The sequence below is a fragment of the Haemaphysalis longicornis genome, unplaced genomic scaffold (genome assembly GCF_048455015.1).
Source record: "Haemaphysalis longicornis isolate Haplotype H1 unplaced genomic scaffold, Haemaphysalis longicornis Haplotype H1 scaffold_6, whole genome shotgun sequence".
NCBI classification, from domain to species: domain Eukaryota; kingdom Metazoa; phylum Arthropoda; class Arachnida; order Ixodida; family Ixodidae; genus Haemaphysalis; species Haemaphysalis longicornis.
In genome coordinates, this window is record NW_027526407.1 from 181947716 (window position 1) to 182091894 (window position 144179).

Genomic DNA, 144179 nt, shown 5'->3' on the forward strand with positions numbered 1-144179 from the left:
CTAACATTCCCGTAGGATTTTTTACAAGACAGCAGTGACGATTTTTGAAACCAGACAAAACAACGGTGATTTGTCACACAATGGGACACGATGATGTACTTAAAACTTTTTAACAAAACTCCGCGTAGCACGTCCACACTAAACTTTGGTGGGTATTTTATGTTACAGGAATGTAGTCTGAAATTTCACGTGTGAAAGTCTTGTCCCCGCACTTTTAAATATCAAAAATGTAGACCAGCATTGAGATGTGTTTTATTAAACGAAATTGACACGTTTGCTCCTGATAGCATCTGTATGGGTTTCATACTTTCACATAACTTGTTACTGGCTACCTGTGTTCAGAAAAAAGTTGCTGTCTGAGCAAGTATAAAAACTTTCAGTCACACGTGATATTTGGACGTCATTTACCAATGCGTACACTATCGGTACACTACATCGGTACACTACGTCGCGTCAATAAATTAGAGAAAAGGTCTAAATATTACAAGACCCTTATTATCACAATTCGTCGCTCACTTGATAAATTATGTAATAACTGAATTGCGTTAAAATTTCTGGTCGAAAGATGATAAATAATTACTGCCAAGAATAGTCGAGAAGGTGAATATGGCAAGCCATGCACATCCGCGTAGGGGTGTCCCAACACAGCGTAACTCAATACAGCGTAAAAACGTCGTGAGCAGTAATGTGGGGTAGAAGCAATTTTTTTACCTATTATTTTATTTCGTCGTAAAACTGCTATACGGGTCATATACGCTGAACCTTAATGTCTTCGTTTGTCTGATACTTGAACGCATGCAACAACTCTGGGGTATTCGACTTTGAGAAGGTACACGCTTGCCTTTCCTTGCTGCTGGTGTACAGAGGTGGAGTTTTTGTTGCTCAAACAAACGGAATCAGCGCAATAGGCGCGTTATGTGCGTGACTTCTCACATGGGCTCTCACCTCCAACTAAAAATTTAGAATATTGGTAAAGAAATGTGAGTGAAGTAACCTCGCCTCACTACTAAATTCTTCAGGAATGGGCAAAGCGAACACGTTCACGTTCTCTGTATACTGCACCTCCAATAACATAATTTTTGACCTAAAATCGGCTTTAGTGTTGTTTTCAATGAAGGATATTCGGTAGCCGTTGCAAGTTTTCTACAGCAAGCAGTGGCATTATACCTGACTGAATTTGAACCAAGATGTAGATTTTGGGCGTTTTACGTGTGAAAGCAGTTCTTGTGACATGCTTTTAGATGTACTTAGATTGAATTGAGCAGATATGTTGGGCTAATAAAAAGCAACCCTCTCCCCGCACTAGGCCACCAGACAAAAGTTCAAAGCATTTTCTAATCTAACATGTAGCGCATACTCGCAATAAGGCGGCTTGTTTTTTTTTTCACAAGAAAGATGATTTGGTTTGTAAAAAGCTAGCCTATATACTGTGTAAAAACTAATTAGTGTACATTTTTAGCGTGTAACACTTTATTTAAAAGGATCGACTGAAAAAAAGTGTTGACAACTATATTATTATGCAAGTCATTGGGGCCTAACGTAGATTTTGTCCGGTGTACAAAATACCAAAAAATTGTAGTTTGGGCCGATTCCCTATGTTAACAATTAGGATTAGAAGTCTTTCAGGCAAATTTGCCCGTTTGGCTTGCTCGTCCCTAAGGTAATAACTGAAACCGGCATTCCGCAGCAAGATATGACTACATATCTTTTGTTCACAGTCGAAAACATTGGTATACCTGCGGCTACAAAAAACAGTGCTGCGAATGTAAATCTTTCCAGCCGTTAGTTCACCCCTGAAAGATAGACAAATTGTTTATAACAAGAATTCTTGTAGAGGCATCATAGTAGGTGACGAAACAGCCGATGGCGACCATGCTGAGGTAAATCTGACAAGGTGTTTCACATTATTGCCCTAACTACATGTCTTCTTTCATTTTCCCACATTTTATCGATCTCCCCATACAAAAGTCGATTTAAGTAACATGCTAAAAAGTGTATATGTCATCTCTATTCAAAACAGTTCATGGTTTTATACTACGACGCGGGGCAAAGCGTACCGTAAAGTGCTCATGCCTCACCCATTGCCTTCATTCTTACACAGGTTCATAAAGGGTCTAATGGGTGTGTAGAAGACAATATCTTGAATACACCAACAATGCACAGATTGCAATGAAGCCTAAATTACTGACCCTCATAATGCTAAAGATGCTTTGAATTTCCTCGGCAATACTTTTTCTGATAGCAACAATCTTATTCGAAATGCTGCAGTTAGCAGGACATTTGCCTCAAATTACCTACAGTAAACTTCATGTAGCAGTGATTTTGATTAGCACTGCGGTTCTAGCCATAATTTGTTTAAATAAATCGCTAAACCTAACGTCACCTAAAGCTGATATATTGTGATTTCTCTGATAAACAATCTTAAAATTAGGCCGTTATATTTGACAAAGGATCAGTCTTTCTGGACTAGTACCCGCCCTTAGGAATTTAAAAAAAATGGAAAAGAGACAAGGATGAGGAGCGTTTGCTCACCATTAGAAGCTGCTGAAGCCACCAAGCATGTTATTTTTTATGCTCGCTGAGATAAGCTGAGCAGTCATGTTTCAGATACTTTTCCGGTTCCAGCGAAAGAAACTTCTACGAATAAACGCCACCTATGTTCTCGTTTTTGCGGCTCACGTGCTGTTCATATAATTCTCCAATGGGGAAGGTTGTTGTATGAGTAATCTTTCACAAGGGTTCCTGTGTGGGTCGTTTGCGTTTTTTTAAAGATTTTGATTTTTGTATTTATATCCAGTTGCTGCTGACAACCATCCTGCATTGTTACTAAAGTGCCTATTGTGTACTTTCCTACCGCACAAGCAATAAACCCTTCGGAAATAAAAATACAAATTTTATACAAAACGGCTTTTTGACAGAACAATAGGTAAACAGGCACTATGGAAGCTGTGTGGCAACTTTTCTATCAGACTGCTTTTTCTATGCACTCTTAGAGGGAGCTACGAAAGTGTTGAATTATGATTGGGACGCAGTTATAGCAAATGTTCTCTGCTTGTTCTTAACGAAAGAGCCCCTCCAAATGGTCTCAATCTTTTTGGGTGAATAAGGAATTGCAAGCTTGAGCATAGGTGAACGGAAATTTATCGGTGGTATTATGACTGGCACTATTCTTTACTTCTTGGTTTCCGTTATGGCATTGGCTGGTGAGTTCATGCTTTTATTGACAACTGGCGTTAAATTCTGTTAAAGAGCCATCAACAGTGTTTTTTATCTGTACTACTTTGATGTGAAAGCCTAAGGCAACTTGCTCAAAAATTAATCTTTTGCAACCTTGCGCCAATTTTCTCTACAGTGCGTTGCTTTTCAGCAAGCCAAAAGAAACGCTAAGGGGACTCTTACGTTTCAAAATAACTGAGCGTTTCTAACAGCTTGCTCTTTTTCAAGCATTCCTTTTTGAAAACGGGTTCATATTATTGTAGTGCGTTTGAAAAGGAACTTTTTTTGTTTCAAAAATGAAAATTGTTTGTCACAACAGCAAAATACCATAAATTGTTTTGTGTCGGTAAATGAAGAGAAAATAAAACTATCAGCCGTAACTTATTGCCGCAATTTTTGCGGCGCATCAAAACCTCATTTTTATTTTTAAAAAAGCTGCTCTGAGTAATCATAACTAGCCTCTTCTAAACGGCCCATCTCTATTTCACAAGGCAGTCAAACGCCTATTCAGTTTACATATGGCCATTCTCATTCTGTCAGACAGGCACACACCCAAAACAAATACTCGACATGTAGGAGGAAACGAATGTATCGGCGAGAAAAAACATATGGTCATCGTATTTAGGTTGTGAGTGAAACTTTCAAACCAAAACACATTACCAAATGTGTTGACCAAAACACATTAGAGACAGAAAACGTATTTTTATGACGTACAAAGCATTTACAATCACATCAGCATAATTCTCGGGGATGGACTGTGAAATACCCATACAATTCAGTCTGGGACTTGTACCTTTCAGCTTCAGATGACCGATGCGTGTATGGTCAGCGCAGAGTGAGTATTTCCTTTTTTTATACAAATCGTAATATCAGACTGAAATGCTTGTTCGCTGTAGAATTTGGCTATTTTTGTACGCTGCTTTTCGGTATTAATAAATAAAACCATTTATGCAAGATCTATATATTCCATGGCTCATATTTCAATGCGAATGTTTTACGCGCTTAAATAGGAAATTTGATGCAGCAATGCGTGAACAAAATAAAGGGTCGAACATAACGTACCATTTCTTCAGCCAACATGTAGTGCTGGCAGCATTCGATCTGAAATCAAGGTTGTAAGCTCACTCAACCAGAACTCGAAAATAGTGTGCAGACGGTAGTCTATCCGTGTAGATATCGCTCCGCTCTCTTTACTAGCGCTAATGTGGTTTTTATCGCGAGTAAAAAGAACAGGAACAACCGGTTTCAACGTGCCCAAAAAAATCTGTTTTAAATATGATGTTGTACTTTGAGCCATGGCCGTTTCTCGAACATGAACAATATTCTGGTATACATCAGGATTACCTTAAAATGAATGTAAAATCAATTAAAAAAAAGCGAGCTTCACAAACTTCTTTGTTATTTTCAATACTTGGCTGTTTTTACTCGCTAGATATCTACTTAGATACAATCCCACAGCTGGCCTCAGCACAAAAAAGGGAGCCTTGCGTTTTGGAAAACATTTCACAGGGTGTCGTATGAACAAAGCGATTGTTATGGTCAACAGAAAAACATGTAGCACCTTCAAACTTTGACCTGCGCCATTTTGTCTTTTAATAAAATAGCGTTTAATAAAATTGTGTTTTAATAAAATACACGCAATGCCCAAAAATTAATTTTATTGCTATCAAGGTAAAGTTTAAGAGAACACAAATTTGATAGTCTAATATTATTTCCTCTGTGGACCATATTTCTTTACATTTTTCTGCATTTTCTCAAAAAAAAGTGTTTTCGGCTCTAATGTCAATAAATAAAAATCATTCGTAATAGGGATGAAAAATTTTGTGTTAGGAAGCATTTCACGAAATATATTAATAATGGTTTACTAAGGTTGTTCAGATTGAGTGAACCTTAAGAGCACTAGTTTCCCCGAACCCGCGTACAGCTACACATGCGCCAGTGTACCATTTTTAATGTTAAAGGGAGGTCATACAACCTTAGCAAGGAATGGAAAGTGAGGCCAATTTATGCAATATATTTAAACATTTCAAATGTTATGTTTCAGAAAGGGTACGCGACATCGTGCCGAAATGAATGTCCGAAGCCCCATCCAAACTTGCCACCCAATGTGAAAGATAATACACCTTGCCTTGTAAGTATCACCATGAAAGGAATTTTTAAGCAGTACTAATTGAGATAAAAGTTAGGCACCCAACATCCGAAAATAAATTCAACAGCAATACGTTTGGCGTTTTCAAAATAAAATGCTTAAACTGTCCAGGACTTCTCGTTTAAGCCCCAGTACAATGCATGCCAATATGAGCGAGATTTTATGCACAAAATATAAACTTATGGCGTTCATATACCGGACCTACAACAGTCCCGTCAATTGATACGAATACCAGGTAACAGTTTTCTTATATCGTTTAAAAAAAGCGCGGTAGACAGAACTAAGGATGGGACAGACGACACAAGCGTTCAGTTTGTGCCGTCTGTTCTTTCCTTAATCCCGTCCACCACGGTGTTTTTAAACGATATAGTGTACCAACAACCGCTTCAGCGCACCCGTTTGCAGTTTTGAGTTTGCACAAGTTGAAAACAGAACTTTTTTTTTGAACAATTCAATGTGAAACTGCATTGGCCTTACTTGAGCTCTGTTCCTGTTATTTTGTAGAAGACGTGGGATTGCTGCGCACACTTATTGAAAGGTATGAAAGACAAAAGCAGCATGAAAATACCTTTTTCGAAGCGGGCCTATATGTTATGAGATATTTCTTCCATACCCTTTAAAATCATTTTTTCTGTGGGCAGTCCCCAGAAGTGTCTTTTCCACTCAGCCAAAAGCGTTTTATTTTGTTGTACATAACTGCTTTTTTATACACCAATGGCACAAATTCTCCCAGCATGGCGGGCTAGATACAAAGCATCTGAGCTCTTTAAATTAAATTATTATCCCCTACACAACTCTTACCGAGTGCTTAGTTTGTTCTAGGTACACCAACTTCTGTTGCAATGGTGTTTCCTGGAATAAAATTAAAATGTCAAACTTCCCGTAGTAGATGGTTGCCTGTAACAAAATAAATTCTTACAACTTGATAATTTTTCTGGAAAGCACTGGTAACTGTGATTGAAAGGACAGTTGATGCAGTGAGCGTAAGCCCATGGGTGTTAGAAATCGTGGCAACTCGTGAAACGTTTTTTAGTCAATAATGATAAAAAGAAACTTGGGTCACAAACGATTTCCAAGCAAGTGCGTAAGCGTGAACCCAATCGGCGTGCTTACATTATTAATCCCCACACGTCACGGCCAGTTCACATTCACCACTTCGAAAATGCGCCTCCCAGATATTCCCAGCAACTTCGTCCGTGGTGTTTTCATTATATTCTTTTTCCTGGTGTTTTGGTATTTCATTTTGCGTATGAGTAGTTTTCTTGTTATTTTTAAGGAGTTTCGTATGGCGTTCTTATAAATAAAGTGGTTTCATGGTAGCGCATTGTTCGCCATACAAAACATGTGCAACCTTCCTTCCAACTCCCAAGTTAGGAGAGAACAACTTGTACCCCAATGCCTGCTGAACTTATTCGCGGCTTTGGATATAGAAATTCGCTCTACCTTTCTTATTTGCACGCATCATTCGCCACACCATGCGTTCTATCAATCCCATAATTACACCAGTAGTTTCCCCACTATATCGCAAACAGGAGCTATGTTATGCATTACAGAAACATGTAGTGAAAGAAAACGTCTGCTTCTTATGGTTTAGAAATACTTTCCGCATTGCTCCCACTGGGTATTAGAGCTATGTTTTGTTTTCTTCCGCTATCAGCGTCATCGATATTGAGTGCATAAAAATATTTACCGTCCATCGCATGTAAATGTGCTAACCAATTCAACGGCTGCTGGTCTGCGAGTTTGTTTGTTTATTTGTTTGTTTGTTTGTTTGTATTTTTTTATTTTATTTTTTTCCCAATTACAGTTTTTGAAGTAGAGCATTTCAATCATTTTTATATGCTCTTTGAAATCAAGGAATACAATATTCTCAAAACCGCGGAAGTAGTTTACGTAGTTCAAACTTCTTGTTACCCACTTAGTACGTGTAAATGGCGCGTTACTACGTCGAGCGTTTACGCGCGCGAATTCGGTCGAATGAAGATATTCACTTGAAAAACTTTGCAACGTCTGGAAACGTCGTCTACATCACCTGCAAACGTCACAATTTTCTCAGTGTAGAGGGACAATATTTGCAGACTAAATTAAGTTTGCCACTGGCAAACCTGGTTGTGATATAAAAAAATGTATTTTTTCTTTCTGGGAAAGTTGTTTGAGGATGTTTTACAGCAAGTATTAGTTTATATGCGGTTTCATATAACAATCGACAATTATTTATCAATGTATGCACACAGCAGACAAGACAAACGTAGCAAGCAGCCCTGGGTTCGCTTGCTGTCTATTCCCAGCGCACATCGGTATACCTTGGACGTTTTTTGTTGCGTTCTCATGTACTTGGGTTCTTCCGTGTTCTATTGGTAGGGCCTGTTTTTCCCTTCCCCGATGAAGCATTCATTAGAAATGGCGGGCGACTTCATGTTGTGAACACCCATGCGTTTGTTTTGGTTCCCCTGCGCTCTGTCCGCGCTTGTACAACCAACGTTATCTGATTTCCAAGCTTGGAGACATTGATCCCCTGACCTTCACGTAGCTGTCTTCCTATTGGCCGCAGGTCCGGCCCCCCTACACCGCGCAATCGACATTCGCAAGGGATGATTGACCATCACAACATTGCGCACGTTACCGCTGCAACAAAAAAAGGTCGTTTTGCCGCAGGAGCGGTGGTGCATCTGCGTATTCACAGGGAAAATCACGCGATGTAGAACGGGCTTTACCAAACTTTTTCCTGACCCCAACTTCACGGCAACGGATCGCATCTCGTGATCTGGCACCCTTATCGCTAAAAGCGTAATTACAAAATAATCGGTAGGGCACTTTTAACCATCCTTTCTAATTATTTTTCTCGTGCTGTGGTAGCTAAACATTGAAACATTTTTTCGTGTTTTTTAAAAAGCTCAATATTTAATATAATTGCCTCCTCTCTCCAGGAAACACCCAAAATTGGTACGGTTGTTATATAGCTGTGGAAAAGAAGTGAGTGGAAATAGGGCAGTGCTTTTTCCACTGGTGAATTAAAAAAATAGCTCAAAAGACGCATACTCTGCGCAAAGGTAATGGGTGCATTCAAAACACCACTCCCAAGAAAACGAGTTTTTAATAAATGTACCTAGTACTATATACTATCGCATTTGAGTTGACTAAGACATTTTTAGGAAGACTGGTTTTCTATTGCCGAATGTTCCCTTCTATTGCAAAGCGGCGAGCATTTGACGAGTAACAGCTCCCTCAGCCGTATAAATATTGAAAGTTCACGTAAAACGTAAAACATTGGGCAACGCTTCATTCCAGTCAAAGTGGAAACTACAATGTGGCACTGCACGTGCGACGAGCCTGTTTTGCACCGATTAAATACAAAGTTTCTTTTTAAATTGACAAAAAACTCCAGGTTGACGAGCTTTTGTGTACCTAAGAACAGCTAAGATGTCAGTAGTTCGGTGTGTCTGTGCCCGCACCAACCATTCATTTCAAACAGAATTTCTACGAAGGAGCCCCTCGATAGTTTCACAACAGAAAATTTTGCTTACTACTGAGACGAATTTTTGTGGGTAATGTTTCGAGACATTTCACTGATCTTGCCCATGCCGAAGATGTGTGGCTTTTGGTTCCACTTCTTACTCAAGCAAAGGAGCGTTGGTAGTAAGCTTTTACACTTGTCTTTGCCTGACGAAACAGATAAAAGAACACAGGGCCTGCCTTAGAGTGTTGCAATATGAGCTCCGTGTGAAATCAGACGAATTATAACTTCCATAAAAGCTCAACGGAATCTTCCGACGGTTGGTATGAAAAATGTGCAGGTGTATGAGTCAAAGCTTGAGGCTTAACCTTGAGTGCCTGTAGCGTCTACTTGACGAAAGGTCCCATCAGAATAAAATAATTGTGAGCCATTGTAGATGTGTAATCAACGAATGCTGAGTTTTTATTCCCTGTACCAGGTTGGACTAAACCCGCATCCACAGAACTACAGCGTATGTGACGTATGCTAGGAATCATTCCCGAAGCTGCGCAACCACTTGATTGGCCAAAGCTGCAATTCACAGCAATTGTGCCAAAGCCAAATATGTACAGGACCAAAAGAACGCTAAAATTGCCAGTTTAATATTAAGAGTAAGCTGTGGATTTTAGGATCCCACGCGTATTCTCTGAAAAAGTACATCTACTAGTAATATGTCTCCAATAGGGACGTTTGGTTCTGAAACGAGCAGAAACAGCTTTTAGCAGGTATAGAAGAATACTGTTGTAGTGGTGCATCATCATCATCTTCTTGCAGCGACACTCTCCTCGACATGAATACCTTCCTACCATAATAATCAGCGGTGCTTGTCCGGCGGTGTCAACAATTCCACGCGACACAGATATTAAACACAGCTGCGCTCCAGTGGCGATCGCATGTATACGCCGCTCTCTAAGTTCCGCCCTAGCCTAACGTACCTGAATAAATGTAACCAGGCACAGCGCATAACCGAGTCTACGGCTCCCTTTCCTACACTGTAAATGTCTGTTAACTCAAATCACAAGCTTTCACGCAAAATGGCGATTAAAAGGGACCATGTTGATAGCACAAAGCCGTGATCCACACGAACTGCTTGATGTAGTTGGGAGAAACACCTGTGTACGTGCCCGTGTGGAAGAAGAAAAACACCCTTCTACAGGAAACCCAATTCTTCAGCTGTGTTCCTTTCACCAAAAAAATGTGGCCATATCCCTTTTTTAGATCTGGCATTTCGGCCTGCATTTTTATTAGGGGCACGGTACAGCTGATCATATGAAAAAAACTTCCTGTAAAATGCAGGTAGGTTACGAATGATCAGCTTTGTTTCCTTGCCTTACGGTTTCTTTTATGTTCACTTTGGTAGCAAGACCAAGTACCGAATCTGTAATGCGCAAGCATTTTTGACATGTACCAAACAAAAACGCCTGTACAAGTAGCACTTTGTCTTTTTTCCTTCAAAACAAGTATCGCCGTAGTCCAATCATAGGGCGAAATATTTATGTATTACAAACATACATAAGGTGTGCATTGTAAAATAGCACTAATCACCAGAAAAGGGAATAAAAATACCACGTGTTTTGTTGGATAAAGTAGTGAAAGCGAATTTGGAGGAGCTCGAATGTATGAAAAGTGTCCGTATAGATAACTAGACACCTTGATGTGACTGTCTATTCGGTCTCTGGCAGAATGGCTTCACAGCATCACATTCATAGTAGAAAATGAGAACTTTAAAAGGCCCCGGTATTAAGCACAGTAGCTAGTAAAGCCGTTGCTACTCTGTTGAATTCATGACTACTGCAAGGTGGTGCAAAGTCTACAAAATTGTTAAAATTGTGAATATTCCTGTTTGTTTCACCTGACACCGAAAGCATCCCTCCACGACCTTTCTGCTTGGTACAAGGAATGTGCCATGTTCGCAATCTTCAGCAGTTTATTTAAAAACAAATTTTAAAAATGCCAAAAAGTCCCCTTTTGCCCCAACCTGCGGGGCAAAGCGAAACGCTGCGTTGGGTAAAAAGAGGGAGTTTGAAAATTTTCAGCCGTACTGTTCTTGGCCCAGAAGCACTTCAAATTCAATCCGTTTCCCCCGGGCGGTCTTCATGAGCTTAGCCTTTGCACTACACGCACTACATCCAGATCGACCCGAACGCTGTGCTGCTCCAAAAATCCAGATCAAACGCTGCCAGTATTTCTTTTTGCTAGTGTTGCCCTTTGCTGAGCGGTTGCACTGCATTTTCTCATTCCACGAATGAAGGCTTAATGCGTTCGCACGAATCTTGTTCGCCTCTTTTTGCCGTTTGGATTCATAATTGCATGGGCTTCCAACTTCACAGCCTGGTGTTTGAGGTTGTGACGTTGAAACTGGGCTGGAATAAGATTTCTAGTGTTTTTTTTTTTTTAATTTCGGTATTGAGACGTGTCAATCAATGTAGCGTATCCCACAAATGTTTACTTATTCGTCTAGGTGTTCTTGTCTACAACTTTTTTACCATTCTCACCTTCTTCACGGGACCACGAAGCCTCCTCGAATTCGGGGTTCGAGGAGGCTTCACGAAGCCTCCTCGAACTCCTGGAAGCTAAAATAGTGCGTGAAAATAACCAAACACCACACTCCAGTTATCCAGCAGTAGTATTGTGGATGTTGCGGGATCTTTCGAAAGCCGTTGGCAATTATCCACGTTGTGACTCGTTTTTATTCGGTCGACTGGGTGGCCAGAAATCCATTACAGGCAGGCGTAATTCTATGCTCTTTTGAAGGCTGTAATAAATTACCTGAAATGGTGGCAGCTTGTGCATTGGACGTTCACGCATGGAGAGCATGATTATCCCCTTGTTCCTGGCATAGTGAATAGCAGTCAAACAACTGGTATGGCTGCACTGACCAGCCATGCTAAACGCGGCCTTGTGGTCTTGGGAACAACTGACAACTTCCACAAAAGTCTTCAAAAAGCGGAGAGAAATGCCTTCGTTCACCCACCCATTGTCTGACACGCAATGGATTGTAACAGGGGGGAGGGGTGCTGTCTGGGACGGTCTAAGGTGCTAGCGAGGTAATACCACTGCTGGTGGAAAAACAAACTTCGTTAACCTTGCGAAGCAAAAATGCCGCCGCGGTGCCCAATCCCTCTTCTCTTGTCTTTGCCGACAAAGTCGTTATATCTGTTGAGGCAATTCTTTGAGAAGGTTTGGGCACGTTTTGGGCAGTAGCTTCGTTTAAACCAAAAATTTTAAAATGTGTCAGCTTCTCTTTGATATCTTAGGTTACGAGGCGTTGAAGTATTCAGTAGCTCGTGATCTTGAAAGTGACAGCTTTGTCAGCCTTGAAGATCCTTCTGACTTTCAAAGCCACAGAAATACTTTGTGACACCTCAATATTGACGAGAGTTATTGTTTACACCCGCTACCTTCAGTTTCCTCTTAACTGGGTGTTTAATGTTTGCTTTGTAAAAATATTAAGTTTGCATTCGCATATCTTCCCACGTAAGCCTGAACAAAGCTTTGTGTATGCATACAATTTCTTTGACGTTCTGGTTCTCCTATTCTTCTGACAATACTCTCGTTTGTGATCCGAATACCCGTTTGTTCATGGCTTGGCATTGAAATTTTAATATCTTTCACGCGTTTCTGGAAGCAATTTTGAAGACCACGAAGCAACCGTGGTGCAGCGCGAATAGAGTGAATCTTGTCGTAAATAGCAGTCGGTGCTTTCTTCGTGTGATTTTCTGACACTGGGCACCTTCATGCACGGATCATAAAATTTTGCCGAGCCGATTATAGCCCCTTTTTGGAAGGTAATGGAAACAATTACATTAGCCGGGCATTTTTTGTCGCGCGAACGCTTCGAGAAATTACTAACTTTTGCCCTAAAAAGCATGATCAACAATCTGCACCTATCGCTCAAAAAGATAAACAAGGAAGAGTCCTTTCTGCAAAGGAAGACAAATTCAAAAGGTTGCGTTTTGCTCCGCTCGTAAATTTTCCCCAGATTACCCGAAAGCTACCGCCAAAAGTTATGTTGGTATTTTTGCCCTGGAAGTGATTTTATGAACAGCAGTATCTCTCGACCATTTGACGAAGCCAGCGGGTCAATATTAGAAATGTTTTAGCGGAGCTATATCCTTTGGTGTAGACGATACCATCTAATGGGCGAGTATATTCCTATAAAAACACATATACATAGGAGTGTGTACCCACCATAAAAAACGTTACACTTATAAAAATAAGGGCTCTAGCGTCACAGTCGCTTAAACAACACCCCTCTCTACAACTGCTCTGGTGGAAAGTCTTCTTTTGAGGCGACGTGCTCCTTTTTGCAGCGCCACAAAATATAACCTGTTGCTGTCCGGCAACTGGTGGTCACTGGATTTACCAAACTCTAATATTTCAGAGATTTTGCAAAGTGCACGCTTTAAAAACCACTAGGCGCACTTCTGGCGACGCTTGCGTGAGACCATTTCGGAACAGCAACCAATGTGTAATATTTCGTAACGCCCTTAACGTTTACCGTAATTCCACGATCTTAATATCATCTACTATTTATGACAGCCTTCAAAACATTTTATTCACCTTTTAAACCTTGTTTATGTTAGTTCTATAAATTTTGTATGTTGAAATGGTAGAACGATAAGAATTTAAGCAAATATATTTTTGGCATTCACAACAAAAAGCGAGGGGTACTTATCCTGAACACTCCATTGATTAAAACATCAGTAAAATAGGCATAAAACGTTTTGCGGCTGGGCGAACCCTTTTGCAACGCTCGGTGGGTCTAAGCTAACTATATATATTAAAAAATATTACTGCAAATAGTGTCTCGCAAAACTCTGTTATTTTACGAAGTTGTATGACATTGTGAAAGTGAGCTACCACTGATATTGCAAATAGCCTAACATTGTCTTATGCTGCCATTTCGAGGATAAAATGAACAAGAGCCACGACGGCGCCTTGTGTCTTAGAGGATCTATGCAGAAACAAATTTTACCTAAACTTGCCAAAAAATGGCTTGGTTTGTAATTGAACTTTTATTTATATGTCAACAATTACTTGGCTAAACACACCGGTAAAATATCTAAAATTAGCATCTGCTTAGATGCAAGAGTTTCGAGGAAAGAGAAACGGTTTCAGGTCTATACCTCTAATGCGTTGGAGAGCTGAAATGACTGCATTCAATAAGCAGTAATTGTTGCTGAAGCACGGATGGCTTGTACCGCTGATTTAAAGCCAATTTCAGCAGAACCTTAAGGTTTACATTAGGCTGGCTGCTCAATGTCTGCTTGGTTGGATAAAACTAGTCTTTTGCAGTTTTGTTAGGGTAGTAAACTAAGAATCCTATTTAAAAAAGCAAACACGCTTGCTATTGGGCTGGCGTTCGCTGCGTCTATGTCAATCGTGTATTGTGCCATGTATGAATTCAGATTCCCACGTTTACGCCTATTGATGGAATAACTCGGGACCAATTTTGCGCGGTATCCTAGAAATGTGATTAAAAATGAGCGTCATTGAAGAGAAACGGCATCATCCAAAGGCGCTGCCGCAATTTGAAAACTGTATGTCCGGAACATTCTGCTTGGTGGAATTGTTTTACCTGTGTTAGGTTTGGTAGAAAGTGCATTGGCTCGCATTCCGATCGTGTGTTTGCAGATCTGCAATAACACAATCATAAATGTAATTTTGGGACGATATTTTGGGCAATAAGTGCATTCAAATATTCATTGACTATCTCATGTCTGTGAAGAGCTGTTCAGGAAACAGAATAAACACAAAGGGCGCTCCGGAATTTTTAGAAAAACCTACCTTTCTATACTACCCTACAGATGTGGATAAAATTCTAGCAATTGTGACGTTTCAAGGAAATTAACAATGAACTTCAAGAAATTTCGGCTTCTACATCCAGCTGATTACCTTCGCGTTAGTAACTTGTTGTAGGCCTGTACATTGCTTTACGGGTTGTAATTGTGAAATATATTGATAGACCCTCCCGACACATCGCAGCGTGATGTCATCAATATTTTTGTTGGCACTGCTGCTGCTGTATAGATAGGTTCAAAAGCATAACCAATATATCGAAGCGCATATCTCAGAAACGACTTTTTGCAACACCCTGTAACTCTCAAAAACACCATTGATGCATAGTCGTCTGTGGAACGATGGCCTGACACTCTGATTTATTATACATTCCGGCATCATACAGGTGGGAAAATGCGTTCGACATATGCACAATATGTAAAAATTGAAATTTTCTCCATTCTCCTATTAGCATAATAATTTTCGAACTCCAGCCAATCGAGACACTTCCTCCAAATATTCAAAATATAAAGGCGCAGAAGTTTATTCTGCGCGTTGATGTGTCATACAGTTAGTGAGTCATTCGGTTGGTTGGTCCTTTGCTCGGTCACTGAATTCTTTTTACTGGTAGATGCTGTTACAGCTGCAGCGCTCCTACATGGTGCACCCACGGCTGAGCTTCGATCAAGACACACAAGAAGCTTCACCCCATAGCCCCACTACAGCAAAATGATAATGCAAATACAAATGAAGGCCTGCTCATCAGCTCTGACGCTGCTATTTGTTGGCTACGAAGGTGGGGCTCATAACCACAAAAACACATTAAGAAAAGGGCTCATACAGTACAGACCCTTACTACAAAACAAAGGCAGAAGAGGTAAAAAATGCATACCAATTGCATGTGTGTTATACTACACAAAATAACCTCGTATGATTAACTTTTGAGGAAATTGTTGTTGCCAATTTTCAGAGCGGGTATCTCAACCTTACCGCCTTTGCGTCTTTTTTCTCTGGAAACATCACCTCGCGTATTGAAAGTGGCATGACGAAGTAGCATTATTTTATTCAACCCACTTGAACAACTAGAACATTGCTGTGTATCCTTCTGACTAATACTTGCGAAAAGCAGTACACCACCTTTCCAATAACCTGCTGGTTCCGCGGTAGTGTGTACAAAGTCCTACGTTTCTCTGTGCCTCTGCTGCGCTGTATTCTAAAAAAACATGCCGGAATTGCCGTATGAGTGGTGTTTCGGTCTGCGTCATTGAAATGGCGAAGTTAGCACACTCTAATTTCTCAAGGTGAGTTGTGTACATACTGCCATGTAGGCTTCAAGTCGAATCCCACAACACACGTATCACACCCAAATTCATTCCGATAAATCATGGAAACGTAGCAGAGTTAAAATGGCGGCTCACCTTGTATTATCGATGCCCATGGTTTAACATCCAGCCCTAAAACTTTCCTAAATATTGCAACAACTTGACTTCTTACTTTATGTTTGGAAGCTTACATGAGGAGTTTTTTTAATTTTAATTGGTCTTCTGATTTGACAAATTAGCTGTGTTGCGCGAAGTCTTGTGAGAAATGCGTCAGAGTTTAGATCAGATTAGGGGGGTTACCGGCCGCAGCGATACTTGAGCCCTGACCCAGAAAACATTCTTGAAACTAGTGGGCGGATTTCGGGAAAAATTTGTCCACTTGTGCATATTTTCTCCCACAAAATCTCCCTCTACAGGCGCAATACGACGCACAGGTGTTTGTGCTTTTTGCTGCTATGTGACGAGGAACCGCCGATAACGGAAATAACACCTGCGTTTAAAGGTTTAGCTTTACGTTTAGTCACCGACAAACTGTCCCAACTGACATTGAACTTTTGACTAACTGAGATATATATTTCTTTCTTAATAAAACACCGTTGCTTTAAGTCTTCGACTGGTCTTCTTCCCCTTATGACGCGCTCCTACCGTACAGGCGAAGCACAAGGAAATGATCGGGTGGCTGTGAGAAAAAAGAAGGGGTGGTTGTCCCATTCACGTGAACACCTCACACAACAAGTTCACACAACCACGCATACAAAACTATCTCGCACACAACATTGACAATTGCAATAATTATAGTTTACGTTGCTGTTTTTTTGTAGTCTTTACTCCCATTCCTGATCGTAAACCGGTTTGCTCTGTTCTTAAAATCTATTTCTCATGCCCTGCGCTCACGCCGCCGAACCTGTTTAGAGGTATGGCCGAGATTAACGCTGCTGTAGCCTCATATGCTGTCCTTTAACTCTAGTAAAGTATTCCAACACACAACTTTGGCTGCGCACTTACCGGCAACGGTAGCTGCGTCTCAATAATGTCCGAGTGAGCTTTGCGCTACCTTAGAAGTAAAACTTAGTTTCCAAGTTTTCGGTAACATCGGCCATAAGTTTGTACTTTCGGTGAAACATTCGGGGTCCTTCAGCTGCTGGTAAATATTGTATTCTGAGGGCAGCAACCAGCGTCTCGCAGCCCACAGTCAAATTACACGCACAGGAGACGCCATAATCGTGCAAGCAGGTGTACCTTCTTGTGCGACGTTCAAATTTGGCTACGTTACATCCCCAACGCATTAGGAGAGTGGAAAATGTTTTTAGAACCTGAGAAATTGGGTGCTTATATAACATGCGGAGTGGCAGTAGTAGAGGCTCTACAAACTCAAAACAATTTGAAGCAAAGGCAGCGGCTGCGCGATGACAACAAGGCTAGTACTTGAAACCGAAATCTGGCCCTTACTACTTTTTCATTATGAGAATTGTAAAAATGCAAATATTTGTTCAATTGTAGAGAATCATCATGCCTGATTTTTTTAGGCAGTTAACAGTAACAACATTTAGACTTCAGAGCTGGCTAGCAACGACCGCTGAGACTTGCCAATATCACTTACACCAGCCTGAATGTGGTGGTCCACGTAGCAGGTGTGGTGGAGTTACTGTGGTACCCGTTTGTAAAAATTATGCTTACATCCAATTGTCCCTTGCTTAATAACTGTTTGGAACGTAACGTTACATTTATTCTAAGAAATATTGTATTTTGGTAAACTAATGTATCCTGCTGTGTCGCGTTAGCGCTCTGGTTATTTTTTCTTCATTGATAAAGAATACCTCCAAAAAGAACCGAGCAAAATAGGAGAGAAACTATCTGAAGCCTGTTGTCTTTCATTGAACAGTGTCAAACAAGATATACTGTCCTTTTTGCAGAAACTTAACAAAATAAAGACAAAGCCAAAAGACGATGCAGGGCTATGTGAGAATGGCAAGTGTGTGCCCTACTACGACCTAGGTAAGCAGTTTCCAACTAATGCACAAGTTAGCCAACAGGTCCACTAGCAGCACTGTATGACCTTTGTTCAGTTCAACATTAGCGTGTGTTTATGTGTTCTAAAGCATGTGGTACCAAATCAAGCATAAAAAAACGAAGATGGGACCACCATAATAACGTTTCGCTACCCAACATGTTTTGCTTTTGGAAGTAATCTTTTACCAAAACAGTTTTTGGTGCAAAAAGTTTTGTAATGGGTCTGATATATCTCTAGCAGATGGGACATGTTTACGTGCTAGGTAAATTTTGAACGCCATTGCGACGTTGTATTTTATTTTAAAGGTCGTATGCAGGTGTAGAAAATGGGTAAATCAGGAACTGTGAAGCCCTGAACACCAAAAATGAAGTAAATTTGCATCTTTGCGGACTTATACCCCTAACCCTCAAAGGGCATCAAAAACACCTACAGAAACACCCGCACAGATATATTGTTCATATAGTGCGAAAGGAACCCGTATATTTAAAGAAGTGCATTGCAGAGATTAAAATATATTCTTGTTTAGACTTTGGAGGCTATCTAAAACACAAAGTTGATAACAATTATTACTTCAGAGTCACGCAAAACTTCTTGTTTTTTTCCTTAGCCGAACCACCGAAACCCTACAGGCAAACATATCCCTCAGACGTCGTTCAACGGCTGTTAAATTTGTGTGTGATAGTCCACAGCAAGATTTGTTTTACTGAAGCAAGAGGGAATGCATGCTTGCATGAATTTCTACACCAAATATCAGCTGCGTGCCGGTTAACGTTAGTTGAGAGCACTGATATATGGCAGGATATGACACAAAATTATTGGTAACGTCATTGGTTCTCCTTGTTTCAAAGGGCCAGGTGAAAATAACTCTCGTTCAGAAATTTATTGCATCGCCTACTTGCTTCAGAAATAATGAGGTGGAATGAAAAGAGTATATGAAAACCAACAACGAGTGTTTCAAGTGGATTGTCGACGCAAATAATTGTCTTGCACGAACTTTCATTTGGGTTTTCAGGTTGTGCAAAAGCTCCCCATAAGATTGCCTACGGAACAGTAAAGGCTTCACCAGAACAATAACGTCTCAGGATGCTCCTTCTTTTCAGTTTAAAATATCCACCTCTCGTGGCAATATAAGCTGCTATAGAACTTTAAAAGAAGGTGTCGTAACAAAAGAGATAAAAAAATCGAAACGGGGGCAATTTATAGGGCATCTCGCAAGGCCAACAACACAGGAATGCGCTTGGGTGACACACCTCAGACGCTGAAGTGCATGTTTATAGATACGATAAACAGATTGTTCGCCTTACTACACACTAAACAGAGTATTAAAAACTAAATGGGGCCTTGTTGCGTTCGTTCTCTCAAGGTGCCGATACTTGTGGCAGAGGTTTTTGCCATCCTCCATGCGTAGCTGTCGAGTGTAATGTCATCTATGTCTGCTTTGTGGCAGTTCACAGGCGATGTGCTTTCACATAGTAGTTATAAGCGCGTGGTCTACCGTTTGCGACTCAAATATAACCCTACTCCTCATAGCTCCTTACCGAGCAGCAGCAGGGCTTCGAAAATAAAGCACTGTTTTCAGAGGTAGCCGAATAGAATCTGATGATCAGCCCACACACCGAAAACTGCCAATAAATAATGTAACTAAGCGGAAAGCGAGAAAAATGACCTGTTTTTTGGAGTATGGCGTCTGTACCTTTGGTTTATTTGCTCGATGTCAGTGATGTACTTCATGGACCCTCACATCCGTCGGCAACGACGTCACTTTTCTTAACCATGGACACTTACCATTCAACATACGGGATGACGCACATGATTACATTCAACATAGTTTGCTGGCCTAAAGGACATGTGCGCTAACACGTCCTCTCTTGAGGCATTGCCTGGTATTCCTCTGTAACCTAGGGCAAGCAGAAAACATTTCTGTTCTAGTGCCTTCAACACTGGAGATCAATATCATTGCATCGTCCGGGAGAAAATTCATCATTTGGACGGCGGCCTTATACCACGGTGTGGCGTGTACGATGGGTCCACGCCAATTTCGCAACGCTCTTCCTTCTGAGAATTTTTCTCACTCCTATTCCGCCCCTCCACTAAGGTCTCACACGCGGAAGCAAAGAAAACACGATACATTTACACCATCTGTAAATCGAGATACGGCAAGCGCAAGTACAAAATCTGCGCTAGGCAAAAATCTAATTTTCCTTTACTGAAGAAGCCGTTTTTGATACATACAAATAGGTACATAGGGATAGCCCCGACGCGTTAGCAGGGACGTGTCACCTTTGGGTTTCCATGTTTTGTTGTCAAAATCTGTTACCCTAGACGACTGTAGCGCCGCAGTAAAACGTTTCAGCCTTATGACAGGCACGTCTAATCTATAAAGTATTTTTCACAGCGTAAGTGCATACCGCATGCATTTACAACGCTAAAAATTTCTAGTGAAATTCTTTCGCTATAAAGTTTGCCGAAACCCTTCAGACGCTTCCGCAACTTTTACATGCACGATTTATAAAGCCGCCGACATATACCTAGCATGATTGACTGTCATCTTGGTCAATGAAAAATATTCGGTATCAGTTTATTACCACCGACTCAACACGCCTTTACAAAATGAATATGAACTATCGGCGAAACACCAAAAGAATTGCGGGGTACACCCAAACGGTCAAACACCAAAGGGATTGCGGGGCACGCGCAGCCGGTCCTTTGAGCACAAAAAAAGCGATTTTTACAAGCATGGGAGAGAGCGGCTCACTGATGTTTATAGATCACGTCAAAAACGCTGTTTTCGTACGCGAAATGTTGTGTCGGAATTTCATTTTTTTGCTCTTGAAGATTATTCCGAAATCTTCCTCCATACAACGCTGGACATCTCCCATGCACGACTTTGTTTTCAATACAAGACCGAGTTCAATGCTCTGGTTTTTTTCTACAATCTGCTGAAAAAATATTTCGCGCATGATTGTTGAGGTTTTCAAGAACACACGTGTAAAAACAGGAGACAGCGAAGGAAAGCGACACATAGTGGTTCAGTGCTCTTGTTGTTAGGTGGCGTCAATTGCTCTGCTTGAGTCTGGTTTCAGCCATATTTCGTTTATGCTCCCTTTCACGAACGAGGAAGCCTTCTTATTCTATTTAAGTACCCTAAATGCGCATTACTTAGTCATTTACACGTTGTAGGTTTTGCCAAAACAGAAAAGAGCTTCAAATAGGCTTCTGAACAGAAGCGGTGTTGCTAACGTTTACGGCACGTGGCCGGGTGTTTAAAATGGGTTCATGAAGATGCGCCGCAATTTTGAATACGTTACTCACAGTTTGCCGCAATTGTCATCTCATTTGGAAATTTATTGTACAACTGGTCTACCCACTCAGTTGCGCTATTCACGGTAGTCAAATAGGTTACCTTGAATTTCCTTTTATGAACCCTAATAACGCGTTGCCGCTTGTTTGGGAAAATATTACAAACAAAAAAGGCATGATATCAGCGCTTTAGCACAATTTTATTGTTTAATATAGGATAATTGAAATTTTATTCAGGGGAAAAAGATAAGTGCTGCTTTCTCGATCGGCCGTTTTTGGGCGACGAATAATTCACAACGCCGGCCAAAGCTATGCCGCATATGATTCCGCCCAACCTATTATATAGGAATAAACGCTCTAATCAGTCGTTTTTAGGCTTCGGTGTCTGACAAAACACTCTAATTCTGATTGTGCATTAGCATAGGGTTCAAAAAAAATTTCACCTTACCCACATTTTGGTCCTGTCATTTCTAACTCCAAAACATCGTTGCTCGATTAGATATAACACCCGCAAATATGTCCTCCCAAGATAAATTCCTTTTAGACAAGACAGAAAGAGAGTTTTGGGTTACATCCTTTTGAAGGAGACCAATACTAACCCTTGTACCATACAATTTTCTCGCAGAGGACAAACACCCTCGTGTCAAGGAAAAAGTGTTCGCGGAATGGCTTCACCAGTGCCCGACTAAGCAGCACCGATGGGTAATTATGTGTAATGGGCGGCGAATAGGGTTTAATTTTAATAAGAACGAGCTGTCGCGGACGAATAGAAAAATACTTCAACTTTTCATATACAGGGTGTCTCAACTGTCATGCACAAATATTAAAACAGCAATGGCATTTCTCGTAGAAAAAGAAGTGCATAATATTTTCAGTGTAGTGTAGTGTTCGCCACTATTTTTATGGTTAACAACACTTATTATTAATTGCTTTTCCAATGAACTGCAGTGCTTTTCTTGATTTGTTATCGTATACTTGTATATTTTATTTGTTTCTCTGTTAACATGTTCTCTCAGTGCAGCAGTTAAACCTTTTTAACATTTTTATACATTTTATATTCTTTACGTAAGGTAGTTATCCACCTCCCCTACTGCAATGCCCTCGAGCGAACGTAGGTAAGGATAAAAAAAATAGGTAAACAAATTGTAATGTACTTTAAAACTCAAGAAGTGCTGAAAACTCAAAACGCGTCAGTTTATGACGCAGCCGGGAGCTCTCTGGCGTGGTATTTTTTACATTTCGCGGGGTTTCTTTTCCAGGAATGAATCAAAGAAACAAATCTTTATTTAAAACAACAGGTGCAGTTGTTAGGGTACCCGCCCGGTGGAGGGGATCCCTAGTCCGGGCTCCCCTGGCTGCGGCTGGCTGCGCGGGCCCTTTGCACCAGATCAAGCTGAAACGTAGGGTCCTTGCTGGTCAACCGCGCCGCCCACTCTTGTATAGAGGGGTTGGGGATTGGGTGCAGGTCCGGTGTCTTTTGGCACTCCCACACCTGATGGTATAGGGTACCGTTCGCTGGGCAGTATTGGCAGGTGGCTGGATAGTCTGTTGGATAAATGGCATGAAGAAGGGTACGGTGTGGATACGTTTTATTTTGAAGTTGTCTGAACGTTTTTGCTGCATCCCTTGTGTGTTGGGGGTGTGGAATGGGAAACATTTGCCGTTTGTGTCGATAGTCCGCCAAGATATCTGTGTAGCGCAAGAGAGGTTGCGGATTAGGTGGATGAGGTGGTGACTGCCCCGTGAGAGAAACGGCCCGGTGTATGTAATCGTGGGCAGCAGCGTGAGCCGCCTCATTCCCCTCAAGAAATTCGTGTCCGAGCTCCCAAACTAACGAACTTCGGGAATGCTCTGTCTTGTTAAAAGAAGACGATGTGCCGTTTTAGAAATTCGACCTTGTAAGTAATTTCTGCACGGTGCCAGAGAGTTGGTAATTATGGTGATTGGGTATTGGGCAGTGATGATGGTGTGGGCTATCGCGCCTTCTTCGGCTGTATCAATCGCTGTGGTATTGACGGTGCAGCATGTGATCTCTTTTCCCCGTCCATTCACTACAGAATTTACGTGGGCGGGATGGAAAGATAAAGGAATACTCAATTAGTAAGCATCTGGTATTGCCACAGTGAGATGCCCGTCATGGGCGCCTAGAAATGCCTCATTGACACTTAATGTTTCGCAGAGCACATATCGATTTGGACAGTTGTCTACAATTACCTAATTTTAACAAAAAAATACTCCCCGCTACTTCACTGTACATGAAATGTGATGCAATAGGTTTTATTCAAGCAATGCCATCAATCTTTGTTAAACGCTTAGGACATGCTAGTAGGGCCACTCGGTACAGTGAAACATTCGCCAATTGCAAATGTAAGCTGTCGTTGCGTACCTGCCACTGAAAAAATTATGCAGCGTCAGTAAGACAACAAACCCCCTCTGAAGCAATTATGTGCAAATAGTTAAACCAATATTGCTATCCTATCACGGCCAATGTGTTACCAAGTGGAAAGCTTTATGCATCGTTCCTTTCCAGAGGCGGCAAAGACTGCACAAGCGTGTATTCCTGTACCATAATGCATACGTGAAAAGAACAAGAAAGTTTGATACCCAAACTATAATATACTGTAAAATTTTTGATTAGAGTCTGTCAGTTATCTGTTTAAACTTTTTCTAGTGTGATTAAGAAACAGCGTATTCACTGTTTGTGTTTTCATTTCTTTTATTAGCCCCCTGTCAAAAGTTGTTATTACTATTGCAAAAAACGAGGGTATTGGTATTACGGCTTCTACAAAAAACTCACCCGGTGCGTTGTAAGTATTTATTCTTACAAGTTATAATTGAACCTAGACACCTATAACATAAGAACTCAAATTTACATATACACATTTTTATCATGTATGTTTATTGTTGAAAATGGCTCCGAACAAAACAAGCCAGGCCGGTATGTGTCATTTTTGCGGTGTTTGGGAAAAGATGATTTATTTTTTAAAAAAAACTAGTGTATGCGTTAGCTGTAAGTGGTTTCCGTTTTATCGTTGTTGTGGCCTTTATTTTAAACTAACGAGATTTCTCACCAGGTTGAAGTGCGAATTATGGGCCCAGATCGTGGTAGTGCAAACGTCCGTCACCGGAAGCTTTTCTGCCACACAATGATTTGTGGCAAGGCAAAGACTACACATTGAGATTTGTCAGCTTATTCCAAGCCCTCTACGGTGGGAAAATTTGAACGTATATTTCTTAATGCGGCGGCATACGCACTTCTTACCACTCCCCTGCCTTTTTCAGCGTCGTTCGTCATATCTTTAGAAAAAATAATACGAGATTTGTAAGGAAAAGACCCGAGAAGGAATAAAACCACGAGTGCAGATAGCCCAAAAGATTTTTTTAGGTTTGGCTTAAATCCTTTATTGTCTGGGTACGTTTATGGCAGAGTGTTTCTTTATTTGTAGGACTTCGTGAAGCTTCTAATGCAGTTTTTACCCACGAGGCTGCCGAGTGAAATTGGGAAGTAAAATTGCTTTGGTGTTTGTATGCCAACAATTGGCAAGTCGCGTTTATATTTTGGTAAAACTGTGTATATTTTTATGAATATTGGTTAAAAGAATGGCTGCAAGAAAAGACATAGTGCACAAAAATATTTCAGAAATTATTTCAGTAAATATTGGACGACAAAATTGCTTGAAGATGTATTTTTATATACAAAACACTTTATATGTACTGTCCGCAGCCAAAATTCGCTGCTTGTAATAGTTTTACCAATGCAAAGTTTTTTTATTACAATGCAGGAGCAGCCCCATTTGGGCGCGCATTATGTATGCCTATTTGGCCACGTCGAATAAAGTCAATATATTATGCCTGCAACGTTTAAACAGTGGAAAGATTTTTTACTACGATACACCAACAGGCACACTTGAGCGCGCATAATATATATATATATATATATATATATATATATATATAAATATATATATATATATATATATATATATATATATATATATATATATATATATATATATATATATATATATATATATTTATATATATATATATATATATATATATATATATATATATATATATATCAAGGTTGCAGTCGGAAGAACGGCGGATTTTTTCTCGACTTATATTTTCGCCTATTTATAACTGTGTCAAAGAAACATGGCAAACACGTTATTCGGCACTATTAAATATTTCGGAAACAGCCGAATAGCACTGGCAATGACGACTGCAACCTTGATATATGTCCTTACAGAGTCCCTCGTCCCGTATCTTTCTGTTCTGCTATATATATATGTATATATATATATATATATATATATATATATATATATATATATATATATATATATATATATATATATATAAATATATATATATTATATGTATACATATTAATATACACACACATACATAAATATATTTATAAATATATTTTTCATAGGCCGCGTGGTATTTGATGGCAGTGTCCTGCTATCAGTTTCTGTTGTCGATACTGTTACGTTTCTCAGTTTTTACAAACGCCTTCGTTCTCTTTGCGGACTCAAAAGGCAGCATAAATTAGCCAGTATGAATATAGTGAATGACATATTTGAACGCCTGCATGCGAGTTGGGATTGGTGGCTGCAACACGGAAAATGGCCTTTTTTCTTACTGGCCATGTTCTTAATGACCTTGTTTGAATTTGCCTTGCTCTTACTGCTTCTGTTATGGTAGCAGCAGAATAGAGTGTTACCACACATTGGGAACTGGAAATGGTTTCTATGTACATATATTTTGAATACGAAAAAAAAAAAAATTGGTTTCTTTAAGGGCGGCATGCTAATAGGCATTTCATTTCTTTTTACAGGGTGCGAGTTCACGTCCAGTGGGGTACTGTTGCTTCGGAGTGTGTTATACACATTATAAATTTTGCGAGAAATAAAAATTTAACAAAACAAAAGTGAGGGTGTCGGAAACGTTTACCTTTGATAATGTGGGAATACAGTATGCTCTATCCAATTTGAAGGGACTCGAAAGATACTTTTACGGCAAAGCTGCGGAAGAACCTATCGAAAATATCAAGATTACGTCTTTAATATGAGTTACATACACGCGGCGGCTGTAGCCTATTCAAAACCTAACAATGTTTTGCCTGTTGTTTTACTTCTGCGCTTGGGCAAATGATGTAGCAGATCACACCGAATTTCATTTTGTTCAGTTTGAATTTTCAGTGGTTGTAAGATTAAGGTAGGTCTAATAATGTTGTCAATATGTGCAGGGAGTGGTATTCGGTTAAAACTTCTAGAGTGCGTCCTTTGAGACGTGGGCGGCTAGGCGCATTAAAAAAACAGAATAGAAATTACTGGTGCAAAGAAATAGATTTTTTGTTCTGCATTACCAAGAATTACCACCGTAGTTTCTCTCAATCACAGTGTTAACACGGAACTGGTGCACGCAACAATAAAGGCTCGTTTTACGTTTCGGCCAATAATGCCGACGATGTGGCAGGAATGCGGCAACACAAAGCGGTATCTTGCCTTGGTGTAAAAATTTTGTTATATAAACAGGAAAAAAGCGCCGCTTCACTGCAGACTTGTTTGCTACCTTTTAGTGCCAGCGACCCAGCAACCCAAACTCTCGTCAGTTGTCGCAAAAAGCTACCCTAATCCAGCAACCACAACGACACCCCGCGCTTGTTGTTTCTCTTCAGTTCTAGGCAAAATGAAGCAGTATATCATAACAATTACAAATATATTCAGTTTGACTCCTGGCGACGTGAACAAAACACTGAGCAAGTCCGCATTTTGGTGAAAAAGTTTAGAGGCAGGCCTCAGCGGGTAACTCATCGTGAATATGGACTTAGACGCAATGTCTTGTTTCACTGGTTACCAGGTTGAAAAAGCAAAGCACGTTGTAAACCGGTCGGGGAATCCTATGCGATTGCGCCTCCGGCTACGGCGTCCTTGCGCTGAAGTAACCCCCGAACCCCCGAAGTAACCCCCGAATTGTCATTTAAGCTCCTCCGGGGTGCGTAAAAAATGGAGGGCCGAAGTTGTTTCTGAGCACCGTTAGTTTGAAGGAACCTTGAGATGTGGTAACGAACGCATCGTTTACGCTCGTTGAAAATCCAGTAAGCATAACTCGGGTACACACGTCAACTTAGGAAGCATTGCACTGTCGAAAAATTGGCCACACGCACGTGAGCCCACGAAGAGATTCTGGTATTTTTTGCGAGATCTACACTGTGAACGGCATCATATCAGGCTTTAGCGTGTTCGTAAAATAAGGCTAGTCCACCGTAATTCAAAATCATCACCTTGAGCAAGGTCCAAGATAAGAGTAATTTTTACCCTTGGCATTGAAGGTATGCCACCGAAAAAATAAAATAAACATAGAAGAGCACAATGCACCCCTGTTAGCACCACCTGATTATTTATTAAAACCTAAACTGTTTGTTTAAAGTCTTGATCCTTTCCACTTACTCAGACATAGCACGAAGACATTCCTAAAGCTCAAATTTCTGCAGAGATAATAACAGCATCCACTAGCATTGCGCTCACAGCACCAATTTTCCGCTGCACAAACGTTTCATTGGCTTAGGCATGTAAAGTCTTTAATTCCGGGCGCGGTTCACACGTGCACACCACAACGATACTTCTCGATGCAGACACGCGTGTTACCATCGTATTTTTACTACGCCAATATGTTCCGTATTTTTGTGATCCAAATACTCAAAAAGAAAAAGCACGATTGTATCCGATAATTCTTTATGTTCGATGTTCTCCATAAGTTACGCCGTGTAGGTATCACCTCGGGACCAGTCCCCGCAAGCTTTCTTTACTCACCCTCCTCCCCCGCTGTAAGGTCCATCTGCCGCTAGGACTCAGGAAGGCCGTCACCAGAAAAATAGCGTGAAGGGAGCGGGTCCATGGGGCAGTGGGCGGAATAGGGAGAAGGGACGGACTAAGGCTCCCGGTTTTTGATTTCCGGTGAGAGAGCATTGTCCAACTGTTAAGACATCTTGGCGTTGCCGCTTGAGCCACTTCAAGGATGTAAGTAAAACAGTTCCCTAGCACAACCGATGTGTTCTCCATTTCTTGGTATGCTGTACAAAGCACACAAATAGCTAGCGCATGAACGTGGGGATAATTGCAACACCAACCGTGGATACGTAGTTTTTGGGACTGGTGGGAAGAGGCTAAAATTGGTTTGGGCTGCCGTTCTTTTCTCCAAGGCTACCAGCCACATAATAGTAGTACGGCTATTCTGGGCTATTCATCACATGATTGTAAATTAGTATTGTTGTGTTTATATATTTTAGTTTGCCTTATTTCTCCGATCACTGTAATGGCGCTAAGTTAAATTCACGCGTTAAAGTCATGTATAATAAAGCTTAGTTCGATATATCGCGGGTGTATGCAGTGTTTCTGAAGAGTTGATTTGATTGATTGTAGGGTTTAACGCGCCGACGCAACGCAGGCGATGAGGCGCGCCGTAGTGGAGGGCTCCGGATTAATTTGGACCACCTGGGGATCTTTAACATGCGCCGAAATCTGTACACACTGGCGTTTTTGCTTTTCGCCTCCATCAGAAAAGCGGCCGCCGCGGCCGGGAATCGAACCCGCGACCTTGTGCTCAGCAGCGCAACGTCTTAGCCACTGAGCCACCGCGGCGGGTGTTTCTGAAGAGTACGTTTTCTGATTATTTGTTGTCTGGATGCTTTTTCGTTCATTTTGGAGATTTCGGCGCGAAGGGATCGCGCTGTGTATGTAGTTGCTGTAGACTTCTTTGTGCCAGCGGGTCGGCAAATTGGCGAGCTCGATCCAGCTCACCAATTTTCACATACCTGCTACCTGCGGTACGTCACTTGGAATTGCCCCAACCACAATGGTTGGTTATGAGGCAGAAAAAAGGGCCAAGAGCTTCGGTGAAGACGCAGCTGTGGACGCATTTGCTCAAGAGGCTGCTGAGCGGGTGCGGCCCGGCAGATCATGACGCAGTGATGTTCGCGAAGATTTCCCTAGGGCTCGGTTCAGCGGCTGCGGCACCCAGCAATACTGACACAATACAGCCAGTATTAAAGCCGTGTTTTTGTACTGAAACTACCTCCTATATAAGCTAAGGACATATGAAATCGGTGTTTCAGTTTCTTCAGAGCTTCGTTTCTTACTAAACGGTGCTTGGCGCATCGGAGAAGGATATGCTGATTCAGGACCACGAAGGAAGCGGTGTTCGTTAGAGGCACATGCAACCGGCGTTCGTGTCGATGGCATATTCCTAGGACGGTTTCCACGAGGAAACATTCTTGCGAACAAGAAAGGATGCACGTGCTCGCTCTTCGCAAACAGTCCCCCAAGGAGAGCCTCCTCGAGTAGTTACGGGCGATGCAGGAGTTGTGCGAACCGGCCGATCCCATGGCAGCCAAAACGGACAAGGTAGCGTGCGTGTGCAGACAATTCCAGTAGCATTTCCGACCGAAATTGTGGAGCCGCTGTTTTCGCTACCTCGGGGCCCTCGCACAGGAAACGCGTGTGTACAACGCGGATTTACTCACACAACATCGCTACACGGGGTCGCCACCGTGCCCCAGGGTATCACTTGAACCAGGTTGCGACTGGTGAAGAGGGTCAAAGCCTACGTCCCACGATGGTAAAACGACGATTGTCAGACAAGCGAAATGCTTTCTACGCAGGCCCGCGAGGATGCCGGCGAATTGCTTGCGAGCATTTCAAGTCGTACCTCGGCATCCCTTGCAGGAAGCAAAAATTGTGGGCGAGTTAGAATGGGTGCGGGAGAGCCTCTCAACTACACCGCCGATGACACCAACACGCAACTGGATTCCTCGTCTTGCAGGGCTCGAGGTCCCTTCGTTCGGGTAACTCCCGCTTGGCTACCCATTTCAAAGCCAGCCATTGAGAGCAACAGTGATGTATATAAATGTATGCACCGGAGAGACCGTGCAAGAATAAAGTGATCTTGGTCATCCCACATCCACAGAGATAAAAGGTGCTTATACATTACCGCTCCTTTTATTTCACGAGCAGAACAAAATTTATTACAAAAAGCGCAAGCAAAATGCTAATTATTCTGTATTATCGATGTTAGAATTCTGCAACCGGTATTTCTCGAAAGCAACCGGCCCCCAACCCTAAAGCTTCTGAGTTAACGAGTAACCGCATGGAATATATAAATGAGATGACCACGCGGAGGGCGGTGGGCCGTTCTCCCAAACAACTGAAATCCCAACGGTTTCGCTTCCGACATGGACTCAAAGTGAAGAAACGCTTCAGTAAAAAGTAATGGGAGTGCAGAAATATCCCCGTAGATAAACAAGACCAATGGCGTCCTTACGTCATCTCAATGGCATGACCAATTGTACAAAAAATGTTTTACCATCACTTACTAACGAAAGTTGAGAGAAGTGCGAGAGCTTTCTGCCTTCAAAAGTGCGTGAACATTCGTCAAAAGCTTTAAAAGAGTGCAAAGAACCTTCGGTGAAAGTTCGTACAATCGACTATCAAGCCTTCAAAGACCAAATTGCAAACGAAGAACAAGCCCATCCGACGAGTTTTTGTGAACTAAATATACAAACGCATCCGCAAACAATCTAAATGTATGCCGATACGAGGTTTGTAAGGTACAGGTATACTATTGTACTTCTCCTTCATAACAGATGCGTAATTTTCTCGTCAGGGACCATTCCTTTTCTGGATTTTCAAGTAACCGTTCTGACACATAAGGAGCCCGGTTTGTCGCGCGCACCATTTGGCCACAGACCCTGTGAGTGCTTTTTGGGGGACCAACTGGTCTTTGGGGAAGTGCAATAGTTTTCTTATAGGACGCCATCAGTCCAACTAGGAAAGGGTTCTTCTTAAAAGCCGATGTCCCTCACGCACCTAAGCTGACAGTTATGTATTTATTTATTTATTTATTTATTTATTTTTTTATTTATTTATTTGTACCCTAAAGGCCGAGAGGCATTTCAGAGGGGAGTGGGTTACAAGGTTTATACACAAAACTAGGAAGCAGCAACAATAGTAGTAATCAAGTAAGAACAAACATAGATGGGCCCTAATCATACAATGTCAGCTAGGGCTGCACGAAACTGATGGTTGTTTTCGGTCAGTCCGGAAAGGCGCATGCTGCAAAAATGACCTATTTGATCTATTTCTGTGTTTCAATTTTCACTTCGATAATATCATGATAACTGAAATGCGTTGTAAACAACCCAATATGCCTAAAACGGCTGGCTAGAGCACTCAATTTGTAATTGATTTTTAAGGTCGTAGCCTGGGTTTCGCAGACAAAGTTGTGATGGCACGCTGATGCACGGTAATTTTTACGGGTAAAATAAAGTCCGAAAATCACATTGGGGTATGACCGCATGGTCTGTGTTTTTATTATATTAACCAGAATCGGAATTCGTCAGCTTTTTATAACAATATTGGACGTGCTTTTTGCTTTCAATAACAAAAAGAACATGGTTTCGGGTGGTTACTGAATTATTAGGCTCAATTTTCATGAATAGCTGTAGCCCTGTACTACTCACGCTTCTGTTGCGGCCCGGTGTAAAGAATATTATCTCGCACCCTAGTTAAGAATCGCTATGCGGTGCTGATGCGCGCTTTCATCACAACCATTTGTGTTTTCAAGTAAATTGCTATACCAATTTTCATGAAATTTCATGTGCAATTTCTCCTCGACAAACGGATGTCCACAACCAGACTTGTATTCGAAGGCACCGGATTCTCTCTTCAAATTTTGGTACTGATCCAATTATTAGTTTGTTGTTAGGTTAGTCCCTCACGTTTTCCAAGAGTTGGAACTTGTTCATGCTGACCAATTTTCTTTAGCACCCTCAGTGACATTCACTCTCTAATCAAATAAAAAACATCACAGGCATGGTTACGACGTCCTTAAATGATGTCCCTAAAATAAATCTATTCCTAAAAAAGAAAATCCACTAATACCTAAACGCGCCATGTTTTCGAGCCGCGGTGATTTTAGGAAAAAATACTTGCGTAACCATGTCATCCAATTTGCGGTGTGTCAGTACACAAACATTTAAAGTACACAGAGTATCGTCTCGAACAAATGCTCATTTCTTAATTTCATTCTGGTGACATGCGCTTCTTCTACTGTGACTGGTGCTACTGAAATGTTTGTGTTGAAACACATTAACAGCTTTGAATTCGTCTCTTCACTGGTATTACTATCATGACAGCACAAAGGCGAACGACTACTTTCTTAAAGATTTTCGAGACCTCAACGGCAGCTTCCAGATAGAAAGCAGCGTGCTTCTTTGAATGCTGAGTCAGGTAATCAGTAGAATAATATTTACTATCTGCCAACGGCAGACCCAAGATTCTGACCGAGGGAAGTTTATGCCAACATGTTCGAAAATAAGTTTTGGTAGATCTGAACGTGGTGCCTTGTACCTCAGAGAGACACCAGCTTCTACCACACTCTTCTACCCTGTCGTTCCACTTCGGCAGCAGTAAGAGTTTGGTATTGCTTCCAGTATAACGGAAAATAACGAGGTGACCGAATGACGGCTTGTCACAAAAAGCCAGGACTATATTTTTTCTCATAGTTTCCAGCAGAATAAAGTGGATAAGTAGTCTCATGAGGTAAACTTTTATTGTAATGAATGTCTTTACCTACACAAAGATATAGATGGGTGATTGCGGAAATGTATTGTAATTAGAGTGGCTTCACTTGTAAGTAATTAATAGGGGCATCGAGCAGTGAGCCATCCATGTGCACCTACAGAAGAGCCAATAGGGTTAGGGAATCTCGAAATCCCTCGTTATCTTTAGCTTCGCTTCGGTTGTCAACACTGACACACATTATAAAATCACAGCAACGTTGTGTTTACGACCGGACTTGTGTACTAGTGTGCCATCAAAATTCGGCCGTCTGAGGCTTCCGATTGCGAGGCATCCTAGTGAACCCCTGAGATTTGCTGAACAAAATCAGTGATTGCCAATTGATAATTGAAGGGTCATTTCTGTTATTGTGCAAATTTGGGGACAGCTGACGCAATGGCTAATCATTCTTGCCTGGTTGTGTAACTCTTGACTCCACGTTCATAAACAACAGGCTTGCAATTTGCAGGCAGGCCACACGTGAGGTGATGCACCAATTATAGGATTGCGGGCTTATACTATTATAAATGATGACACCAGCGGAACGAAGTATTATATATTGGTCCTTTTCACCCTAAAAATACTGTCGCAACCACTTGGCATTACGGATTTCTTTGCTACTAAATTATTTTGGCATTTCAGTTTACAAGTGAAGCACTCTTGCAAGCTACATTGCAAAAAGAAGTTTGGATAAGGGGTAGTTCATGACTTTTAATGTTTCATGGGCAAATAAACAGTCGGCTTCATGGCGTAGTTTTCAGTTGCAATTTTTTTGTTTGGTGTCAAGCTGAACTCACTTAGAAAGGTATTATCTCCACAATATTTCCAAATCAATGTACGGCGATGACATAAACAAGAATTCTAAATCTCGCAGAAGTAGCCAGTTTAGAGAAGAGGGCTGGTTTCCGATTAATCAAGAAATGATCAGATGTCTTGCATCCCAGAAAAAAAAGGCTCAGAGATGCTGGAGGATTGGTTGAACGTGCTTTGTTGGGGTTTACTTTATTGAAATATACGAACGGTTTCCAGAAATCTACATCAGAGACAAAATGCTGGCACGATTGATAGGTTGAGACAATGTCGTTTTGTTGTCGCGCGCCTGTAGCAATCACAGCGCAAATTCTTGTGCGCTGTACTAGTGCCCGCTCAGGAGCCCGATGCAATGCGCTTTTCACTGGGGATGTACGCCTTCAGCGGAGAGCAATATAGACGATTCTGCAAATAGTCAGTGGCGGCGGAATGAAATTTAAAGTGTGTGAAGTCATATTTACTAAGCAGAGGGTTCTACTCCTACGCGCCACACAAATGTGCAAAAGCCACATTTTAAGTCCAAACGTATACCATTTTGCACAAAAGTGCCTTCAAATATAGCTCATATTTGAATGCTACAAATATATTTACTCCTGGGTAATGAAAGATATGAAAAAAAGTACGCCCATCTTCACGCGGGGGAACCCTGATGTGATGCCACGCATAGGTGGGGTGCAATTGGCTTTTCCATTGGGTTGATTCTCTATCGCGTGAAACGTGTTGTGAACGCGTATGATGCATTCCATCACATGCGGGTATTCTCATACGCGGGAAGATGGGCGTAATTTAACTTTTCATGCACATGCATACGCGACATGAGAGAGTGGCCATCAGAGTTTGGATTGACGCTGGTACTCGATTGTGTCAAACCACTCGCTGAAAGACTATTGCTTTCATCACACTACATCAGAAGAAGCAACGAGTCGTCGTCGTCAAGCGAAGCACAAGCAAAGTCAAGCGCAGTCAAGCGAACGCACTTGACTTAACCGGCACAGCGTGCTCACCGCTTTATATTCAGCACTTGAAGGAGAGGAGACGAACGGAGGAGAGTTGCGCATGCGCAGCGAGAGCAATTGCGAGAGAGAAGCGTCAGCGAAGCGCGCGCAGCTGTTATAATAATGAGACAGAGAGAGCGCGTTGCACACAGCTGTTGGCGAGAATAACGAAGGAGAGTTTGCGCATGTGCAGTGAGCGTGCGGACAACGGCATGACAACGACAATGGAGAGACATTCCCCCGAGCAAGACATGCATCGCATCTAACAATGAAGGCGCGAACATTTTTTGGCATAACGCCCGCCCTACTGAGTAAGCAAAGGAGAACACGACACAGAGCAGCCGCTTTCCGACGAGCAGCACAGCTCACCAGCAAGAGTGAAACACAATGGCCTCCTGAAGCCGAACGAAGTTCGCGCGTATGCGTTACGCAAGGGCATGAGAACTGTAGTATTACACATACACCAAGACGCAGTAAAAATGAATAATGTATTGTCAAAAAGGGGCTGTTCTCAGCCACATCATCAGATCCAGCTGAAAGCCGTCTCAATTGCTGTAAAAAAGGAACACAAGTTCCGAAAAACCGTTCTTCAAAAAAAAACAAAAATCGCATTCATACTACACATGTCTTCGCAAACACAAATTTGTAAAAAAATAAACATTGTCAAAGTAGTCTTACACAAAGTAGGGTTCAGATAAGCCCTAGTTTGCGATTTTATCGTACTGACCAAGTCACGGAGGCATTGCGGTTTTGTGGTGGATGGGTGAGCTACGAACACAGCTGAACATTCTTGATCCACTGCCACTCTTAGGGCTTTGCCGTCTATCAGGTGTTTTCTGTATCAGCTAGAGGCAAAGTTTTTACGCCGATTGCAATCCCAGCACTGTGTGCGATCAACATTGACCCCTTTTTTACTACGAGTTAGAACAAAAACACACTAGCGGGATATCATGCTTGACGCCATTTACGGTGCCAGTGTAACCTAATTTTTTCGTTAAGGCATATCATCCGTCACAATTACATATCGTTCAAAAAATTACGAAATAACAAACCTTAAGAGAGTTGAGTTTACAAAGATTGTTACACGTAAAAAGCGTCGCTCGACAACATTTAACATGAATGCCCCAAAACTCTCACTGCAGAATCAAGTTGTTCAGGTGAATATATTGTTTTGAATGTGCCTACAATGTGCCTTATTTGCGAATTTACCAGCAAGAGGACGGAAAATAGAAACACCTATTTCGTTACGACTGATGCACAAGGCAGTATATTCAGAGTGAAACGCCTTTCAAAAACTCCTGAGCCATCTCCACTACCGTGAAGCTTGGGATGGGTGAACCACAAGTGTATGTGTATTCAAATAACGAAAATTCCTCGCTTGCCACACAGCGCGCGCTGATTGGTCGCCGGAGAAGCGCCGGTGGGAGGAGCGATCGCGTGCTTGGTGAGGCGGTAGGGCTGTCTCATGCATTTAACTGGCTATAAGCATATTGCATGCCCCGTCTGCCCCCATTGGGGGTGGTGCAGGGATCAGCGGAAGCGCAGGGGAATCGCCTAGCTTCGCCCTTGGACTCCTACTCGGTGATGAACCATGTCCCGGCCGCAGGTAAATATGAATTTTCTTGCTTCTACCTGCCACCCGATCAGGCTGTCGAGAGGCGGTGGGTACTCAATTGTAACACAAATTATACCTCCTCAACAAACAGCTTCTGCTTGTGCCTTACGATTGCGGAAGTGGATAGGGAGCGTTTTGCAATCCTTTAAATCATGCGACTTTGTTTAAAACTGGGTCATCTACTATATCATTTTTTTGTTCCGAGTTACTAAAAGAAAATAAACGGAAACAAAAGAATTACTGGCACGCTCATTTTCCAAAGCCTCGCGCAAGGCCTTAGAAAAATGAGTTTTTCGGTGATTACTTTCATGACTACATGAGACGGCAACGATAAGACACGCCGACAGCAGGACCGCCTAAGGGGCTTCGCCCCTAAAAAAAATTCATAGCAACACATGGTCTTTACTCACTCTAAGCATAGTCATTGTATTTTACTCAGGCCAACAAACTAAAACGACATGCTGATACCTCCAGTGAAGATCATGATGTCTGCCGATGGTAAAAAAATGAGATACTGTGTGTTTTGTGTCTCGACGCCTCAGTGTTCTGTAAAATAAACTTGTTTACCAGAGCCTAGCTTTTGCCTTACTGCAATATCACGTTGATATCTCGCTCATTCCTCCGACAGGGACTTAAAGTAGATAATACACTGGTGACGAGAGACCACGGGTAGAAGTCACGGAGCCCTAAAACAGACAACAAAGTGCACATGGTTAGGCAGTATGTAGGCAGACCGTAAAAACAAAAAAAGAAAATCGCACAAAGGTATTGGAATGAAAAAATATACAGAGAAGTCACACACAAGGTACACATTCAATGCTCTCAATACCGAACCACCAACACTCTACAGCAGGTACGAAGAACTGAATGGGTACTAAATATCTTATCAGAAATCTGTCTTCCCAACGGCACTAGAAAGCAGGATTTTCGGCAACTTTACAAGTAAAAATTACCCCACAATCATGATTTCTTAACTGACGCTCCTACCATTATTGTGAGGGTTTCTTGGCACGGGGTAAATGCTTTACGTTTCCTTCTATATCCCACCTAATTATAGTCTCGACCTTTTCCATTCTCAGCCTTTAGAAATAGTGCACGTTTTGTATGCAACCGGTCCATTTGCACCATCCAATTTATTTGTAGTTTAAACACGTTTTAACTCTAACTACCTTATTTTATTACTCATTTACACATGTTTGTAAGTTCCAACTCTTCGTTTGGCACTATTGACCCTTCCACGACCTCGCACCAGAAAACCAGCAAACACTTCAATTCAATAGCTTCATGAGGATCTATTTATGTGGGTACATGGGGTGAGTGCTGAACCGTAGTTATCAAGCTTTCGGGGCAAGTGGCCACCACTGAAAACCGAAAACTACTCACGAGACAGCCAAATACGAGGGCTCGCCCAACATGGAAATGCGGAGCTGCAGAGTGACGGTAACCGGAGTGCCATAAAGAGAATAAAATTACGGCACTGATGGCAGATCACTATCATCATCTTCAAAGTTCAAAGTTCTCCTGTCCAGCGCTTCTCGGGTACACAGTTTACCTCCGAATATCCTTATTCCATCCCTCCAACAAATTACGGCCCTTTCCCTTCTTTTAAAACCGTCTCTTGGTATTTAGTCTCTAACCCTGATTTACCACCGGTTGTCCGTTTGGCTCTCTACATGGCCACCTTAAGTTCATTCCATTTTCTTTATTGAAACTATGATATCTTCGACTAAACTTTGCTCTCTGATCCAGGTAGCTCGTTTTCTGTCGCTGAGTGTTAGTGCTAACATTAATGATTCCATGGCCTATTGACATGACGTAGGTTTGCTTTCTAGTTGTTTAGTAAGCCTCAAAATCTCACCTCCATACTTCGGAACCGGCAGTATCCACTGGTTGTACGTTTTTTTTTGGAGTGACACAGGTAGCTTACTTTTTATTGTTTAGGAGTGCTTGCTGAGTGTTTCCCAACTCGCACCTATTCTGAGGCGGATTTCTCTTTCGTGCTTGGTGCCAGCACTTAAAAATCTGTCCGAGGTAGTTCTATTATTTTATTTCTAGCGTTTCGTTTCCTATGCTGAAGAGGCTGCTTGTAGCATGCTTATTTGTCATTACTTTAAATTTATTCATGTTTGTTGTTTGCCCCAGAGCCATAATTCTTTATTGTAGTTCTTCAAGTATTGTTTGCAGGTGAGCTGCAGTCTCACTCAGCCACGCTATGTTAAACGGATACATAATTTCAAAAGGCACCGTGCCTGAGAACTGAAGTTTTTTCTCCGGAAGCCTACTCAGCACACATGGTAGGCGGCTGTGGCCGTAATCACACCATTCACGGCATCACAACAAACATTTATTCCAATGTGAGCCATCCCGGTGGCAATATTGCATAACCTCGCAGAAAACCGAGAACGTGATTAGTACCCTGCTTTAAAAATCCAAGGAATGTCATGAATTTGGTCAAAAACGACGAAAATTGTGCTCCACTAAGCAAACAACCCAAAGAAAACCGGCCTGAATACACGGAGATTTCAAGTATATTCTGAATATTTTGGCGCTGTCATACAGCTGGTGTTCTGTCCTCCTAACGACAGATGGCGCCATATTGTCAAATGAAAATTCGTTCTAGATTAGAGGCCAGAAAGAATGGTTACGTAGGAATCCTCGGTAGGGCTGTCCACAGATGCATCACACCGTATCCCACTTTTCAAAAAGAACAGAATAATAACCCGTTTGAACCAAACTGCCAAGCGAATCAACAGGGAAGGAATGAAATAAACATGATCTATGCAGGCACTGATTCTGGTAAGGATATTGTACAATCCGTCCGACCACAAACCTGCAACCACACAAAAAACCAAGGAAACACCAATATCTGGAAAGTCGATAAGGCATCCCTTACCTCCAAGTTTTCATTGACAAACTCTGATCAAATTTGTTTCCAATACCTTTGATCATATCAAACAGGCCACTCTCTTAGAACAAAAGATCACAACTAAGAAGAACATCAGGTGGACCATTCTACCACATTGAGCCCCCCACTTCTGAACAAACGACACGAGCCCGTAATGAACATGTCACCGATCCGACGACACTCAACAAATGTGTGTCTCCGCCGAATATGAAATTTTCCAGCGTATAAAAATAAGAAGGCGAAACCCAGGATCAAATTGATTTAAGAAAACTTCAAAAACCGTAACCAACGGCGTACGCCGACTTCAGGGGTTTTCAAGAGTAGGAAGGCAGAATTGCAGTAGCGCTCTGCTGTGGCAACTGTTCCTAATCGTTACCTTGTTACACACCTTATGCACCAAAGTACGGCAAGTGCGGTAGAACGGGAAAATGAGCTTGGCTCTCGGCGATTCGCATAGCGAAATTGTCGAGCTCTTGCTAAAACATCCTGACACACTCTCAAAAGACATACTCTGAAAGTATCAGCCAGAGTACTGAATGCCTGAGAAAGATTCTTCTAATACAATGATCAATGTCCATATTAGGAAAACGGTCTGAGTAGAAAGAGGAATACGTAGCAGACCAAGGAGCAGGCGACATCGGATGCTGTCACGCGTCACATCGGTAAAAGAATGGAGACCTGGCGCAAAGGCATCAAGTTGAGACGATACTTTATGGAAGAAGAATGTAAGACAAATATACAATGAAAGTGTTCGAAATAAATTACATGTAAAAAAGACCCCAAATGGCCTTCAGTTCGGGAACTAGAATAGTGTCCTCTCGCATATATATTGGTCCCTATAGTTTCCTAAACGCCATTTCCCTACCGCACATTCTGTCGTTGCGTTGCACCGGATCGTTGGGGTAGCGGGGTATCAGTCGTCGCTAAGGTGGCTCCCTGAGCGCAGCGCCGTGAAGATGGTGACGGGGTCAGTGGGGCGAAGCCACTGGTGCGTGCGTGCCCGTGCAAGCCGGTGCTGAAGCCAGCGGAGCGGAGCCGCCGTTTCCCGGGAGCTCCCGCGTCAAATGCTTAACGAGGCCAACGGAACGGTCCTGCTGGTGCTTGGCGGGTTCCCAGACCTCGGGTTCCGCCTCCTTCGGTCACCTCGAACCACGATCTCCTTCTCCACCCGCTCTTCGTTTTCCTTCCCCTCGTTTTTTCTCTTTTCTCCACCAGCTTCCATAAATTTCTCGCTTCTTATCCCGTTTTCGTCGTCGCTTCCACCGTCTTCGCACCTGGACTCCTGACATTTGCCCCCATCTTCAAGAGTTTTTCCATGAAAAACTGCTGTCACGTTTGTGGTCGATGATACGCACTCACATCATGAATCACAGTCAGTCACTTTCTCACAGCAGAGTTAAGTTCAGTCCTAAGGGCCACAGCTATGACACAAAGGTATAATCACTGAAAAGTTCGCGAAAGTGTCACTTTCCGTGCGCGTTAGTGTAAGTACACAAAAACAATCTTTCTGAAACGTATTATGCAGCAATTCCTAATACACAGTCTACTGATTGGTTAATCACGGCACTCCACTCATAAAACCTGCTGTAGCAATATATTGTCGTTTATCTAGTGCACTGCTCACCTGCTAATTAAACACATCTTTCTCATTTTGAACATTCAGGAAAATACTCTACTACTTCACTAATCTACCAATTCACAGTATTCTGCTCAGCTAGGGATTCCTTCTATTTTTACATCCTTGGCAAACTCCATCTCTACGATCTAGACTGCCCTGTCTCGAAAAGCCATTGTATTTGCGTCCATAAGCTCGTACGGCATAATGTCTTTCGACAAGGTACTGTTTTGGGTTGAAACAACCTGTTCCTCAAAACTCTTTCTGTCCTCGCAGTTCTTTAGTTCATTGACCTGCATCTCCGCTTCCCCAGCAAGCTTGGTAACGTCCTTGAGTTGCGCCACGAACTTTGAGCCGACCGTTTGCTGCGCTCTGTAGAACCATTACTCGTGATCCCCTTCGTTGTTCTACTTGGTTATAAGATTTTCGTGGTCCACTGAAGGTTTCATCCTCGCTCCGGTAACAATGACCTCCTTGTGCGACTTCATCTTGACAAAATTCTCTGCCTCGTTGAGACAGGTTGCCATATACACGGCTTTTGCTGTTATCTGCGCTCAAACCTCGTCTTCTTGTACTTCGGAAATGTCGCCGGCGATCTTCGCCATAAGCTTGTCGACACCAATCTCTCCAGGATGGATCCTTCTTTCGTTGTCGGGTGATTCTCTCGGGTGACCTGCCTAACGCTGGAGCGCTTGAATCAGCGAGTTCATATAACGGTTCTGTTTTCTCATTTGCGGCCATTGCACGGGCTGTCATAGACATTATGGGGTTGAAATGATTGTTGAAATGATTGCATTTGTTGTTTCTTTATCCTTTTTCCGTTCTTCATCTGGACGTCTTCGTTCTCCATTCATATCCGCTAACTCGCTCGTCTATTTCGTGTCAGGGTCATTCACTTCCCTAATGCCTCTCACGTTACCCAGAATCAAGTCAAAGGGTGGTTCATCTACACATTTGGCTATTAACTCTTCCTTGTAGTAAGGGGTCGAAACTTGAATAATAGCTTCCGGCCGGCACCTTACCGTTCCATCTACAAGAACCACTTGTGCCTCCTTCCCAGTAAACTCGTTTTCCGTGACAAGGCCCCTCCTCACCAATACCGTGTTCGTTCCGGTGTCCCGGAGAACTGAGATTCGCTCTCCCCGCAGTTCGCCATCTACAACAGGCATTTGCCATTTTTGTGTCACCCGATCCTCTCCTTCTCTATGTTTTGTCTCTTCTTCATTGGTGCTTGTGATTGTCTTTGGCGGGGCGGAGCCGAACTCGTTTGCTTTTTTTGCACAAGCTGACGTTTCCTGGTTTTGAAAACGGCATTATTCTGTTGCATGCCCTCTTCTATTACACAACTGGGAAGGTAAAGGTGCTTGCCTCGAGTTAGCAACAGTTCGGCAATCAACGGCACGATGCCCTACGCGATTGCAAAGAAAACAAGGCGATGGAGCCCTCGGAGCGAACTTTGTGTCATACTTTTCTGTGCTTCTATGCTCATCGCCATGCCCTCCTCCTTCACTTTGCCCAAGTTCTTAAGCCTCTGAGCTTCACAGTACTGATCTGCGGCAGTAGTCATCTCTTAAAGGGTCTCTAGGCTGCGCTCCTTCAGAAATACTGCCAACTTGGAGTTGCAAAACGCAAGAAACTGTTCGGCCACCATTCGTTCTCGAAGTTTTTCATATGTCTTTTCTGTGTTGGACATCTCCAACCACCGGTCGAAGTAGCTCATGAGACGTGAAGATAACTGTCTTCCTGTCTCCGCATCCTCTGGCTTTGCGCTGCGAAATTTCTTGTGGAAGCCGTCGGCTGTAAGTCTAAATCTTTGCAGCAGTGCTGTCTTTACTGTGTCGTAGTCCATAGACTCTGATGCAGGCATTCTTCCGAATACACTAAGTGCTTCGCCGACGAGGCAGAGACTCAATGCTGTCGCCCACTGACTCTTCTCCCAACGTTGCCCTAGTGCTACTCGTTCGAAGCGATGGAGATAAGCATCGAGGTCATCTCTTTTGTCATCAAAGAGAGACATGACCTTTCTTGGGCAAATTTCCGGACTCTTAGACGTCTGTGGTACTGGAGATACAGGGGATTGTTCACGCTTTGGTTTGATGCACTCGCCTTTGCTAAACGTAGCTTTAACTCGACCAACTCCTTCTCTTGGGCTAGCTTTTCTTTTTCTGCATCGGCCATGCACTTCGCTCTCTCTTCCTCTTCTCGATTCGCGTCCCGCACTGCTGCTCTTTCCTCTCCGTCTCTGATTTTCCCTGTCATACAGGTCCAACATCTCTTCCTTAGTCAAACCCAAACTACTCGCCAATGTCAACTTTTCGAGATCCATCTCTTCCACCGAGGTAAACAGGTGACAATGAGAAAAAGGATCCTGGCAGGCTCGCCAATGTTTTTGTCACGCGTCACCTCGGTAAAAGAATGGAGACCGGGCGCAAAGGCATCAAGTTGAGACGATACTTTAAGGAAGAAGAATGTAAGAGAAATATACAATAAAAGTGCTAGAAATACATTACATGTAAAAAAGACCCCCAACGGCCTTCAGTTCGTGAACTAGAATATTGTCCTCTCGCATATATATTGGTCCCTATAGTTTCCTAAATGCCATTTCCCTACCGCACATTCTGTCGTTGCGTTGCACCGGATCGTTGGGGTAGCGGGGTATCAGTCGTCGCTAAGGTGGCTCCCTGAGCGCAGCGCCGTGAAGATGGTGACGAGGCCAGTGGGGCGAAGCCACTGGTGCGTGCGTGCCCATGCAAACCGGTGCTGAAGCCAGCGGAGCGGAGACGCCGTTGCCCAGGAGCTCCCGCGTCAAATGCTTAAGGAGGCCAACGGGACGGTCATCCTGGTGCTTGGCGGGTTCCCAGACGTCGGGTCCCGCCTCCTTCGGTCACCTCGAACCACGATCTCCTTCTCCACCCGCTCTTCGTCTTCCTTCTCCTCGTTCTTTTTCTCTTTTCTCCAACAGCTTCCATAAATTTCTCGCTTCTTATCCCTTCTTCGTCGTCGTTTCCACCGTTTTCGCAACTTGACTCCTGACAGATACCATGCATTCTGCTACAAACCTGCCACACTAAACGCACCGAATAATAGGCAGAAAGTGTTCTCATCATACCAAAAGGGATATTATCCATCTTCTTGCTGCGGAAGAATATCTGCGGAGAAAAAACGCAAACTTTGTTCTGAATAGAAACCAACATATACAAAAAAACTTCAATTGTGAGATATGCAAATTTGCTTGTAGGAAACATTATTTTTGAAATACAAAATTCCCCGAATATTTTCAGCCCAAAACCCAAGCATTGGATATTTCACTACACTTTTAATCCGGTTTCTTCTACGTTCTAGTTAGAGATAATGACACACATAATTTTATGTGGATCCGATGCATGTCCATGAATTTTTTTAGGCAAAATACCTCAAACATTAGATATTTCTGTACACTCCTATTCCGGTTTCGTCTAAGTTGAGGTCAAAGAGGGAGGTCCACATCATTTTATATGGTCCCGACCAAGAATAACTTGAGCGAGATATGTAAATGGGTCTTGTAAGGAACGTTCCCCTTTTTCTGTTTGTGTGGTTTTTATCTGAAACATAAATAAAGAGGGGGAGGCGTGGTGGGGGGTTTCAAGTTACTGTTTCACTTAACATTTGCAGGAGTGCGTTGCTATGTTGTTTACATGGGCGTTTTTTACATAACTGAGTAAAGTATACACTGTTTTAGTGTATAATTCATTGTCAAGTATACACTGCGAAGCAGTCCTTCATAAAAATTGTTACCAACATTGAATTCAATGTTTGTTGACAAGAGTCGACAAAATCTACCAACATTGAGTAGACTGTCTACTTATTGCGTTTAGACTTCCTATCAAGAGCCTACCAACTTTTTGTCAACTATTGACCGCTGTGTTTGAACTGAAACATTTCTGGAAACTTTCCGCAGAAAGTTTTGTGTAGACTTTATACTAAATCGATGTTGCTAACCAAAGCGTTTTTTACAGGATATCTAAAATATGATGCAGTGGGAAAAGTCAACCATTGGTAGACTGTGCTGTCCATACAGCTAAACTGAAGGTTGCCATTATTTCTCTCTAAAAGATCGTGTAGTGGCAGCAAAAATAAAATGAAGGAAACAAACAGGTTAGGTTAATCGGGTTCTTCAATGGACAAGCGTTCACACTTTTCGGATGCATACATGCACACGCTGAATTTCTGAAAAGTAACATAACGACACAACCACCAGTTCCGAAACGTGCAACAGCCGAAGAAACACAAGCGCAAACAAGCACGACATAGCCACCGCAAATTCGAATGCAGTGCACTTCATGCATATATAGCCGCCATCGGCGGGATGCAGATGCCGCGGTGAGGTGTGCCTCTCATTGCATGTTTACAAAACTGCGCGTTACTATTTCCAAAATACAATACCAGGAAACACTGGGACATAAAAGATTGCACATATCTTCTTTTTTACTTTATAGTTGCAAGCTGTAATCAAAGAAAACCGAAAACTGGAATGGGTTGGAAGAAGGCGTGAGCGCCGGCACGCGCGCCGCGTTTGGGCTACTTAGGTTGATTGACGCGTTTCTCCCGGAGGTACGCAAAGAGGGAAGGGCGCCGGTTGCGATTGGGTGAGAGCGGCTAAAGCATCTGCGACGGCCGAATTAAGTTAGTATAGCGGGCGATTTTAGATTATCGCCGTAGTTATAAGCACGCCCAGTAGTCTGTTGCAAAATATTTAGGCACATAATTTGTTCCTTTCAACCATGTTGCACTTAACTTGCGTAAATCAAAACGCAGTAACGAGCGGTTGCGAGTAGTTGATGCCGCTGGCTGGTGCTTCTCCGGAACCGCTGATTAGTCATGTTTATCACCGGGAAGCGTGAAATTGCATCAGCGGTTTGTGAAGGAGCAATTCCTGCGGCTTAGCGACGAACTGCTCATTCGGAGAAAGAAACTGCGCGGCTCGAGGTACGAACAGTGAAAGTTGCTCCCTTTTGCTGCTTTTTTTCTGGAGTCCACAAGTTTGAAGATACATGCAGAGAGAGACGGAGAGAGAGATACGTGTGTGTGTGTGTGTGTGTGTGTCTGTGTGTGCGTGTTTGTGTGTGCGCGCACGCGCGTGTGGGTGTGCTCGTGTGTGTGTTTGTATAAAACAGATTCAAACAAACTGACTTAATTTGGTTTAGGTCAAATAAATAGTTTGTCCCAAAATATTGAGAACCGGTCTAGGTATTTAACAAAAACCAATATCAATTATTCAAATCCGACTCCAGGCCGAAGGAATGAGATGTTCGCGCTCAACTTGCGAGCGTCTCAAAACACTTTCAGTGGTCATTCTACAGACGCTCGGCAATAGACAAATGTCAACATAAATTAGTTAAACTTTTTATATACAACCTTAAGCAGACAAATTTCGACGTAAATTAAGCTGACTTTCTTTATACAACAGTCAATAAACGAGTGTCAATATACATTCAATCGAATTTTTACAGACAACTGTCAATAGAGTGTACGAGTATGAAGGATAGCAATAAAGTTGGTAGGGTGTCACCAGGACGCCTAGAGAATGTAAAGAAGCATTTTTGTAAGGGGTAAAGTACATACTGTTTGCAGCATCAACTGAAAATATGACCTCGAGATATATTTTGCGCTCTATTGCCTGAGATGCACTTGCACGTTTAAACTACACTGAGACACCGCATAATAAATTCAACAATCTTCGCGGACATCTATCAAGCTGTCTTTCACAGTTCATTTTTTTGCAGCAGCTAAGACGTATTGTTACTTATTATCTGTTACAGGAAAATAAATTTCACACGTATAAGAACAACGTGCGAAGAAATAAAAAGCGCGATGGAAAGGTGTCTTGGCGAAGAGAAATTTCAGAAACCCCTTTTTACGTAGTCTGCGGCACTAAAACTACTATCTTGAAAACCATCTTTACTTAATTTAAGGGGGGCCGTACAACAAAAATTACCAGTGACTTGACTTCGAGAACGTGTAAACATCTTCTGCTTCCTCCTCTACCGTTTGGGCAAGGCCATAACTGTCATATTTCAGAAGAATTCATGGTGCTTTTTGGAATACCTTCATAACAAAAGATTTCGTGAAGCCATTGCACTGAAACGGTTGTTTTTGTGCAAAGCTCTGATCTCGTATCGCTGCCTTCTTTTGCATGCGCAATTTAAGGCATTTAAATGATTGTATAAATGGCTACAGTTTGCCGTAAACCAGGGGATTTTCCTAGGTTATTTATGCCGTCATGCGGAACATACACCGTGTTAACCGACTGTCATATTTTACACTGCACGCAGCATGCTACGCAAACAGTAGTATGCTTGAAAGATTGCCTGCACTTTTAAATGCGGAGCATTTCTTAGGCTCGCCTGGTCCTGCGTCGTTGATGGAGGCGCCGTCCACACGCTCACTGCGCATGCGCAACTCTCCTCTTTACACCCACAGCTCCGCGATACCACACTATATAAAAAAGAAATAGTTAGCGGCTCCCGGTTTCGGTCCCACAACTCTCTGGCAGCAACGGGAAGTACGCGGTGCTCTTCCCACTACGCTACAAATCCGGGACAGGAGCAGGTGCTACGAACGCGCCTTATGTCCTTGACTCATTCAAACTACGTCAAGAAGCTACTGATCCAACGAAGGCACGCGAAGCTGAACGTCAACGGAAACGACGAACTGAAAACTTTAAAGGGGGATGCTCAATTTCCCGTGGGAAAGCTGTGGCAGGAAGCGCCACGCGCCTTGCAGCTCACCCAGCCCCGTCCGCAGCGCCTCTGATGCTGATTGCGGCAGGATGCCCCTAGGGATTGGCCAACCAAAGAATCCATCACGAGACAGGTTCGCGTTCAACCACCGTCGTAATCTTCCCGTAGGGGAACTGCCGAAGAAGAAGAAGAAGAACGAGAAGACAAAGCTGCGAAGAGGAGGGCGTGTACATTGCTCTCAGCCGGTGCACCAATGTCAACAACCTTTACATCACCAAAGCTAACGGAGACTACCGATTCTACCACAGAGACAACATCGACAAGAACATGATGGACGAGTTTCGGCGCCTCGAGAACCACCGCCTACTCACCGTAACACAACAGCACTTGCGTGCCTTTGCCACCGGTGTAGACCCGGACGCGGAATTCCCTCTGGCGCTAGTAAAAACCAGATCACTCAACATAATGGCAACACACTGGAACCACACGGAACCGGCAGGATGCTTGGCATCCTCATCAGGGTTCCCCACGGGAAGATGGTGTAAGTTTGTTTCTTTGATGCAGGCTATTATTTCTACAAGCAAAATAAAAGACTTTTTGCACAAAAGGACTGTATGCAATTCAAATGGAGAACGAGACTAAACTTTTAGAGCTAAATCAACCACGCGACATTTTCATCGTCTTCTAAGTATAAATACTGAAATGGCAATCCAAATTCAACCTATGCACTGCAGTAACGTAAAATGCCGCAGTGTTAAATTTTGTTATGTTGCGTTGTCGCAGTTATGGCAGTTCACCGAAAGATCCACCTTCTATTGCTGGTACCGCGGTTCCAGCAGTGTTGGTGTAGAGGAGGAAACATTCCTCGGAAACGGGCCGATGCACTTTTAGTCGTTCACTAGCACACTCACATTTGCTCATTGCTAAACGGAAGTAGTTTTATATAACGGGGGTATCAATGCGCGTTGCACTAAATTTTATTTGCATGGGAAAGGCTTGTTATTATGATATCTCAGTTAACGAAGCATTACCTGTTTGTATTGACAGTAAACAGCAACGCAGAAAAGCTGTCATTGAAAGTTATGCCGAGATGTAGCACGCGCTCACGACCTATGCCCGCCACGGCGGCTCAGGGCTCAGTCGTTCTGCCGTTGAGCCCAAGGACGTGGGTCAGACTTCCGTGCATAGCGGCCGCTTTTCTAATCAAGGCAAAAAGCAAAAACTCCGTTTGTTGGACATATCGGCGCACGTTAAAAAGGCCAGAAAGCTCGACTGGGAAAACATATCATTAAGAATAAACGGGGAATACTTGAGCATTTCAGGTTTGCGGTAGACATTGTCCTGCTGAGTGACACTGCTGAACACAGAAACAATGCTTGATGAACTCCATCAGAAACCGGCACCGTGGGGACAAAAAGTAAATGTGAATATATTTAAAGTAATGAAGAATTAGCATGCAAAGAACATCAATTTCAGCTTGTGAAACGAAACTTGGAATGGACAGAATATAACTACCTCGAACAGATGGTAAGTGAAAACCGCCACCATGATATAGAAATACGGCGCCTTACGGGTATAGCCTAGGGAGCAGTCAGCAAGCACTCCCAAAAATAGAAACGTAAGCTACCTCTGTCCCCCAAAAGAAAAATATACAACCAGTGCATACTGCTAGTGATGACCATTGGAGCTAAACTGGGCGTCATACTTAACTTCTTGAAAGCAAACGTAAGTAGGCTCAACGTACCTGGAACGAATAAGGTTAGGAATACAACGCAGGAACAAGGAACGAGCTACCTATATCCCAGAACAAAGTAGAGTTGGCGATATCGTAGTTCCACTAAAAACAGATAATGTACTTGGGCTGGCATTGATGGGAGATAAACGGAAAATTGGTGGAAAATTAGGGTAACGAAGTGAATACGAAGAGATGGGTTTAGAAGAAGGGGAAGGCTTATAACACGATGGAGGGATGAAATACAGAACTTCGGGGCAAACTGTGGACTCCAGAACCGCAGGATAGGAGCGGTTGAAGGCAAATGGTAGAGGCCTTCATGTCCTGAGAGGCCTTTATGTCCTTCATGACCTGAGCAGGCGGATGATGATGATTATAAAAATCTCTAGGTGGTCAAGATTAATCGGGAACACTATACTTCATTGCGCTTCATAGCCTCTGTAGCATCGGCGTGTTAAACCGTGCAATCATTCAATCAATCAAAAAATCAATCAGTCAAGAATGAATCGATCCTGTCCCGAGGCGAGACCAAAACTACCCTCTTAAAGCTTTTACTATCTGTGCTGTTTGTTTAGGCCCAGGCGAGCCGTAGAGTTCCGCTTACAGCTGTATACATACGAGGCAAATAAAAACGCTGAAGGGTTCTTAGGTTATGTGAGCTTTTGCATGAACTTCCCACAGCGCGCATCACCAGAGCCAAGGAAGAAGAAAAAAGTTGCCCGAATCCATGTCGAAACGACAGCCACTACGGTAACGCACGCCATGGGCATGCGTCGGCTGCCGTATGACACTGCTGTTGGCGTTGACACACGCTAAAGTGCGACTAGAACGGGAACAATGAGGATGAGCAAAAACGTAGCTGTAGCAACATATTGAACGACAGCAGCGCCCCTCACATCTCAGGGTTTACCCTGCTAGTTTTAGGTTCTACCGCATCTAGCACCATCAGGAACCTTTGGCAGCGGCTTTCTCTATAGCTAGAGTTATATGCCTGGCGTCTACCAAAGAAACCGTTGATCGGACTCGAGACAACAGTAACCAGATTTACTGGTGCGTGTAACTGCTTATTTCCTCATATCTTCAGGCCGTATTCACAGTTGGAATAAATTTAGTTTTGACGGGAGGCGGAAGAAAGGTGAGTGCTGCCAATTTATGTGCTGGTAACGGCTGTTGTTAAATAGCAATATTATTAAGTGCGCCCAATAAACATACTGCTTCGCTTCCCGCTTTTCGTGTGTCTTCTGTGCCTATGGTCACAGTTTGTAGCATCATTTCGTTTTGCAAAAACGTTTGCAGCCGTAGCTCACGGAAACTTGCGTGTGCGTGGCTAGTGGTTGCACATTTCTGACTCCGTGCGAGTTCGCGTATTTCATGAGTCTGAATGTTCTTGCGCGGAATGGGGTTGCTTAGTTGTGTCTGGTGATTGTTGTATATATACGCGCCAGTGCATTTTCGCTTGTTAGTTGGTCGCTATCGCTTCGTGCTAAAGCTGAACTTCCAAGCAACGTGGTCATAGTGTACGTCTTTAAACTCAAATTTGTTTTTTTAACGCGTGTCAACTGCGGCTCTTTTCAGTCTGTTTTGTGGCATGAGTTTATGTGCTTACCAACCCTCGAACCTTCAAAGTTGCGCATTGCGCGCAGAAACGGTTGAATGCACCGAGGTGAGAGTGACTGGTGGACGGTATCCCACATAGTGATGATGATGACGAATGATGATTGCTAGTGGTATCTCCTTTGTAGCGGAGTGGTGACGTGTGCTCTCACCGAAAAGAAATAATATACCTATGTTTTATTCTATTGGTTTATTACTAGAGCTGCTGTTATCGCAGTCACAAAATACTGATTAGCCACAAAATACATATGTTGTAAAGGGGGTAGCTGTCTTCAACAATTTTCTCCTCTCTGCGTTTATTCCACCACCATTCTAATCCTCTTTGAGTTGTCTCGTCAGCCCAGAAGTTATCTCCATCTGTGATACCCTTAACTCTTAGGGCTTCAGAAAGCCAAATATTTTCCATAGGTAGATTTGGATTGTTACGCTCGCAATGTAACACTTCGTGCAACATCCTACCAGTTTCTTTTCCGCAGGGCACGCTTACCCGATCAATTTGTCCACACCGCCCCACAAAGCTCTAGCATGACACAAAGTTCGCAAGCAACCCACGCTAGCCTCAAAAAACAAAGCACTGCCCTTAACATTTTTCTAGAAATTTATTTCTGCTGTTAAATTTCTCAGCCGTGTACATCCCTAACCTCCAGGAACAGCACTGCTGCGGCTGCAACTGCGTTTTGCTTAAACCTTTGGTCGATACCTATTGCTTATTACCTAATACAAGTGTCATTGCTCCTCTCCTGTCATTGACATTGCTAATGCTTTTTATCAGCCTTGCTGGTCTCCACGAATATGCAGTTTACAACTCCGGGAAACGAATTGTCACCAATGAGAACGGCCGAAAAGCCGTAAACCGAATTACTGGTCCCATTGTTGAGCTGTATGAACTTCATGGACCTTACTATGTTTATTAGACTTTAGGAACTACCAAAAGAGAGCCGCATTCCTAACGGCATAAATGTTGTCAGGGCCCAGTTTTCGCTTCTCCATCGATTCCCCACAACCTCTCGGCATTGGCGGCGTCCATGGTTAGTGAGCCAGTCAGCTGACGCGGCGTTTTGATCGTCCGACATATCGTGCCACCATCGACGTCGTCTGACAAGGCGGTCTCCTATCTAGGAAGTCGGCGTCGCCGTTGTTTCATTGTCGTGTCGGCCCGGCCTACGCGCCTTAACGAGAAACGTAGTATTGAGTGAAAAAATATGGATGAACACGATAGCGCTAAGAGTGCTGCAGGAAGCGCTAATTAATTTACCGTGCCGCCGAGATCCGTCAAAACAGAGCGGACAACGCTTATATGCACCGGAAGTGAGAGAAAAAGCCGTCCAATTGCCAGATTTCTGCTTCGTGACACCCATGGAAGAATTGATGACGTACATTCGTCTGAATGGCGGAGCCCTAGAATGCGCAAGAGGTCGGAACACGGAAATAATCTTCGCAATAAAAGTGGGAGCTTTCGCTTGCATGTCAAAAAGTTATACTTGGCGCAGATGTCATTGACCACCCAACCTAACCACTGCGCCAGTTCATTGAGTGTTCCCGAAAAAAAACTTTCAAAACACTTTTGTGATCAAATCAAACTCAGGTAATGAATTTGTTTTGATGTCGAATTGATTTGGGTGTAGGTAATGGTTCGTTTGTTGCTTTGAGTTTTGGTTCAGTTATATACATACTGAATAGTGACAAGCTTCGTCCGCACCCCTTTCTGTTTTGTGCTTGTGGCTGGCCAGGATTTTTAGGTTTTTCCTAAGGTTGACTATTGTGAAAAAGTCTGCTGTGTTCGTTGGCCGTGTAAAACGGCGGCCATGTACACGAATAGTTTTTGTCGATGTTTTTGATAAGCGGAAATTTTGAAAACCTACCGCCAACCCTATCAAACGTTGTGTCCAAATAAATAGTGTGTTGGAACATTAGCTATGTTACGCCCAGGACAGAACCAATTTAGCGTGTAAAGGAGTTTCCTTCCGTTTTACTTTGAAGGTAAGTAGTTTATTAGGCGAAAATTCCTGGGTGTCTTCTCTCTGTTGTTTTATAGAGCCACCAAGCCAAACTGAGAGTTTTTATGTTGTGTTCTGGCAAAATTATTATCGAACACAGGACTTATTTTTTCTTAGAAGCTGTGCCGGCCATGGTCCACATCTAAAATAGGTACATTGTTTGGCTCCTTCTATGAAATTCAGCGAGGCGTGCTCCCAACAATAGAACAGCGTCTCTTCATTTATTGAAATGCTGTGCAGCTGTATCGCAAACAATTGCAGGGATGTACGATAGGCAGCACCTACTTTCTTTTTATGCTTCTAAGGCAATTCTACCTTCGAAAAAAAAGTACTTTGCGGATTTGTACTTCAAAATTTATGATTACGAGCACTGTATCACAAGTGAAGGTACCGCAAGTTTGTACAAATATATATAGGTAATGGATAGCTTTTTCAAGAATGCTCAAAGCACAATATGTTTATTTGCTTGTGTAGAAACTTTAAAGGCGTCCTTTGCTTTTTGGGTATATACGCTACTGTTGTTGATGGGTAAGTGTTGATGCAGCATGCTTTGAAAAACTTTTTTGCCCGTTTCATTGGCAGTGTATAACTTGCAACCTGCTCGCAATATTTGTAGAAACATTTACAAACATCTTTTTTTACCTTTTTTGTCAAGACTTGTCGCAATATTTTTATAATATAATTTTTTATTATGTTGCCTGGCAAATCATGTTGGCGGTTTACTCGGGTGTACGGTGTTCCGAATAAGATGGTTTTCTACCACACGTAATTTATTCGCCCAGACACTCAATTTGGACGAAGGATATTGATATTTTCGGCATACCTTGCAGTCCAAACACGCATATATTGCGGGAATGGTTGTTTTGTATGTTGTTTCTATTTGAAAACAGCGGATTGTACGGTTAAAACCAACTGGTTAAAAACACAGAATAGGTATGGGTTTCATATTTACTGCCATTCAATCAACTTTACATCATTTCTGGTTTTACAGATGGCTCGGCTTTGTATTACTTTTCAATGGCTTTTGGTGAAAGTAACCGCTGCACCGAAATGTTGCCTTGAATTCTTTTTCTTCTTTTCTTGCTAGCGTTTGACCATCGGGAAATGTCGTAGTTTGTCTTGAAATTGGCGCTTCCGTTTGTTTCTTATACTGTCAGGCCACTATGGCCTATGTTCTTTATGAGCGAATGCGTGTTGCACGTAAATGACCCTCTCTGTCTTATTGTGGTATCAGTGGTATCTCCTAAAATAGTTTTCACAATAATTGGCTGACAAGAAATATATCTGTCCCCTTTTATCCGATTGCGACAAGATATTTAGGGCTATTCTAGAAACGAAGTAAATTTTCTATCATGCTATTTGTTTACTAAAGAAAGGCGACCCCCGCAACGTCGCCCTTTTACCCAGCTTTTGGTGACCAGCTTAGTGGGGTGAGCACGTACTCGTTCTCAACATCACCACTAAAAAGTGTTTGGTGAAACGTTCGCGGGCATTAACTTGCCATTCAAGAGACCAGTAAAATATATTTCTGGATTCGCCTCAGCGGAAGCGCAACGCAAAGCGTTTTTCAGTATAGAGGCCACCAGCCCTGTTCCAGCGTTTTTACAAGTTCCTTCAAAGAAGAAAGCCGCAATAAAAATTCACTCTAATGTTAGTGGTACAGTCTTGGGTTGAGCTTTCTTATTCTACGTTTAACGAAAACAGAAGTTTTCCTTTATGCCAGCACTAGTTGATCCAAACAAATTTGTATCTGCGATACGGTCAATTTGGTATTTGCAATTATTTGGTTCACCCAATTAGTTTACACCGGTGCACTGTACGTGGTCGTGGTCATCTTGTGTGGTTTTGGGTCACACATCGAAAGCACATTTTGGTAAGCTGGGTAGAAGTAGCGGGTGCCACCGGCAACTTCACGCTGTGCACGTCTAATTACGTGATAGAGAAAATCTTCACTAGTACTGCAATCAGTCGTACATCCAAAACACAGCTTGCGTATTCAGGTGATATAAAACCCGTTTCTTGGACATTGTGACAAACACAAGCCTAGAGCGAAGAATCGTTGCGACAATTGTTGCTTGACTAAAGGAAAAAGCGTGCAAAAGTGAACGTGACCCAGCCCAAGGTTTTTTTTTTTTTTTTGCGAAACCTAACGATAAACTCCTATGATACCTTGATTTCTTGAAAACGTTCAACGTTGCACTGAGAGCCCTATGTTTTCCGGTCATCTGTGCATATCTGCGTGAAACTAAATATTTCAAGCTTACAATCTAAAGACGCCCATTCTGGGTCCAGCACAGCGCACGAACTCCACAAAATTAACATAACAGTCGGTGGTAGTTTTATCAGCTCGTTATTGAGCAAGCAAAGAATCTTGCCACGCTGTGGACGGAGGGCAACATAAGTCTTAAGATCGATAATAGACTCATCGCTGATGTAGAGTCAAAGAAAAAAGGTCCCCAATATTCAATAGGTTTCTCCAATAAGTTTTTCGTACCAAAGTAAGAACTTAAAAGTCACCTTGGTTATTACTTTCGAACGAATATGCCTATTGCCAGATACGAAAATCTTGATTTTTGTATTCAGATGAAGTGGCAAAGCTAAAGTTGAAAAAAATTAACACGTTACTCTTTTCAGCAGGTGCGCAACAGTGTACACAATTTGGTCAATAAGAAAAAGAATAGCAATGCAATGTCCCTGTATGACTTTGAATATCAAAATCGCTTAGAAATGAAGGGCCCTGATACATGTGCATTATGATTTCCCTTTGGATATAAGTATTTCGGACGTCCTCAAACGTGATTTACGCTTCTTAACCAATTTCTTCCCTTTTTTTCTCCGCCAGCCAAGCACCAAATTTTCATTGCCACCTCGCCTACAACAAAATAATGACAATATCACACGGAGCATATTACCATTCTGTACCAAAGAGGACATGCATTGTATATTTTGTCCAGAAAACTAAATTGGACGCATAATTGCGTTTGGCTAGCAATTTTTTATTATGCGAGCGTCCTAAGCCTGCCCCATTCGCTACAATCAATCGCATTGTTGAGGCGCAAAATGGGTTGGGGTTTTAAATGACTTAAAAATTATGGCCATAAACACTAGGAGAATTTTTATTTTTCCAACAACTTCCGTCACTTTAGAAAAAAGCGATAAAACAACTTCCCTCGTGTTGGAAGAAAGCGACGAAAAAATTGTAGTTGATTTTCTTGACCCGGTAAATTTAAAAGAAAACAACCAATTCGAATTCTTTCGTAAACGGAAACCTAAACAACTTTTTAAGAACATTTGCATCTTCTCAACAGTAGTTCAGGCCACCCCATATTCGCGGTACATTTTTTGCATGAACTGAAGGCTTGCCGTTCTATCAATAACCGAGTTTTATTCCACAGACTGCACCTGTATGGTTCTAATGGGCCGTTTTATATGAAAACAACTAGCGTCTAACCATTGCGATATCATTATTTTGGGTTAGCTTTATAGCAATTATTGGCTTTAAAATTCTGGCGTCCTGCTGGGGTTTTTCTAGTGCCTGTTTTACTTATTCCAGAAGGTTTTCGTATTCCACGAAAGGCTATTCTGACTACGTCCCAGGTTATAGTGGATATAATTGATTTTGAACACTTGCTTGTACACCTGCAAAACGTTGGGCAACACAACCCCTGATGTTTTGATACCAATATGTCGTTGAAAAGACATTTTCCCGCGTCTGAAGTAAACATCGAAACGTTAGTTGTCAAATGTTCACCGTAAAAGACTTCAACTGTCGTCTACTGGGTAATTAAACTAAGGTGAACCTAGAGTGTCAATCTACGTCTTCCTCGTTGGTTATGTATGAGTTGAACGCTTTCCCCCAAAGCATGCCCTGATTTCTTTGCACCTAAAACAGTTACGAATCTCTTTTTGGGTTCATGGTTTGTTGTAGTAGCTAAGCTTCGAATAAGTGAGTAATGTTCCTAGATGTATGATAATAATATCTGTTTTCATTCCCATATTATTGTTTTTAATTGTTAAACAACAGATCTGTGTTGTTTATGTTTACGACCTGCTTTCTTTACCTAACTTTATTCGATGCTACTCTTGCGCTTACCACGTGGACTTTTCCAGTCACCTCTGAGGTATGTTTTGAAAGTGTACACAAATATACTGCATGGTCGGGTTCGCTATCATAGCCAGCATAATAAATGCGCTATTGCTTTCTTCAGAAAGAAATCTTAATTTCAAAAGGCGTCTATGAAGCTTTGGTGTTATACTCAAAACGACCTTATACTCAAAACGACCAAGGGCTTGCAATGAATGGGAGTGGTGTGTTGGTTTTGCAGCTCTCGGATCGAAGCTAGATTTTTCTCTAGGACGTGTATTTCGTCATCGCTGAACTGAAACCTCCAATTATTTGAGATTTCTGGAAAATATATGTATCTGATAGTGAAGCTCTAAGCAAACCTCGTGATAAAATACTCGCTGTTCACACCACAAAAGAAGAAAGATGAGCGGATATGGCGCATGTGCCTATTCAGAGTGTTGAACCGGGAACTGGACCCACAAGCAAACCGGTATCGAATTTGAATTTTTTGCCCTGAACTGGAACGAACCTAACCCGTATTTTTTCCGGCATTTGGGAGCTGAACGCGAACCGTAACAACTTGAAGTAACCGTTCCGAACCGGTTCCGGGACTGCGAATATGTAATTTCTATATTTTGATTGAGGTGGTCTTTTTTGCGTCTGAAGATATTTTATACCACTCGTACAACAGCACCACAAAAAATTATGCATTATCTGTAAATCCACAACCCACCAGTTTCGCTTCCTATTATTACCCTCAATTTTATGCAGGACTGTCCCTATACACTATTAGTTTATGTTACATACGGCCCATGTGCCCAAATCCTATTTTGCATTTAGAATACATTAACGTAGGATATATTGTAAGGCTACATATCATAGCTTATTCTTCAAGGCTACTATATCAAGGTGTTAATTATTGTGTAAAGCTTGCGATTTTGTGTTAATTTGATCGCATCTCTGCCCCATTATGAAGGCCTTCAGGGACATCATCAACAATAAATCCTTATCTTCCACTTATTCTAGTTTGAATGGGCGGTTATAAACAGACAGTATTGACATGCACAAATGCTCGCAGTCTACAACGTTACCGGAACTTCTTGTGCAGTAACACTGTGTCCACTGATGTTTTGGGAGAAAAATTCCCTTTCTAGGTTGAGAAATTTTCTTTTTATAGCACTTTGCCCGGCAGGTTTCTCAAGAATTCCTGCAAATTCCTCACCATTCTTTTATTGCAGCTGAGAGATCTTTACGTTGATTCCTGTTCGGATTTGGGCATAGGTCAGCTCCAATTATATATACGTCACGTTGCCTTCCGGACACAGACGCCGTTCAGAAAATCAGATTTTAGGCCTGAAAACTACATCTGAAGCTCAGAAGCATTTGACTAAGCATTTCACGCTTTTCACCAACGTGTTGTAACAACGAGACACTGTTGGGTAATTTAGGGTTTTTATTGACTTAGATTCCGTACTATGCAGAGCTGGTACCAGATCAAATTAACTGTGCATTTAGTTCTGTGGGTGAAGAGCCATATTCTACGGCGCAACGTTGAAGCTCTTGCAGCAGTTCCCTTTGGTGTTGAATCTAGAGTGCACTACCGGGGTGGATTTCAGTCTCGCTGGCCAGACTATTGCGCTTAGGTGTCTAAACATCGCCAACACACAAGAAAATCCGCATTGCGTCTGCGTTGAATGCAAGGCCCGGTTTACGGAGATTAGTTGTCTTTGTACTGCAAGACTCCTAAAATTCTCTGCAGCTAATAAAGTTTCCCTTTTTCCCTTTCGTCCAAAATTGCAGCCGAAAATTTTATGAAAAAGGTAAAATTTTTTCACCCGGAACATCACTGGTTGTGTTCTCTGTTTAATGCTCTAAGAGAGCGTGATGTTTCAACAAATGCTTTGGGACCTTCTCAATCCCACTTTTAAAGTAAATGCGACACAAGTGTAATAACATCTTGAATGTGATCAAACCTAAACTTAAGGAACGCATGTAAAAAAGTAGATTATTGGGGATTACTGAGTAGACTGGCGGGATTGGTGAGGTGGGTGGGTGTGAGCTAATGTGAATTCATGGGATTGTTGTGTAAATAATTTGAATTAGAGGAATTATCATCCCGCTATAAGTGAAATATTGGGTCAGGCCAACTTCAATATTTTTTGGCGTCCTTGACATTTGAAAAATTTGCTGAGATCACCCTCTGAACGGACCGCGGCATTTAGTTACAAACCAAATATACGGAAAATTAGTAAACAACCACCTGAATGCTGTTTGTACACCTATTGCTGTGTTATGTTGTCTTTATTGTAAGATTGACATATCGCACTGATGTTAACAATTACTGCTAATGCATTTTATATATTCGTCCAATGGGTTTCAAAACAACAATATATTGATGTGATACTGCAAGAAGCAACTAGACCAAAATAGCATATATGAGAAGCGATCAACTACTTCAATGCGAAGTACATGGGTTATCGTTCTTCAATACCTTCTTTTTTATTGTGCTACCGTTATCAGTTTTGGGCTCCGGGTGGCCATTACCACTGCATGTGAGTTCACTAAGCCACTATCTTTATTAGTACCCATTATCTCTCACCTGTCGCTGAAGTTCCATTAGCAAGTTGCTATTGCCGGTGTTTCCCTACATGCAGTGAGCCATTTTAGCCGTTCTTTCCTTCTATCCACTGTGTAAGCACATGGAAGGTGGGCAGAATGAAATCGCTCTAAACGCAACCTGCCCGCTGGACAGTGGAGGGTGACGCCGACGTCGGAGAGTTTTCGACTGATAGCACTGCTGATGATCTCGTGGTAAAGCTAGAGCGCCGTGTAAACTGTAGTAGATGAAAAAAATGGCATACCAACCGATAAATATTGCGAAATTTAGGTCTCAGTGTGGGAAAATAAGTGTGCGTATTTATTTATTCCCACCCAAACAGGTTTCGTGGGTGCCGGCTATCTGCTTCCCAGAGAAGTTGCCTGCCCGCAAAAGAGCCTGGCATCTTGGCAGTAATCCACTTACCTACTTGGAAGTGTCTGCTTACCTGCCTGCCAACATGAACATTAAGGCGAAGATTCATGATTTGGAGACGAGAGGGTGGAGCGGGGGTTCCCCCACGAGCCGGTGACTTTGGGTGGGAATGGCAACACAAACAATACCACGTCGACTTTAGATGGTACCAAAAACGACAGCGGGTGGGAGGGTCGTATGCTTAGTGGATGGACGAGCAACCGTAACCGGCAGGGAGGCTTCCCGTTAGCAGATGATTCTGACGAGGATGTCACAGGGGGTGGCTGAAGGAGGAGGGCATTGGCGGCCCCGGGGTGCTGCACACGGGTCAGGAGGGTGCAGCACCCTTGCACGACTGCAACGACTCGGGTTTTAGGACGGACTAGTCAAGTCCTGGCGATGTCCATCTAAAAACACTGCATTAAAAATCAGGATTATCAGACGTGGTTTCATTTCTGGGTTCGGGTTATCCGACGATCAACTCGAAGCGCGCGACACACCTTCGGAAGAATTAAAACTGCTGCGGCCGGATCCGAGGACTTCGAACCCTTTCAATCGATTCTCTCGTGGATAGCGTTCTATTCCGTCGATTTTTTTGGTTGGTGTTCCCCTATCAGCCACCCGCTCCATTCCACAAACGCTTTCCTCTCCTCCCTGGCGTCTCCTCGTGTTGTGCAGCGGTCGGAGTGCAGTGTGCAGAGTACATTTCTCCCACTCAGCAGGAATTGCGAACGAGGATACGCTGACAGGCTTAGGCTTGCACATGGGTTCGTGCTGATCATGTGTGCCATGATTCGCACTCGATTTCGGGAATCGCGGCAGTTGACCGTGGTACAAGGTTTTTTGGTGGGATTGGCACCATCGCTGTGTTATTCTTGTCACATTTTTTTTAGTGTTTTGTGTTTGCAAGCCCGGCAAAGCCCGAGTTTGCAGAATTAATTAAAGTTTCTTGCAAACCGTCGCGCAAAACTATTTTTAGGTGCAAGTGTTGCTGTTTGGATTTTACGACACGTTCTCAAAATTCCGAGAAGGTCGTATAATCGGCATTATACGGTATTTGGAGCCTGGGTGTGGCCCGTGACTGGCTGGTGAGGGGAGTGGACGACAAAAGGGCACTGTGGCGGCTGCGTAGAGCCAAGGTTTATAGCGCAGATGTTAAAACAGGCAACACAGAAAAAAGACAAATTGGACTCATTCGAAAGATGGCTTCATTACAATAATACAGACACCACTTTTAACGTAAACTTCGCTCAAACACGGCACATAATTACGAAAGAAGAGAATATCCGTGCGATTCACTACCTCATTTCCGGCACTTGAACGTGTGATGTATTGTGGGCCGCTGTGCGCTTGGATGACGCTGGCAAAAGCAAACGCAAGTTAGGCAGGGTTCAAGATCAATGCATGTTCGTTTTATAGCAGTAACCATGGAAGTGTGAATCAATAGAAGTTACGAAAGGTCACGAAAACATAGAAGCCCGAGTGGTATTGCGGTCGCTTCTGCGTGGAGAGTGCTTCTTATAACTGCAAAGCAGTTCGACCCTTTGGGGTTCTCCCACGCGACACTCCCCAAATGACGTAAGCGCCATTGTCTTACCTAACCCCATTTTCAGAGCATACCCCATGTTTCTCGCAACTATTACTTCCAGCCGCAACAAAAACAAGCCACACACGGTCAGAAACAAAGCGAGGGCGGACAGCGCTTTTTCACAATATGGTAGTGCCATGTATGAGTGCTCACAATAAACAAGCTGTTCCGGATTCTGCTTCAGACTGAACGGCGTACTAGTGTTCGCCTAAAGACCTGACCTTGTTGCCTCATTGCAGACGTCCCGAAATTCACGATCAAAAGTTTCCAGTAAAATCAAGCATAAAAATTTTATCTCAAATTGATAAATTTCTCAGTGAATAAAGCATTACTTGCTGAAGAAAAGCTGTTGAGGTAACTATAAAGTACCTAATCTTTCGAATAAACAACCCTGCATTTTTGTTGCATGACCCCTTTAACATCTCGCTCCTTTGGTTACGACGTACCTTAGCGTCGGCCTTGTTGTAACCCAGAGAACGAAGACGTCGCCGAAGATAGAGCGAGCAGGAAAGCTCTGGATTGAAGTATCGCGAAATTGAGAAGTGAAGGGCAGTATGTTGAGGAAGAGCGAGCATTTTCCCCGGCGGTTAAGGCATCCAAGATAACGCCAGGGTATAGCGCCCCGTCCTGGGTTCGCTGATGACGCGATCACTTCATGAGACGCAGCAGCTATGAGCCGTCGCCGAGAAGACGGCAGTTCGTGCTGCGCTGAAATTTCGCATTCCGGAGTATCGTAATCGTCAGGGATTTTTTTTAGTTCCTCAAGAAAACAACCGCGGTGTATAATAATGCAGGTTTATGAACCGAGTATAACATTCAGTTACACTATATAAATGATCTCAAATAAATCCTTTTAAAAACCAACCATTCCTTCCTAAAAAAGTTGAAAGACACGCGAAAGCTAAACGTGCGCCCACCCTTCGCGGAAAGTGCGTCAAATCGATCGTCAATTCTTCAAAGGCCGAAGTCCCAGACAAATAATGGACGCATGCGACGATTTTCTGCGCATAAATAAACTAATCAATATAACTATTTCTAAATGAGATAGAGCAGGTACTCCTTCATGATCGGTACATTTTATCTATAGGAGCCGTTCATATTTTGTAAATTTGAAGTAAGCATTTTGACGCAGTGTCCATGTGTCCAGAGTTTTTGTTTGACCTACCGCTCTATGGGGAAATTATATCATTTTGTCAAGGCCGCCATTCATCAAACTTGGAAACTTTTTGCCAAAAAAACTTACAGGAATAAAAATTAACTTTTTCACATTACCACATATGAGCAGCCTTAAATGTCCATGCGAACGTTTTATTTCGCTGCAGTTATGGTTGTAATCGTCGGCCATCAATGCAGAACGTTTTGCAGCGGATTTTACAGTTAAGTTGGTCCAGTAAAAAAGTTTGAAAAAGAAGCTTACAATATGAATTCGCTTTTATGCCGACGAGACAGAAAACCACAGCAAAAGAAACACTAAACAAAAAAACATTGTAGCTTTTTTTCACCGAACTAGGTGGAACCAGTTTGAACTGGTTGGAACCACAGAATGGTGCAGCGGACGTGGACACGGAATCGAACCTGAAAGGTTTTAACCCGAACGGGAACCGAACACAAAAAATTGCGGTTCGACACCGTATGCCTGTTGGGCCCTTTTTGTAATTTTTATTATTTACCGGCAGCGGGAGTGTATTGCAATTCAGGCAGGCCCCTATTCTGCGAATACATGTCAGGCATGCCTCTATTCTTCGAAAATAAATCTTGCTAAATGTTACCCAAAAGCGTGAGGGTTCCCGCTAGGTTGTAATCCATGAGCAACACAGCGCGAAAAAATACAGGGCTTAGACTTCGTCTAGTCTCTGGTCTTTTTTTGCGCTGTGTTGTCATACTAAGTGTTATATCCCTACAACAATAACAAACAAGAATTCGGATTCTGTTCCAAACCTTACAGGGACTCTCTGGGAAAGACATGGTTTTTTTCCATTGAGAACGGAAATGATGTTTTCCTCTGACTTTCAGCATAGCAATAATTATGCGTTGTGTTTTAAGCTAAGTCGTTGTTTGTTGCCGCCCAATGCAAACGGAAACCTCCTGCGCGCAAAAATATTCATTTTTATAAAACACTTTCCTCGGAATCCGTTCGTAGTAATCACAGTCCCTTTTTCCAGCAAGAGAGCTTGTTGCCTTGTTGTGCAGACATCCCACGTGAAAGACGGTGTCCTCGTAACGAAAGCATCAATGAAGAATATGTTATGTCTGGGCCCAGGGATCCCCGAACAGAGAGCACCACTCGAGATGGACGCCGGGAAAAGAATCATTTGCTTCACATTACGCTGGCGAACAGCAAATATGAGATGGCTGGAAGCGAACGGGAAAAAGACCGTCATTTGAACGGCCTGTATCGGGCCGAAGGGGTTGCTGTATATTGGAATCGTTCGGCTCGCAAGCGCAGTAGCGGCAGGCCTGTGCAGCGGCCGTGCGTCGCAGGCGTAGGCTTGCACAACAAAAACTATAGATTTTTAAGGCGACATTTTGATCATCCGCTTTCGTTCTTTCTATTTTTTCAAAACACTGACTTGTACCCGTGATGTTGCGTGCCACCAATGCCGCCGAATCTCTACAGAAAAACGGGCAGCCTTCACCACAATCAACAGATGAGAATTGGTTGGGAGATATTACAATATATATTTCTACAGCGAGTGTGCCTTCCCCAATTTTAACACGGGGCAGGAATTACTACCTTCTCAAGGACCTGGTGGTGCCCTTGCATTTCGTAAAACTAATATAAAGAGGTGTACGCGTGAAAAAGTGCAGAGGACGTAGGCCGAGTTCGATACTATAAAGACGCAAAGCCACAAACTCATCGAAGTGTTCCTAAAGAAATTATATTCTTCAAAATAAATTAGAGACATAACAACAATATTGTTTATAGTGGGACAAAACTCAGAGGGATAATATTCCATGAAAGTTTTTGAATTTATTTATTGATTGTTGGGTTTAACCCGCTGACGCAACGCTGGCGATGAGGCGCACCATAGTGGACGGCTCCGGATTAAATTGGACCATTTAGGTATTGTTAGCGTGTGCCGAAATATCGTGCACACGCGCAATTTGGCTTTTCGCCTCCATCAGAAAACCAACAGCCAGTGCCGCGAAATGGCATGAACGTCTTTGCACGGCCTTAATCATTCCATACTTTAGGTTAGTTCTGTCCTATAACACTCTTTGTTTGGGTCATTGTGATTCCCACAATTCAGGCATTGTATTTAACAGCGTACTCACCAAGCGATGGGTGCAGAATTGTGTTTTTAAAGCCGACGAATTGTGGCTCAAGGTGGGAGATCACATGAAATGTCACGCAAACTTGATACTTCAAAGCGGAGGCCAAAAGGCACCTAAAACTAGGAGTATTTTATGTACTTTTGCCAGCTCTGAAGAAGCACGGGCTTCAAATTCTTTATTTTACTTCGTCAATCAGGAGGCTTATGAATTATTACACTTTTTACATACATGGAGCTGATTTTAATGGGTTGTGTTGCGCACTCATTTCATATCTGACTTTTATTAATTGCTCGAACACAAATATGCTGCTTTCACTTTACTACGCTCCTCAATTTTCTTTTAATTTAGGTTATGGATCTTGTGAATCTATCCCGTGTAAGGACTGGCCAAGCTGCGACTTTGTTATTCATGGGGTAAGTGTGTGTGGCTATACGTTCACAGGTGTTCAGTGAAATATCAGCCTTACCTAGTGTGAAAAACCGCAGTGAAAGAGATAATAATTTGTTCCAGTCCTCGGATCAATATCAGCATTTATTCCAAGTTTTACGTAATCACAGAAATTAACTTAAGAATTTTAATACGAAGATAAAGAAATTGGCACCAATCAATACCATTTTATATCAGTCTTACCAAAATCGATGCTAATCTTATAGAAATATATTTTTGTAACTGCAAGATCTAAGCAAAAGAAAACGCTGGGTACAATTTTACATACCCAATATAGCTTCACAAAGTCATTGTGTTTTTAAACTTTCTTACAAAAAGAGGCAGTGAATAGGTTTGTAAAATAACGCCACACTTGCTTTACTGGTGTGGAATATGTAAGGACCATGAATAAATAGGCAAACGTAAGATTTATAAAAAGCATTTCTAAATTGACAATGTGCTTTAGGTACAGATAAGTGGTGTCTATTTTTGCAGCATTCACCAAAACACTATTGTAATTACAAGTGCTGCGAGAAAAAAAGCTTTCGTCATGGAACGTTTAAAGATGGAGTGACATGCTGGGTAAGGAATATATTTTGTCGCATTTCTGTACAGACAATTAATTTCAGAACAAGTTTAGGCCGTTCATGTCTCTTGACATTTCTCCTTTCTAAATGGAGAGATAAAAACTCCGAACATGTCGTGGGTTCGAAGCTAGATATTTGATAGAAATTTGCCTGCTTTGGAAGGTGCAAATAAGAATTATATTTACGACTTCAACAAATTGTACTGAGTATAGAAACCTCAATATCAACCCCCGCTGGTGTGTTATACATCGCAAAAGCAGAACATCGAATTTCCAATGCCCACCTCCACAAATTCAATGCCGCGCTCTGTAAACTGGAGTGGTACTTCGCCAAGCCCCAACTTGAGTACCGCCTCCCTGAAAATCATCTACACCTTTGTTGCTGTCGTGCACTAGGTTCGGCCCGATGGGCAAATTAAGATTGTTGCGGAGATGGTCCGCATTTCCGCTGAGTGTAAAGAGGGTATTACGTTTGCACAGAAGATGCGAAATTGGGTGGTTTGAATTTTTCAACGTGCGACGCTCCATGGCGACGTGCAGCCGTGTTTGCACTATGCGCCTCGTAGCATAAAAGGCATACTACCTTGGCACGTTGGAAGCATACCGAAATACCACCATGAGGGCGGCACTCACTAGATCCTTCTTACACAAAAGGCAGGAAAGCTTGCTGCACAACTTGAAAAATAAAATTGCGGGCTATCCAACAGAAATGATGGCGTCTGTGGGGGAAACCTTGTTGAGGGAAGTGGGGCGTGCCCACGTGCCAGGTTTGGATGCCCAAAGGGCGAACGCCCCTGTTGTGGTTGTGCCATACGTACATGAGGGGTCACACCACCTAAAGGAGGTCGTGGTAAGTGTGGAGTGGAGGTAGTATCGATGGCTCCTGAGAAGCTTTATAAGAGGGTGCGAGATGTCAATGAATGAAGCAATATTCTCCGATTCGTCACAAAACATGTGACGAATCGGGGAATATTGTGGAGTGCGCGGCAGGTGTCGTTTACAGGATCCGTCGGGCGTGCAAACGGTGATATGTCGGACTAACTGGCAGTAACCTCAACGAGATGTTGAGAGAGCGCCATTTAGCTGTAAGTGCGTGGTTCGGCACTGGCCACCTGACTGACCATTGGCGTGGTTGGGTGTGTACGTCTAAGTTCACGCAGACACACATATTCTTTAGATCTTTTCTTTAATTGATAGGAAAGTCCCCGAGGCCTTTGCGGAAAAGACAGACGTTGAATCCTATGACAGTGCGCTATCATTGGATGTTTAAGCCAAAGAAATCATCTTTTTTTAGAGAAAAAGGGTCACGCACGACCATGCATAATCAGCGACTATTGTGTACACGTTTCGGTGAAGAGCATGTCCAGTACAATGGCCAATTATTGATGGTTTTAGTGTAAATAGTGATGAGAGCGACTGCAATTATTGGGGCGTATCATTTCAACAAGCGCATGTTTTTGTTTTTCTGTTTTTTATTCTTGTACATATATGCGCGTTTTCTCCTTTCTTTTGACATAAAGCATGTTGAGGGCGAGTATGGATTTCGTCCTTTTTCTACTTCTTCGTCCGGTGTTAAAGTTCGCTAGAAGTATGCGTGGCCCAAGCTGCCCTCCGAAATGACGCAACCAATAAAGTAAGACTCCCCTCACTGTCGACGGGGTATGCCTCCTACTGGAGCTGTGCTTGTGGGGCACGCAGGTTTCGTACAAGGGGACGATTTTTGAGAAAACCAGTGAAAAGGGAAGAAGCAGGCGCCATATTCGTAATATAGGCTAACTAGACCATGGAGCACATTGAATAGAAAGTCCTGAGCACATTCTGGCCGCCCCGGAACTTTTTCTACGCTATGTCGACCACTCTTTTCGAGCTGTGATTACTTCCCCAGTCTACAACATAAAAAAAGCATCTAAATTCCAGAGGCGCGCCATCCATTTCTCAGTTTAATGCGAAAACGATGGCTTCATTTCTGTTCTTGACGCCCGAGTAATGACAAGCGGTATTCACCTGGAGCTCTTCGTTCAAGAGAAGCCGACGCGCACCGCTTTCTCCCTGCTCATCCAGTCACCCACAAGGTCTCTGTGTATCTAAATAACAGCGCGACATCAGTTTGCTCTTCGGTATACAAAGGCAAAATCGTGGATCAGTGGGTAATTGTGGACACTTATAAAATTTATACTCAGAAAGGTTTTTTCCTTCTGCATTCCGCTGCGAAGAGAAAAAAGGGTGACAAAGTCTGTGAAAACATCGATCACCGTACCAGTAAAACGCGTGGACCTGTCATATATCCCAAGGACTCTCGAGGAGTCGTCCCGCGTGTTCAACAGAGAAATGGTTATCATTGTCCACAGGCATTCGAAGAGCGCAGGTCTCTTACTCTCCCGCCCCGAGGACCGTGCGACAATGAACAAAGCTCTCAAAGTTGTTTACGTCTGTCTGTGTGCCGATTGGCATTTTTCATAAATTGTGAAAAGCATAAATCTCTCGGACACGACTAGGAGCACACAAATTACGTCCGCAAAGAGTACAGAGAACGCAGCGTCCGAGCCCAGCAATGCCAGTTAGCCGACCACACAACTGGCTTCGACGGAATGGCGATCCTCGAGGAGAAAACCAAATAGGAAAGAGCCTTTTAGTTGAGTACTGACGTATCCAGCGCTTTCCACAAGCCTTTATTGCTCACTTGGAACGCTTTCATCGGTGTACACGCACGGGCTGCAATCGTCAGCGAGGAGATATTTGAGTGATCAACAGCGCTTAAAGAGTATAAGACGCACGTGCAGTGATGCCACAGTCAGCCCTTAAGAAAGACCCGAGCCGGGTCTGAAACTTCATGTTTCTATACTATGCACTATTCTTTGGAGTCGTAATTATATAATTCATGTCCAGAGTTTACAAGCAGTGTCTTCTTAAGAATACGCTGCTTGATACCACACTGGTGTTTCCGTACTTAAAATGGGTATTTCGAAAACATAAAACAGAATAGATAAAAAGTAAGAAAACATCACAGCCTGACGTGCTGCTTTCACAAAGAAGTTAGTCCCGTGGAAACACAAACTTAGGCTGTTTTAAAGATGCCAAGGTATTTTTAAGACCTGGCAAGTACTGCGAGGGCGATTAGTAAAGATGTGGCTGTCAGTGCATACATTGACAGCCATTGATCAATTGCTGCATTTATTGCAGCATTGCTACATTGCTACATTGATTGCCACATGAATTATCATAACTTGATTGCTACGTTGTCATAACAAAGCTATTCTAGGGTGCGTACAGTTATTGGCGATGTAGCTAGTTGAAGGGGTTTACAACATCTCTTGCAATTGCGTAGGGACCCATCATAGGACTGCAAATGAGATGTTAAAAGCCCCAAGCTACTGCACAAAATTTCAACTAATGGTCAGAACCATAACCTATTAATTGACAGTGAGCCAGTCTATTTGGGACACGAGATACCCTTACAGGCGGTTATCGGGAAGCTTCATGTCGATGACCTAAAGTGCTTATAGAGCTGGTCCCTCTTTTGTATTTCGGCTCTCTGTACCGTCGTGTATTATCCAACAATATCTCCCGAATTACCAAAACGAGCGCGTTTAATTATCCTATACCTATTTTTAATATCTGAACACGAAAATAAAAGCCTTCACAGAAACTTTTTACAAACCCTCACATGTGGGTATCAGAGATTCTTCATGTCACTGACGTAAATTGGTTACAGAGCTGGAACCCCCTTTGCGTTTCGGGTCTCTGTACCGGTATGTATTATTAGAGCATATCTCGCGAATTCCAAAACGAGCGCTTTAAATTACCTTATAGCTATTTTTAAATCTGAAGAGGACACGAAAAGGCTGCACAGAAATTTTAAAATTCAACTGGTCTATACATACCTTTTTGCCGTGTTTGCTTTCCAATTCAGCACATCTGAAAAAAATATATCTGGTTTCTTTACTTTATTCCTCCATTTTTATCGCCTAATTAAGCCTTCAGTGTGTGTCGGCGAGATTTTGCTGGACCAAACAACAGACAAAACTAGTGTTCACGTGCACAAAGAGTGTTTCTTTATTAGGATTGCGTGAATGTTGAGATTTATTGACTTTTCAGTCTACCACAAATATTGTTCAATTCGAAGCCATCACCCCTTAACGAAACCTTGTCGAACCTACTATAAAGCTTTACAAAACAATGGAAATTTCTTTTATTGATGACATTATAGTAGCGTTCTCAAAAACTTGAATTTCCAGCTACATTTCTGTAATACGTGCTGTAGCTCAGTGGTATATTTTCTAAATACTACAACGCAAATGCCTCCAGGTGACGAATTCCTAGCATTATGGTTGTTACCAACAACTAGCATGATCATCTCAAATATCCTTAGAATATTTTACGAGCACCATTAAAACGGAACGGCAGATTAGAAAACGTATAGAGCGCAGACGGGGGCTCAACGAGCGCGCGTGTGTTCTGCGTGTTTTCGAATCCTCAGCCTTGTTTTGAATGTGTTTTTGCGATATTTTAGTACCACGCATCAAATAACTTTCCCCAGAAGACCTGCTAAAACATTAGTAATTAAATAACCTACTTATGCCAAGCCCTATTATTCGGTATACAAGAATGGCAATAGGGGTAAATCGTATGAATATGTTTAGTGCCATTACAACCAAAAACACCACTTGAAAGGTAATATTTTCCTCAACAAACACTTTGCGTACAACATGTTTTAAACCTTGTAACACAAGGCACATCTTTTGCATTCTACGAGGCTTTTTTTTTCGACTTTTTATCGCTTAGGGTAAAGTAGTTTGTTAGAAACAGAAGCCACCGATCTTGCACGCAGTCATTGGGTTTAAATTTCAAGCATATAACTGTGGGGTTTTTACATGACCTGAAAGGGAGCAACCACCGATTCGGCAAATCATTGTAGGTCGAAGTTATCTTGCGCACTTAGGTATAATAATAGTACATAACTTCCTGTCTTAAGAACAAAGAAACTACATTGTCCTACGTTCAAAACCATCGTTCAAGTGGTCAACCTGTCATTTGCCCAGAATGTTATTTGTTCATCCTATTAGGCTGCTTCTAGCACTCAGCAGCGCAACGCTCTTAGGTTCTTCATTATTTGAAATTTATAAAAACTACCTGCAAAGTGTCATGTGAGCCATTGCACAGCCTCGAACTAGAAAACGCTTCAAAACTTTCAGAACAGTTTGAAGTCATCGTTCAATCATTTGACATTTTTTAGAACTTTTCATTTTTATTACATAAAAGGGCACAGAAAACTCAAAGAACATAGAGTAAAAAGAGCAAACAATTTGTTTACATACATCTTCTTACACTTCATATTTAAAACAAGTTCGTGTATTACGTTGATATACTGTTGTGTCACCAGAACTTTTATGGCAGGGCTTCCCGTGTTCTAACCTCGGGTCGTCTTATAATATATTCGTTCCTTAGTACTACTGTTAATACTTGTGTTTTCTGTTTTTGCGTGCATAGAGGCACAATGAACATGATATGGGAAAGTGCTTCAATGGTTCCTGTATTCCAATTGAAGGTAAGCGGTAAAAGCGATACTGTGAAAAAATTTACACAAGTCGGTATTTTTTCTCGACGATAGCGCATGCGTTTGTTTTATTTCTTTAAATTGTGCCACTATGGGATTCATTCCTCAAAGGTGCTTTTGTAAATAGTTTGAGGGCGTACAATTGCCGAGTGTGCCCTCAGTGGCGCATTCTAGGATTTAAATTACGACCGAATATTTAAGAACACCAAACATGGCCCCAAAATAATATTTCTAGTTTCCAATAAATCATTTTTCCCCACAGATATATATTTTTAACCCCCATTGTAAAACAATTCTTTTTTGATGATCATCTCTTCTGACGCCCGCTTTACCAATTACGAAAATTGCGCTAATAATCATTTAACAAATAGTAAAACTGGGCACAACGTACCTCTAAATTAAAGCCGTCAGAGGTTATAAGGCTTTTTTTCTACACCATAATTCATTGTCTGAATGTTAAATGGTAGTCAGTAATTCCAGTTATACATTCAATTGCAACCTTAAGGTAGAAAGAAAATAGGCGTGATGCGGTGCAAATACTGCCTAAACAAAAACTTTTTGATGAAACCTTACGGCGTAAAAAACTTGGAACTTGTTTTTCCAACGTATATTTGCAAGATACTGACAATCAGCACAAATTTTCCGTACAGTAATTATGAAAACCCTCGCGAAGCCTTTTATAGCCCTATTAGGATAGTATAATTTGGTATTAACCACCTCGGCAGCACTTCCTGTTGTTCTCACTGTAAACGCAGGCTCCCGAGTGAGCACTACAGTAACTCGAAGTGCCGTAAAAACCTATCAAGCTTCAAGGTGTATTGTGAGGCGTATTTATAGTTTTCAGAAACTTTGAGGGTACGAAGTAGCGTAACTGTGTTGATATTGGAAATCTGTTTCAGCGTACGAAGTAGCGTAACTGTGTTGATATTGGAAATCTGTTTCAGCGTACGAAGTAGCGTAACTGTGTTGATATTGGAAATCTGTTTCAGCGTACGAAGTAGCGTAACTGTGTTGATATTGGAAATCTGTTTCAGCGTACGAAGTAGCGTAACTGTGTTGATATTGGAAATCTGTTTCAGCGTACGAGTCTGAGTGTGACGGAAAGTACCGAGGCGTGAGTTCTTTCTTTTTTAAATTCGTGGCGGGCACTTTAGTAGCTTGCACCAATGACAGCGCGCTCGTACCCCTATTCCGATAACGATGGTTGGTACAAGCAGCCAAAAAGTGAAAACATTTTAACATCATATTAGCAAGATTTCATTCACAAAGAGACAGACCGCGAATAAAACTTTGTGCAAGAAGACTTACATGTCCGAGGTTTCGTTACGGGCTTATCTAGGCAAAAAGCTGTTCTAAGATATATTAAGGAGACTTCTACATCCCTAATAATAGGCGATTAGATTTCTCGATGTTTTTTTTTTCGTGTGCTCCTTTAGTAGAAACTGGTTGTGGAAATTATAAACTGCAGGTATATAACGCGTGATAAATGTCGAACTTGCGCTATGGTAATTTGATCACATTCTTCTGGATAGAACTTATCTTTTATCGTTCTTGGTATAGCAGACATTACAAATAACTATGCAAATGACCCTACATTTTACTTTGGTGTAGAAAATACCGATCAACACTTGCGTATAGCCTCTGTAAGAAAAATCTTGAGAACTATCAATTTTTCTCTCAGAAGCCTGACTTTGAAAACTAGAAGAAAATATTCAACTTATTTGCCCCTAATAAACCCGAAGAATAGCTTTCAGGGCATCCGAGCAAAATGTGTTTTCCAAAGTCTACAGGATTGTTGCAACTAAAAAATATTTCTGTTATGGTTTCGGTTGCGGTTTGCATTCTAAGCAAAATGATAGATTTGTTCTTGCCTTAGGTAATAATGAGTGTGTGATATCACTGACTGAAATATGCTAGATAAGTATACTATAAAATCATGACAGTTTTATGCTTCATCGAAGTTACCTTCCATAGTTGTTTTAGAGTTATGGATTTCACGTGGTGAAAGTATGACTGGGTTAAAAAACGCGCCACCCTGCAGATTGTTTTCTACTTCAGTATCTTTCCATGCGACGAATATTGGACACACAGGCGCTGTTGCTTTTCGGCCAATCTGAAACGCCGCCCAAGCGCCACCAGCAGTACAGTTTTCTACCCGAACAAGTGGGTGTAATCTGCACCAAACAGTTTTTTTTGTGTGTGCAATCTTGGTGGCCAGGCATGTTATATTTGTTTTATTCTTTGATTGCAGTATGGGTATGCGACGTCTTGCAAGTATATATGCCGGCAGACTAAACTCACATCCAACTACAAAGACGGCACACCCTGCCTAGTAAGCCTGTCTTTTGTTTTACGTTAGTTTATATGCAGACTCAATGCAGTTGGAGTGTTTTTTGGAAATCGCGCAATGACTGCGCACTCCTGTATAAACAGCGTGTATCTGGGTTTGTGTTTATGAATAAACGTGGAGGCTGCTTTCATCTTTTTCATTTTCTTTAGCGAGAGGGAGGCCCCCGCCGTGTCGAAATGTTAACTACGAAGCATGCTGAACCGCGTGGGCCCGCGCCCAGTAGTTAAAAGCCAGCTCCGAAAACGGAATAAGCCAGTCGCGTTCTCGAAGTATGCCCTCCTGATCTCAGGCTCTTTTTGAGAAGGAAATGCTACGTGTTGGAAGCAAAGAGCTCTGGTATGTTGCTCGGGATGCTTTCTATTTTTTTCATTTTCTTTAGCGAGAGGGAGGCCCCCGCCGCGTCGAAATGTTAACTACGAAGCATGCAGAACCGCGTGGACCCGCGCCCAGTAGTTAAAAGCCAGCTCCGAAAACGGAATAAGCCAATCGCGTTAAAAAAAAACTACGCCATTCTGGAATTGCACATTGGGGCTTGGGTGCGGCCTGATACCGGCGACCATTGCCGGCAACGCACTCCCTCACCAGAGCAGGATTGGCCACCGTGGTGTAGTAACGGCCACAACCTCCCATGAATATGCCAATTAACCCTCCGCCCTCCGTCCCAGTGGAAGCGAAGCAACTGACCACGGCGGCGGTCAGACCTGTGACGTAGCAGAGGGTGCTAAGAATCCCTGGACCCGGACAGGCCGCCAATGGAATCTGAACCTGGCAACGTTTAACGCGCGAACTTTATCTAGCGAAGCAAGTCTCGAGGTGTTGTTCGAGGAATTAGAGGGCATTAAATGGGATGTAATAGGGCTTAGCGAGGTTAGCAGGACGGGTGAAGCCTTTACGGTGCTGAAAAATGGACACGTCCTATGTTACCGTGGTCTAGAGGACAGAAGAGAACTGGGAGTGGGATTTATAGTCAATAAAAGCATAGCTGGCAACATAGACGAATACTATAGCATTAACGAAAGGGCCGCAGGTCTTGTAATTAGGCTCAATAAGAGGTACAAGCTCAAGGTGGTGCAGGGCTACGCGCCCACATCCAGCCACAACGACCAAGTAGTGGAACGCTTCTATGAAGATGTGGAATCGGCAATGGCTAAAGTAAAAACTCAGTATACCGAAGTTATGGGGGACTTCAATGCGAAAGTAGGCAAGAATCAGGCTGGAGACAAGGCAGTTGGGAACTATGGTCTGGGCTGTAGAAATAGCAGGGGGGACCTACTAGTTGAGTTTGCAGAACGGAAGAACCTATGTATAATGAATACCTTCTTCTGTAAACGGGAGAGTTGGAAGTGGACCTGGAGGAGCCCGAATGGGGAGCACAAAAATGAAATAGACTTCATATTATGCGATTACCCTGGCGTTGTGCAGGATGTGGAAGTGCTCGGAAGGGTAAGGTGTAGTGACCACCGTATGGTAAGATCCCGAATTAGGCTAGATTTGAGGAGGGACCGCAACAAGCTAGTACGAAAGAAGCCAATAAATGAGCTAACAGTAAGACGTAAAGTAGAAGAATTCAGGATCGCACGGCAGAACCGATATTCTGCTCTTAACGAGGAAGCCGAGCTTACGACACAGGAAGCAAGCGACAACCTAACACGCTTTATTACGGAGTGTGCAGTAGAAGTCGGAGGCACTATGGCTAGACAGGATACTGGTAAACTCTCACAGGAGAAGAAAGATCTAATCACGAAACGGCAAACCATGAGAATCTCTACCGCAGCTGACCAAATAGAACTAGTCGAGGTCTCGAAGTTAATCAATAAGCGTAAGACAGCTGACATACGGAAGGAAATATGGAGAGGATCGAATACGCTATAAAGAACGGAGGTAGCCTGAAAGCAGTGAAGAGACGTCTTGGCGTGGGGAAAAATCAGATGTATGCACTTAAGGATAAGCAAGGCAATGTCATCACAAATAGAGATAAAATAGTCACAGTGGCCGAGGAGCTCTATAGGGATCTGTACAGTAGCCACGACATCCAGGATAATGCCGAACGAGACAGTAGTTCAGAGCAGCGAGACATCCAACCAGTAACGACCGAAGAAGTAAGGGAGGCTTTGAAAGAAATGAAAGGGGGCAAAGCACCTGGTCAGGATCAGATATCAGCAGACCTCTTGAAGGATGGCGGATAAATTGTACTTGAAAGACTGGCAAACCTGTATACGCAATGCCTAATGACCGCAATGGTACCGGAATCTTGGAAGAACGCGAACATCATCCTAATCCATAAGAAAGGCGACATGATGGACTTGAAAAATTACAGGCCCATGAGCTTACTGTCAGTCGTCTACAAGGTATTTACCAAGGTAATCGCTAACCGAACCTCTGCAACCTTAGATTTCAGTCAACCTAAAGAACAAGCAGGGTTCCGTAAATGTTATTCAACAATGGACCATATTCACACGATCAATCAGGTGATAGAGAAGTGCGCTGAGTGTAATGAACCCCTATATTTAGCCTTCATAGCCTTCATAGAAAGCATTTGACTCGGTCGAAACCCTAGCAGTCATTCAGGCATTACGGAACCAGGGGGTAGATGAGCAATACGTAAGAATACTAGAGGATATCTACAATGGGTCTACAGCTACCATCATTCTCCATAGGGAGAGCAGTAAAATACCTATAAGGAAGGGTGTCAGACAAGGAGACGCAATCTCTCCAATGTTATTCACAGCATGCTTACAAGAAGTATTCAGAACGCTGGATTGGGAACAGGTGGGAGTAAGGGTTAACGAAGAATAAATCAGTAACCTCAGATTTGCTGATGACGTTGCCTTGCTAAGTAACACGGGGGACGAATTGCAAAGCATGCTTTCCGCACTGGGCGAACAGAGTAGAACTGTGGGCCCGAAAATTAATATGCAGAAAACTAAAGTAATGATCAATTACGTCGGGACAGCACAGCAGTTTGGGATAGGTGGCGAGGCAGTGGAAATGGTAAGCGAACATATCTACTTAGGTCAAGTTGTGACCCCAGATCCCAACCATGAGGCAGAGATAATTAGAAGGATCAGAATGGGGTGGGGTGGATATGGCAGACATTCTCAGATAATGAATAACAGCCTACCATTGTCGCTGACGAAGGAAGTGTATGACAGCTGCATCTTACTGGTACTCACCTACGGGGCAGAAACTTGGAGGCTCACTAAGAGGGTTCAACTTAAATTGAGAACAACTCAGCGGGCAATGGAGCGGAAAATGATAGGTGTAACATTAAGGGACAAGAAGAGAGCGGAGAGGGTCAGGGAGCAAACTGGTGTTAAAGACATATTAGTAGAAATTAAGAAGAAGAAATGGACGTGGGCAGGGCATGTAATGCGAAAGCAAGGTAACCACTGGTCATTAAGGGTAACAGGTGGATCCCTAGAGAAGGCAAGCGTTGCCGGGGGCGGCAGAAAGTTAGATGGGAAGATGAGATCAAGAAGTTTGCGGGGATAAATTGGTCACAGTTGGCACAGGACCGAGGCAATTGGAGAATAATGGGAGAGGCCTTTGCCCTGCAGTGGGCGTAGATAGGCTGCTGATGATGATAATTTTTTGTTTCGTACACTTGGGGGTGGTAGCCAGCACCACTTGGACTACTCGGGGTGAAGCGGACCTTCTTTTTACCAACGGGCCATCATTCGAGAGTCTACGACATGTCCAGAGTGGTCGAACAGCGTTGAACCCTCTTAAGCTCCCTCTGGCACCAAGACTGCCAGAACAAGACCCTCGCTAAGCATGTAGCAAATCAAAAAATTGGAAATGAAGGGTTAGGGGAAAAAAGACAGAAAATAAGAATTGGCAGTCAAGAAAACCTCGGAAAGCAAAGGGGAGGTTGTGGGGGGTCATAGAAACAGATGAATTGTTTGAGTCAGTAAGAACGTGTGGAAAAAATGGAAACAGCCCCGCCAGTAGCATAGTGGTTATAGCACCAGACCGGTATTCTGGAGGTCGTGGGTTCGGGCCCCACCCGGTGGGCATTTTTTCACCACTTTCTTTGTGACTCAAGAAATTCTCCATGTGTTTCTATGACCGACCACAACCTCCCCTTTGCTTTCAAAGGTTTTCTTGACAGCCAAAGCTTATTCTTTATATAGAAATATATAAATAATAAATATATAAATATATATATATATATATATATATATATATATATATAAATATATATTTACACACAAAGATAGGTCAGCAGTCTTCTTATGCTACCTTCTTAAGGCATTCGACATGTAATCAAAAGGCGTGGGTTCGGTCAACACTATGGGCGCGTGTTATTCTTTCTTTCTTTCTTTCTTTCTTTCTTCTGTACATTTAAAAATAAAAAAAATGTTTACTTATTAACCATAGTTTTCAGCATAACCACACCCCTATGCCTCATTTGGCATTGTAGACTGCCGACCTATCTTTGTGTATTTTCTCAACGAGCCCTTCATTTCCTTACCATATTATTCTGCGAAAGCCTAGCGAGGGTCTCGGTTCTGGCAGCCTTGATGCCTAGGTAGCATAAGAGGGCTTCCCGCCATTAACCCGCTCATAACAGGCTGTAGACGTTCGAGTCACGCCCCGGGGGTTGAAAAGAAGGTCCCCTTCTCCCCGTGTAGTCATAGTGGCGCTGGCTACCACCCTCAAGCGTCAGATACACTTCTAGTAAATATAAATAGCCCAGAAAGTGAAGGAGAGCACAGTTGCCCAGACAGCCGAATTGGTAAGGCATTCGACATGTAATCGAAAGGCGTGGGTTCGGTCCCCTCTCTGGGCGCGTTTTTCTTTCTTTCTTTCTTCTGTATATTAAAAAAAAGTTAACCTAATTAACCGTAGTGAAAAAGAAAAGAGCCTAACCACGCCCCTATGCCTCCTTTGGCATTGTAGACTGCCGACCTATCTTTCTGTATTTCCTCAACGAGCCCCTCATTTCCTTACTATATTATTCTGCGAAAGCCTAGCGAGGGTCTCGGTTCTGGCAGCCTTGATGCCTAGGTAACAATAAAGGGCTTCCCGCCAGTAACCCGCTCATGACAGGCTGTAGACGTTCGAGTCACGCCCCGGGGGTTGAAAAGAAGGTCCCCTTCTCCCCGTGTAGTCAGAGTGGCACTGGCTACCACCCTCAAGCGTCAGATACACTTCTAGTAAATATAAATAGCCCAGAAAGTGAAAGAGAGCACAGTCGCCCAGATAGCCGAATTGGTAAGGCATTCGACATGTAATCGAAAGGCGTGGGTTCGGTCCCCACTCTGGGCGCGTGTTTTTCTTTCTTTCTTTCTTCCGTATATTTAAAAAAAAAGTTAACCTAATTAACCGTAGTGAAAAAGAAAAGAGCCTAACCACGCCCCTATGCCTCCTTTGGCACTGTAGACTGCCGACCTATCTTTTTGTATATATATATATATATATATATATATATATATATTGCCGCGAATATATATATTTTATCTTTTTGTATATATATATATATATATATATATATATATTGCCGCGAACCATACATTGGGTTTGTTTATTTCTGTTTTGCTTTTACCGCCCGGCTGCGCCGGTCTGCGTTATCTCTGCGCCAAGGGAAGCGCGTGTTCCATTCTTTCTTTCTGTGTCACATGTGTTATCTGTTGTGGTAGGGAGAGCATTCCGATCTAACGTCAATAGCTGAGAATAATCTTCTTGGATCTACTATGTTCTCGATGCGAATCGACGTTTCGAGAACCACGCTCGCCGAAAGATAAAAAGCCTGCAGTGCGGACGCCGGGGCATTCGATTCGACGACACTCGCCTGTGCAAGTCACTTTGTTGACCGCTGCTTCGCCGCCTCTGTATTCTTTTGAGTTGTTAGGGGAGCACAAGTTCGCTCCAATAAACGTGTTTCTCATTCAACACAACTGCATCGTCCTTGTCTTCGTGACATCTGGTGGAGGTGCGGGGTACGCACCCTTCATGCCCACTACAACCTCGAGAAGCCGCCAAGCCAGTCCCACAAGAGCCAGCCCCCGCCTGCAAGATTTACCACCCGAGTTCGGTTTGATGCCAGAAGGGCCCAAGAAAAGGAACGCTGCAACCAACACCATGGTGCAAGAAACAACGTCGCCAATCGTCCTGCAGCAGCCCCGGGAACCGCCATCGTTCCGAGGAGCCCCCGCAGAAGACCCAGAAGAATGGTTGGAGAAACTGGAGCGCGTCCGGAAATTCAACAGGTGGGACGACGCAGAAACATTCCGGCACGTTTTCTTTTACTTGGAAGATTCCGCTCGCACTTGGTTCGAGAACCACGAGAGCTCCTTGACAAACTGGGCTCAGTTCAAAAGCGAGTTTACTAAGACCTTCACTACCGTCGTGCGGAAAGAAAGAGCCGCACTTTTGTTGGAAACGCGCACGCAACACCCCAACGAAGGTGTCGTGATCTTCGTTGAGGAGATGAAGCAGCTATTTCGCCGCGCGGACCCCGAATTGACGGAAGAAAAGAAGTTGCGCTTCTTAATGCGCGGAGTGAAGGAGGAACTGTTTGCTGGACTTGTCCGAAATCCGCCCAAAACCGTCGCCGAATTCGTGACCGAAGCCAGCACCATTGAGAAAGCCCTCGAAATGCGTGCTAAGCAGTATGACCGCAACTTTGTTGGCGCGGCCAATGCGAACGACTTTGGCAGCACGCGGATCCCGGCCGACAGCCTACGCGAGACTATCCGCGCAATAGTGAGAGAGGAGCTGCGGAAACTTCTCCCAACGCCGCCGCAGCCCCAAGTCGCTTCCCTCACCGACGTGATTAGAGAAGAAGTGCAACAAGCGTTGGGAGCTTCTACGCCATCCGAGGTACCCCGAGAGCCACAAGCTATGACATACTCCGCGGCTGTTCGCCGACCCCGCCCTGCTCCAACACGCCGTCAAGAGGCCCCGCCGTACGGCCGCCCACTGTCACCCGCCCGACCCCCGGTAGCCCGAAACCAGACGCCGAGGAAGACGGACGTATGGCGAACTCCCGATAACCGTCCTCTGTGCTACCACTGCGGAGAGGCCGACCACATTTACCGTCGCTGCCCATACAAGAGACTCGGACTGCGTGGTTTCTCCGTCGACGCACCTCGTCCTCTCCCTGGCCAACGACCACGTGAGATCGACGAGTATCTATCTGAAACCAGCCGTGGCCCAGCGCGTTTCAACCGTTCGCCGTCGCCCTACCCCTACCAATCGCCGAACCGCCGTAGCAACGCTGACTTCGCCCGTGGAAGGTCCCCCAGCCCACGCGGGGGAAACTAAAGGCGGCAACTTCTGGAGGTGAAGTTGCTCTACGGCGAAAAACTAGAAACCCTCCAACGACGCAAGGACGCGCTGAAGACAGTGATTCACGACATGCCCTCATCCCGACGACCCGACCTAACCCTGACGAGACTCCCGAACACGACGACAGCTACACGGCGCGACGCGTACCCGACCTGACCGAGACGTCCGTTGAGAAGACGACGACAACGACGATGCACAGTGCCCGACCATCAACACGTACAAGCAGAGATACGACGCCCCGACGAACCCGGAACTCGAGGACGACTGCATCTGACGTCAAGGTGTCCATCGACGGCTTTGACATAGTCGCCCTCGTAGACACGGGAGCTGACTATTCGGTAATGAGCGGACCATTTGCGTCTAAACTGAAGAAAGTTATGACCAGATGGGACGGTCCGCACATACGCACAGCAGGAGGCCACCTCGTGACGCCAAGTTGAACGTGCACATCGCGCGTCACCATAGACGGCACAACGTACCCTGCGGCGTTCGTCGTTCTGCCTAACTGCTCCCGCGACGTGATTCTCGGAATGGACTTTTTGACGGACAACGGCGCAATAATTGATCTGCAGACCAAGTCGATAACATTTTCCTCCAATCACTCCATGACGCCGCAGCCGAACCCCGATCACCGTGCTGCTGTCAGGATCGCCGACGATCACATCACCCTGCCACCCCGCGCAAGCTTGATGATCGCCGTCTACTGTGAGGATGCTGCTTCTGACATCGACGCTATCGTAAAGAGTGATCAAAGGTTGCTTCTCGACCGCGGTGTCTCCGTCGCAAGAGGCATTGCGCACTTTAGGCAACGCCAATCTCACGTTTTGGTCACTAATTTCACCGAAGAGTACCAGCATTTAAACAAGGGAGCTGCAATTGCGTTCCTCGAAGAAACGCAAGAAGCAAGTGATGTGATCGCAGTCACCGACTTTGAACGCACACCCGTAGAAACATTCAAGCTCCCGCAGCCATTCGACGTGAATCCGGCGCTACCGCAAGAACAACAGAAAAAATTATTGGCTTTGCTGCGTCGCTATAGCGAATGTTTTTCGTCGAGCGCAAAACTACGTCAGACCCCTCTAGCGAAGCGCCGGATAATAACCGAAGATGGAGCCCGACCTACCCGACAGTCACCGTACCGGGTCTCTTCACACGAACGGGAAGCCATCCGGACTCAACTCGACGACATGCTGAGCGATGACATCATACAGCCATCGAAAAGCCCCTGGGCTGCGCCCGTCGTACTCGTAAAGAAAAAAGACGGCACATTAAGGTTTTGCGTTGACTACCGGCGACTGAACAAAATCACGAAAAAGGACGTGTACCCCCTCCCCCGAATCGACGACACCCTCGACCACCTCTGCCACGCGAAGTACTTCTCATCGATGGACCTAAAGACCGGCTACTGGCAAATTGAAGTGGACGAGAGAGACCGAGAGAAGACTGCATTTATAACCCCAGACGGCCTATACGAGTTCAAGGTGATGCCGTTTGGGCTGTGCACAGCACCAGCGACGTTTCAAAGAGTCATGGACACTGTGCTAGCTGGCCTTAAGTGGCACACCTGCCTCGTATATCTCGACGACGTAGTGGTATTCGCCCGGACTTTCGACGAACACCTTGCAAGGTTGGAGTCTGTACTCGAGGCCATTCGTACGTCGGGGTTGACGCTGAAGCCTGAAAAGTGCCGTTTCGCATACGAGGAACTCAAGTTCTTGGGCCACGTCGTCAACGCCGCGGGAGTCCTACCTGACCCGGCAAAAACTTCAGCTATCGCGAACTTCCCTAGGCCGAAAGACAAGAAGGGCGTGCGAAGATTTCTCGGGCTGTGCGCATACTACCGGCGCTTCGTCGCAAACTTCGCACGCATTGCAGAGCCACTCACGCGCTTGACGAAAGACAGCACCCCTTTCAGCTGGGAAAACGAACAAGAAAAAGCATTCTGTGAGCTGCAAAAACGCCTGCAAAGCCCGCCCGTGCTCGCTCATTTCGACGAAAATGCCGAAACGGAAATGCACACGGACGCCAGTGATATAGGCTTGGGTGCCGTCCTTGTCCAAAAGCAAAGCGGCTGCGAAAGGGTAATCGCCTATGCCAGCCGTGGTCTGTCGAAGGAGGAGAAAAACTATTCTGCCTCTGAGAAAGAGTGCCTGGCTATTATATGGGCGATTTCAAAATTTCGCCCATACGTGTATGGAAGGCCATTCAAGGTTGTAACAGACCACCATGCGCTGTGTTGGCTCGCCAATTTGAAGGACCCCTCTGGCCGTCTTGGGCGGTGGAGCTTGCGCCTGCAGGATTTCTATGTTACAGTCGTTTATAAATCCGGCAGGAAACACTCCGACGCCGACTGCCTGTCCCGCGCCCCCGTCGACCCACCACCACAAGACGCTGATGAAGACAGCGCGTTCTTCGGGATCGTGACGGAGAGCGACCTAGCCGCCCAGCAGCGTGCCGACCCCGTCTTACGCGTCATAATCGAGTACCTCGAGGGATGCAACGTTGCCGTTCCTAGGACCTTCAAACGCAGCTTACCAGCATTCAGCCTGAGAAACTCCGTAATCGTGAAGAAGAATTTCAGCCCCGGAACAAGAGCGAATTACCTTCTCGTCATCCCCGCGGACCTTCGTGACGAAATTTTGGAAGCGTGCCACGACGACCCGTCTTCCGGACATCTCGGCACAGCCCGCACTATTGGAAAAATCAAGGCGAGGTACTACTGGCCCGGCCTTACCTCTGACGTCACCCACTACGTCCGGAGCTGCCGTGACTGCCAGCGACAAAAAACACCGCCGACAAGACCCGCCGGACTTCTGCAACCGATCGCCGTCCCATCGAGACCATTTCAACAGATTGGAATGGACCTTTTAGGCCCGTTCCCTACGTCACGATCACAGAACAAGTGGATTGTCGTAGCGACAGACTACATGACGCGCTACGCAGAGACCGCCGCTCTTCCGAGGGGGACTGCACAAGAACTGGCAAAGTTCTTTATAAGCCAAGTTGGGCTGCGACATGGAGCCCCGGAAGTCCTAATCACAGACCGCTGAACGGCATTTACTGCGGAGCTGATGCAAGGAGTATTACGCTACAGCAACACGGATCACCGAAGAACGACGGCGTACCACCCCCAAACGAAAGGACTAACAGAACGTCTGAACAAGACAATCGCAGATATGCTGTCAATGTACGTTGACGTTGAACATAAGACTTGGGACGAAGTGCTCCCGTATGTCACGTTTGCGTACAACACGGCTATTCAGGAGACGACACAGCTGACGCCGTTCGAGCTTGTCTACGGTAGAAGGCCGACTACGATGCTCGACGCCATGCTTCCGCACGTAGAAGACGACGACCTCAACGCCGACGTCCACGGATATCTTCAACGTGCGGAGGAGGCCCGCCAGCTCGCTCGAGTTCGTATAACGGACCAGCAGCTGGAGGATGCGGGCCGCTACAACCTCCGACGCCGAGACGCCGAGTACCAACCAGGGGATCGTGTGTGGGTTTGGACTCCCATCCGACGACGCGGACTCGGTGAGAAGCTCCTGCGACGGTATTTCGGACCCTACCAGATTCTACGACGTGTTGGCCAACTTACCTACGAAGTGATCCCCGATGGTGACTCCGGCACATCACGACGACGCACGCAGCCTGTAGTCGTCCACGTAGTTCGCCTAAAACCTTTCTACGGACGATGACGAACTTTTATTTTCATTTGTTCGGACTGTCGCTTATGTTAGCATCGGGTCGATGCACTCTTAGAGGGGGGTAATGCCGCGAACCATACATTGGGTTTGTTTATTTGTGTTTTGCTTTTACCGCCCGGCTGCGCCGGTCTGCGTTATCTCTGCGCCAAGGGAAGCGCGTGTTCCATTCTTTCTTTCTGTGTCACATGTGTTATCTGTTGTGATAGGGAGAGCGTTCCGATCTAACGTGAACAGCCCAGAATAATCTTCTTGGATCTACTATGTTCTCGATGCGAATCGACGTTTCGAGAACCACGCTCGCCGAAAGATAAAAAGCCTGCAGTGCGGACGCCGGGGCATTCGATTCGACGACACTCGCCTGTGCAAGTCACTTTGTTGACCGCTGCTTCGCCGCCTCTGTATTCTTTTGAGTTGTTAGGGGAGCACAAGTTCGCTCCAATAAACGTGTTTCTCATTCAACACAACTGCATCGTCCTTGTCTTCGTGACAATATATACATGGGTATAGATATAGCTATAAAGTAAGATTTGCTGTATAATGGATGTAATAATTCCAATAACAAGTCAGATTGTCTCTCAACAAGGTTGGGAAACTGTCTTGACTAATAATAGCATCTATGTTGTCTGTATACCCTCATCTCCCAGCCGATGTCACGTTATCGAAGGCAACAAATATTATTGGTGGTTCCAAGCAATCCGAAAGAAACACTTTTTTTACTTTCCTTCCGTACACAATTCTCGAACTACCTAAACAATATTGTGATCGTTAAAGGCCAACTTCACAGAAATTATTGACGACAAAAAATAATGTCACCTAATAGTAGCATTCATAAAAAGAGTATGAAATGCAAAATACTGCGTCTCGAACATGCACGTGCGCAGCACAACTGGCTCACGACTTTGGCGTTGTGGGAATCAAAACTGAATAAAAAGGCTGCCATTACGGCGACCGGACTTGACGTACGTGATGGAACGAAGGCGACCATGCTATAACCGGGGGCCGCTCAGAGCCGTCTTCAAATGGGCGCGATTGCGCCACATTTTGCACTGTCATTTCCGCAAAACTCCAACTAACGTTTGCCCAAGGTAATGGAGTTAGGCGCAATTCCGATATCATGTTGCTATCAATCGAGATGAAGTTGACCGTATGACACTGTTTTTCTCGTCAGAATAGCAGCCTTTTTAGAAATCCTTGGAATTGCCAGTAAAACAGTGGGCCCTTATATACAAAGCTGGTGTTTCGTACGTTATCCAGAAGCAGCTTTGGTTAGCCGGCGCCTCAGCGATCGCATCGCTCTTCTTGAAGGGATAACAGCATGCGGGCGGAGATGATTCACTATTTTTACTACACATTCCGTGCAAAGACCTTGTCGTATTTAACCCCAGTTTTCGATACCTTGCTGCAGATTCAGAATCAGAATTGATTAATAAAAGTGGTCTGAATCTATAAGCCATCTTCCATGGGTAAATGATGCAAGAAAGCACAAAAAATTACCTACAAACCGTTGTTTTCTGCTTTCACCAGAGACATTCGCTGTTTAAAAGATTTTACTGAAATACAGCGCTGTAAAATTAACTATGTCACATGGGAATTGAAACAAATTTGATTCATTGTTTGGAGAGGAGCAGTTTCTTTGTATTCCGCACTTCGCGAAGATGACGGCTGATATTTGTGCGGATGTATTTGTTACCATGAGCAAGGCTGATTGTGGTTTCTCTAGCGAGGCGAAAGCTAGAGAAATGTTTTTACGCTCCTGTACAACAACTCACTTAGGTGGTAGATCTTTTGAAAAGATCTAAGGGATTGAGGTGGCGCTGGCCCAGCCCAAATATGCAAAATATTCGACACGGAAGTGCAAGTAGTCAAAAATTTTAGAAGCTCTTTTTTGTAATAGATGCAATCGGAATCGCGAATGTAAGGTAGGTGTGCGGGTAGCGCTTTTTTCAGTAAAAATACTTTTTTCAAGAAAAAAAAAATTAACTCCAAAGACTTCGCAAGCACCTGAATAGTTTAGAGGCTCTTATACCTTTCAATGCACTGAAAAAAATCGAAGATATTGCTACCTATGTGGTTTGTTTTAAACATGTTATGGTGATGGCGGTACGGCATGGTGGTGTAGAAGAGCAAACCCGGGCGAACGCATCCATGCGTAGGGGACAGCGCGGTGCAAGTAGCAGGACAAGCGCGAGCTTTAGCGACAGGTTCCCTTTCCACTCGCAACAGGCCACTCGCAACTTCTTTCGGCGACTCTTCGCGACGTGGAAACATCGGGTCCGCGCAGCTACATTGAACGACCGTAACGAGTGTTCTCTCGGCGTACAAAGCTTAGGATTTGAGCATGGCGATTTGTAGGACATAGAATACTTATTTTGATCAAAATGGTACAAAAAAAATTAAGGGCAGTTGGCCAACAAATATTCTATATGTTCGTTCTACATAGCTTTTCTTGCAACGAAAAATTCATGCTCTTGAATATTTGTGGTATATGTTTCAAAACCGAAAGTAAAAATACCGTGGACCTATGGCTGTGAAAGTATTATACTGAGAATTGTGAGCCCCACCCATGGGCGTCAAGGAATTCGCAACCAAAAGCCGAGTACAAAGCGAAATCTAAGCTAGAATTTAAAACAGGTGGCTCACAGCACACTCATCAGTGGAAAATCTAAGCAAGTATGGCAGCAATTCCCTTAGTGAAATTTTTTTTTCACCTTTCAGTCCTGGTAGATCACAGTAACAATAAACTTTTTACGGTTAAGTATAAGTGATAGATTGAAATATTGATTGATTGATTGAATGTGGTTGATTGATTGATTGATTGATTGATTGATTGATTGATTGATTGATTGATTGATTGATTGATTGATTGATTGATTGATTGATTGATTGATTGATTGATTGTGCTGATGCAATGCAGGCGATGACGTTCGACGTAGTGGAGGGCTCCAGATTAATTTAAACCACCCAGGTATCTTTAACGTGCGCCGAAATTACGTACACACGGGCGTTTTTGCTTCCTGCCTCCATCTAAAAAGCGGCCACCGTGGCCGGGAATTGAACCCACGACCCCGTGCTCGGCAGCGCAATGCCTTAGCCACTGAGGTGCTGCGGCAGGTCTGTTTAGGTTTCAACCATTTGTCATCCTATTATCGATTTGTGGTGTAGTATTCACTAATCAAATATAATTGACCTTGACGAGCTGTGGATGCCTTAAAAGTCAACTAATATGTTGGGCTGCGTAGGTCAAAAAGTCAACAAAACACTGCAGAAATACCAGCTTCTTAAATTGGTTGCGCAGACTAACGCCGTGTGGAGGCCAAGACCGGTTTTATATTGTATGTTTGGACTTCATAGCAGCTTGCAGAGATTCTTCAGACGACATAAACTGTTGCCATTTTTTATCAACACACTTTATCACGTGTTCAGTAGTGTTTCTTTACGTGCAGCGGGACAGGGAGGTGCCCTTCCAACCTACACACACATCAACGAATGAATGTATGGTATTCAGTGTGCTAATTGCCTTCAATCGTCGTATGAATACAATTACTGCGGCCAAGATGTAAAATAAGGACACCGTGTTAGTGTTGTGCGCAGTCCACGAAAACTGTAGCAATCTTAAAAAGAATTGTTATGTGTCTTCCCATTTCAGTAAATATACGTGTTCAAGTTTTACTTTTTATGTGCGCCAGAAGTTACAGCAACAAATTTTTTTTTCAGAAACTGCCACCGTCGAAACACTCTCCCGGGCTATGCATTGACGGTAAATGCACAAAATACAAGAGGCTAGGTACGTTTTTGGCATGCTATATTGGTGTCTTTAAAATACGCATATATTCTCATAGAAACCAACTTCGTCGTCTCGAAGCTTTGTAAGAAATGAAGGGAGAGAACACTATAAGTAAAATTTTTCTTTGCCGTACAAATAAAGTTGGACGAGTGCGTTTGTTCTTGTTTATTAAAAAAATTTTCTTCAGGACATGTGCACTACTTTTAAGGCTTTAATTTTTAAATCACGCATTAGAAAAATCTCCTAGTTAACCTCTAGAAGCTTCTAAGAGACTGCTTTAAATGAACACATATTTAAAACCACAAGAAGGCGGCTAATCCACGATGACGGCACTATAAAACGTAGTCTACTTTGAGTTATATCAGTGTTGCCTAAACATCTAAGGGAAAATTTCTGCAAAGCCACACCTTATAATGGACAATCTTTTCTTGGTTAAGTGAAAATAGAAGAAGTTGTATTCAAGACAGTGAAAAATAATTTTTTATGGGACACTAAAAAAAAGCAATATTTCACATTTTTCTCGGGTATTTTTGTTATAAATAATACGCGAAATAAATTATCAGAATGTGCTTGCTTTTCTCCCAATACAATTTTTCTACAAAAATGGTTTGAAGATGTAGAAGTTTGTAGGTGCAGATAGTACTTTGACCTCACCGAAATAACTTCGGAAGTTTTTCTACCCACCCAATATTTCATGGCCATAAAAAATGGCTAAAAACCTCATTGTGACCACAAACGGGCAATATTCAAGGAACAAGTGTTTTTCTTGTAGCTGCTAGGGCTAGCTTGAAAGGTACGGCATAACCCCAAAATATATGTTATTCTTCCCTTATTCCTACCAGTCGACTGCGCTATAAAAATACAATTTTAAACTTCCTACATTCAGACACTTGATAATTGAAATGGCCGCCAGAGTGTCGTAAAGCTGACCCGAATAAACTATTATTTCGAAGATAGAACACTGGAAGATATCTCACTCATGAACACCATCTTACACAACACAATGAAATTTCAGGAATGAGAAAAGGCGTTTGTTGGCATATTGCTTCTCACATTTGTAACAAGTATAACATTCACTGCCGTACGTTTAACCCCTTGACAAAATTAGCCACTTACGTAACTGTAAAATTCAGCGGATCAGTCTTCGTTACAAATATGCCGTTTAGGTGAGTTATCTGTGATAGAAAAACCTCACAGTGAGTTTCTTTATAAGGGCATTCATCGGAAATATAATACCTCAAACGGCGGCAACTTTACAGCACGTGAGTTCCTCAAGTGCCTTATGTTGAGCATAATGTTTTAAGTTCTATACTAAAACACGTAAGGTCTGTGCGAACTTTGTCAACATTGCTGTAGAATGTATATTGCGGCAATGCCATAAAGTTCATAGATAAAAAACAGCAAGTTGAAAGCTAAGCCCAGTAGCAAGTAAAAAAACGGTAAGAAGCTAACAATTTGGAGCTTAACAAGTAAAATGATTCCTCCAAAATCAAGCAAGGTGGTAATAATATTACTATGAATAAACTTCACAACATTCTTCTTCTGTTACTAAATTTTTTCAGGAGAAGAGCGCTCCGAAAAATTTTTAGTTACTGTGACAGGTGGTGTTTCCGTCGAAAAACCGAACTCCCGCTCGGTTACAGTTCAATTACTCATACGTAAATACATTTGCAGGCATGTTCTTTGCCTCTTATATACTATCAGCTACCTCGAGTAAAAACAGGTGGAACCATGCGACATCATAACTTGAAGAAGTACCGTAAAATGGGCCAGTCCGCCCTCTACGGTGGGCTAAAATTCAGAAGTAAAAAGCGCCCAACCGAACTATTATACGCGCAGCATATATGGTTGTCCGGCTTTGCTGTGAAAACAAAAACAAACTTAAAAAAAACTTTGAATATATATAATAATATGGTAAAAGAATATGTAGTAAAATATGATAGTGTGTAAACGATTATGAGGATACAGCGAAATGCTTCAGTGGGTACATTCATTCTGTACTTAACACTCAACAGCCGGATTGGATTCCTCGATGCTGCACAGATCTGCAAACATTGATGAAATGTTTCACAAAAACATGGGTATATGCCTGGTTAGCTAACTTAAACCCACAATCTGGTAATGGTACTGGCGGCATCTCAAATCTAATTTTGAAACGTTGTGCGGCTGATATAACGCCTTTTATAGTGGTAATATTGTAAAAATCGCTGTAGGAGTCAAAATTCCCAAAAGATTGAAAAATGGCTAACAATTACGACGAGGTGATACAGCCAACGGTAATAATTATCGGCCATTATGTTTTATGCCTGTATGCTGTAAAAGCTAAGAAAATATTATTAATTCAGGTGCCATGACGTATGTGCAAAAAAATAGTTGTTTGTTTCATTCGTACTCAGCATGGCTTCCACTTCATATTATCTTGTACTATAAATTACCCAATTTATCCACCATATTGCAGTTGGTATGAAAAATAGCACACAGATAGATGCGGTATTTCTAGACTTAAAGAAGGCATCTAAAATTGCGTCGCACACACTTCCGCTATTAAAACTATTCCATTTAGGAATTCCAGAGCGCTTACCTGACGTGATTAAAGACTACCTACATATGCCCGAACGCAGTGTTGCTGTCAATGGTGTATAGTCCTCACGCGTTGCAGTGTTATCAAGTTTACCACAATTGTCACTATTGGACACTTGTTATTTCTTATCTTCATAAATGGTTTGCAGGCTGATATTATGCGGAACGTTAAAGTTTAGGCGGATGAAAGTGTGCTATTTCTTCCCGGTATGAATATAAAGATGCGCAAACCTTGCAGACAGAACTCCGCATTGTCGCTAGTTGTTGTGACGGATAGAAATTGTCTTTAAATAGAAAGAAGTCCATCCATGCGCCGTTCCCAAATAAAATACGCTAGCAATTTCATGCTTCCTATATAAAAATAATTTGCAAACGTGTGAGCAGAATTGATACATTGGTGTAACAGTTTCTTCGGCTTTAATTTGCTTGGCGCACGTAGTAACTCTTGCGACAAAATCCCCCGTCTTTTGTAATATTTTAAGAGAAACCTCAAGCATTCTCTTACAGAGTCGTAAGACACGCTGTAGAAGACTAACGTCAGGCCAGTCCTTGATTATGCTTGCCAAGTGTGGGATCCGTTTAGTAAGACCATTATTGACCAGTGAGAGCGCTTTCAGAAACAGGTAGCCTAAATTGTTACGGCGAATATACGATTTCCCTGTTAAAAGTACAACTATTGTTCATATAGTCGGATGGACAACACCAGCAGCACGTAGAATAATGTTAAGAATAATTTATTTTTAACATTTCAGTAGACAAGACGACAATAATTAAAAGCATATGCTGAAAGGAGCCTTATTGCGTTAATTCAAGATGGGATAACCCAACAGACATTAGACCAGATCAGTGCCGAAATAGTGTGTTCAGATATTTTTTTCCGAACAGAATGGACAATTGGAATACTCTCGCCAGTGAAGTGGTCACGGAAACTGATTTGGAGAGTTTCATTGCGGGCTTTGTTTCCATCCCGTAATAGCAGCTCATCCCAAACTGTGCTGCTTTGTTACTCGTTGTTTCACAGCGGTGCCACTTTTTTGTGATTGTATGATACACGTTTATTTGTGAACCCTCCCGCAATATTGCCATAATGGCACAGTAGATACTCGCTATAAATGAATCAGAACAGTTTGAAATACGTGTCGATTGCACGAAGACACTGTATATTTACCTCTGAAATATTCCTTTCAATATTTGTAGGGCCCAGATATCCACAGCCGGAAAACGAAGTGTTTCCCTATGCGCTAAGAAGATGCGGTGACAAGACGCACTCAGGAGTGAGTAATAAATATTTTATCTTAAACATTTAGGTGCCTTTAATATAAAAGCCGCAGTATAAGATACTAAACTCCTTGCAAACAGTAGCCCTGCTGATGTTCCGAAATTCCGGGCTCATTTGCTGGCCGAAGCTTTCAAAAGCAGTTCAAGGATTGGTTGGTTTTAGGTGTGGTAAGTCATTACGCATAGCCTGTTCGATAAAGTGTCTGAGAATAAAGCCACCTACACTGACAATAACCTCGTAGGCCTTGCTTTCTAAATCTCTCTGTGGACTCACCGCAGTAACCGCAGGGTTAAAGTCTTGTGCCGGTCGCTACGCCTAACGTGCCAGGTTGAACTTCGACCATTTTGTCTGCTTTTCTGATGAAAAAAAAGACTAAAAAAAGCCAGTACATCGATATTTCTCCAAACTCTAAACATTATTGCGCCGGCGAAACTATTACGGAGCCCTCCACTACGGCGCGGAAAATAGCCCGGGTGTAGCTTTGTCGCGTTAAACCCAACAAATAATTTATAATAAAGGCGGTGACGCCACAATGCCAAACAAACAGAAAAGTTGCTGCTCGGAAAGTGAAACGAGCAATTTTTGAAGGTTACATAATAGATTGATTCATCAGCCATAGCAGTCTACGCTATTGAGACGCCACGCATTGCTTCCTCGTCTCTGGTCGTAAATGAAGATGGTGCACTGAACCACAGTGCCCTGCCTTTGCTTCTTGTTTTGGTATCAGCTATGGAGCAAGAAGGGCCAATCACTGGATCCCTTTTACAGCAAAGACGTCTAGGGCTAGGATCCAGCAGATCGTCTCCGGTAACCGAGCGATGTAGACAAGAATCACCAGCGAGTGTACCGCCACGTTGCGGTGCCCACTCAAATCCTCGGGGTAGTAAAACTGCGCGCCCCACCACCCGCGCATGAAAAAAAAATCATACAAAATTAAAAAGTTCCCGGGGCCTTCATATTTTCAGGCAAGACGGCTTATGTTTCTTTAAAACATTGAGTGGTGATTACGATACTCCCTAATGCGATATTACCCTCGTTATCTCAACCAATAAATGTGTATACATAATTGAAGCGGTGCATTGATGCCTATTTATCATTACAGCAAAGGTGTGTATAGCTAGGATCAAGCAGATCGTCTCCGGTAACATGCGATGTAGACAACCATCGCTAGGGACTGTAACGCCACGTTACGGTGCCCACTCAAATCCCCGGGATTGTAAAACTGCGTGCCACAACCCCGGCGCCTAGAAAATCATAAAATTAAAAAGGTCCTAGGGCTTTCTTATTTCAATACAAGTCAGCTTATACTTCCCTTCAAAAATTGGCTGGCAATTCTAAACTCCCTAACGCGATATTTGGGCCCAGCTGTTCGGGCAGCTCGTTTTGCAGTAGCGGCAGATGACGCAGTTCCACCAGTTGCGTCGCTCAGTGCTTATTGCCACATCGTATATCACATTTTAGAAATAACGTCCACACGCGTGGCTGTCAATTGCCTAATTTTCTTTGGTGGAAAAAATTACAGGAGTGAACTGTGGTGGGTATAGTAAGAACTGCCTGAGAGCGAATGTGTGCGTTCCACAAGAGCCGCTGGAGATGCGCACGACCGGTTGCGCCACTCGCAGTTCAGCACTCACTCCAGATGGCTGCAGTGCGCTTTCGCAGCACTAACTCGAGGGTTCTATCGACAGTGAGCCTCTGCGGCGGCGGCGCGATGTGCGTCTCAGGAACGGTCCACGAACTGCGTCTTAGGCCCGGTTCAGACTGTTGTCGACACTGTCGTAATATCTTAAAATAATGTCGTCATTTGACGTTTCAGCCAATCGAACTTCGTGAAATGCCATTTTTTTACGTACATAGCGCACGATATAGCTGTTACGTTGGTAGTCTGAACATATCATATAGCGAATGCACATCATTGTGACGCAAAGTTTTCGGCAAGGGTCGAGCGGTGGTGGTGGTGGTGATTTATTAACAAAGGAGGGAAGAGAAAAGGCCTGGGGATATTGTTGAACTCAACGGGGAGTTCACCCTCATACGACCCAGTCCAGGGAAGGGGATTGGGGCTTCAAAGGATCGTACAGCATACTGCCCCTTCCCTTCCCCCACAGCACACTTTCGGAGAGTGCCGGCTCGCGCAGCTACGGCGAACCGCCCTCCCCTCCCAATTTGCGACATTCTCCTCCTTTGCTTTCTTTCATTCGGCGGTCTTACCATCGTTCGCTCAGTCACGACGACGCTGAAGCGATTGGACCCAGAGACGAGCGCCAAGGGCTGCGCCCTAAAATGTCTTCCCAGCCATTCATTTTGGTTTGTACGGGAAGCAGAATTTTAAGGTGATCGTTATAAGCTTGATCTTTGTAAGATGGCTTTCTCCAATCCAGTGTTGCACTGTGAATCTCGTCAATCTTCGGAGGAAATACCATTACAGAAAGTTGCTCTAACACGCTTGTTTTATTGAAGCTATACTAAAACAAATTATATGACAATTAGCCGCTAAGACGAATCTAACACAACGCCGAGTTTTATATAGTTTTTAAAGTTACAAGGTTCAATGTAAAGTTTTAAATACAGTGGAATTCTCGTCTGCTGTCAATAAATATGTGATTTTACGGAAGGCAAACGGTCAGACCATGTTTGTCCAACGGAACAAACTCTAGTTTATCAAAAGTTTGTTGAGTTAATTACTCAGGAACTATGCTCAATCGCAAATTACAAACATAGGTGTTTTGCTTCGTGCCTTCCTCGGGCTACGGCCTATTCAAAGTTCACGTTGAGGGTGGGCACCACAGCTTTGCTGGTCATCCTTATTCACAGATTGGAAGGACACTAGATTTTTTTGGTAATATTCTCATGAACAAATATTTAGTAGAGGTATCGGTGAACGCCAGTGACATATACTCTACCCATAGGCGAAATCAGGCGTCATACATTGATCTACATTTGAGCTGCAGAATGAAGATGTGTGACCAAAATTCACTAATAATGCCAAACTTACTTGACCTTTTCTTGTGACCGACTGATGATGAAGTACATACTGGTTTCTATCACGGCTTCACTGCATTGCTATTTACAAGTTAGGTGTGCACAAATTTCTTAAGCACTGATAACCTTGTAAAAAATGGCCCTTGGTTCTGGTGCCATATATATCATGGTGTCCATCAGGAAAATCCTAAATATGAATCCTACTTCTCTGTGAATCAATTCAACAACAACAACAAACATTTATTAAAAGGGATGGCTCAAGGCCACATGGGGAAGAGGAGGGAGGGCAGATGAAGACCTCAATAGTGTCCCAACATGGAGGAGTCCAGAACGAACCGCCAAAGTGCGGATAAAGTCGGTTTTATGCGGCCCTTCGGACGGATCCAGTCCTCGTAAGCCTTTGAATCGATTAGACTTCTTCGGTGTGAATTTTGACTTCGCTTGTTATATAAATATTATTGAAACTTGCATTTTTCTACCAGTTTTATTGTCAATAAATTTCTTTCAGCGTGTCATTTGATTGGTGTTTTATTTAAATATTTGGAATACGCCTCTAATTGTCTGTTTTTAGAAGAAGTCCGTGGATACGTGTCGTCACTACTGCAAGCAAGACGGGAACTGGTTTTTCGGATTTTACGAAAGCAACACTAGGTGCAAGGTAAAGCGTTGTTCTGTAAATTCTTTTTTTTGTACAATTCAAGACTTTTGTGTTATTTCCAACTCTGCTAAGTGTGTTCGTTATCTAACTCTTACTCTTTAAACCATCTCATACCTCTAATTGCGTTGTAGACAGGATTTAAAGATTTTCAATGAGTTATATAGGTGTACAGAATATTAGTCATACCAGGTTGCTGGCCAAAGAAGCTGGAAGGTCATTTTAGCCGGAAACCAGAACCACCTTTCTAAATCGTATTTAGAAGAAACAGTATTATGGGTTGGCAATATTTTATTTTATTATAGCATTTATTGGTCATTGTTTCACATATGTGCCTTGAATGAATACAAAACTGGGGACTAAAGTGACATTAGTTTGAAGAGGTACTCTCGGGAACAAAAAGTTTCCCAAATTATTCTAAGCTTTTAGACAGAAGCAATGAATTGAAGTGTATTTCTAGTGCACGAGACAATCATACCAGTTTTTTGAGTTCGGAACTATATTTATTGTAAGTGCGATTGCTGCCCCAAGCTGCTCCTTATTTAAAAGAAAAAAATCGTGTTTGTGGGCTCCGCGCATCCGACGCGCACAAATTTATTGAATTGTAAACGCGAACTTTTAAGTTTATTGTTTAATTGTAGTCCACCTATTAGGCTACGCACGTAACTAATCAATTAAAACAATTGTTCAGACATGGCAACCGGCATTTTGAAGCTGGAATACTCTGCGTCACCAAAAGCCCGTGATGATATTTTAGGCTTTATGCAGCCTGAATGATTGACCTTGTGTTTGAGTTATGAGGTCATTCACGTCTGTATGACAATTTGGTAATAACTCTAAAACATTCCCCTCAAATGCACCGACCTCTTTTTGGTGTTTAACTAGTTAGGGTTCATGAATACCCTGTAACAATGTCTTCTGACCTACCATCTCGTCACCTTACCCACGCACTGCCGTAACTCGTTCGCTGCCACATGGCCTTAAATTCACATTTCCCTTGCAGACACCGCTTCAATTCAATCCGCACACTCTGTTTACCAATCTTCTCCCCGCACCTGCACTCTCCTTGCCAGATTGTCTTATTTTCATGTTTGCGCAGCCACCAGTACAAAGGCACACACTAAAAGGCGTACTCCTATAATTGATGTCGGAGAAGAAGATAAGAAGGACAAAAAGCCCAGTTCGGCTACGAGTTGTACTTTGGGGTTTTGGTGTTTAATAATATTTTCGACATGTTAATTATCTATAGCGCTGTTTTGAGCACGTGTGGAACTAACAAAAAAGTAGCTGTGCTAGGTTATTTTGCGCGTCTTGAAAATGTAGCCATATTGCATACTGGGCTTTCAGTTATCACATACAGGCATTCAGACCACATGATGCACTTTTTTTTGTAAATGATACGTGTAAAAAGAAGCGTTAACGGCACGGTTGTATCACCTGCTAGCATTGTTTCTAGCGGGACATGAAGTAAAAGATTTGGTGGTCAAACCCACACCACAGCGCAGGAGAAACCGTTACAGCTTTCTGGGACTGTAAACAAAATGTGTGGTGCAAAGTTCGGGACCCGCAAGGTCGGAATGAGAATGTTTGCGGCCAGATGACAAAATAATATACAATTGGAGTGCCAGGCCGCGAATGGTAACGTGAACGCAAGTTACGTACCCACTAACGTGGCTATGGAATACAATGGTGGGCATGGAGTGCAAGGAGCTTGCTAGATTTATAGAGTAGCCCTTTGAAAAGCTAGAACCAGGCATGATTTCCGGTACCAGCCGCATGTGAAGGAGGGATAACAATGAGTATCTGATGCATTTCGGAAGATTTACTAGGATATGCAAAATAGGTATTCTTTTACGAAAGTATCACACAAGTAATCGCTATCAACGAGGTAATGGAAAAGTTCTCAGAGTATATTGCCCCGCTGTATATATAATTCACACATATCAAAACGTTTGAATCATTGACAAATTAGCAGTAATATATGGGATAAGTGATCATGTTGTCGGTGAAGCATACATGTCGCTATTCAATGATATGTACGACGGATTGACGGGAAATATACGGCACTATCAAAGAACTTCTAACTTTCCTATACCGAAGAGTGTCAGGAAAGGGGATACAATATCTCCACAATAATCACAGCCTGTCTGGGTGGTGTGTTCAGGAAGTTTACGTGGAAGAAAACAGAGGTGAAAATAATGGGTAACGTGTCAGGTTCCTACGGTTTGCAGATTATACTGTCCTGTTCCGTCAAAGCAGCACAGATTTGCAGCGCTTGATTTGCCAACTGTGCTCAGCAAGCATTATTTCAGGCTTAAAATAAACAGGAAAAAATTAAAGGTCGTGTTGAATGAGCGCGCGAAGGTACATCACTTCCAGGTAGGCAATGAGGTCTTGGGAACAGACCCCGAGTACGTATACCTTGTTTCAACAGGGTAAAAATTTGGGCTAGTTGGTACACATTCAAAGATAGCAAGAACAGTGCATAGGAAGGGACAAGGAAGAACAACAGGACGAAGGGCTGCTGACAACCGAATGATTTATTTCCGCGAATGGTTTTATAAAGGCATGAAGAAAGGGGTGGAAGTGAAAACAAACACAAACAAAAGGTTGCAAACATTATGAGGCGAAGGGATCGGACAGATATCTTATTTCTTTTCATAAAAGGGTCAATTACGGTGCGCTCACACACGTGTTACCGCGTTCATGAATGTGGCGCGCCTCGCAAATTTCGCGAGTACGTTGGTTCCTGTATTTTTCGAGTATTTGACACTTCTTGAACAGAGGTTTGCATCCGCAATTTTAACAGTGAGCGGAAAGATGACTGTTAAGGACGCCCTTTAGTGTTTCCGCATGTTTCGTCTGCAAATAGCATGTTTCCGCAAATAGCGTTTCGTCCTGTTGTTCTTCGTTGTGCCAGCCTTTGCGCGGTTTTTTTTCTATCCTTGTATACCTTGGTCAAGTCATAACAGCTGATCCAAACTATAACTGGGAAATGAGCCGAAAATAAGCATGGGGGGGCTGCGTTTGTTAAGAAGTTTGACACCCTGACTGGTAAGCTTCCTATGCCACTAAAAAAGCTTTTATTTAATCAATCCGTTCTTCCAGTAATGCCTTACTAGGCAGAATCTTGTTGTCTCACCAAACGACTTGACAACAAAATAACAATGGCCCAACGGGACATGGAACCGCGAACGCTAGGGTTCCCGTTGACGGACAGAAAAACAGCGCATTGATTAGGAAACAGATCAAAGTGGAGGAAAATATAGTTCAAATTACGCGAAGGAAATGGGGATGGGCTGGTTACGTAATGCGAATCAGGGAAAACAGGTGGACCACACGCTTCACAGACTGTCTGCCAATAGACCGCAAATGCAATAGAGACCTCGTTGAGGAGATGAGCTATGAAATATTGTTGGAAAACATAGACTCAGCTAGCAATTTGTGAGAGGCTTTCGTCATGAAGCGGACATAAACAAGCTTATAATAATAGATATATAAATATTTATATATATATATATATATATATATATATATATATATATATATATATATATATATATATATATATATATATATATATATATATATATATATATATATATTCACGACTTATATTTTCGCTTATTTATCAATGAATCAAAAGAAACGTGACAAGCACACGTCATTCGGCCCTATTAAATATTTCGAAAAAAATAAGCCGAAAAAGCACTGGCAATGACGACTGCAACCTTGATATGTATCTTTACCGAGTCCCTCGTCCCGTATCTCTCTGTTCTGCTACATGCATTACGAGGCACTGGATCCAGCAGTTCGGATATGCCAATTGCTAACCCCGACCTCCGACCACGTTCTACGTGGCGGCCGCTGGGAAAGAAGACGTTCTACGTTCCCGCGGTAGTCGAGGGGCGGCGCTAGTTGACCGGCCTCAGAGCTCTTGTAAATATAAACCCCCGCTTTAAAGTCGAGAGAGAAGCCGTTGTGGGGATAGCGTAATGGCGAACGCACCGCACCGGTTATGCGGAGATGTGGGTTCGAGTCCCGCTCCCGGAAAAACGGCGGATTTTTTCTCGACTTATATTTTCGCTTATTTATCAATGAATCAAAAGAAACGTGACAAGCACACGTCATTCGGCCCTATTAAATATTTCGAAAAAAAAAAGCCGAATAAGCACTGGCAATGACGACTGCAACCTTGATATGTATCTTTACCGAGTCCCTCGTCCCGTATCTCTCTGTTCTGCTACATGCATTACGAGGCACTGGTTCCAGCAGTTCGGATATGCCAATTGCTAACCCCGACCTCCGACCACGTTCTACGTGGCGGCCGCTGGGAAAGAAGACGTTCTACGTCTCCCGCGGTAGTCTAGGGGCGGCGCTAGTTGACCGGCCTCAGAGCTCTTGTAAATATAAACCCCCGCTTTAAAGTCGAGAGAGAAGCCGTTGTGGGGATAGCGTAATGGCGAACGCACCGCACCGGTTATGCGGAGATGTGGGTTCGAGTCCCGCTCCCGGAAAAACGGCGGATTTTTTCTCGACCTATATTTTCGCTTATTTATCAATGAATCAAAAGAAACGTGACAAGCACACGTCATTCGGCCCTATTAAATATTTCGAAAAAAAAAAGCCGAATAAGCACTGGCAATGACGACTGCAACCTTGATATGTATCTTTACCGAGTCCCTCGTCCGGTATCTCTCTGTTCTGCTACATGCATTACGAGGCACTGGCTCCAGCAGTTCGGATATGCCAATTGCTAACCCCGACCTCCGACCACGTTCTACGTGGCGGCCGCTGGGAAAGAAGACGTTCTACGTCTCCCGCGGTAGTCGAGGGGCGGCGCTAGTTGACCGGCCTCAGAGCTCTTGTAAATATAAACCCCCGCTTCAAAGTCGAGAGAGAAGCCGTTGTGGGGATAGCGTAATGGCGAACGCACCGCACCGGTTATGCGGAGATGTGGGTTCGAGTCCCGCTTCCGGAAAAACGGCGGATTTTTTCTCGACTTATATTTTCGCTTATTTATCAATGAATCAAAAGAAACGTGACAAGCACACGTCATTCGGCCCTATTAAATATTTCGAAAAAAAAAGCCGAATAAGCACTGGCAATGACGACTGCAACCTTGATATGTATCTTTACCGAGTCCCTCGTCCCGTATCTCTCTGTTCTGCTACATGCATTACGAGGCACTGGCTCCAGCAGTTCGGATATGCCAATTGCTAACCCCGACCTCCGACCACGTTCTACGTGGCGGCCGCTGGGAAAGAAGACGTTCTACGTCTCCCGCTGTAGTCGAGGGGCGGCGCTAGTTGACCGGCCTCAGAGCTCTTGTAAATATAAACCCCCGCTTTAAAGTCGAGAGAGAAGCCGTTGTGGGGATAGCGTAATGGCGAACGCACCGCACCGGTTATGCGGAGATGTGGGTTCGAGTCCCGCTCCCGGAAAAACGGCGGATTTTTTCTCGACCTATATTTTCGCTTATTTATCAATGAATCAAAAGAAACGTGACAAGCACACGTCATTCGGCCCTATTAAATATTTCGAAAAAAAAAGCCGAGTAAGCACTGGCAATGACGACTGCAACCTTGATATGTATCTTTACCGAGTCCCTCGTCCCGTATCTCTCTGTTCTGCTACATGCATTACGAGGCACTGGCTCCAGCAGTTCGGATATGCCAATTGCTAACCCCGACCTCCGACCACGTTCTACGTGGCGGCCGCTGGGAAAGAAGACGTTCTACGTCTCCCGCGGTAATCGAGGGGCGGCGCTAGTTGACCGGCCTCAGAGCTCTTGTAAATATAAACCCCCGCTTTAAAGTCGAGAGAGAAGCCGTTGTGGGGATAGCGTAATGGCGAACGCACCGCACCGGTTATGCGGAGATGTGGGTTCGAGTCCCGCTCCCGGAAAAACGGCGGATTTTTTCTCGACCTATATTTTCGCTTATTTATCAATGAATCAAAAGAAACGTGACAAGCACACGTCATTCGGCCCTATTAAATATTTCGAAAAAAAAAGCCGAATAAGCACTGGCAATGACGACTTCAACCTTGATATGTATCTTTACCGAGTCCCTCGTCCCGTATCTCTCTGTTCTGCTACATGCATTACGAGGCACTGGCTCCAGCAGTTCGGATATGCCAATTGCTAACCCCGACCTCCGACCACGTTCTACGTGGCGGCCGCTGGGAAAGAAGACGTTCTACGTCTCCCGCGGTAGTCGAGGGGCGGCGCTAGTTGACCGGCCTCAGAGCTCTTGTAAATATAAACCCCCGCTTTAAAGTCGAGAGAGAAGCCGTTGTGGGGATAGCGTAATGGCGAACGCACCGCACCGGTTATGCGGAGATGTGGGTTCGAGTCCCGCTCCCGGAAAAACGGCGGATTTTTTCTCGACCTATATTTTCGCTTATTTATCAATGAATCAAAGAAACATGACAAGCACACGTCATTCGGCCCTCTTAAATATTTCGAAAAAAAAAAGCCGAATAACACTGGCAATGACGACTGCAACCTTGATATGTATCTTTACCGAGTCCCTCGTCCCGTATCTCTCTGTTCTGCTACATGCATTACGAGGCACTGGCTCCAGCAGTTCTGATATGCCAATTGCTAACCCTGACCTCCGACCACGTTCTACGTGGCGGCCGCTGGGAAAGAAGACGTTCTACGTCTCCCGCGGTAGTCGAGGGGCGGCGCTAGTTGACCGGCCTCAGAGCTCTTGTAAATATAAACCCCCGCTTTAAAGTCGAGAGAGAAGCCGCTGTGGGGATAGCGTAATGGCTAACGCACCGCACCGGTTATGCGGAGATGTGGGTTCGAGTCCCGCTCCCGGAAAAACGGCGGATTTTTTCTCGACTTATATTTTCGCTTATTTATCAATGAATCAAAAGAAACGTGGCAAGCACACGTCATTCGGCCCTATTAAATATTTCGAAAAAAAAAAGCCGAATAAGCACTGGCAATGACGACTGCAACCTTGATATGTATCTTTACCGAGTCCCTCGTCCCGTATCTCTCTGTTCTGCGACATGCATTACGAGGCACTGGCTCCAGCAGTTCGGATGTGCCAATTGCTAACCCCGACCTCCGACCACGTTCTACGTGGCGGCCGCTGGGAAAGAAGACGTTCTACGTCTCCCGCGGTAGTCGAGGGGCGGCGCTAGTTGACCGGCCTCAGAGCTCTTGTAAATATAAACCCCCGCTTTAAAGTCGAGAGAGAAGCCGTTGTGGGGATAGCGTAATGGCTAACGCACCGCACCGGTTATGCGGAGATGTGGGTTCGAGTCCCGCTCCCGGAAAACAGCGGATTTTTTCTCGACCTATATTTTCGCTTATTTATCAATGAATCAAAAGAAACGTGGCAACACACGTCATTCGGCCCTATTAAATATTTCGAAAAAAAAGCCGAATAACACTGGCAATGACGACTGCAACCTTGATATATATATATATATATATATATATACATATATATATATATATATATATATATAGAGAGAGAGAGGGGGAGAGAGAGAGAAGAGAAAGAGAGAGAGAGAGAAATAAACGCCTGCCAGTCAAGAAAACCTCGGAAAGTAAACGGGAGGTTGTGGTCATAGAAACAGATTAATAATTTTTGAGTCAAAAAGAAAGTGGTGAAAAATTGCCCGCCGGGTAGGACCCGAACCCACGACCACCAGAATACCGCTCTGGTTCGATAACCACTACGCTACCGGAGGGGCTGTTTCCCCACAACTTTCTCGGGTATTTATGTAGAGGTTTTTTGTGTTTTTTTTGGTTTCCTGTACTTGGGGGTGGTAGCCAGCGCCTATCGGACTACTCGGGATGAAGGGGACCTTCTTTTTAACACCCCGCCCGTGCTCGAGTGGGTCCGACATGTCGAGAGTAGTAGACCAGCTTTGAACACTCGTAAGCTACCTTTGGCACCAAGACTGCCAGAACAGAGGCCCTCGCTAGTCATGTCGTGAATCAGAAATGGGAAATGATGGGCTCGGTGAAATAAGACAGAAATAAAGGTTTGGCAGTCAAGAAAACCTCGGAATGCAAAAAGGGAGGTTGTGGTGAGCCATAGAAACAGATGAAGAATTTTTTGAGTAAGAAAGAAAGTGGTGAAAAATGCCCACCGGGTTGGATACGAACCCACCACCTCTGAATTACCGGTCTGGTGCGATAACCACTACGCTACCAGCGGGGCTGTTGCACCTCACTTTCTCGGGTATATATGTTCAGTTCAAAGGTTGTTTAGCAGTGTCGTCTGTATAATATTCTTCGTTTGTTCGTGCATTCTTGACACGCCGTAGGGACATGGTTTTAACATTCCTAAATTTACCTTAATACTATACATTTCTGGTGTACCGTTGGCTAGAATGAGCGAGTTTCCAGTATATTCAGGCTTAAAACTTTTATTCTGCACAAATTACACTTTTCGCAAGGCTCAGCAAACATTAAATTAAAAGTTTTAAAATATCAGAACATAATGATGATGACTGATGATTGATGATTGGTATTGGTTTCCCCTTCGAAGCGGGGTGATGACACGTCATCTTACCAAAAAGGACTAATATAACCATGTTTTACACTCTTGGTTTAATACTAGCGCTGCTTAGGGCAGGCACTAAAACTTATTAGGCCCGAAATACTTTCTTTTCCCTGTTACGGGTGGTAACTGTCCTAGGCAATATTCCCCTCTCTGCTTTTCGTCCACCAGCATTCTAATCTTCTTTTCGTCCCCTCGACAGCCTTGAAGATGACTTCCTCTCTGATACCCTTAAATCCTAGGGCTTCTGGAAGCCCAATATTCCCTTCACGTAGATTAAGATGTATACCATCCCATTCTAAGACTATGTTCCGCATAGTTTCTGTTTCTTTTCCGCAGACCACACATACCCCATCATTTTGTGAATACTTCCTCCCCACAAAACTCTTAGTTCGCAGGCAACCTGTTCTGGCCTCAAAATGCAAAGCGCTGCCCTGTGAATTATCGTAGAAATTTTCCTTTCTGATGTTCATTTTCTAAGCCCATTACATCTCTAACGTCGTTTTAGCTTCTATTTTTTACCTTCATTTATTCGTTTCAATCTGCCTTGCCTCTTTTTTGGTTACCTTGGCTGTTTTTGATTCTCCACTGTTCTTTTCGTATTTCATCGTTAGTCTTCTAGTCTTTGTTAACCACTGTGTGTCCACGCTTTTCAAGTATAGGTACCTAAAAACCTTAGCTGCCCACCTTCGTTGATCCATTGCCCTCAACCTAATCTCAAAGCATATTTTACTCTCAGCTTCTCTAACTTCAAACGACGCCAAGCCCATATCTCCCTGAACTGCTTCATTAGTTGTTTTTCCATGCGCGCCTAAGGCCAAATGTCCTACCGTTCTCTGTTTCACTTCAAGGCCAGATAGAACGTCTGATTTTAAGCAGAGTACAGCATTCGCAAAAGTGAGACTCGGAACCATTACTCCTTTCCACATTCCTCTTACTACTTCATATTTGTTATACCCCCACAGAGCTCTATGGTTCATTATAGCTGCGTTTTGCTTTCCCTTAACCTTAACTTGCTCCTCGTGAGTACATAAGTAATTATCCCATTCGTTTATCCACACTCCCGAATATTTATATTCCTTCACTTTAGGTAATTCGCCTTGCTGGATAGACACTACGTCGGTGGTAGAGTCATTAAATACCATTATTCCTGATTTTTCTGCACTGAAATTTAGCCCGAGGTCAGTGGCTTCCTGCCCGCTAATATTTATTAGCCGCTGCATATCGGTTTGGTTATGAGATAAAAGAACAATGTCGCCTGCGTATAACATTCTCGGAATAAACTGCTGTACCACTTCGCCTTGCAGCATATGGGTTAGGCTAAACCCTACTTGACTTTCTTCCAGTTTCTTTCCTAACCCTCCAATGTAAAGCATGAACAGTATTGGGCTCAAAAGACAACCCTGTTTCTCTCCCCAATGAATGTTGACCTGCTGGGCGCATTTCTGTCCTTCCCAATTAAGGTGCACTTTATGGTCTTTATAGATTGCTATAAGGAACCTTAATAACTAGTCATCTAATCCATGGAGTTTCAGCATTCTGCACAGCCGTTCTCGGTTTACGTTGTCATATGCCCCTTTAATGTCCAAGAACGAAATCCATAGTGGTCTATTCTGTGCTTTCGCAATTTCAATGCACTGCGTTATCACGAACAGGTTGTCATCCAGTCGCCTGTCTTGTCTAAATTCATTCTGCAGTTCCCCAAGTATTTCATTTTCTTCCATCCATGCTGGAATTTCTACTTTTATCGCCTGCATTACGAATCTATACACCACTGACGTTACTGTGAGTGGTCTGTATGAATCAATACTGGCGTTGTCTCCTCTGCCTTTATATAATAAATTCATCCGACTTTCTAACCAGTCCTCTGGTATTTGTTTGGTTTCTATCAGCTTATCCATTGCCCTCAAAAACGATTCCTTACTTTTAGGTCCAAGCAGGTTTATCAGTTGCATTGGTATTCCGTCCGGGCCCACTGCTGTCTGGGGTGAAACCTTTTGCTCTGCTTTTTTCCAATCAAGGTTGCTCAAACTTATTTCCCTTTCCGCAGTCTTTTGTGGCGCTGATGTTATCGGTGCAGGTTACCTAACACTATTGTCCTAAACTTCTCACTAACCACTCGATGAATATGCTCCAACGCGTGCTCTCCTTCTAAATGTTCCCCCTCCTGATCAATCAGGAATTTTTGATGATTATCGTTTTTTGAGCTTAGTGATTTTACAAGCAAGGCTGGCCATACCGACGAAAACTCAGTCTATTTCGAGATTGCGCAGCCTTGAAGATACAATAATTGCCGGTTAAGATTTTCTGAGCCGTTTATTTTTCTATATTAATATAAAATACATGTTTGATATTGACCATGTGAGGTGTTTTTATGGTGTACCTAACGTCCTTGCGTAGTATGACCATTCAGTAAGGAAGGGTGGCTGGCAGCATGAACCATTAGAATGTTTATACAGTAGAGCAAATTAATCGTCCTCAATGTTAAAAGTAGGTTGTGTACATCTGACGTCCTGCTGCTTCGTGAAGTCATGGGTGTTAGTTATCCTAACGAACTCAATAAAATTACAGAAACCCCTAGAGAAGACATGTATAACCTCCGTTCGTCTTCACTTAGAAGCGTTCAAAGCTACATAGTATGGCCGTTACAATTTACATGCCACTTATTGGAGAACGTACTAAGTGTACGTTATCCAATATTTGCTCAAGTGCATTCCAGAATTTATGGGTTTTAAGATACAAAGTACAAAATTATTCTATAAATATTTTATTAGATTCTTGTACTTCAGTTAGGCGATACCTAGTAAAGAAGCAAATATTGTGTGGGCCTCTCAGGCCAACCAATACAATACCGCTTGCGAGTATTAAACCAAGGCAATTAAATTGATCATTTCTAAGTTTTACTGGCAAGAGCCCTTTGAGGTGTAATGGTAACTGATAATAAGAAGTGGCGGCTTTATTTCATTGCCCTTTTGTGTAATCGCACACTTGCGTTTTGCCCAACCCTCCTTTTCGTCCCCTCATTTACAAGACTTAGAAGACATAACACCTAAACACACTAATTGGCTACTTTGCGAGAAGAGCCACGTTCAAATTTTCTTTCTTGCCAGAAAATTTCAGATTAGACCCAGGTAAATGAATGCCGTCTTTCGGATACTGTTAAATGTACATTGTTTGTGTTTATGTGTAGGGTAATGTTCTTTGCGCTGTACCCTGCCCTCCTATTTGGATTAATTTTTGGAACGAATTACGCGTAAATAAAAAAAATACCAAAGTCTCATATTTTTTGTAATTTTCAGCGCGGCAGATTCAAACCAAGGGGATATTGTTGCCGTGGGAAATGCAAGAAAAAAGTTGAATGCTGGAACGAGCGGGCTACGCTAAAGGAGGAAACAAAACAAAAATTACACCATTTTTGATATGTAAAAACGCAAAGTTAGAACTGCTATTGTGCAAATAATATGAATAAAATACTCCTCAGTAATATTCTGCAATTTCGGCCGTGTTGTCTACTCTGCTGTGAAATCGATCTTGGCCGATGTTTTTTATTTCTTGAAACTGATTAACAAAAATTGATATCAATTGCGAAAAATTCAGCAGACGAGACATGGAAACATTGTGATTAGAGTATTTTATACCTATATAGCTGAAACAGTAAAAAAATTTATAGGTATATTTGACACCACACACTTCTCTGATGCTTCTTGCCGACACGAAGATGGCGAATACCTAAAGACCCTTGTGTTTTTTTTTATTTTACAGTGTGCGTAATTCGACAACTTATGCCCTCCTAACTACTATTGTACGGCCCTGATTGCGCTCATTAGCGCTTTACATTAGCTTTCATTGTCGGGGAATGGAAATATTTCTGATTTTTTTGGTTTAGCGTTGCATTACGGTGCTTAGCCAGACTTAACCGAAATTGGACCACTTTAATTTAATTTTTTTTCTCCTGCGCCGCATGCTACGCTTAGCCTGAAAAAGCTTTTTACCCTTCCTTTCAATGTAGCATTGTCATAGTTCAGGATGCTAGTGTAACTAAGTATACTTAAAACACAACTGGAAGTCCTCATCGAATTTAAAACATATTAGAAGGAAAACCTTGGTTTTAATATAACAATTCAAGTATAATTAGTACTTCAGGTGTGTCTAAGCATCCACTCATAATCGGGATTTATTTCTACAAAATGGCTGCAAGTATCTTTCTTGATCCTGCTAAGATGCGATCAGAAAGGGGCAGGTTGTCTTTATGCAAATGCCAGAAACAGTGCTTAGCGATTTCAAAATTTGCTTATTTTGGAAATATACATTACAAAGTAACTTTATTTTGGGCACTTAGCCGCTCAAAAGCCTTGTGAGCTTTTTTCGAACTTCCCAGTAGATATGTACTTTGAAGAGGTGTAGCGTTGCTTTATAGACAGCGCCGATGACTGGTTATAAGTAATAGAGCATTTCTTTCACCTGAAACACTAGAGTTTGTGTTCTAATGTTGTTGAAATGGAAGGACAGTTGGGAAGATTTTCTGTTTCACATTTCTTTCCTGGGACACAACCACACTACATCAAGGTAATACGAAAAAATCTCTCATAATATCTGGACAGTTCCTTCAAACCCTATGAACATATGAGAAAGGGCTGCTTTGCCTTTGTGAATTTGCAGGCTGTTCATTGCTGCTTATGCAAAAAAAAACTCTAATTACAATGGAAGCTATTTTTTGTGTTGCAAGCAAATCAATTCATTCTAGAAGGCCGTGGAAATGTTAGTTTTAAAAGTAGAAGGTTCCTAAACCTTATATATTAAGTACACCAAAGGCACTGTTATTAAAATTCCGATTGTAATAACCTGTGCCTACATATCCCTTCTGCTTGAAACAAAAGCTTAGTCATTCATTTCATATTTATGCACGATTTTTCTCATTCTGTACACGTATATTGAAACCGATTCCTGCTCGGCTATTTCTTGGCCACTCGAACCAGATTTTCAAACCGTGAATACCAGACGTGTCTTAGCTTTCCTGAAGTACGGAGCCGCACTGTGAAGCAGTAGTCACGCCCTGGGCCTCGCAGCATCATATATGTCAACGATCTTTATTGTCAGATATTGATTGTTTTCGGGACGCAATATTTTGTGTGCATTAAAGAACAAAGAGGTAGATTATATTTTCTCTTTCTACGCGAATATTTAGGCCACAAAATACCAATTTACTTCACAAAAATATCAGCTAGAAGGCACCCTTGCCTAATAAAACAGTGCATTTGCCACAAGAAAACAACGATAGTATTTTGGTGTTTACTGCATTGTTTGCACTAATTTTTACGAAAACTGTCTCCGTCATAACTAAATTCTTCTAAACCTCCGGATGGCAGGTTGGCGTGATATCGGAGGTACGACTATGCCAATGAGAAATGGCAAGCATAAGATTACAACAAAATGCTAAACTCCTTTATTGTAGTTACAGCACAAAGTGATGCCTTTTTTGGCAACTTTGACCCTCACGTCCTCACCAGCAGTGCTGAAACGTCTTGCTTGTTTTACGCATAAAGAAAATAAATGCGACAAAACATACCGGCGTTACGAGGCATCTGTATGTAGTTTCCCTTTGCCACCCTTAGGCCCATCTTATGGCATGTATACCCCTACGGGACCAATAGATACTTTCAGAATATTTCTTTTTTACGGCTACGTACAGTCTGTGAGAAATCATTCAGAAAACAAAGAATGCGGACATATGTTAGCCTAAATATTCTTAAGTTGTAAGGATTCGCGGTCGTGGAATAGATGCCCACAATCGAGCACTGTAAGACTGTTTCAAAAGTATCACGAAATTTTGTCTTGTTGTAAGCCATCGTTTGCGCCATCAGCAGGTTGTTTACTTATAATGAGTAGAAGTCGAAATGTATTACAAAAACAATATCCATATTGAAACGACGTCTCAAATATATCTGCAGAGACAAAATTTGTGGGGACGTCGCAAGCCCGACTTTTGAGTCTGCGAGCAGTTCAGCCTATGCTATGTGTTTTACTGTGTGTATTTTTGTGTAAATGCTTTGTTCTTGCGTATTCTGCAGAGGTAATTAAAAGATAAGACGCCAAAGGAGAATAAGACAAAAAACATAACACGCCACACTGTGAAAATAAGAAATATATATACAGGGCAACTTTTTGAGGTGAATATATTGTCTCAACCATGTTATATATGTAGATACAAGATTGCCTCTCCATTATACATGCACAGGTTTCTTCCTAAATGTTGCCTGATGAAGAAAAATAAAATGTGTGTATCAATGCAAATACTGTGGAACCCCGCTGGTACATCCCCGGACTTACAGCGACCCGCTCCTTACAACGGACCACGGCAGTCCCGGCAAACTCCCCAGAGAAACATTTCATTAAAACTCGATTATATGACACTCGGGTGCACACAGTCCGCTTCATACGACTACCCTCGCTCGGATAAACAAGCGTATTAGCAATATTTTTCATTTCTTTGCCGCCTAGTTCCAACCGTTCTTAATTCTGAAAAGCCATGTGCCGATGCTTTATGTGCGAAGGTGTACATGTGGACCAGACCTCTTGCTGAACAAACGCACGCAAGCAGGCGGGTTCTTGTGAGCGGAATATAACCTTCGATGGCCCCACGCGGCAGCAGTACGCCAACGCGCCAGCCTCGAGAAGTGGGAAGTTCAGGTGGCAGGTGGACCGTAAATTTGAAGTTCCCATTGAGCCGCCGACAAATTCGGAAACATACGCTGAATACCCACTCTCTCCTAGTTTTCTCTTTCACGACGCTCTTTCTCCCTAAACCCTTGCTCCCTGCTGATCAGTCTTCCAACGCGGCATGGTCACTCCGCTCCTTTTGTTGCTAGGGTGACTTGATTCAAGCGCGTCCGCAGCAAGGGTGGAGACAATGGCGGAGACCACAAGTATATAGCTTTTGGCACCGCCATTTTGGGTCACTCGCTGTCCGCCTAAGTAAATCATCGTAGAAAGATGGCGCTATAACTTTCCCGTAACACACGTTACTCGCGAAGTTTGAATAATCTTAACTATTTCACCTAGATGGGTCTTGTGGGGAAACGAAAGCACCTAGGCGTTCAGCACTTTGACCCAATAGCAACGGCACGGGATCGCTCAAAGGTTGTCTCCACCCTTTACAGGGAGGCAGTTTTTTTCATCTCCGCCTTGTACTATCTCCGTTTCGCTTAGCCTTGGCATTTTTGCACTCGTTTTTTTCCTGTCGATTTGATCGACTACGTCGGCCTTTTTTCGCTCGCGCACAGCGCGGGGATAACGCTCTATAAATAGTTCCGGATGGCACGGGTGCCGCAGAGTGCACGGCGCTTGGCTGGTGGGCTAGCTAGAACAGCATGGAGTCGAGAAGGACACAACATAGGCGTTTTTTTTAGTTCGAAGAACCTTAGCTGCACCGGCGGCAGACTACGTTTACACCGCACGCAAGCTGCGTCAGGAGGCACCGAACCTGATTGATTGATTGATTAACGCGCCGACGCAACGCAGGCGATGAGGCGCGCCGTAGTGGAGGGCTCCGGATTAATTTTGACCACCTGGGGATCTTTATTGTGCGCCGAAATCTCGTACACACGGGCGTTTTTGCTTTTCGCCTCCATCAGAAAAGCGGCCGCCGCGGCCGGGTATCGAACCCGCGACCTCGTGCTCAGCAGCGCAACGCCTTAGCCACTGAGCCACCGCGGCGGGTCAGGCACCGAACCTGTTAAGAGGCATCAAGGCTCAGCTGGCGCAGAGGCGAAATAGGTGACGAGCTCATCCACCGGTGCTTTGCAGCGCCAGTGTCTAGTCTTTAAGGTCGCTTCATCTCCGTGGTCCAGTGTATTCTAATGTTCGCTAATTTTTAGATCAGTGTCCCAGGCAATGACAGGAATCGCTGAGAGGTATTACCTCTAAAAAAATCATGCAATAAAAAGGAAAATAGGTCAATAAAAATAAAAACCATTCACTTTCTGAAGGTGTCGTAGGAATCAAGTACAATATTGATCAGTAGTTTTGTAGCTGATGCCGGCGATAAACACACAGAATGAGGTTGCTATCTTCAGAACGTTTCATAAGGAATCGGCAATCCATTCCAGTACAGAAGAAAATAATTTCAGAAATATAGTATATTTTGAATTATTTGTTTATTTTTTTCTAACACAAAACGTATTTTAGGTGTTTGTTTTGTAACGCGAAAAAGACATAACACAATTCAGGAATGCCTCTTCGCACTAATGTACGGCCTTAAAATAAAGGCAAAGTTGCTGTGATAGCGGTTGGGATAGCCAGAATTCTTTCAAATTCACGAGAATTGGTACATTTAGGCAAACTGCTGCTTGCTTTTCGTGACCTTCAATAATAAAGAGGATGCTTGACGTGGCTTCTTAAGCCATGTATGGACACAAGTACTTCAGTCACCTATTATCTTAGCTATTTCGTGTTTTAGCTCTTTATGAAAATATCAAAACTCTAAACATATTATGCAACTTTAACGGCGGTATAAATATCGCATTGCTCACTGAAGCATTGTTTCCTAAGTAGAAAGAGAATGAGGTATGCGGTTGTTTGCTCAAAAAAGTTCTATATGCAAGTTGAGTACGGCGAACGGTAGAAAATGGGAGAGACGCCCCTCACACATAACTTGTATGCATGGGAATGCACTCTTCGATGCCATTTTCAAGCGCCGCAAAACAAGCAAACGGTAGTATCATGACAGTACTTTCGATCATTAGAAGCTGTAGAGGGATGCTACGTTCAGTTACACCTTACTTTTGTTGTGGTATGAGCTCGTCTGTGCGGGAAGTACCACTTAGTGCAATGACAGTTTGCATGAACTGATCTGTGTACTGCGTCCCGTGGTGTGTAATGAGAATCGGTCGAGAGCTGTGTATGAGGACGGTATTTGTGAGAAAGGGCTGGGAAGTTCAGCAGCAGTTCCTTGTTGCCGAGCATTTGTATCTGCATAACGGGTGAGGTAGCCTGTAGCCGCCACAACCAACCTATGTCAAGAAGAAGAAATAGGGAACGATCCCGAAATATCCATTCCAGAGTTTTTAAATGCCTCTTGGGGAATCTGGAGGGGTTGCAGCAAACCGGCTGGTCGTCCCGATGGCGTTTTTCGTCCATGACAATTATGTAGTGTAAACGGTTGCTGAAAGCCATGGCATTAATATTTCTCTCCGATTCTTGCCACCGTTGGAGTCAGCACTAAGCGGCCCGCCCTTGCTTCGTCGTGTCAAGCTTACAATATTTATTCGCGGAGAGCTGTGGCGATGACTAACCGGGTACGTTTATCATAAAGTGTGAAATTCGTCTTTACGACAATATTCAACATCGCTTTACCGCAGGAAACATGACTGTTATTTGGTAAGGGCTTTCGACAAGGTGTTGCAGTTCGGGGTCTTCGCGCTGCCTCTCAGACAGCAAACGTTCCGACGGGTTCTACGAATGGCACATCGTAGTCGTCGCCGTTGGTATGACGATGCTAGAGCACGGATAACGCACTACGCGTCAGACTAGTGTTTTCAAGACGTATGGACAATGATTAACGATGATTATGTCAAACTCTTCAAGCCGCAGGTACCAGCGTGCAAAGCGTCCGGGCGGCTTCCTCAAGCTCGTCAGCAGCATAACGAGCGGTGGTTACATACGACTTTGAATGGCTGGCCGTACAGATGAGGTCGAAATTTTCAGACGGCCCATACAACCGCAAAAATTTTTTTTCTCGGTTCTTGAGTAGTTTGATCCCACATGCGAAAGTGTCCGGCTAGCGAAATAACATACCCTTTACGCACCCCCTGCTATTGTACCAGCACTTCTCCAAGCCCGTCGTTGCGGGCATACAATTCCACGATTGTGTGAGCATCCTCTTCAGCGACTGCATGCGCTGCTTTAGCTAAGTGAAGGCGGCTTTCTGCTCATTGGTCCTCACAAAATGAAGGATCGTCTCGGGTAGTCCTTTTAAATTGGCCTTATTGTGGTAAATGGTCGGTAAGAAACGTTGATAGTACGAATGCGGCATTAAAAATTACCGTCCGCCTTTCTTATCCGAGAGCGTAGGAGATTTAGTGACGGGGAAACCTTTCTCACGGTCTGGTTGGATGCCTTGCTGGCTAACTACGTGGCTTTAAAAGCGGGGCTCTTCGCGCACAAAATTACACTTCTGCGGCTTTAGCGTGCGTCCGGCCGAACACATGGCTTAAAGAACAAAAGTAGCCTTTGCAAGTGCTCCTGAAAAGTCGCGAAAAACACCACGACGTCGTCCAGGTACATCAAGCAAGTCTGCCGATTTCAAGCCAGTTAGCACATTTTCCATTAGCCTCTGAAAGTTTGGTGAGGCTGAGCACCGCCCGAAAGAAACACCTTAAATTTGTGCAGCCTATCAGGTGTCACCAAGGCACTCTTTTCTCGATCCCTCTCATGAACCTCGATCTGCCAGAAACCAGCCCCGAGATCTATCAACGAAAATTAACGTGTGTGTCGCACTCGGTCCAAAATGTCTTCGATTCGCGGGAGAAAGTGTAAATCCTTGTTTTTGACGTGGTTGAGCATGTGATAGCCAATGCAGAATCGTAGGATTGTAGGATAGCATCTTCTCTCTTAATAGTACGACATGAGATGCAAAGGGACTGTCCGCTGGCCAGATGACATCATCCATCAGCATTCGTTCCACCTTATTCTCTATGGCGCCCCCTGCTTTTGGAGACAAGTAATCAAGGTTTTGACGAATACGTCTCTCCTTCCCTCCAGTTATGGTGGAATGCTTCGTAAGCGGTGTTTGTCGCACCTTGGTTGCCGAAGAGACGCAGTGGATAAACTGGTGTAACAGCTCCAGATGTTAGCCCACGACAGACATCGAAGCCGGGAGCGTGGCTGCTACTAGTTGTTGGTTCGGCGTTTAAAGTCAAATATTCTACGCTGTCGGCAACGTCCTCGAAATGGGCTACGGCATGTGTTGTCAATTTGCTTGCGTTCGTTACTAAAGATTGTAAACAGAACCCCGGTGCAACCATCACTTGGGTTCAGCAGTCCTCGGGAGATATAAAGGCCGTGGTTGAACAAGAGAGCACAAGTTGCTTATACGTAAAACTGCGCACACTGACGAATCAGGCCTTTTTTTTGAAAACATGTGCGAGTGAGCCGTCTATATGTTTGTATAGAAATGGGTATAAAATTTTACCCCTTTTGGCGGAAGGAACATTGCGCCGTCCGGCAGCTGCGTTACCGGCTTCGTCGTGTGCACGTCAACTTTTAGTGGTGGGTTCCTCACGGAGCTATCACCAATCTTCGTAGGAAAGCAATGTGAATCACACTTAGCCTTAATTATTTTTTTACGGATGTCTTTTTACCAACCAAAAAACAGCGTCCTCGCGCCGCTCTAGGAAACTTCTTCTAGACATCCAGCCTGCACCATTTCCGTTAGGTTCCTAGTGCACTAAATCTGTGGAACGTTTTCCCAAATTCCCAAACCCACCCTCTCCACACTGGACAACAGAACTCTGCAAAGGTTAACATTGCATCTTTCAAACTTCTGCAAATGCAAAAAAAAAACGTGGTACCACCTCCTTCTACTCTTCTCGCGATCATCACAGCTGGTTTTTCTTCCATGCCTGTGTATGTACGGGGCATCGCTTTAAAACATGTAAATATTATACCTAGCAGCACGTTTGATATATAAATTTTACCGAAGCATTTGTAAATACCCTTGAGGTTTTTTATATTGTATAAAACTGTCACAAATTGAAAGCGAGTCCTCAAAACCGGTTATTGAGCAGTTGATCAATTTTTTATGGTTGTCGTTCCAGTCTCTTTAGAACGAGGGTAACACTTTTTTGCGTAAAATTTCTGATTATAATGAGGTCCACGTCAGTCGTATTTAAATAATAGCATCTATTTGGGCGGTTTGCGTGTCTTTCCTATAAGTCGATATCAAGAGGTTACTTTAGGCTACCGTCTTGCTTAGGTCTCCCCAAGACAACAAGGAACAACAATAGGACAGTCATACAGTTTGAAACTTTGAAAATTCAGGGAAAACCCCTTTTTGAGAAGGGCTTCCACTTGTCTAATTCTTATTTTCATTTGGTCGCTGTATACGGTACATATTGGTGTCTCCAGAAACATCAAATCAAATACAGCAGTTTGTCTCAGCAACCAAACTTTCTTCATTTGGTAATACACATCTGGACTTTAGAGCAAGCATCTTGCCAATCAAGGCTTCGAGTTTTAACGACATACTTGCATCAGTTCTCGCATGGGTGTACTGAGATTTCTTTCAGTTTCAGTTTATTAGTCATTAGTTATTCCAAAAATGTCTTACTATTATAATATTATACAGAGGAGCGTCCCAAAGTTAAAAAGTGTAACGGGACCCTCGATGTATAATACGAGCGATAAATTACATCAAGTACCCAAGCAACATGTAATACTAGTATATGGCAATCAATATACCATATATTGAGGTTAGTAATCCTCATAAGCTTAGTGACACATCGGGCAACGAAAGGCGACGCAAAGAAAGAAAGAAGAAAAGGAAAACAACTTTGACAAATCAGAAAAAGGAAAATCAGATCTAGTGATGGCAGACATCGTCAATCGAAATGCAATTGTCTAAATTGTATAACGCAAATCCCCCAAAACAACCCTTAAACAGGCAGCTAATATTTAAAAATGGCTTTAAACAGGCAGCTCATATTTTAAGTAGGCAGCTAATATAAAATTCAAGTGCTCATACAACAAGGCTTGAAACAAGGTTAGTGGTTGTTTTGTATTTTTTAAAATACCAATACTACCCACCAACACGAGAAAAGACAGAGATAACAAAAAAAGCGCAGACTGCAAAGCAATATTTCTAGTAAAAGAAAGCAGGCGTTTTGAGATGTGTGTTTCGTTTTATTACGAACGTTTGGGAAACCCCCCGTGTTTAGTACCATTATTTTGTGCAATGCACTTCTTAAGCGACCCTGAACCTGCGTCCACAGGCGATATCCGCGCACGTGGAGATGGGCGCGCGCAGCCTGGCCGCTGACATAGCACATACCCACGTGGGGGATTGGCCAGGAATCTCTTCGTCTTCCTTGGCAACGGGGGGAGAAGGGCGCGCACTGCCTGGCCGCTGACATGGCACATACCCACGTGGGGGATTGGCCAAGAATCGGGCTTGAGAAGGGCTAATGCACCTGCTTAAAGGAGTACTGACACGAAATTTCAAAGCTGAGATCCGCTCTAGCAATCACGTACAACGACAACACAAATAGGTGTCTGTGAATAAATGCATCTTTCTTTCTTTGTAGTTGTGTGTGTGATCTCTCTTTCGCGAACATTACCGAACCGCGCAAATTCAACTCGTGCATTCGCACTGTCACATTCTTCCCCTCAGGGAAATGCGGGGAATTTTTTTCTTCAAGTTGTTGTCACTTAAGAGGGGTGTCTTTAGGCAAAAATGTAACGCGTTCTTTTAAAATGCAGTTTAACAATAACTAATAAAACAAAATTTACCAACAGTTTGCACGTGAAAAAATTCAGAGAAGCTTGCACTCACGGGCTAGACTTCAACAGGGAAGCTTTTCTAGATGAACATGGCCGGACACATTTAGAGTTTCAGTATCACTGTTTATTTGAATGCTTGAAGTGCTAGTAATCGTCGTCATGTGCATCGAAGAGGTCGTCGTCTTCTTCGCGGCGAGTGGTGAGTTCCGAGACACGTTAAGCATTTTAGACTTCCGCCAGCTCTCCGTCATCGAATCGAGGAAGCGGTTGCGAGATCGCCAAGTCGTCTCGGGAAGGACTGGCACGGTCAGCCATGTCCCGTAATTTTTATAATGGCTTTTACAGGAGGCGGCGGCCACACTGACCAGCCCTAAGCCGGGTGTTCTTTCGGATTTACCAATACCGTAAGAGATTTTTTACATGTGGGGCAGCACTTCACGACAGCGGTGGGGCTTTTTTTGCTAAAGCCAGTGTGCGAGCTTGGAACTCGGCTGTAGCCATGAGGCACATGCTCCCGGGCGCTAACCATTTTTACGCTCTTCTGCTTTTTTTTCAAGTTTAACAGCGGCGCTGTTGTGCAAGCCTTGGGTTCGCCAATGCCCCCCGCCCCCCCCTCCCCCCCCCCCCCCCCAAAAAAAAAATACCAAAGAAACGCCAAGCGTCGTGACCGCGTCCTTCGCGGCGTCACCCGAGTGTCCCCCGGCCCACACAGTGGCTTTAGCAAAACAAAAATAACTGCTAAAAACCCTCCGTAGCGAGAAAATGCCTAGCGCTCGGGAATGCGTGCCACACGGGGACCACCGGTAGCGTGCCTCGCGCAGTGGTTTGTAAAAAAAAAAAGGCCTTTACTGTTGTCGTTAGGCGCTACAGCGCAGATGAAAATATGTCAAGTTGGAAGGCTAAAGCTGAAATATCACACTGTTTGGGAGAGGTAACCATGGCATAGGCATTCTCTAGAAGCCATTATGGACAATTGAAGACCGCTACAAGTGGGCCAATCTTCACCGAGACTACTAGGAGATCCCGCTAACGCTGCCTCGAGTGAATTTCGAAGAGTTGGTGGAAGTCTAGAATGCTGATGATGACTTTGGCATATGATGACGTTACCAGCACCGCTACTAAAAAACAAACAATGATAATGAAACTAAACTATGTGTTGGGCAAAGCTCACTTGCAACAGCTCCGCCATGTGAGTTTGGCTCGTGAGGAAAAGCTTTCCTGAATTTTTTGCCAAAGCTGTTGGGCTGAAGACGACGCTCAGCGGTTGCAGCTAGGAACCCGCTATCAAGGGCACGGCATTTTCTTCATATTTTGAACTGAAATGGCAAACTTACAACCATTAAAACAGCTGTGTAGTTAAAAGGTTTTTGTTGTAATTAACAAATTCTGGGCCAAAAGCGGTTTACAAAGATACTGTTTCGTTATAAACATTTAGCAAAGAATTGTACCACAGGGCGGGTAGGCCATGATAAGATGTGTTCGCAATTCCTTTAATACTACAATGTTCTAAGTGCACCCTTTTTGTGAGCGAATTTCAAACAACCTGACCTTTCTCACTAAAAAAATGTTGAGAGGTTACTCACTAAATATGTAATCGGGCACTCCGTAAAACTGTGCAGTTGCGAATTTGGCTGAGATACGTTATTTCCATTTATACACCGCTCACTGCAAACAAGCGATTCCTTACAAATTTCAGCGCAGATTGAATGGTGAAATTGGAAATAAAACAATTTATCTGATACTATAACCACTGAATACAATTGTACACCACGCGTAGAAAACAACCCTGTGGTGGTGCTCTACTACCTTGACATGAAAACTACAACAATTAGTAGTACAAAACAATAGGGCGGAGCTGCATTAAAGGCAGCACATCTCTGCCATAAAGCGAATGGAAATAATAGCTGGGCAGCGAATGCTTCCCTATTCTGTAATATTATGCAAACGACTGGGTATCAGAGGGCACATTCACCTGTAAAGAGCCGCTAGTACGTAAGCGCAGCCCAAACACAACCAATGATTCTCCAAAATTAAATGACCCGAATTTCATAAACGTAGCTCATTCCGTGTCTGCTCCTTCCAACCTGAGTAACCAGTGTGGTCAACATACCTGCGGGAAACACTAGTGTACGCAGTCAAGATCCCATAATTACATGCTGCCGAAGAATCAGCCATAATAGTACGCTTAAAACACACTAGGTCTAATTGAGACAGCCAGGCTCTTTGCTAGAATTATGACCGTGGTTGCATATTTAAAAAGACTTATTAACTACTCCATACGAGCAGGAATATTCACTGAAGAAATGTACTCTCTTTTTTGAAATGTCAATCTCTCAGCTAAGCAACATGGATCAGTCCATCACCTCTCACCACTAAACAACAACCTCTCCAGTGTTAAACATCTCTCTCCTGTCTCCACAAAACAGACGAATGTTACCCATCCACACCTGCGACCAACAAGATACGAAGGCGCCTTCTTGAGACAACATCATATTAATACATATCTTCACTGTACCCACCAGTATGCCATTACTAGAATTGCATACTAAGTGACGTGTAACTACGTTTTATTACTCACACCCTAAAGCATCAGCTATAAGATTTGCAGAACACATAAAATCTGTCATTCATTCAAAATATCGCAAAACAACCCTAATTCGTCTGCTTTTCTAGTCTGGACATGATGACGCAGCTTGATCTAGACACTGGGGCCCTGCACCACGCCTTAACTCCGAAACCAAAACTGACGATTACTGTGTTGAGATTAACGTCATGGTGCAGGCGCGCTGACAATAGTACATGATGCTGGAAAAATATTTCTATTATTCATCCATAACTGCTGCTTACCGCAAATGGGCAACCCATGATAGACACTATACCAGAATTCCCACCACCAGCTGCTTCATTTGTGCGAAAATATGTCTATAGAATTTGGCACAAAATTTTAGCTGCTCACAAAACACCAAATTTAGCTTTGTGAGCAGACACGCGGCGTAAGACTAAAAGCCCTGAAAATGACTTGGGCTGCAATACAGTATCAAGAAGTCGGCAGTGAAATTTATAACTTCTCCATCTCGGTTTCAAGAATGTGTTTCCAAGAGTCAAACACCTCATACCAACACCATAAAATATTTTTGATTTGTTTTAAGCCTGCAGAACGCAAATTCGTGATTAGTTTTCTGTGCACATTGGTGTGGATTGAGACAATATCGCCAGTTATAGCCACACTGTTTAAAAAAAGAAACTAGTTTTGAAATATAAATCACTGTTCACGAAAACAACAATACGTCTCGAAGACCCGAAACCATTGTTTTTTCAATGTTAAGGAATGAATAGTGTACGCCAATACACCAGAAATGACGGCATTTCTCAGTAAATGAAACAGACACGCTGTCACATTTCGGTAAAAATGAAGCTTAAACGCGGTTTCCGAAAAAACAAAATTATTCATAAACACACAAACAAATGGGGCTGCTTCGACTAGCTATTCGAAGCTGGAGAAACAGCAGAGCTTCGGGCCCCCTTCACTTCGTCGGAGACCCAGCTGTAACCCCTCACGTTGCCTTCCGAACTAGCCGCTAAAAGTTATGCATGTCTGACACGCCCGGAGTATTTTGTCTGAAAGGTTCCACATCTCCCGCAAAGTTCACCGCATTAGCACGCGCTAGAAACGCTGCAACCAGCTTCGCGAAGTAAGCGTCTCTAAGTAAGCTCACTAACGCACTAACGCACGTTACGTAAACACTAGCGCACGTTAACTGCAAAGGCAAAAGCGTGCAAGAATCGCACTACAAACGCTGCGCACAGGGTTTTTGACGGTCCTGATGGCTGATGCCGGGTGCTCTCCACGAGCGACAGACTCCTGTGAGCTCGGTGTTTGTTTTGGGAGCTACTCAGACGGCGCAAACCCCCGCAAAAGCTGGGCGATTCCTCGTGTTCCTCACAAGTCGCACCCGTACGTGTGCGTTGCTGAGCTGTTTTCTGGGAACGTTTCGCGACGGAACGCAAAGGTTAAAAACCTGTGGTGTTAAAATATTTTGAATATTTAGACGTTCAAAAATAGGCAATCTGTATACCAGCCAAGGATACCCGGCTGCACGAAAACAAAACTAAGGGAGGTATTGCCGTAAGCACAGCCTCGCACTATTGTGTAAGCACGTAATGCAACATGAAATACAAGCGCTTTAATGTATTTCTGTCGAGTGGATGACGTGCCATATTCGACATGTTCAAAAAGAGAATCGGAATAGGGAATTGGGCCTTCCATTCGCAAGTTCTATTCGAAAGTCTGTGCCGTGGTTAGTATAACCGGCATGTAAAATTCCCGAACACTCTTTTCACCATTTAAAATCTACGATTTCATAGGTTTAGTTTCACTCTTATTGTGATCACAGCATATATAAACCCTGCCTTTTTTACAAGATCAAATGTTCACCCCTTTGCAACAACAAGCATTTAGGAAACTGCATTTTGTTAGGCTGTCTCAACTAACGTATTTTCCTTCAGTTCTACTTTGTGCCTCAGCAAGAACAAGATGCCCATTAAACGTCAGTCTAACCTTTTCTATTCAAACTGCCGAAGTGATAAGTTTCACTCCTGCACCCACCATTTGTTGGTTCTAACTGAGGGAGTGGAAAACTTACAATCCTATATGCCCACCCGTACCACGTTGTAGGCTTTGTAGGCTTTGTGTATTGTAGGCTTTGTGTATTTAAACATTATTTCCGAAAAACTTCATTCGGCTAATATATAGCAATTTTATTACGGGTAAGGAGAACATGCGCGAAAATTCAAGTAATATTTAACTGTAAGATTTTTTGCCCTAAATACACTCTTACCGGCCGGAAAACACAATCTCTTTCCTTTTCAGGGGCTGGACTTGTGTGCAATAGGTCTCTGTTGCAAGGGTGTTTGTTACACAACACCACAGTTCCTCAATTGCGCGTGAAATATGAATGAAAGTTGTGTCATGTTTTGAGTTTTGGGGCGTGCATTTATAAATATATCATCCTTGTGCTGCATTTTTAAGGAGTATGTTTATACCCTATTCTGTGTTTTTTTCGGTCTTGCTCATCTTTATAGTCTTCATATTTCGCACAAGTATATGTTTTTAGCACAACTTACAGTTCTGTCTCCTCTTCAATAGTTTTAGGGGCGAAGGTCCTCTTGCTCGTGCCCTGTCCCGTCCCTCGCTGCTGCAGAATCCGGGACATTAATGATGATTGAGGCAGGATCCCCCTAGAAATTGACCAACCAAAGATTGGCCAAAGAGGTCATAACGTTCAACGGGTTCGTTGCTACCCAACGAGGAGGAGAGGAAGAAGAAGAGGTTGTCGTTCGTCGCCTGCGAGGTGAAGACACGTACCGGGGGTACGCGACACAAGACGGTCTGCCGAAGGCGACGGCAAAGGTGGCTAGAATGTCACACACCGCATTCGCCAACTTACCCATGGAGATTCTATCGTCCCAAACAAGCCCTATATGATCACCAAAAACATCGATGTCATCGATGGGCTTGTCAATGGAGCGGTGGTAAGCTTGACGTGTCGAGTCTGACGTGCGGGCGAATGTTTCACGGTTTTAAAAATAATCATTTAAGCTTCGCCCTCTCACCATCATTCACTTCGTGGAGATGACGGCATTTTTTCATCGACGAATTCACTCTATGTGAGTTTGGAACAATCATTTTCGCACGTTTTGCCGCTTAACTGCTTCAAATGAATGCACGGCACCCAAACTTGTTTGCTATGCAGTATTTAAAGCAAACCTTTTTGGCTCTACCCCCGAATGGTTCTCTAGCTACCGCTGGTGTCAACACAAAAGTCCCATGAACAAATAAAAAAACTTACTGGCACCGCCAACAGCGAAACCTGGAACCAATACAAACGTGGAGCCAGAGCCCGTTGTCTTACCGATTGAGCTACGAGCCCATGCGGAGACGTGGTGACAGACGGTGCAATGAACGAACACCTCTGCGGGATTACCTCCCGCGTTCTGCTGAATGCCGCGTGATAGCGTCACTGGACCTCTCGCACCGCAGTTTGATCCGCCCACGGGACGTGTACCGACCTTCTGAGCGGTTTGAGAATGCGCTAAGTGTTAGAAAAATTAAAGGAACCTCACACTAACGCACGTCACTAATGCACGTCACATGTGCCACCAATTTTCAGACTGTTGCCGACGGCAGAGACGGAAGAGAAGTGATATCTTCTAACCCCGCGTTTGAGCTTCCCTATACAAAAATAGTATACCCTCATGTAGTTCACCAATACAACTCAAAGAACCACCGTTCATGAATCATGCGTTAATTTATTCTCAGCAAAGAGTATATCTGTCAAAAAATAAATTATGTGGCTTAGTGCATTTCACCTGTGTCTGGTTTCGCTCTTTTTAGAGCCACGTGTCTTAATTGGAGTGACGTAGCATGCGTAATCCTTGTGGGCGTCTTGTACAGCGTTGCTTTACAGCCACCTTCACAGTTTTAATGAAGCACATTCGTATATCTGTTTTTATACGCACTTCAGGCGGTTTGGCACCTATTTTTATATATATTTCGGGAATAAATCTCGTTTTAAAAGAAAATTTCTTTATTTTTTATGCAGCACTTATTTTTGAATATTTATAATTGTAGGCTTTGCTAGTCAATCAACATCACTTAGATGAAGGCAATGGTATACTGAATCAAGCGAATGGTTACAATATAAAATTATCTTATAAAACACGAAAAGAGTACATCCATCACTGCAATTGTTGGCTAAACCAAACAAAAAGTATTCACACCTTGATAAGAAATAATTTATTTCTCTTAAAAAAGATCCTATGCCACCAGCGTGAAAAACTCTTTGCAAAGTTTTCCAAGCCCAGTACCGAAAAGTAGAATTTGTATGTAAAAACAGGGCTTCATTGCGGTCTAACGCGATGAGAGGACACCTGCGTTTCCTCCGGAAGTTTCCTCCAGAAGAAAATCCTCCAGAAGGAAGCATGAGTTTCCTCCGGAAGGAAATCGAAAATTGTTAGCGCAATATCACTAAAATTTTATCTTAGGAACCGTATGTCGAAGGTAATGGCGTGTAGCCTTGTTCCTGTCCTTAAGTTTGGTTGCTTATTTTATTATTACCGTAATCAAAAAATAAGGAGGCACACAGAAAGAAAATTCTTAGTGTGCTTCCGCTTTTTGCTATAGTTGCTGTTAATTAACATGAACGAAAACATTTGGTAGAGTTATTTACGTATTCTAAACCACACGAACGTCATACGTCGCTCCGTGGTCTTAGCTAGGCAGCAATGCAAAATCTATGCCTGATATCCCTCAATAGCAAAACTTTTTGTCGCAAGTCATGTACTGAGTGCCAGAACAATAAGAAAACCAAAATGTCAGTAAGAACACAAGGATTCTACTTGTTACTCATTCTGAACAAGTGCGAAAATAAAACACTTGTGCAAATATTATACACACATATTATGCATAAAAATACTTCTATGTATCACCAAATGAATGACCTGTAAAACGGGCACGCATTATTTTGCCTTAAAACAGCTGCTTGCAAAAGCAGGGGTGGATCAGCTTCACCATTTGCGGCCTTAAACGCCAACCATGTGTACCAGTGTGAGCTGTGACGCCGCCGGTACTGTGGGCCTTCTGCGCCTCTAATTCAAGTCGCATTTGCACATTTTGCTTCTCGGAGCCGGCCACTGCACCACAATCAATGGAAGATGACCAAAGTCAGTCAAGTGCTTCTCTGTCACATAGAAAACAGATGGAAAACAGAATTACCTTCACGTGAAAGGCTGTAGCTCATTGGAGGCGAGGTTCAATTTATTCGAGTATTTTTGACAAGCTTTGCTGTATGTATTGAACAATCTGGTTCTTGGACGTTTTTACCTCGCTTGTTAATTCTTTTTGCCTCTGCTGCGAGGTGATCACGCATTTTCGAATGTTAACTTTAGGATTAGCTTAGTTTATGTGGAGAATGGCCCTTCAGTAATTATGCTTTTACGCCCTCTCGTTACGTACTTTGCGGTGTACGTTTGCCGACTATCGCCAACCGTTCACGGGTGAAGACAGAGCTATGTTCTACTCGCTCGCACAGAAACCGCTGTTTGATAAAAAAGCAACCAATGCTTTATTTGACGATGTGTCGCCGTGAGTTTGGTTGACACTGCCATCGGCTAGACTTAAAGCGAAGTCTGTCATCTGATCATCTACGCCTTTAAACGTGAGGTTTACCTTTTGAACGGAGATCACGCGTTGCGCTCGCTGACCGATAACTCCGCATTATGTTATTTTAGATATATAGGTTCTAGTGCAAGGTAAAATAAGAAATATAGTGAAAAGATAAATTAGGCTGTAATGGCGGGTGGTTGGCGCAGCAGCCTGCGCCAGCCCTATGCCAGACAGCCTTTCCGGCTCCTCCTAACCTATTCTAAAATGTCTTTCTGGCTGCTGCAATCCAGCAACCAAAGGCAATTTCGCCGGCTCCTAGGACTGCTCTTCAACCAATACACCGTGTTCTACCCATCCAAAGGTGTCTATATAGATATATAGAATCGACTGTGCACGCGTAATAACGAATTTGGGTCGGTAGAGAAGTAGTGCCCGGCAGTGAAGTTGAGTTATAAGCGGACATGTTCTTGTACGGATTTATCGCTTCGGACTTCAGAGGTGCAGAGGTGGTATTTATTGCTGCCTAGAAAGTAGCGTGATCTCTTGGTAAATGAGCGCATATTTAAAAATATCTCTATTTTCTCTGGTATTTAAACTTTTTCATGCGTGGTTGTAATCTGACGTATCGGTGTGGGAGGTGCATTTCGCGGCGCATTTAGGCTTGAAGAATATACTTCGCCTACCTATGAGCAGAGAGCAGCATGCAGAACAAAAAATGTTATTATAATTTGAAGCTAATGCAACAATCACAGGGGAAGAGGCGGAGAGCCAAGGAATAGTAGCTGAGCAGCAGAAATGCTAAACGCGTCAAGACCATATTAGGCATTACTGAAGTGTGCAGATGCCGCCTATGGTTCTAGTTATTTTATATTATAAAAACATACTACAGGGTACATTCAGATTTACACTTATCTTGAGAGTCTATTCTTTAAGGGGAATACTGAATGCCGTGAGAAATGTGGGGCGTTCCATGGGGGATCAGCTTCAGAGGCTTTGGGAAGCAAAGCACAGGTGAGATGGGGCGGTAAGGCGGCGCAGCGCCACATTAAGCAGTTGGGCGAGGCGAAAATTGAAATTTATTGTGAGGTACATTGAGGAGTTGGACATATTTTCGGGTGAGGCCATTCTTACGCCAATTTTGTGATAAGGAATATTTGCCAAGACTAAAGTGGCCAGCAAAACCAGCCTTCCGCACTTGGCGTACGCAGTGAGGTTGAGGGTAAGAGTCATGAGATGGACGCGACGCGGGATAGTGCAGTAGAGGGTGGCTTGATGTGGTCCTGCATCGTGTCGAGCTCACATTGCCACACCTTTTTTCGAGGCGATAACGTGTACTGCATCGGGTGAAACGTCAGGTGTCTCCATCTCAGTTCATGCGACCCGTGCCCATCCCATACGAGTGGCGGTCACATTGTGAGCAGGAATGCTGACCATTGGTTGTATGGCACGCGCAGTGGCCGATCATTTACGGGAATAAGGATGACATGCGAACCCGGGGGCATTTTCTACGTCAATAAGGATGACATGCGAACCCGGGATCATTTTACGGAATGCACGAAAAAATACGTGTGCTCGTAACTTGCGGGTAAGCCCACTTTCTAGCCAATAAGCTGAATAAAGCTTAGGAGTAGAGCTTTACTCTATACAATAAACATCTGGCTGTGCATTTTCCTCCAACCTCCTCGACATCTAGTCTGTGTAACACACCAACCCAATCAGTTCTACCATTGAGGACACCGCAGATGTCGCAATGGACCGCTTCATGGCCACGTTTAAACTATCGGAAAGCAAAACGGACATGTTTTAAATGATGAAATAAAACCTATAGCAACGCGCGCACACTGCTTCCCTCAATGCACTCCCTAGCCGTGGACGCAATAACCGGCCAACGACTTGGAGCAACACCTTTCAATTGGTTTTCTGCCCATTACCGCTTTGTTTATTCTCCACAATAATCTGTTGACAGTGCAGGCGCTGTTATTAGCCCATTGCGCAAACTAAGAAAGACGCATCGTTTGTTGCAAGGTCCATACCAGTTGCGTAGTAATGTTAAGGGGTCATTTTTAAGCATTACAAGCCAGGCTTCGTACCGTGGTAACTTTGCTTGATGGCTGGGCCCCACCAAAAGACGGCTGAGCAAAGTGAACTCTTCGGCAAAAAGGTCTAAACGTTCGATCTTTGGAGGACTAATGGCCGTTGTCAGTATTAGTACTCCCTTTGGGGACTAAATGAGAGGGGACAAACGGTTATTCCGCCAACCGGTTGGTCGGTTCAAAAATTCCCTAAGGATGAACTCCTGACGTCGCCGAAAAAAGGTCGGCAATGGCAGGAATCGAACCACCAACGCCCGGACTTAAACAATAAGAACCCGACGCGCTACCACTACACCATGCTGCCTTATTTTATATATTGCCTGGATTCTACAATTCGCAACACATCACAGATCAACAGCGTAAATGATATACAACAACAATGTGGTAAGGACTTAGGGTTGGTGTTGTGCTTTAAAATTTTTTCAATGACGTAAGCTGCTCTATCTTTAGCAGCCACACAGGCGAGACCTCGTAAGATTTAAATACCATCACAGAATGACCTACGCTTTCTCTGAAGTACTGTTTTGCCGAACGGGCATCTACGTCGCTGTAAAGTCTTGCTGTGCGTGAGCGCCATGTGCTCTTGAGGCCCAGCGCCGTGACTAAGTCATAGGGCATTCTACCCTCTTTCTCTACGGAGAGATACCGTATGCCATGAAGGTTTAGCGGGAAGTCTTTGCAAAGTGTCCTCTGTAAAACAGCCCAAAAATATACGCCCTCCCCACAATGCAAAAAAAACATGGTCTGTCGTCTCCAGCGATTTTCAGCTACATCAATCTGTTCCCAATGGCACAAAAAGCCCCCTTTCTTTCATAAAAGTCCAGACGAATAATGTCCCCGTGTGTAGCGGAAAGAAAAAAACTTTACGCCAGGCTGTACTTGCATTCTTTTCACCCTTTTGAGCACAACCTGGCCGGGACCTCCACGGTACATAAATCTTTACAAGGGCACAGGTAACACAATATCCACAATATCAATGTACAGGGTTTTTCACTTCACTGTGCTTAAATATACTTTTGAAAAACGTGCAATCAAAAAGTTCATGCTCCCAAATACTTCTTTAAAAATCCAAAAGTATCCTACCGACAGGTACTCTGTTGTGACGCCTGCCCTGCCTTAGTTGACAGACTGTTCGTAGAAAAGGGTCTGTGACATCCCTTAAGAAAATAAATTTGTTCACTAGCTGGCGTACAAATAAATGCGCCAGTCCCAGTCCCCGACTTCTCACTCTCCTAAACTGGTTGATGCGGCTGCACCTCTCCCAGGTTGAGTCCCACACAAAAAAAATCCCACCATCTCCACGAAGTGAATGATGATGGAAGGGGCGAAGCTAAAATGCTTATCGGTAAAATTTTGAAACATTCACCCACACATCATATAAAGACTCGACACGTCAAGCTTTCCACCGCTCAGTTCATTTGCCCGTCGACGACGTCGATGTTTGTGGTCATTATGTAGGGCTTTATTGGGACGATGAGATTCTCCGTGGGTAAGTTGGCGAATTCGGTGTGAGACATTTTATCCACCTTGGGCGTCACCTTCTGCAGAGCGTCTTGTGTTGCGTACCCCCGGTACGTGTCTTCAGCTCGCAGACGACGAATGACAACCTCATCTTCCTCTCCTTCTTGTTGGGTAGCAACGAACGCGTTGAACATTTTTTCTTCTTCGGCCAATCTTCGGTTGGCCAGTCCGTAGGGGGATCCTGCCACAACCATCATCGTTATGCCGTGTTGCAGCAACGACGGACGGGACAGGGCCCGAGCAAGAGTCTTGAGCTCGCAGGCGACGAACGACAACATCTTCTTCTTCCTCTCCTCCCCGTTGGGTACCAACGAACGCGTTGAACATTATGACCTCTTCGGCCAATCTTTTGTTGGCCAATCCCTAGTGGGATCCTGCCACAATCATCATCAATGTACCGTGTACAATGTGCCATGTACGGCCGGGACAGGGCCCGAGCAAAAGGAGCTTCGCCCCTAAAGCAGCAAACACCAGATGCAGCCTTTGCACATTCGCACGAGACCAATCCAGTACCTGCATTACATACCACAATTTACAAACGAAAAACAATTTGCACACCATTGCCCTAGAAAGGTTGACAAAAAGCCCCCGTCCGCTTGTCCGCCTTTGCGCGAATGTCGCGTGCCGGATGGATGCACCAGCAGATAATATTTAGTTGTACAGCGTGTAGTGCTGTGTCAGGTGATAGATTCATTGCAACCCTTGCCGGAATTGCTAACCGTGCAAGCGTCCGTGACCGCGAATTTGTGCTTTGCGCTTAGCGCTCTGTAAAAGTTAGGGAATAGAGCTCAGTTCGATTTTAGGTACAGACTCACAACCATAGTTTTCTTCTCGGGAAAAGCAATCAACTCGTCGCGTAGTTGAGACAGATGACTGGGGGATCGGACGACTCATTTGTTTCCGCACAAACTAGCGCAAACTTAGGGTATTGTTAGTGTTCCCTACAAATTTTAAGTGCTGTAGGTATCGTGTGTGAAAGCGGTAGTTTGTGTGAGTGTCAGAATAGGAAAACAGGCCATATTTTTCTGCATCGGCGAAATCAAATTCGGTGTTGCTTAGCCTGAATTCTTCAAGTTAGTGTCGCTAGACGATCAGGACTGGGAAACGCATATGGGTTTTACAGGAGTTGCTGGGGTGTCATAACTTTAGTGCACAAGGAAAATATGTGCTAAATGTAAAAGATAACTTTAGATGCTTAGCTGTAGCGAGCAGGTTTATTTTGCGCTTGTTTTCGTCAGCAACTAATGCATTTTTTTGTCGTCTGGTAAACATATACAAGTTCATTACGCAGGGGGTCAACGTTTTCTATTGTCACTAATAACTGTGTTATTATTGACGGGCTTGAAATCTTTCATTGGCCGTTATTACCTCGCCCGAATCGTGTGCAACACAGCGTATCAACATAACCTCACCGAGAAGGGTCTGTCGATCGCGCTTTGCAGCTCCTTACCATTACCCGCCGCTCGGTTGACGCTAGGCACTTTTCTTAAAAAAAACATCCATACTTTCTCCCGTGGCACAATTTAAACACCCACTGATTGCAATGAGTTGTGTTTCGCAAATCTGAAACTGTCCACGGACATAAGCGCGAAATGGCAACGACGACTCCTTTAAAGGGGAATAGAAGGCAGTAAATAGACTAAAAGCACTAGTTTCGTCTTCCCGTTCCTCCTTATAGATCGCGGGGAGGAACCGTTAGTCCGCATTTGTGCACATGGCACACCCTCTGCTACAGACACCCCCATCGAAGATGAACTCCAGCTGTATTTTAGTCATGATTTTAGTCATTCTTGTCTAATTGTGTAGGCATGCAAGGGCTTCCAGTTCTGAAAAAAAATGAGGGCTGTGAAAAAGTTCACACTGGCGAGGTGCGTCGCCGTCTGCACACGCTCGTGAACCAATTAATGCTTGCCTTGAACTCTAATCGCCTGAGAAATGGTAGCCAATTAAATGTAAGTTTACAAAAAATGTCTATCCAAGAGACGGTGCCTGCTTTCTTATATTTCACGGCCGTTTTCATTATTAAAAACGGCCGTTCTCATCACTGCCATCTTCGTCATAGCGCAGTTGAATAACTGTGTACCTGTAAAACATAAATATTTTTGAAATTGCTGTTTGAACCTCCGGGCGATGCTTAAAGTAACTGTTGAGAAATAAAGAAGCGCAGGCAGGGGGCGGCAGTAGGGGAGAGGAAGAGGAGGATCGGGGGCGCGCACTGCTTCGCTAATTGACTCGATCACCAGATCGGAAGCGAGACGCTGGTCCTCTTTCGTTACACATTTTCTGGTGTCGTGAAACCCGGGAACCGGAGCACGAGCGAATCTACGTTCGACGGCGTAGCGGCTCCGAGGCACGCGAGGCTTGGATACCTTCGTACTGCTTTATCCTGGAAGCCTTGCCCTCGGCCGCCGCTTCTTTCGGCTCGTGCCCAAGCCCGCCCTTGTTCCCTTGTTATTCGCGACCCCAGCGTCTTGCTTCATCGACTGGTGCCATGGACTCTCTTCGTATTCGCCGAGATGTCCTGCGAGCGACCGTCTCCGGGACCATGACAGTCCTCGACGCCTTGCTGCGGAGTCAGGCAGCAACGGCCCTTGATAGGCAAAATGTACTCGACTTCATCTTGCATGACCAGGTGAGCCTTCACAAGCTCGACACCGAAATTCAAGCGAACCTGACGGATGACGAATTCGAAGCGGACATTTTGAATGCGATCGACTACGATGAAGGGATCTGCGCCCTGCGAACGCACGTACGCTTTTCCGCGAGCGAAGACTTGTCCGCAAGCCCCGTCCCGCAGCCTAGGGCAGCCCTGTTTTCTACCTGCAACGCGACTTCGACCCTCTGCTCGCCTCCCCAGGAGGCGCGGCCGACGGTGTCCACAAAGGTCACGGGTGACATGCCGCCTGCTCGGGCAATGACTGTTGCACGGGTAGAGAAATACGACGACAAAGAGGGCGCTTCGCGTTACAACGATGCTGAAGAAGACCCGGAGGGGCTCAGCCCGCGAGAGCGGCTCCTGCGACCGCCCTACCCTGGTGTTTCCGTGATCGCCGTTATGGAGAAATCTCAGGGACCTTGCCAGGACCTCGCGGTCGCTTACGAGACTATTGTTTCCGATACGTCTGACCGGCCTTGTTGCAGCGCTGGCGTCGCCGACACGGCTCTCACTTCAGAGACGTCATCACGCCCCTTCCAGAATCATGACATCGCTAATTTGACTACTCGTTTGGAGACAACCGACCGGCCCTGCAGCGAACTTGGTGTCATCGATGCAACCCCCGTTTTGGAGTCGTCCATGCGACACTGTGGCGACCCTCGCATTAACGACTTGACTACCGCTCTGGAGACGTCGGACCCGTTCGGCCATTGCCCCAGCGTAGACGATGCGGCTGTTATTTTGGAGTCCTCCGAGCTTCCCTGTTGCGACTCTTACGTCGGCGACGCATCTCTCGTTTCGCAAGAAATTCAGCAACCCGGTTTCGAGACAAATATATTTTGATTGGGTCCAGCAACGAAAACGCGATTCGTGCAGAAGATGGTCTCGCTTCAGGGAATAACGAAGCGCATGCTCCTCCGACGCTCCGTTAGCGAGCTTCGGCCGCACTCGTGCCAGCCCGGTGGGGAGGCATCCTCGTAGAGAAACAGAGCAAATGCTTGTATGGTGACGACCCCTTCTTCAGCAAGCGCAAATCGATTGTGTACGAGCCTTTGCACCCTGTTGAGTAAAGCGAGAGCGAAATGCTATGGTTCGCAAAGAAAACTGACACACCGATGGAACACACATATTTCTTCATGGAAGAAGTACCAGACGTGGATATGACGGCAATGCCATACCACTCTCCTGACGCTCTCCGCAAATTTGACCATCCGCATCAGCTGTTCCAATTCGATCCCGGCGGCTGCCTTCTGGTCGAAAACCTGGAGCATGGTTTCGCTGGACGGGTGACCATAGGAACAGTCGCGATATTCCTTTTAGATCCTAAGTCACTTCGATCCAGCAACCCAGCCAGCGCTCGTTGCCCGTGACGCTGGCTATAGACATGTACCGAGAACGACGGCATCGAGGCACCCAGCCAAATGCTCCACTGAATCCCCCAGCCAGCCTACCAGCATTGCTACTGTGAAATTATGCGCCGCCGGAAGTCGAACAACTGGTCTTAGTTAGGCCCGGACTTCTCCAATTCCCGTGCTGCTGCCAGCTAGCTCCCAACCAACATGGCGGCGGCGGGAGTGTGTTGAGAAATAAAGAAGCGCAGGCAGGGGGCGACAGTAGGGTAGAGGAAGAGGAGGATCGGGGGCGCGCACTGCCTCGCTAATCGACTCGATCACCACATCGGAAGCCAGACGCTGGTCCTCTTTCGTTACAGTAACCTCGTTATAACAATAAAGTCAGGGGCGTCTATTTTCCATGGTCCCGCTGTGTAACGCCTCAAACTTTAGAGATAGGGGAATGTCGTTTTAGACAAAAATACGTAAAACCATGGTATTATAGGCTTAGCAGAATACATACTCAAATTTCCAGTCAGCAAAGTAAAAGAAGTAGTGGCAAAAAAGCAACACGAGTACAATACCTGATATTAAAATGCTGCGACGATTACTACACTTCCAGTAGAAAATTGGGGCGCAGCGTGAGCTGCAGTCTTCTCGGTCACAGCATGCAAGGCGGTGCGCGCTACTCTGTCGTTATCTCGGAGCGCGTCGTTTTAGGCGATCATGTTGTTGGACATCTTGTTTGAACATCGCGCGCAAATGTCCTCTGGTTCGGACCAGCCATGAGCGCAGGAGGAGCGTCTAGCAAAAGGGTTACGTGTATGGCACTCCTCGTTGGCGAGGCGACGTATGGCGCAACTGGGAGGAGGAGGTAGTAAGAGAGACTATGTCATCTCCGTTTTCTTTCTGCTTTCGGTGCCTCGTTTCCTCCCTCGTTTCGCAGATATCGACGCGACTGCCGCTACACCAAGGTAATGGGTGCCAAATTGCTGCACACTGAAACCAAACGGTATACAAGCCCCAGCATACGACAAATAACTAGCAGCAAGAATTTCCATTGGTTTAAGGTCCTAGTAAAGGTGTGACTAATTGAGTACCTAATAAAATAGCACAAATAATTTAGAACATAATAAAGGCACGTTTCTCTTTGCTTGATGGTTATTTATACTGATGATGGAAACGGTCAAGATCTGAAGTTAAATTCTTTTGCGGTGCCGAACCATAGTAACGTAGTTTATAGGAAAGCGACAACTACACAGAAATAAAAAAAAACATTTCATACCCTCGAAACAAACGTGGATGTTTTTAAACTATAGATAAATGTCGCTTTACGCGACCCCCATAACCATTCATTTGTGGCTGTTCTGCTCGTTCTGTCCGCCATTGCTCCACTTGGCTGTCCTGATTGATGCCTTTCTGCATTCTGCTCTTGACGGTGGGGTGTTCTGATGCTGCGCTGTTGTAGCATGAGCTCTTACACTCACTTTTATACATTCGCAGAAGTGTACGTTTTATGCCCTGTGTGAATTACCTGGTTATGGGAGTTAAAAATATAGTCCACTAATTATACCATCCAGACAAGCAAAAGTGGCCCAATTTTGTGTTATGGAACAAATACGAGATCGGTATAGCTTCTCATTGATTTACTGGTAGAAAACTGAAAACCTGAAAAACGTTTTCAACAGTCGCCTGATGTGCACATTGGTTCTGCTCAAGCATAAAAAAGGTACAATTGATACTTTGCAGCTGACTCAATTCGCATCGCCGTGCTATAGGCAAAATTTTATAATATGCGCTCGAGATATATATTAAGTGCATTGAGGCAAGAAAGTGTTTGCATCACCAATATTCGGATCATATGGAAGTAGTAGCGCCCATATTTTCAAATCTGTTGTGTGGCATATTAGGTGGTAGAGCAGTTTGCAAACGATAAAAAATTGCTATATATACAACAGTAAACAAAAACAGAAGAAAGGTAATCGTGCGAGGTTTCAAAATAATAAAATCCTCAACATGCCCTTGAACCTTTGGGAATTGCCAAACATAAGAAGAATACATCGAGACTCTGCCTAAGTTTTGTTTTTTTAGGCATCTCAGGAAAAGGGTATTGCCACTGCACGATGAAACTGTGAATTGTATCCACAAGAATAACACTGGTTTTGTTTGATAAGATAATGACCGATTCATTTACTCTATTATCTGCAAACGTAGTTTACGAAGGCTTCAGGAAAAACATAATAGACCCGTTAAATAGTAGAATGCCTACAGAAGACGCACACTTTTCGAAAAGGTACTGGTGAAATAATCACCATTCACATACTAAGCATGTATTTAAAAATAGTAAACAGTAATTGTCTGCAGACTCATTTAAAGAATGATAGTGTGGCTAGAGAAATGGAGACCACCATAAATTCGTCCGCATATCAAACCTAGTCACAAGGGTAAACTCGTGCAAGGCTATTGAAGTGGAAGTGTCGATCAAAAACGGCATAGACGCGTTTTAAGAAGAATTTGAGATAGTCTCTATTCCAGAGACCGTCAACAAGCTGGCTCCCTGCTTTTGATATTAACGGAGACCCCTTCTATAGCACGCCAAACCGATGGTTTATGAAAAGTAAGGCCTCAGTTGAGCAATTTCGAAATGGAGGTGACACTGCCTAATAACTAAGTCTATGAAACCGGCACACATCGTTTGCCAACTTCTCTCAAAGCCCCCGTGATATGGTCGATAGTGTTAAAGGACGCAGGATGAAGCCTGGGATGATTAGAGAAAACCTGGCAGCTCTAGCCAGACGTAAGCCTACGACGCTCAGCCGGACACCAAACCTGATCTGTCGCCTTATATTCTTCGGCGTCGCCAGACATAATGGCCAGTCTTTTTGCCGTCTTTATTCGCGATAGGCTATGCAGCAAAAGCCCCGATACATAGCCATGCTGTGCAGGGAAGGCGTGTTGCAATATAACTCTCGGCTGCAAAATCACCGACGTTATAATTTCTAGTAAAGTCCAGATGAGCAAGTGGAGTCTTCGAGCATTGGTTGAATCACATGCATAACGGCATGTTTTCGGCGGATGACACGAAATAATGGGTCAATAGAGGATAACGCACCAATAACGCCGGTAAGCCAATGGATGAATCGAAAAGTGCCAATGTATCACATAAGAAGTTTTTCCGACAGTCCCACACTGCGTAAGTGAGAGCATATTAGAAGAAGTGACCCAGGAAAGAAGGGTACGTTAAGACGCTTGAGGTCATAGCACGCCTTTTGTGAGTTTCGAGAAAAGGTAAGGCCGGAGCGGGCAATCCGGCGTGCATACTCCCGCCGGCCGACCGCCGCACGATTGACTCACACCCGTACAGGGGCTAATAGAGGGAAAATCCAGTCGTGTCCTCAAGTGATGAGTTGTATGGGGTGGCAACATTATGACGAGAAATAACATAAAACTAAACGCTCACATCTTGAACCACAGATTTCGAAATGCGCTTGGAGATCAGGTTGAGAAAATCTGGTAAAGGTACTTTGTCAGGGATGAGAAAAAGCGGGAGAAACAAAATGCGACTTCAAACTGCACCGGGCTTCACAGGTTTAACAATTTGAAAGGGCAGCCAAGACGAAAGTTTATATTGTGGGATGGCCGCCATGGATTTCTCGTTTCTATATACTCAAGAAAGTTACCATTTTCGTCCAGACGTAGGCGTATACCAGCTTATGATATTTAAAAATACTCCCTGCGTTTTCCGAGGATGGGTGAGAAAAACAACTGAAATGAAGTAGGTGCCAAAGCGACCGTGATTTTGGACGAAACATTTACACTAGGACCATGGTTTAAATACCACTGCTGTCATGCTGTCAACAAGGAAAACCCAGACGGACTCACACTTGAGCATCAAAAGAAACCAGTGTCTCAATAAAAACGCCTATAAATTTTAAATGTCACTCAAGAAGGCGCAATTTCAAAATTTATTTTTACGCGTAACCCTGGAAACCATGGGTCCACCAGGGGCGTTATTCCTATTGTGTCTTTGCGACAGAAAAGTGTGTATTCCACCGCTCCCAAAAATGTCAGTTAATGTCAAAATTTCCAAAACATAGTCATCAAGATTCAACAACAACCCTGCTTTCTCTAAGCGAGGCAATTTTTTACTTCCTGTTACAAAATTGTGATGTCTTGCAACAAGTTCTTTAGTTTATGATTTGCTTTTATATTACATAATTCAGAAAAACTTGCTTCAGAAACGACCATAGTCACCCAGTCAATTCAATGTATTGTAGTGGGGCTTTCCGCACACGTGTCTGCACACAAAATGTACAACAGTAAAGAAAAAAATATGGTCTATCTCTTAACAGTTATAATAAAAATGGTATGATTCTATAGTTACTCAATGTGTTTTAAAGCGAACCCTTTTACATCTACTGCCAAGGGTTCTGTCCCGAACATTCGTGTTAACAGCAAACTCCCGCCAACAATTAGGTTAGTGGCACTGCCAGGGACGGAACCTCGAATCAATAGAGACACGGAGCGAGAGCCTGTGGTCTTGCCGATTGGGCTACGAGCCAACACAGAGCCAAGGGAGAACGACGGTCACGTACATCTGCAGGTTTACCGCCCCACCCCCCCGCGTTCTCACTGATTGCCATGTGATAGCGTCAGGCGACTTTTGACGCCGCTCAGCGCTCCGCCCACGACATGTGTGATGGCCTTGTGCCCGCATTGCGCATGCGCTGGGAGTTAGTAACAATTACAGGGAGCTCACACAAATGCAAGATATCTCACTTCCTTTCCTGCACAACCGCCGATCTCGTGTCCTCTGTCAGCAGCGGCAACGCAGGAGAAGTGAGATCGTCTAACAGTGGCTTCGAGTTCTCTTTTATTTTATGAAAGAAGTTTCCAGTTATGTGCTTCAGCAATACAACTGCACTAACTACCATTCATAAATCATGCATCCATTTATTCCTACCAGACAATATCTATTTGAAGTAATACAGAGTGGTTAAGTGCATTTCACTTCTCTCTGCTTTCACTCTTGCTGTGTGAATTCACGTTTGGGAATTTAAGTGACTTCGCATGAGTAATCGTTGCGGCTGTCGTTTATGACATCGCTTTCCAACCGCCTTCACAGTATAAACTGCCGCAAGTATTTTATTACCACTTACATGTCTCGTGTTTATTGCGGGACGTCTTTTATTGCTCCTTCCTAACGAATCGCTGGTCAGACAAGTTAAAGTAAGAGCAGAGTAATCCAGCCATTAGGACATTTGTGGCTCTGGAGAGCAAATGATTTGCTCATAGTGAATGTTGTTATTCTGAGCATATGGCTTGGTGAATAAACTAAACATACGCTTCTTGTCGATAGCACAGTTTCCTCGGCTGGAATATGTCAACTCTCTCGATTAGTTCCGGAAGCGAAGCACAACCCACGTTTTATTGAAGGCAGCAAAAGCTCCTTTCAAAACATTTATCGTTCACCAGGTGTCAGAAAATAAAGAAAAATATAATTTTTCGGCGGCATTCAAAAGAGCAAGTTGTTGCAGTGTACTGCTTTCCTGTAGCCTGGTCTACCGCTATGATACGGCATTTGTGTGATTTTTGTATTTATAGAAGATTTAATTAGGAATTATGGTTTGACGGATGCCTCTCTAGTGGAGATATATAGTGCAACAAAACTTAGGCACCGAACAAAAGAAACTGTTAAAAACTTTGAGACAAGTAACAAAAGACGTTTTGGCTTCGCTGCGGATACTTGTTTTTATTGTAAACAAAGCTTCTGCCGCGAAGACTTGTTGTGTTGTGTCTCTTATTTGTTGTGTTTAAAGTTTGTTGGCATATTTTTTTGGTTGGTCAGTCTGTTTAGTGCAAGATTTATTCAGCAGACATATTTCAAAAAAGAGACTGAGCTAGCACATGATGCTTCTTGTTCGTAATTAAAAACTTGTGATCACCGACCAGAGGCTCAAAAAGACATGTTTCGTCTCCCGTACGAAATCATCGTTCATTAAGGAAATAAGCGCGAAGTATGAAGCTTTCAAGTGCGCGAAATCAATCGCCCCAGCCATCTTGCATGCGTCGGAGGTAGATTGCCTGCATTCTCTTTTTGCGTTTTTCCTCGATTCTATAATCAGGGACTCTAGATGTCAGCGTGACAGCCATTTGTTTTCTCTGGATATAACTTATCCGGCTTTCCAGTCTATTTTGTGTGTCGTTCCTTCCACGCTATCCGCTAGAGGGTTGGAAGCTATCTTGTTCCTGACATCGTTCGTTTTCTCAAAAAATCCTAAATGAAAGTTGCCGCTTTCACCACTGTAGCAATATTCGTAGTCCACGCACGGTATTTTTTGTACTACCCCAGGGAACGTCTCTGTTAATCTGGTCTTTGAGAGCCACCAGCGCGTGTCTCATCTTGCGCACATGAACGTGAGTGACGTCAACATCGTAGTAGCGTAGAACATGATCCACAGATTCGCTCACACAAGGCACATAGGGGACGACTACTCGGGATCGGAAAGGAGGACCAACGGGTCTTGACACCGCTGGAACATGACGAAGGACAATGTAAAAGATCCCCTTTCGAACCATCCGATCTTTTGAAGCAACATCAGTGTTGCCTGGACAACACGTATTTTCTTTTCCTGGGAGGCATTTTACAAGAAGGTCCAAGGCACAGCCATAGGTACGTCCATTTCGGTAACAACCAACAGCCTGACCATAGAAGCACTGGAAACTCGAGCACTGGCCTCCTTCGAAGCGCTTCCCAAGGTATTTTCTGCATTACGTAAAATATTACGTTTGCCTTATTAAAACGGGACACATTTCGTGCCTCCAAAGAAGATTTGAACGGCAGGGAAGAAGCTACTAATAAACTGTCGTAGAGGGGGTGCAGACCGTCAAACGTTTATGGACGTGCTGGTTAAACGTGTTGGTGATCCCCTTAAATTGAAACTTTACTGAAAAAAAAACCCCACAGAGAGGAAGGCACTTTCATTCTACTAGCCTGTCACGAACACTGTGTGGTGGATTTCCTCACCCAACGCTCTAAAAAGTCTTGCTCACTGCCACAACTTGGGTCGGCTGATCTACGTCAAGTGCGCCGAGAACTCTATCCTTGCGGCTACTAGAAGCACTTTGTAGATTATGTTCCACTGCGGTCATCACGCCCTTCAGAACGCATTCGTCCTCCTTGCCGAGCACTAGCAGCCACTCCGCATGGGCCTGGTGAGCGAATCTGTGGCTCGTGATATACGCTCCTACGATGTTCCCGTCGCTCACGTCCCTGCGCGGAAACTAAGGCGCGAGCTGCTGGCTGTCAAAGACAGGATCAACAAAGAGACGTTCCCTTGGTTAGTACACAAAATTCCGTGAGCAGACTGAGATGATTGCTACAATGGTGAGAGCAGCAACTTTGAAAAACGATGGTGGGAGCAGAAGAACGGTGTCAGAAACAAGAGAGATAGCTTCGAACGCTTCGGGCTTATTGGCTAAGTGAACAAGTAACGTCTCTTTTTACGGTTTTAATGAACCTTTGTTTGGTGACAACAAGTTTTACTGAAAAGCATTATATTTCGCACCTCCGCCCCCACCAGTTTTCATTCTGGTGAAGCAGATTTACCTGGCACCGCTCTGGGTACCTCCTAGCCACTACCCGCCCCTCTTTTACAACGGTTATCACAACGATTATTCCCATAGCCACCACTGATGCCCCTTTCACAAGTTGCGCAGTCTTGTTGGGAGCAGCTGTAGAGCCGTTAATAACTAATTGCGGAGAATCAACCCCAGCACAAACGGATGCAAAGCCGCCCGAACTGCGCCACCACCGCCACGGGCGAGAATGTAGCCGCGGCCTTTGCGCTTCAAATTCCACATCGCACTACGTTGCCTCGATTCACGCACGTCGCCGTACAGGATGCTGACACGGATACTTCGGCGCCGCCGTTTTGGGCCACTCGCTCGCCACCTCAGCCCCCACCAGTTTTCATTCTGGTGAAGCAGATTTACACGGCACCGCTCTGGGCACCTCCTAGCCACCACCCGCCCCTCTTTTACAACGGTTATCACAACGATTATTCCCATAGCCACCACTGATGCCCCTTTCACAAGTTGCGCAGTCTTGTTGGGAGCAGCTGTAGAGCCGTTAATAACTAATTGCGGAGAATCAACCCCAGCACAAACGGATGCAAAGCCGCCCGAACTGCGCCACCACCGCCACGGGCGAGAATGTAGCCGCGGCCTTTGCGCTTCAAATTCCACATCGCACTACGTTGCCTCGATTCACGCACGTCGCCGTACAGGATGCTGACACGGATACTTCGGCGCTGCCGTTTTGGGCCACTCGCTCGCCACCTCAGCCCCCACCAGTTTTCATTCTGGTGAAGCAGATTTACACGGCACCGCTCTGGGCACCTCCTAGCCACCACCCGCCCCTCTTTTACAACGGTTATCACAACGATTATTCCCATAGCCACCACTGATGCCCCTTTCACAAGTTGCGCAGTCTTGTTGGGAGCAGCTGTAGAGCCGTTAATAACTAATTTCGGAGAATCAACCCCAGCACAAACGGATGCAAAGCCGCCCGAACTGCGCCACCACCGCCACGGGCGAGAATGTAGCCGCGGCCTTTGCGCTTCAAATTCCACATCTCACTACGTTGCCTCGATTCACGCACGTCGCCGTACAGGATGCTGACACGGATACTTCGGCGCCGCCGTTTTGGGCCACTCGCTCGCCACCTCAGCCAGTCATTGTATCAAAACTGCGCTATAATTATCGCCCCAACGCGGTTTACTGGTGAAGTTTGAATAATCTTATCGGTTTCTGGTTGTTGTGTCTTGTGGGAACCAAAAAGCACAGCGCGTTGAGCACTTTGACCCAAAAGCGATGGCAAAGAACCATTCAAAGGGTGTCTCCCCCCTGTACGTCGGCGCTGGCATCGTGGCTCCCTACCTCGCCAGCTAGCTGCGCGCCCCTGGCGCTAGAAAGCAACTTGACCCGTAGTTACGCCCGCATGAGCTCATTATTCTTCTTTAGCTTGAAAATCTTTTCGAGCAACATTGGCCTTTAGGCGGCCGTCGTTGACCGGCTGGTCATAGTTCTGGCGGAAGAAAAATAATACATGTTCGTCTGGTCGCATATAAAGTCTTTCTATCGCCATTCGCCAATGTATATCACTCCCAATTAGGCGCCTATCCCCACGTTGGTGCTTTAGTCGGGCACGGTTTCTGGGTGGAGGAAGGGGGCATGCACACGAAGCAGGGCTTAAAGGGGCCATGAAGACAAAATGCAAGTTTGGTTCATTCAAAAGAGTTCCGCATTAAAATCATGCTGACGCCACTTTAACGTTAACTTCGCTGGAATAGGCTGCAGAACTAGGAAAACGGGAAATAGAATTGGGACCCACTCGCTCATTTCCCGCAACAGAACCTGTCATATCATACCAGCCACATCTGCGATTGGCGGAGGCTGGGAAATGCAACGAAATTTGGCACAACTTACAAGCTTGGCGCACGAGCTATCTCCACTGAAATTTTGGGCCCATTTTTATATCATTAAGAATTGTGGGAAAAACAATGGAAGGTCCGAAAGCACGTGTAAACATAGAAGTACTGATGCGTGCTGCTTTTGGTGCTGCGCGCACAACGCTTCCTTTAGATGCAGACCACTGCGAGGATTTGGGGTTGTCTCACACAGCACTGGCAATGGACGCAAAGGACGGTGTTTTACACGACCATATTTTTCAAGCGATCACCATGTTTTACGAAAGGTATATTTTCTTCGTAAATAGCCCGGACCTCTGGATCCAGCAAGACCTGGTGACGAGGGCCCGGACAGCCAGCCGCAGCCAGGGTATCCTGGACTAAGGATGCCCTCCACCAGGCGGGCGCCCTAACATCTGCACCTCAGGCTCGCAAAAAAAGATTTATCAATCAATCAATCAATCAATCTTCGTAAAAAAGCAAGCCTTGTTTAAATACCAGATAAACAATCAAACCAAATAAGCAAATACAAACAAACGAAATGCAGAAGACCGCTTGCCGTGGTGGGGTGTTGACGTCTATGTCGATTAAAAGTAAACAAGTCTCCGCTCCACACCAAGTTTAGTTGAAAGACATGTTGTTATGCGATTGCAAATATCGTTCAAATACACGGTTTGGCGGGACAATAAACCTTTTTGCAAAATTGATTTATTTAGCAGTAAATAAGGCATCCTTTGCTTCCTGTCAATAGCTGGGGGCACTCTAGAACAAAAATATTCGAATAAACAATCTTCTATTTTGTCTTCATGGCCCCTTTAATGACACTGCCGCTGACATACCCCTTGGGGAGGTGGAGGCTTTAAACGTGGACGTGTC

General features: G+C 43.8%; 1 protein-coding gene across 2 annotated transcripts; it reads left to right on the forward strand.

The window, feature by feature from the left end:
- The first annotated feature begins 2762 nt into the window (after positions 1–2762).
- On the forward strand, positions 2763–108054 carry LOC144141283 (uncharacterized). 2 transcript variants are annotated; one of them, XM_077672860.1, is made up of 14 exons: positions 2770–3203; positions 4017–4051; positions 5261–5347; positions 17875–17956; positions 23996–24079; positions 65190–65254; positions 65763–65849; positions 71341–71398; positions 72487–72521; positions 73659–73739; positions 88475–88544; positions 92322–92398; positions 95957–96043; positions 107874–108054. In XM_077672860.1, exons 1-14 carry the CDS (start codon positions 3155–3157, stop codon positions 107991–107993), a joined length of 1017 nt encoding a protein of 338 aa, XP_077528986.1. In that variant the 5' UTR covers positions 2770–3154; the 3' UTR covers positions 107994–108054. The 2 variants fall into 2 exon arrangements, with proteins under 2 accessions (XP_077528987.1, XP_077528986.1); XM_077672861.1 differs by lacking the exon at positions 65763–65849 and having other exon boundaries at positions 2763–3203.
- The last annotated feature ends 36125 nt before the right edge of the window (positions 108055–144179 follow it).

Coding starts and splice junctions, on each gene's coding strand:
- LOC144141283 (XM_077672860.1), top strand. CDS start 3,155: ATGACTGGCACTATTCTTTACTTCTTGGTTTCCGTTATGGCATTGGCT. Junction 17,957..23,995: donor TGTGCCCTACTACGACCTAG/GTAAGCAGTTTC, acceptor TTCTTTTATTAG/CCCCCTGTCAAAAGTTGTTA. Junction 88,545..92,321: donor CACAAAATACAAGAGGCTAG/GTACGTTTTTGG, acceptor CAATATTTGTAG/GGCCCAGATATCCACAGCCG.